The sequence below is a fragment of the Solanum dulcamara genome, chromosome 2 (genome assembly GCF_947179165.1).
Source record: "Solanum dulcamara chromosome 2, daSolDulc1.2, whole genome shotgun sequence".
Lineage (NCBI taxonomy): Eukaryota > Viridiplantae > Streptophyta > Magnoliopsida > Solanales > Solanaceae > Solanum > Solanum dulcamara.
Window position 1 is genome coordinate 7,970,369 of NC_077238.1, and position 144,179 is coordinate 8,114,547.

Sequence of the window (144,179 nt, forward strand, 5' to 3'; positions counted from 1 at the left end):
AAATCTGCAGCTAAAAATTAATTTATTACCTCAAACTACGTGCCAAAAACAGATTTTGAAACTTCCACGATGTTCTCCTTAAAATTCCACGCAAGATAGCCTATGGAATCAACCAAATCAGATTTATATAGGTCAAGAAATAACTTGTCAAAATTCTTCAAAAATTCATTTCGAAAATGGACACTGTTGCGAATAAAATCATGATTTTTACCTGAATCGAATACTCCAAATCAGTTTTCAATTCTCCAGTGCATTTTCCACGAAAAATCTCACAAGTTTTCCTTTTGAATCACCCAATTTGGAGCTATATAACTCAAGTTATGGGATTTTAAAGTTGGAGAAAACCCCCAAAATATTTGCACCAGCTGCTGCAATTTTTTTTCATTTTTGGAAAATCCAAAATCTCCGATGTGTGCTCGGAATTCGATAAAAATAAACCAGATATGCTACCCCACTAAATTTGACATTCCGGACTCAATGACGTATTCAGAATTCTCATACGAGATCATTTTAATAAAAAGTGGGTCCCACACCCAAGAGTTATTTTAAGCCACAATCCACAACAGGCCTCGATATTAGTCCGAAAGCCTCAAAAAGCGAACGAAGGGACATTTTAGACCAAAATCGATATTCTGGAACTAACCACTCTATCAGAATTTTTATTCGAGCGCGTTTTCCAAGAATATTGACCAAAGTTAACCATAGGCTATTTTTCAAAGTCAAAAGCGTCAAATGGCCCCAAACTCGTATCGGTTGCCTCGATAGTCATTCCAACAGAGCTACTAGCCTAATTTGGTCATTCTGGAGCTGATGGAACCATCAGAATTTGAATTCGAGATCTCGTTGACCAAAAACTTAAAAAGTCGCAACTAAACCAACTTAGGCCTTCAAAATATCAGAACGGACTCGGTACCTCTAAAAATTCAACCAATACTTCTTCTAAACCAAAAACCATCTCCCAAATTCAACGGAGTCGTCAGAATTCCATTCCGAGCATCGAAACTCCAAAAGTTGATCAAAGTCAAACCTTGGCTTAAAGTTCCTCAAATTCACAACTCAAGGCTTCAAAACTTCGTTACAACTCCAAAACTGATTCCGTAAAGTCTCCTAAGCCAATTTCGACATATTGGGCTGTTGAAATTGACGAAATTCCGTTCTGAGACCTGTAACTCTGATTGACCCCAAATACCACTTTTTAATACTTAAAACTTATGAAAATTCAAAATTTCCAAAGACTTAACTTTTCATAGGATTTTCTAAAAATCAACACCCGGTAACAATCAGAAACAACTCGGGGCATCTAAAGGGAGGGGTAAAATGGTCATTTTATAAAAATTCCAAAAATGACCTTTAGGGTCATTACAATTTTATTGTTAAAGAGGTGATGAAACAAGAAGAAGAAATTAATCCCATTATATTATCGTAGTGTAAAACAATATAAAGCAATGAAAAAATATATAATTTACATCACACGAGTTGAAAGAATCAATCAACATAAAACTCAAGAACTGAATTTACTTAATTTATATATCCAATAAGAGAAATTTAAACCATAAGAAAGGAAAAATATCTAATAACTCGTAACTTGTTATCCAAGATCGTTGGAATACCTTGTAGTTTACTAGTTACAACTCGAGAGTTGAGATGTTAGAACTAATTTAATTTTAATCGGATGAGGATAAAAAGTTTTATCGTTCGGACTTTGAGTGTTAATTATGTTGTCGCTTGTAATCATTTCCATTATCTTGTGTCTAAAGCAAAATTTTTAGTATTTTATTATTTTAAAATATATTTTACATATATATTATTCGGTACGATTTGATATTTTTTCGGTTAATTTTTACAAAATAAAAAACCTACCTAATTATTCGGTACGGTTATAAATTTATATAAAAACCATCGATTTTATTAAAAGAAATCTACGATTCGATTCGATCGGTTAAGTCGATTTTTTGAAAACCATTGACACCCTTATGTGCCCTAGCCTAAAAGACAAATTTATGCCATGAACTTGGCTTTGGGACATTATGCATCCTACGGAAAATGTTGAATCCAATCGAACCCGTGTGAAAATATGTTGCATATATAGGCTTCCAAGGTGGCTTTGTTATGTTGATTTACGATATTCATAATAGGTATTATGGGTAACTAACAAATTTTCTTAGACCAATTAATAGGAAAGGGGACAAGTAAATTTTAAAGAATTTAATTAAATTGTATTTCGTTTATTTTAATTTATTTATTTAATTTAACTTGATACATAATTTAAAAAATTAGCCTTATATTTTAAATTTTGAATCTTAATGAACCCTATATATGGTTCCAGTAATTGCGAGTACTATTATATTGATCAGAAAATTATTGAATTAATATTGTGTTCAAAATTATTGTTGAAAAATATATCCTGACGAGATGTAGACATATATCTAACTCTCTTTAAAAAGATTTAAATTTATTGTGCTCATTGATTCAATAGTATAACTTTTGGTTTTTTTTCTAGATGATATAACAAATTGACAAAGCCGCTTGTGTCACTAACAACTTCCAACTAGTTGAGTCCAAAATTCCACCACATTTTTTTCTAAAAAAACATCTTTCTTGACTAATTAAATAATAATAATATTCTCTTCTTTTTTTCTTTTTTTTTTAGAAAAATAATTTGGAGACTTAGAATATTTTTCTGTATGTCAACATCTCTTTCACTGCATCAACCTCAAATTATAAATAGAAAACCATTTCAACCCACCCCGCCCTGCATGATCTCACACCATCTCCGTCAGTTAGAAGTGGGAGAAGGAGTTGGACAAAGAAGAAGCAATTGAAATAGACTCTGGTTGGATATATTCTCAACACACAACTTATCCATCCATTCACATTACATTAATGAAAATGGAAACCTTTTGAAATTGAAATTGAGAGATAGAGAGGAAGTTGTTTGCTTTGATGGACATGTCATGTGCACTTAGTTTGCTCTGTTAAAAAATTCACGGTGGTTAGGTTTGAGACTCAAAGTGCACCACATTTTTAAAGGAGGTAGATTGTTAAAGCTCCGCTTAAAATAAATAGGACTATTTTGATTCTAAGTCCAAAGATAGTGGACTATTTTAGTCCTTTTCTCAAGAAATAATGGAGAGAACATATCAAGAATAGTTACATGAATTACGAAGAATAATAACGATTATTTTTTTTCATTTTAGGTCCATAAATATATCTTTCACACACTTTAATTAATATTTTAATAATATTAAAATGCTTCTAACTCCAAGATGGAGATTTAACCTTATTAATTATATATAATAAAAAGAGATCAATGCATGCCCATAATTAAAAAGAACCTAGGTACAAAGTAGACTACTAATAAAGTATGTATGTATTGCTTAGTACATGCTTCTTGCTAGCAACGCATAAATATGACAGACTTGAGCAGCATATAATTCGTAAACGCACATGTATGGAATATTGCAATTTCTTCCTTTTCTTCGTCCTCGTCCTCGTCCTCGTCCTCGTCCTCACCGTCTTCTTCTTTGTTTTTCATTCTGCATTCGATAGTCATTAGTTTTCGAGCCTTGCTAATTTGATAATCATTGTTTTGGATTGTATGTTATTAAATTGAACTTTTCACCTTTAGTATGTAATAGTAGAGTGATGGATTGTTTTTTATTTTATTCGTGTATGTATGGCATTGATAATGTACTAACATTTATTTATTTGTTTTTTAAGTGTTTATATATCACATATTTTAATTAGTCGGCATCTAAATTTTTTGACTCAGCACCAACTTGAGGGAATCAGTTCATCAAAAGCTAGTTGGACAACTCTTAGACAAAATACTAATTTGATTTGTGTAAATTAATCAAATTAACAACTTGATCAACTGACATTCCGTATTATTCACAACTATAAACGAATCTTAATGTTCAAACAGATCTTCTTTGGTCCAACTTTATTTAATTAGCTGCTAATTATGTACATCTAATAAGGGGTGTGTTTAGTACAAAGGAAAATATTTTCTACGAAATATGTATTTTTGAAATACAAGTGATGTTCTTATTTCTTTAATTTCTTCTCAAAAGTATTTGTATTTATTAATAGCTTAGATTTAAAAAAATGGTATTAAAGATAATGAAATTTTGACGTGATTTTCTGAGTAATTTGAATTGCTAGCTAAGATTAATTCGAGTTTGAGAGGATAACTCTGAAAAAGTACCAAAATAGTTGTTTTCTATATACATAACATAATATAACAGCATAACTATGATGAATATATAAGACAATAATGTATTAGAAATATAAAGATTTAGTCGAATATCACTAATTTAGCCAAAAATTATGGAAGTCGAGGTAAGGGTATTATGCATGGCAAAGTCAAAAATTTAATTAAGGATGTTCAAGATATACATACAAATAAAAAATAATTTTTTTATATATACATTTCATATAATTTTTTATATACATGATATAATTTTTTGACGAAAGATATTTTTGACAGAACATCCGTCACTTCATGTGGCTACGCCACTGGGGTAGGGATATGGTCGGGGTGGCGTGGGGGTGACGCCACCAATTTGGAAACGACCATTACATGCATGAAAAATTAGGAAAACTTATTTTATTAATACGCCTTTGTTCCTCTTAAATCTTAATATAATGTCGGCGATGCTATAATTACAAGTTTACAACACATAACCCCTTTTTATAAACTACATTTATAGAAAAGGGAGATTTGTACATATATATATAACTCAACATAACTCATTGCATTCATCATATGAACTTGTTTAATTTACTTCCGCATAGTTAATATTTTCTGGCAATAATATTTATGTATATTCATTATCTTATAATTTAAAAGTGTATAATAATGTATTAACATGTTCAACCTTGTATAAAGTATATAACATATATAAGCATGTTGTATAAAGTATAAACATTACCAGCCACACTGATGAAAAAATTTATGCAATTTTTAAGTTGTAGTTTTTATTCAAAATCAATCTAAATCTCCATCAGGCACCAAGTAACTTTAAATTTTGTAAATTATCCCTTTAAATTATTTCCAATAATTCTAAACAATACCCACTCCAAATCTATTTAAATTATATTTGAAAATTTAAACATACTTATTCAAGTTTAAATATTCAGTAAATTTTACCATTCAAATTTTATAAAATCAATTTCTAATAACTTAAATAATTAAATAAGACGATCATATAATTCCACATGTCCGAGCCATATGCAATTAGAGAAAGAAGTAAAGGAAGTAAAATAACTTATTTAATTTGGGCTATTTAATTAGAATATTACATTAATTAAGGACAAGTGGTTTTGGAAGAAGATCACATTAGTGTCGACGGAGAAAAGACAAATCCAAAAATAATTAATTAAGGACAAGTAGTTTTGGAAGAAGATCACATAAAGTGAAACAATCCTAACTCATTTTCTCCCCTCATAAACTACATAATTAGACAAACAGCCCAACTTAGTGGAAAATTGAAATTTTAGATTTTCTAGCATTTTATTATTGAAAATGTATATTCACTACCCAATGTACTTTGGATTATAGAGACAAATAGACAATGCATATCGAAATATTAACGTCTAGGTACGTCATAACAGTGTGAGGGAAAAAGAACTTAAGTAATTAAGTGTTATAATTTTAAAAGAAGATTACTAAAGAAAACTAATTAGAGGATGTTGTAGGAAAATGGTAAATTTTTATTATTTTTTTTATAAAAAGTCCTTTTATAGGAATGAAATTATGTGCTCTGTTTTGCTTTCACGAAAAAAAATCGAGAGATGAATTAAAATATTTATTGAATCTATATTTACAATTTCTAATTTGACAGCGATACTTTGATCAATTGAACTATAATTTTAGAAAAATAATATATACAACCTAAATTCAATTTAAATTTGAAGTTGAGCAATATTTAGTTATTGCGAGATTGCACGTCTATCTATATGATCATACTCCCTTGCTCTTATAAAAACCGGCAAAAGGATATATATATATATATATATATATACTTTTTTTTAACATCTCTTCAATTTTAATTTTTCACCATGTTTAAGATCACTCAATTAAAAATGATATTTTGATATATTTTATAGCGTATTTTAAATCAAAATCAGATAAATAAATTAAATTCAAAAAAAAATACACAAAAAAAGTATTGGGAGTGACTAGTCATAACTCTCATATTATCTATCGAGATTAAATTATATACATTATCAGTATAAATTTTTTTATTCTTTCATAATATATACCAGGAATCTCGCCGGGAAAAGGTACAGCATATCCCCATCACGTGCGACATGAAATTTTTACACAAATTTCCTAGTAATATAGTACGTTATTTCATTTCTTCCAATGTAATATCACCGCATCTACATTATAATATATTAGAGGTAAATACTATATATAATTAGCTTTCCTGCTACCAAACAAAAAATAAAATCTTTTGTAAATTCACTTCTATGAACGACTAGATCCTTTTGCTATGACTATTAATCCAACTATTATTCATATCTCACTTCTCTCGTAATCATGCAATAGTTTATGTGTTATTTTATTACTATATGTTGGATCTAGGTCAATTTTTTTTTAATAACAATGATGTTTGGATCAATTTTTTTTTCATATTTTAACTAATTCATTAATTATACACATATTTTTCATTAACATGAATATATATCAAATAATTCTGTTTCATCAAAATTTTAGTAAATAATTATACAAGAAATGTTGATCTTTTATGATTTTCACTCACTTTGCTCAAAAGGGCTTTTTTTTTTATCATTTATACTTTTTGGTCAACATTACCATGCTAAGTCAAGTCAAGCTAGTAGCCTTTAGTATCTAAGCTAGTATAGAGTAAAAATAAGTGAGATGAAGATCTAAGATGTTCAGGAAAATCGTGAAGTTGATTTCAATTTTCAACATAGACACTATTTGAGTAGTTTGTCATGTTAGTAAAATTGACTTGGGGTACTTGTGAGGTAGGTGGGGTACTTAAAGGGCAGAAGTGTAAACAAAATATTGGTTATAGGTTGGATTGGATTAAAAATTTTAATTTAAATCATGTATCCATATCTTACAATTTCATTAAATATGTTCGCATCATAAAACATTAAAATCAATAAATTAAAAAAATTATAAAACTTTAAATACTGACTCCACCTCCTTGAACGAGGATTGTGTTAATTATGAGTTATAGAGAGACTAGAGAAATGTTTCCATTGTAGTTATATTAAAATGACAAGGAGATAATAAGATAACATGGGCTTGCGTGCTACTACTGACACAAACGAGGCCCGCAAAGTTGGCTGATAAACAAGGGCAAAATTATCCCCCTCACTCAACCCAACCCCCTCACAACCCCCTACCCTATGTGTGATTCATGATCACTCCCACTTGACTTTCTAATTTTAAATTTTAAACATCTAATTTGGGAAACACAAGGAGAAGGATGGGTGCAACATATAATACTATCTAAATATTTGAATTGTTAATCGTCGTAACTTATAGTATTTTTTATATGGTTCAAATTTACATTGAATATTAATTATTGAGACTCTTCTACTTTAAATTAAGTCAAATAAATTTAAATAGATTTTTTTAAAAAAATTTAGACTATATGTATGTTTGAATAAGTTGCTTAAATGTCTATTAAAAGTGATAAAGAACAGATCGTGTGCCTGGTTCAACCTCCAAAACTAGCTCAAGAAGTGATCACTGTTCAAACTATATTAAAGAAACTATTCATATCTTAAAAAGGGTTGATGTGAGACTCTTCACGCACCTCCTCATTCCTAAAACTAAACATTTGGTGCGTGACCAATTCTAATATGGGGAGTGGGGGTGGGGAAAAAATGAGAATTGAAATGAATCATGCTCTGATACTATGATAAAATAAATTTTCGGCCAACTGACCCCAAAAACAAGTTCAAAAGGTAAAAATTCTTTCACAAGCCATATTAAAGAGACCACTCATTCCTTAAAGGGCCAATGCGGGACTCTTTACAAAAAGTAAGTTAATATAGAACACAAGTTTTTGTTTTTCCCTCCTTGTACTAAATAAGTGATAAGTTGAAAACCCGCCTACTCCGCATAAAATCAAATTTACCTCGCACTTCATTTATCTAGCCCTGTCATCGTCCTTATTATGAATGTCTTAATACTTGCATTACAAATTAAATTCTTTAAATTTAATTGTACTCACATGGATAGAAATTATGCCTTGAAATGAAAGACAATTATAAATTTGCTTTATCTAGGAACAAGGAAGCTATAAGTAATGCAATTATGAATTTCATGGAGAGTTCGATCCTAGATCAGGATGGACGCTAGCAACATGCTTAACACATGCAAATCAGATGGGAAACAATGTTTCTAGTGGCGGATGGGTGAGTAACGCACAAGAACCTACTCATGGGAATAAAAAAAACGACTGGAAACGACTACTAATACCTTGTAAGCTGAGGGGCAAAAAAAGGAATCCACCCGAGGAGGGGCACATGTCTGATTAACCAGTTAATTGGTAAGGCAAATAACTTACCAAAGCGATGTTCAGTAGTTGGTCCGAGAGGATGATCAGTCACATTGAAATTGATACTCATATTACTCGTGGACTACCATCTGAAACGTGGGCGGATGTAGCTTACGTTTACTAAATTCTATATCGTTTATACGAATCATAAATATATATATGAAAAATATTTTTAATAACTTTAAATATTAATTCTTCACCCTATTTAGTTCAAATCTTGAATCTGTCTAACATCCCGAAATGATATATAGATTTCTCTCCCTCTGTATTTAAAAACAACAATAGCCCACTGCTTTCTCCCATGCACTTGTCTTGTTCACCTCCAACACTCCTTCCTTAGTGTTTTTTTTAATTTTCTCTTCATGGCCTCCTTATCTCTCTGTCCATAATTAACTTGTCTCTTTCTCTCTTCTTCTCTTCTTTTTAAACTCCCTTTCCCACAGAATACTCTCAATTCATTTTCAAGATTCTATCTGACAACTCACTTAATAACTCTTTCTCTCATTTTCTTCTCTGGCCCTTTTGTTCTTTCTTGAGTTTTGATTAATTTCCAATTTTTTTCTCAGTTTCATATATCATCACTACTGACAATATATATATAATGTCAAGCAGAAGATCACGTTCCGGAATAAGCGATGATCAGATCGCTGATCTTGTTTCCAAGTTACAACAACTTATTCCTGAAATACGTAATAGGCGTTCTGGCAAGGTATATATCTTCATCGTTGAACAATTATCTTCTTCTATCTTTGTTTTTTACTTTGCTATATGTTGCAACTTGCAAGTATGTGAATGCATTAATTTCCAAGAAACTTCCCAAAATTTATTTTGTGTGGACTTTAACTTCTTTTCCTTTTAGAGATAAAGTTTGAAGGTGACATTTTCATGGCCACTAGTATAGCCCACAAGCCCTCATTAATTTGATCAATTCAAAATGTCTCTGTCTTGTTCGTTGCCTCGACGCATTCTCTTTTCTCCCTCAATACCCCGTTTTACATAAACCAAGGAGATGAGTCTGAACTGTATTTGATAATATAATCAATAGCTTTCCCAAACAGGAAGGCAAGAAGCTAATAGCCGACATGCTTGTCAGCAGACTTACTTGACCTATTGAATTACCACTATAGGGTTTTTGGCTGCTAATTAACAAGATGATGTGGAGCCCCTTCTCAAAATTTCTAATACCATGTTGCTCCCTCATAATTTTTAACTTTTTTTATTTACAAAAAATATTCCTGATGTGTGATCTTTAGTTTCATTTTTTTTTTCTAAAGATATTAAAATGGAATTAATTATTTTCTTATGTAAGTTAGCATCCCACACCTCATATACAATATACAATAGTATCTTTCTTGAAAGTGACCTATATATATACATGCACCTTTTCCAACATTTAAGATGGTACAAATTATGTTGTTGAGATTTTTTTAAATTGTTGACGTGTTTATGTCGGATTTTTCGAAATGTAGTATTTTTGATCATTTGTTGATATTTTTAACGATTCTGAGTAACATAAGTTGCTGCAACATTAATAACAAACTCAATATATGTACTCATTACGAGAAATATAAGTTTTTTCCTTCGTAAATCAATGAAAAATTTGTGTTATAAAATGTGATTTTTCCATCCATTTTCTATCGAATCAGGCAACCAGCTCACTGAAAAAATACATGGTGAAAAATAGATTCCCATTAAAACAGTGAAAAGTTTTCTAATTTTTTGAAAACACTATTATTTTTTCTTTTCTCATCGATTCAATCAAAATCTTTATGAGAATAAACACTTCAAATTTTTTAGTGGAAAATTTCAACCAAAAAATGATGATTTTTTAGTAGTGAGTTTTACAAGTTGGGTCTGGAGAAAGAAGATGCACGCAGACCTTAGTCTACCTTTGTGTTGATGGTGAGACTACTGGATCATCAAATATTATCTAGTTTCTAACATTCTTTATGTTTTTTTTCCCAATTTAACTAAACAGGTTTCAGCTTCAAAAGTGTTGCAAGAGACTTGCAACTATATAAGGAATTTACACAGAGAAGTGGATGGGTTAAGTGAGAGATTATCACAACTTTTGGAATCAACTGATAGTGATAGTGCTCAAGCTGCCATTATTAGAAGCTTACTTATGTAGCTATAATTAAATAGCTCAACTTCTACTTCATTAAAATTTCTATTATTAATATGCAGCAGTTATTATTAATTAGGGTTTTTTGGCCACTATAGGTCAAAAATAATTTCTATTTTTTGTTTTTCCAATTTTGAATAGTTTTTACTTTATGTTGTATTGTTGTATCCATCTGTTTTAAGAGCTGATGCTTCTTTGATCTCAGCCTTTTTTAAGTATATAAGTATTCGAAATATTTTTATCGTTCGATATAGTGTTGTTTTACTCTGAGTGTTATATATGTTACGCTTTTTTTTTAATTATTTGCTATGACTTAGCTACTGTGTCTTATTAACCGTGGTGTTCTCTTTTTTCAAACGCGTTTTGTTATGATGCATAACTTGAGTCAAGAATATCTTTCGAAAACAATTTGTCTATCTCTACATGGTAAGGATAAGGTCCGCATATATTTGATCATTTCCAAACCCACTAGTGAAAATACATAGGTATGTCATTATTGTTATTGTACAATATCTTTTTTTCTCTCTGATCATTTATTAAGCTATTGCGAGTTGTTGAATAATTGTGTGGTTATTCAATCTAAAAGCTTAACTGTAGAAAAATTATATTTTTATTTGCTTAATATGTATTGTCAAAAATAATATAATTACATGAGAAATGAATGGACTTAATTACACTTAAATATGTATTGTTACAGAAACTACTCTTTTTTTTTATTTGATTTATATAGCATTTTCTAATTACACTAATTAATTAACAACGGAATTAAGGAATTAATTTTATTTACATGTTTAATAATAAGTTATATTCATGATTAACGTTATTTCTGTTAGTTTATTATTGGGGACACATACAACTTTGCTTCAATTTTGATTGTTTAACACATTTGTCATAAATAATATTTCAGTACTTGCAAATAGTACTCGCCAAATATTGAAAATTCGTCTGATGAGTATTTTACATGAAATAATGATTTCACTCTTAAATCTTAAATAAGTTCTTGAAATTTAGAAATATAATACTAGTTTGCTTTAAGTGGTCACACAGAAATATAATTGTAGACATTGAAATTTAGTACGACTTACAATATGAGTCCTATTTTAGTTAGAATTTTACTTTATCCTAAACCCTAATTCATGCTTATATAAAAGTATTATATTTCCTTAAAAAGACATCTTGAATATCCAATAAATTCTTGGGTATTACCATGAAGACGTCATAAATTGTTTTCCTCAAAGAAGTAATCTCGAAAATTCCACAAATTCATGAAATATTCATAAAGAGATCAAAATATGTCAAACTCTTCTTGATAATCAAATACTAAAACAAGATCATTCTAACTAGTTCGAGAAATACGCAACAAATGGCTCTTGAATCACGATGGAGATCAAATCCAAATCATCCTAGTTCGAGAAATACGCCACTAACGGCTCTCAAATGAAGAAGAAAATCCAGAAAGAAAAGAATCAAGGAAACAAACAGATTTGTACCTACATATTTTATCAATAAAATTATGTTTTTTCATATTTTATTTGTAATTGCAATTTATTTTTTATCACTTTAAAATCTATCGCAAACAATAATACTAGATATACATACACTTTTTATTATTAAAAAAACAGGTTTATCTCTTATGAAAGGGATAGGATAGGATGATAATCGTATTTGGTGAGCCTAGTCACTAGTTGTTAATGATTTATAAATCAAGATGAAATTTGAAAATTTTAACCAAAAATATATAAATTGTCCTATCAAATATTAATTGAACCTTGTAGGTCAACCTTTGATGTCACTGATTCTCTTCTTGTAAAATAAATGTCATATTCGTACTAAAATCAAGATATTTCAATTAATCCAAAATCCTTTTCTTTGTTTTATTTTTTTAGCAATCACCTAAGGATCATTATATATATTCCCTTTGGCTTAAAAATAAATAATTACATATTTAGATACAATAGATTTTTGGCTTATTTCTCATCTAGTATTGGGTGGTTAGTCATTACTAGCTTGACATACACTAAGGTCATCTAGTATTAATTGGGTGGCTATATTTTGAATATCCTTAGTTGGCTTCTTTACTAATTGTAATAGAGTTTAACTTATATTCATTGATATAGTAAACAATTTTTTATATTATCATGTTCTTTAAAAAAAAAATATCTATAAGTAATCCTTCATAAAAGTAAAATTTGTAATTTTGAAAATAAGATAATTATTTGCTATAACAGATAAAGTTAATCTAATAGTATAAAAATTATTTATACTGCTAGTGGATGATATTAGTTAAACTCAACATAATATGATGTTGAATATAATGTATGCAACCATATTAGTCAAGTTCAGTTTTTGTTTGTGTTTTCCATTCAATATTTGTTATTCATATCGGAGTTTGATTAATTTGAATTCGTACTGTATCTAACCAATTTGGGAAAAACGCTCCTTATTACAAAAATAATTGATACCCATAATTTAAAACTGGGACTTCTAATTAAGAAATGACCAGTTTCATCGATTACAATTAACACATCTTTTGATGATACCATATTTAGGCAAGTTGCCGACGATAAATATAGAAATTTTCAAAACATGATCTAAAACTGTTTACAAACTTGAAATTTGCGTAAAGGCAGCAACAATACAAAAATTGTGACACACTTTTCTATTTAATCTGATAAAAAAAAATAAGACATTTTTATATTTTGTATTAATTTAACTATAAAATACTTATTTTACCGTTAGTTGCATGATTTGTAGGCACTTGTATATTTATGATCGATTTTAGACCATAATTTTTTTAAAAAAAAATTAATTTTTTTTGTGCCAAATCAAACAATATCACATATTTTAAAACAAGCAAGTATTAATTAGTTACTCGTTTTTGGCTGTTCGTAATTCATAATCTGATAGTGAAACTTTTAGAATTAGCATAAATAAGTTAAAACATTGATATGTCCCTTCTGTTTGTTTGTCCTAATTGTCCACTACTGATATTTCTCCACTTAATTAAAACATCCAAATTTTGGTATTTCCAATTAGTACAATTTAACAAAATGGTTGTAACTTCAAAATGTGGATAATCTGGATCTGGATATATATAGTTGGAACTTGGAAATGTGATTATCCTCTAGAAAGAATGAAAAATGGGGGGGGGGGGGGGGAGAGGTCCATATAAAATAAGAAAATCACTCGATGATGTGGCCCAATAATTAATGAAGTGGCTAGAAAATCATGAAATGATCAAGGGCGGAGCTAGTATATGTATGTTATGGGGTCGGCCAAATTTCAAAATCAGTAATTTAGTTCAAACTATATATTTACCTTAAGAAATTAATTCGTTGAATGTATACAAATTATCAAGTTAGAACTTAGAATTCAACAATAACATTAAAGTACTAAAATCCTCAAACACAATAGATTCAAATTCTAGCTTTGCTTCTACAAGGATCCTAAGTTCAAGTTTCAGCAGAAACAAAAATACTATAGGCAATTTCTCTAAATCTGCCAAAGCGGTAGACATAGTTATTTGATATCTATGCTAGCAAATTTGGACAGAATTATCCTATATTTGTATTGCTATTGTACTAGTGGAAGGTAATGACAACAGAAATCTCACAAAATTAATCAAAATACACGCAACATAACCCAAACCTATGATTATATTTTATGAAATGTACTCAGCTAAACTTTTTCGTGCATTCTTTTTATCTTGAGATTTTCTTCTTGATGTATATAATATAGGGATAATTACAGTAGATGGTCATTCGATCATTTTAATTATCAAAAAACTGGTCATTCGATGTATGAGGTATATTCGGTGTATATTCATATATACTTAATGTATATTTCATGTATAGAATGTATCATAAGGTATATTTAGAAAATAGCTCATATATAAGTATCTATATTGTATAGTCAGTGTAAACTTTCTATGACTTTTGCAAGCTATATTGTATAGTCACTGTATATTTTCTATGATTTTTGGCTATTTTTTTTATGTAAATAAAACATGGCTGCATTTGTTGTAAACTAATTAGTTTATAGTAAATATTTGAAATTGTCCCTATAATATATACGCCAAATATACGTATACATACTTTCCCTTTGTCTTTTGCTGTGCAAATATTCATCTTTAATTTTTGCTCAAAGACTCTACTAGAAATACTGCTTTTAATTTGGCTTGGTCAACATAGACAGTCATCTTATTTACATTGTCAGTTAATTTATTACAATTTTCTTAGATAAAGTACTAATAGATGCTCTAGTACATATTTATCTATATGTACTTGTGTTGGATTGTCAAAACATTGCTAAGAGAAATTGCAACATGTTAGGTGGTCGATGTCCCTACAACTTCAAATAGTACATATTCTCCTGCCTCGAACTCCAACTATATGTGCTTGAACTCCAATCTTCCTCAGCTTCTTATAAGCAAGGGTGGATCTGGGCCGTGGGCGTGGTAGGAACGGGCTTCCCAATTCCCAAGAAGCCAATCCAGGCTGGTGTCAATAAAGAAAACAATCCTAATTTTGTGTTGGCTTTAACAAATTATTGAGTTATGAGTGAAAAAAAAAGAAAGACAAATATAAAAACTTAGATTGAGAATGTAATTAAGAATGAAAATATTTTTATCTACCTTTTTACCAACCATTTTTGGTTGGCTGGTATATGATATGATCTACATCTAAATCAACATATATATATATAGGTGCGCCTAGAGATAAGAGATTCAATGTTGAATCTAGCATACATGCTTAATTCCCAAAGTTTGAGGACACTGAAAGACCAAACAATCATGTTCAGTTTCTTTAAGGAAGGTCTACAAGACAAGTTGACATTGTTTTCAATAAATTTTATAGTGATGTAAAATAAGTTGTAATTACGAATAAAATATGAAGAAACATAATTTTTTTGATAAAATATGTGGGTACAAATCTGTTTGTTCCCTTGATTCTTCTTTCTGGATTTTTTCCTTGATTTGAGAGTCGTTAGTGGCGTATTTGTCTAACTAGGATAATTTGGATTTGATCTCCATCGTGATTCGAGGGCCGTTAGTGGCGTATTTCTCGAACTAGCTAGGATGATTTGAACTTGATCTTCATGAAATGATTTGTGTATCTTCTTGAAGTATTTGATTATCAAGAAGAGTTTAGCATATTTTGATTTCTTAATAAATATTTCATGAATTTGTGGAATTTTCAAAATGTCTTTTTCAAGGGAACACAATGTCTTTTATATAGACATGAATTAGGGTTTAGGTTAAAATAACCTCTAAAAAATCCATACTGAAATAGGACTTATCTTGTAAAATCCTACAAAATTTCAATATCTACAGACATGTACACTTAATTAGTGTATACCTTTTTAAGCATACTCTAGGACATCAAATGGAGGATACAAGAATTGAGAAAACCTTGCGTACGTTGCAACTAGAGAGAATGATCACTAAATATAAATTTTATTTAGTGAGAGCTTGGTTGTGGATGGTATTAGAAGATATAGTGGTAGGTCAAAGAAGTATTGAAAAAAGGTGATTAGACGGAATATGACGACATAACTTCAACTTATCGAAGATATGACCTTAGATAGAAGATTATATAGAGGACACAGATTAAAGTAGAAGCTTAGTAGTTAGTTGTGTGTTGTCTCGCTTATTCTTCCATTCTAGTAGTCGTAGTATTTGTAGTTTATTGTTTCTTCGATTTCTATTACTATTTATTTTTCTTGTACCTCAATTATTGTATATATTATATTGTTATAGTTATTGTTTATTTTTTAGAATACGTTGTCATGCCTTGTTAGTATTTTACCTTAGTTTTCTTCACCTATATTACTATCAAAAATAATCTTTTTATCTCTCATATTACTATAAAAAATAATCTCTCTATCTTCTAAATTAGGGGTAAAAACTGTTACAGTGCTATGGATTGTTATTTCATCTTCACAAGAATTTGGACAATGACATGATTGCTAATAAAACGTTCATTTTTGTGTAATTCTTATGAAAATCATGGAGTTCTAAGATTATTCCTAACATTGAAATAACAAAATATTTTGTGGAGCGTAAGTTAATATTTTTGCGATAAGCATGTCATAAAAGGCATAACAAGTATTGCACAACTTTATTTCTAAGATTGTCAACTGAAGTAAGAATTGAGTTTCAAAACCCACAAGAGGTATGTCATGCTACATAATTTAATTCCTATCGAATTAGTGTTGAGAGAGATAAAAGTTTATTTTCAGAAATACAACTTATTTTTTACAAAATTTATATTGAGCGAGTCAAAAGTTTTCTAAACTTTGAGCGAATTAAGTCATAGAAATATTTCACGTACAATTTATACCACATAAATTAATTCCTACCAAATTTATGTCGAATGAAATAATAAAAATTCTCTAAGCTAAGGCCGAGCGAATTATTTCATATATAAAAGTACTTTAATAATACAAAAATTTTCATTAAATAAATAACATAACTAAAAATTAAAAATAATTATATTTAATTATAAAAATTAAAAACCACCCAAAATAGGGCAATCTGTGCGAAAACTTGTTACTCATGTGTCCTTTTTACTTATTTGAGAAAATACATAAAAGTTATGGGGTCTATTAACCCATGAAACTATTTTCAACCATTATAAATATATTATTTTAACCCGTTTTTTCAGCAACTGTGTTATCATGTTTAACAAGTACATGAATGAGTAGAATTCACAATCTATTAGATTCTAGGAATTCAAAACTTTGTTCTTCTCATTTTTCCACTTTCACCTTTAAATTTTCAGTAAGATACAGCAGACTCTTCAACCTTAAAACACTCAAATATACTTGTAGCCGGTATGTACGCACATGCATACACCCACTTGCCTTATTTGGTTGAAAGTTGAATTTTTTTCATCTGGGTATTCATATAGATGTGCAGATTCACATATCCACTTGTCTTATTTGGTTAAAAATTGATTTTTTTCATCTGGGCATTCGTATAGATTTGCATATTCACACACCCACTAACCCTTTTTGGTTTGATTTGACTAAAAGTTGGATCTTTTTATGAAAATTTTGTATTATTGGTTGTTTGATTAATAGTTCATATTAATCTTTTTATCTGTGTATACATATGAATGTGCATATTCACACTCTTTCACGAACTTTCCAACCATCGCCTCTACCCCGTCGCAATAATTTGTTTGGTACTTTTTATAATTAAAAGAAATGGTCGAAAATGGAGTCATTCAGATGAGAAAGAAGAGAGAAAATACAGACAAAAATGATATCATTCTAGTAGGAAGAAGAGAGAAGATAGAGGCAAAAATAATTGAAAAAAGTGAAATAAATAAATAAAGTACACGTGTAAACTTTTACAGATCTGACAGGCGCATGCACATCACGCTAGATTGTGTGACTAATTTTATAGTACTTTCGAAGATGATATTAATTACACTTTAAATAAGAATAGATTTATAATAGGTTATTACAATAATTTAAGCATGTAAATAATTTTTTAAGATAACTTCAAATATGAATTTATGTTTTTTCCCTTTTAGCAGCTCTTTATGTTTTAGGATAAGAAATGTAGTTTGTTTGAATTCTGCCAGCGTAATGATAGATGGTGGCCGGTGGGGTAATCAAATTTGTGTTTTTTTGAAGTGTGTGTTTCATATTTACAAAAAAGAAAAAAAAGAACAGAATGTGTTTGAACTAAAAAATTAAAAAATAATTATTGCAGAGTAAATCAATTACTCTATCCTTTGCAACTTATATTTAATAGATATTAGAAAATACGCATAATTTGTTTTTAAAAAAATTTTGAGCCGCATGATTCTAATAAAAACACCTTTATTTTTTGTTTAATTACTCAACTGAAACAACTCATAATATAAGTGTTTAAATAAAATTTACTAACAAATTTTACAACAAAAAAAATAATAAGTAATTTTTTTAAAAAAATATTGAAGGAAAGAAAAATAATAAGTAAAGATTAAAAAATATGTATATGTAAAGAAGAAAATAACATTTTTTTTTCACAATTTAATTTGAGATTATTAAATAGTTATTCTCTTAGTTATAATGCATTCTTATTTGTTTTCAATCCTGGTATATTTTCAAATATATATGTATCAAATTTTTGTATAATATATTATTTGTCATTAATCAAAATGTTATATGATGATTGCATGTATATATTTATGTATTTTTCTTTTAATTTTGTAAAGTTTATATTATTAACTACTTTACATTAAAAAATAATGACATTATATTTTTATTAAATCAATGTAATATGTTCAAACAAACAATCTCACAATTTAATTTTTAAAATTATAAAAGGGAGTTTGATCCTGCTTTGATATTTAAGGGCATTTGATCGTTAAGAATCTAGGACCAGACACTTATTTATCGACATATCTGCTTTTAAATGAAGATATTAATGAAATTTTGGTGTTTTTTTCATTTTAATGTATTTATCTCATTTTTTTTAGATTTTATATATTTAAAAAATATGTAAAAAATACTATAAATTATGATAATTAAAAACTGAAAAAATTAATAGACATAAAAATTCAATTGACTTTTGAAATTCTACCGATATCATAAAAATTGGAACAAAGAAAATGACATGTGAAGTAAAAGTATTATAAGAGCCCGTTTGGATGGACTTAAAAAAAGTAACTTTTATGTATAAAGTGCTTTTAGAACTTTAAAGTGCTGAAAGTTATTTTTATAAATAAGCAGTTGAGTGTTTGGATAAAAGTGCTTATGATGTGAATTTTAGGGTTAAAAGAATAAAAAAAGGTAGTTTGAGAATTTAGTTAAAATATAAAGTATATAAAAGTAATTTCCATGGTCAAAGAAAATGATTTTAAGCACTTTGGAAAAAAAAGGTTAGGAATCCTAACTTTTCATTTCTGACTGACTTTAAGAACTTTATGGCTTAAAGTCAGCATTAGGCAAACATGTCCAAAAGCTAAAAAGGGGCTTTAAGTTGATTTTGACCAACTTAAAGCCAATCCAAACGGGCTCTAAATTTCAATAATTAACTATTTAAAAATTATATAAAAATTTAGATGACTTTTCAAATTCTATCTGCATAGAGAGTAATAGGAATTGAGCTCGTTCTGATATGGGCTTATGTATCTAATAATTCTTTAGAAAAATATCCATGCATATAAAACTGATCTCAATTTAATTGAATTTCAATACAAAACACGAGTTAAACTTAAAAAGAAAAAAATATAAATTGAAGAAGTTGATTAACCTGTAAGCGTGGCACGCACCAACAAAAGATACTTCATATATACGCTACCGAACACAAAGGAACTTCCCTTTCAGTTTTATACCGACTCTTTTCTCTCACACTTTCATCTCAACCCACACAAGGTATGTCTGAATTATTCATCAACTTTGATTTCTACCTTTTTTTTTGTTCTTCAGTAAATTGTGTGATTTTCTTCGCTGAGGAAAAAAAAAAGAAGTAAAATTGGAGTGTTTATTAGTTTGATTGTTTTTTTTTTTTTGCTGAATTATTGTTCGATTTGCAGAAATCGCATCATTACATTCATAATTATGCTGTTTAGATCAGTTATGGTTGGGTAATTGGAAATTACGGTTCTGAATTGTTGGTAGTTTAAGCATTATAGTTGTTCGCTATTAAGAAAAAACATAAGATCTTTCTGGGTTTTAATAGTTAGGGTTTGAAGCTGTTCCTGTTAACTATAGTGTAAATTCTGAAAGGAATTGAAACTGAACTAATGTGGTGAAACAAAATCAAAATTTGTTATGTTAACTTCTCAAATAAAAGAAGAAGAAGTTAAGATTGGGGGTATGTTTGGTAAAAAGAAAAATGTTTTCTTAGAAAGAAAGTGAGTTTCTTACGTGTTTGATAAGTAAGCAGGAGATCATAGGTTCAAGTCGTGGAAATAGACTCTTGCATAAATGCAGGTTAAGGCTGCGCGTAGTAAACCCTTGTGGTACAGTCCTTCCTGGGTGCTGAATTAGTGAACCGGGCTGCCTTTGATAAGTAAGAAAGAAAATACTATACTAAAAGCATTTATATGTAATTTGGGTGTTACTGTGTGGAGGAAGAAATGGTGAGTTTGTTTTTTGAACATGCTGGTAGTCTATTTATTGGTTTCTAGATTTAGACTCTTTTATCAATCAGTCTTAACATATTGTTGACTTGTTAAAAATCTGTTGTATTTTCTCTATTTGGGATTTTTTTGACTGCTCGATCCTTGGTACTTTTGTTTTCTTCAGCCAGTTGGATATGTTTAAAAGCATCGAAGTTGGAATTTGGTGTTAACCTTTTCCTATTTCTCAGACCCAGATTCTGTTACATAGTGTAGTGTGATTTCTTCTTTTGTGTATTATTAGATTTGCAAGCTTCTTGTAAGATGACTAGATGCGTGAATGAAATTAATTTCTTCCTTTTTTTGGTGTTTATGGTTATACTCTTATCATGCATATATCACAAATTTATGCAGGCCTGAAAGTTTGGGTTCCAATGTAGTTGGTGGCCTAAATTGTACAACCTTCGCTTTATCTGATGTCTAATTGCTTTGCTTTTGGTAATTTATCCATAAAACAGAGTTAAATAAGCAGATATGAATCCAGGAGGTTATACAGCAGAAGTTATAGGTCTTTCCCCTGCTGCTACTGAGAAGGATGTTCAGGAGTTTTTTGGTTTCTGTGGGGCAATTGAACATGTTGAGATTGTCAGGTGGGTTTAATATCTGGGATTACATTACAATTTTATTAATCATACCCTCTATATTTCTGTGTTGATGATTTGGAGTGAAAAGAAAGGAAAATTGGGTAGAGCAATATATTTTGAACTCCGAAAAAAATATATCTATCTTTAATTCTTTGTTGTTCTTTTGTTTCAATTCCTTCCAATTCCTCAAGTTCAGACCCATCCCTCAATGTTATTGTACATATACTATAAATGATTATCTTTCGTATTATTCTTATATTGAAATGTGAATGATAAACAAGTTTTGCTGCCACTAACTTTTGGTTTGTTATTATCCTGTTCCCTGTTTTTGATCTCTTCTGAAATGTTTGTATGTTATTGTAGAGAAAGTATGCCATATTTGGGTTGGAACGACAAGGGGTTTGGTTGTCGGTCATATGCATCTATGTCTCTTTATAATTTGGTCTTGTCTGTGACATGAATTATTTGATTTCTGGGAAAACTGGAGCTCTAATTCACATAGTTTATTCTGAGAATTCGTGATTGTTGCAATATCCTCTAGCAAATAAAGAGCTGCAAAAATTTCACTTATGATACTCATTTTTTACTTTTTTTGCCCTTCCAAAGTACAATAATAGCTGTTTACAGAGTCTTTTCTTTATCGACCCCTATTTCAATTGAAATTGGAAGAAATCATTGTGGAGCTCGGAGCTCCACTAGTCTCTTATGTGCACGAGAAAAAGCTCCATCCAACTGTTTACAAATGACTCTGGCCATCAACATTACTATTTCAGTTGTTATTCTACTGATGATCAATCATGTAATTGAGGAACTTTCTCAGTCTCACAACATACAGAATGTATTTCATTCCTTCTTTTTGCATCAGTTACTGGCTATAAAATATTTGTAGCTGATTGACTGATGCTTGTGGTTGAGAATGCAGAGCTGGAGAACATGCAAGTACAGCCTATGTGACGTTTAGAAATCCTCATGCATTGGAAACGGCTTGCTTACTGAGTGTAAGTTCCTTCAGATTGCTTATTGATCTAGTGTACTACATAGTAAATAAGGTTTAGGACTCAGAATTAGCAGCCTACAATTGTATTCCCCCTTCAATTCGACAGTCGCTAATTCTGGTTATATGTGGTGTATAACTGAGTGCATTCTATGTCACTTTCTTTGTGTTTTTTTCATAGTGTTTGAATGCAATATAGTTTTATTCCCCAGATGTTGTGCTGATACTACATTATTTTAAAAAATGACACCACTTCGGGACACTGTTGTTCGCATTTTATCTAATGTGAGCAAAGGGGTAATGAGGTGTTTTACAAATGCCAACTTAACTGTTATTTATGCTCATCACTTATATGTTTCTAGTTCAGAGGATAAACAATTAGCTTCTTCTGAGGAGATCTTACGTGATACAAGAGAGAAATAATGATTGGGAATACTCTAAATTAACCTCACAAATTATACTCTTATAATTAACTGTGCAGGTGATAATATTGACAATAAACAATTAGCTTCTTCTAAGGAGTTATTGCGTGGCACAACAGAATGAAATAATGACTGACTAGGAATAGTCTGAATTAACCTGACAAAATAACTATCTAAGTGATAACAGTGATACTGTAAATCAAACCATCACTATCGTCATTACTAAGTGATACTGTAAATCAAACCATCACTATCGTCATTACTAAGTATGTGCTTTGAGAGTGACGGCAAGTCCTCAATTTTGATGTGAGAGTTCGATATAGATATTGTTGGACAAATAATTAGGCACCCTTCCATCTGTCACAACAATGCAAAACTTTTCTCTTCTCAAGCTGTTTTCATAGAGCTTGAAGAAGTGTTGGTGTTGCTCTAGGAGATATTATTTTATTTCTCTCTCTGGCTACACTTGGTCAAAATGCTATTCTTATTTTGCAATAATTGGATGTCCTTTTCTCCTTCTCATGATTTTGCTTGGTCTAATATCAAAGTAATGAACTATATGCAATCTCTTAGTATGATTTTGATTCTGTTGTTTTCTACATGCACTTAGATTCAGTTGCATTAAAATATAATTTATTGCTGAGATGTAAGTTCTATTTTTTGCACCAAACTAATTTTTTCTGAAGATGTATGCTTTTATTGAATAATTCGCAGTTACGACTAACTTCTTTCAGGGAGCTACCATTTTGGATCAACGTGTATGCATAACCAGCTGGGGTCACTATCAAGATGAATTTGATTATTGGAATCATTCATCATGGAAACCTCAAGAAGAAAGTCATTCAAGTGTATGTTCTTCTCCCTCCTGCTTTGTTATCTACTCATTTCTGTATGAATGGTGAGGTGTGTATTTCTAATGAGTGGATTTATATTTCCAGCAGGACTCCCAAGGACACTATTTTGTTTCTTCGGCTGGGGAGGCTGCAACATTGACTCAAGATGTGGTTAAAATCATGCTATCTCAAGGGTATGTTCTTGGAAAAGGTGCATTGGGAAAAGCCAAAGCTTTTGACGAATCTCATGGGCTGTCAGCAACTGCAGTCTCCAAGGTTGCTGATTTAAGTGAGAGATTTGGCCTCACCGATAAGTTCTGTGCTGGTGTTGAAGTGGCCAGGTCCGTGGATCAGAGGTATCACATAACGGATACCACCAGATCAGCTGTGTCAGCTACAGGTAGGACTGCCATCTCTGCTGCAACTGCTGTTGTCAACAGTGACTACTTTTCCAAGGGAGCTCTTTGGATGTCTGGTGCACTAAGTAAAGCGGCTCAAGCTGCAGCTGATTTGGGTAGCCGAGGCATTAACAAATAAGTAGGTTCGAGCAATTGCCATGCAGCCTGGCGTCCTTTATATATGAGAATGGTACTAGTTGATGTAGTTTCCTAGTGTATATACGTTTACAACTTTTTATTGGCATGGTACTAGTCCTATGGGTTGTGTTGTCTAAAGTCGTTAATTAAATGGATTGGCGAAATGGTGTTTGATTCATCTGGAATCGGACTAGTGTTTCCTTTACACTGTTTGGATATCAGGTCGATGTTGTAAACAACAGATAGTACGAGATTACGCGTTGAGTAGAAATTTCCTTTTCAGTCAACTTCTCTTTTCTTTTGCTGGACTTGCAATATGCAATTGTGCTAAAATGGTCAAAAGAGGCTTTGTAAAGATTGACTTGTTTGAAGCTTCCCTCAAAATACAAATTTAAAGATGGGAAAAGTGCCAAAAATATCTTACTACTATCCGAAAAAGTTTAAATATATCTATCATTTATTTATTGTCAGTTAATCTTTTTGATCCGTTTTTACTCTTAAAAGTAGTTTTTTATTTTTTAATTATTACATAACATTTTTTTATTGTCAGTTAATCTTTTTGATCCATTTTTACTCTTAAAATTAACAGTTTTTTATTTTTTAATTATTACATAACATTTTTTTATTGGAGAAATTTAAATTTCAACCCATCTCTTTTTTCTTACCCTCCCCGACCCATATCCATAGCCCCCACTAATTAAAAGACCCATTACAAATAAAAGATAATTGATCCATCTACAACCTGAGTTTTCGGACCATCATCTGCAACCTTCTCAACCTTCTAATTTTAACAACTTCAGAAGTTTTTACTGATGTCTCTTCTTTCTGTTCTGTCGAGCCCTTCCCCTCTTCATTCTGTCACATTCATAAATGTTGAACTAATTAAAATTCTACTCTCCTTACCTTATATATATAAATAAATGATATGATCTATTTTAAATGATATCAAAATTTGAGTCACAAGTATTTAATAATAGCATTTTATCGTGTGATCAAATATTCAATCAAATATGTCATCATGTATTCACCCAATTTTTAACTTTATGTGAACATGTTGATTTTGGTATGTCAACTAAGTACCATTGCCAGAATAGCAAAATGACATAACAAGGAAAGTGATATTCCTAGTAGACTGAACATCGGCGTCGGTGGCCTTACGTCTCCTTCTTTTTCCCTTTGTGAAAAAGTCAAGCACCCACCTTTGAATCCAACGCAAAACCAATCGACAATCCGACGTCGTTTTCCATAAAATTAAAAATATTCAAGCATTTTTACTTCACCGAAAACCAACACAAAAGAAATCACAGGCCATAGAGAGAAAAAAAGAAAGCTTCAATTTTCAATCTCTTAGCGGACGCATTTCCAGATCGAATGTGTTATCTGTAACTGAAGCAGATCCCGATTCATTTGCCATAAAAATGGATGCGGTATCGATCAGAGTACCGTATAAGAATCTGAAGCAGGAAGTGGAATTAGTTGACATTGATGAATCTCGGTTTACTCATTTGGAGATCCGTAGTGATTCATCGTCTCCTAGGGTTTCTAATGGAGAAATGAATGATTCTCCTCCTCCTCCGCCTGTACGTAACAGTTTGCTCACATTGATTCTTAGTTGCACCGTCGCTGCCGGTGTACAGTTTGGATGGGCTTTGCAACTCTCTCTCCTTACTCCTTACATTCAGGTGCACTGATTATCAACCTACAACCATTTATCATCCATTTTTTATATCTTTGACTCTCCAGAAGCAAACATGACGAGTAAAAGTAAACAAATGGAGTATAATACTGTTTCACTGAAGTTTAAGATGTTAATTTTACTAGTTACTGCTCTGTTTTTGATTTGTTTGACCGGACATGGAGTTAGAGATTGATGTATCTATTTATACTAGTGGTAACTACAACAACAACAACAACAAACCTAGTGTAGTCCATAGGTGGGGTTCTGGGGAGGATAGAGTGTAGAGGCTATTTTCAAAATACCCTCTGTTCCAATAACGCACATCAAAGCAGTTAAAAGGAAAATAGAGAAGTAAAGAGGACATAACAAATAATAGGGAAAGCATAACACAGCATCCAGAAAACAGAAGCAATTACAATAACCAAATAATGTGATAGGCGAAGGGAACTAAATAACGAGGAGCAACAAAAATCGTAGCTGGAAGCAAGGTAGTGCTGCACGACGCAATGAGTGGAGTCTTATCAAGGCAGTGCCAAATTTCTGCCTAAATCTTGCCTCCAGCCGAGGGCCGTGTAAGTGGATAAAATTTACAGCTGCAGCAATGGGAATCTAGTTTGAAAATTTCCAACATAAATTTTCAGGAAAATTTACTTGATGTCTTTGATGTTTGTATACAACAACGACAAGATACCCAGTGGAATCCTACAAGTGGGGTATGAGAAGGGTAGAGTGTACGCAGAACTCACCACTACTTCGTGGAGGTAGGGAGGCTGTATCCGAATGACCCTCTGCTCGTCTTTGATGTTTGTATAGAAGTACAAAAAAATGTCGTGTAAATTGAACATTTAAAGCCATGTGGTTCACACAAACTCTCTACTATATTTTCACTTGCAATTTTGTTTAGGTTGTTAGGAATGCAGAAACTATCTCTGTGATCACTTATATTTCATAGAGAAAAGAGACTGGAAATGAACTAAAGGTTCTTGTATACATAAAAAGATTATTGAGACGTATTAAAGCAGGAATAAGAAATTAGCATAAAAGAGTTAATATTGTGACCTGTAGACGAGCACTGTTGGTTTCCTGGTGAACATGATACTTAAGGATCTTTAGAGTCGAAGACCTCTAGAAATAAATTTATTTTGTAGAAGCTTCGAGCTCCTAAAGTTGAAAAGCTATTTGGAAACTGTTTGCACATCTTAGTATTCTTTTGAACCAGGAAATGAACTTACAAAAAAGACTGTTGATAGCGGTTGCTCTATACCAATTGGATGCTATTTAAAATAGTTGAGTGGGTCCCAGCTGTTACTTGATAACAGAGATAGCCCCTAGGCTAGTGGCACATTGTTTGAAACAGATGGATAATGGGTGCTCCTCTACTCTTCTCCACTTAAATACCAGTCTTTTGTATGCGGTAGGATTAGAACCCTGTGATGCGCACCTAATCAACACATCATCTGCTGTGTTCTTACCTAACAAAGCCCTGGGGATTGAGTGGGTTCCAGCTTCTAATAGTTTCCTGTAATGAGTACTACTCATGGGTGACGGTTAAGTGCTTATGATGAAAAAGACAATCTTGGTGAGAAAGCAATAAAGAGGGATCACGACAAGCTGGTAGCTGCTTTTTGATCCACACTATCTGGTATATATGTTTTAATAATTAGATCATACGGTATATTTATGTTGTTTCTGTACACATTTTCTTTATGTAGTAAATAGTTTTATTAATGTGGCAAAACTCCTGTATATAAGCCATATTGGTTGGTATATGCCTATATGGTATATTTGTGTTGTTTCTGTACACACATGAATGTATGACAACCTTATTCGTGTTGTACATCCAAAGTTTCCATGAACAGAGTGGCTTATCATATAGACCTCCATTCTCCTTTTGGTAAAAATTAAACAGTAGTACATCCGAGAACAGTTTCTTTCTGTACCAAATTTTGATTGTTATAAGGGAATAACTTTAATCATGAGTTTCACATAAAAAGTTTCAGCAAATAACATTCTTTAATAGCTTAATGGCTTTTATATACAGCTTGCAGTTGATATCTTCCCCTTTGAAAGTTAATACTTAATTTTTAAGAAAATAAGAAACAGAAAGCAAGCAAACTTATGTTCATATAGTTACAGCTTGGTCATGACAAAAATTCTTTGAAGGTTTGAAATTTCTACAGTAATCTCTTAAATGCAATTACGGTTCCAGTGCAGAAATGGTCTTTAAAATCGATAGCTGTTTTCTACTAGCCACAAGCCATAAGTTCTTATAATTTTCTTTCTGGATTCAGTCTTTTTTTTTTTTGCCTATTTCTAGTTGAGTTTCTTCTTTGCCTAAAATTTTCCGTTTCTATGTTTTGCAGACACTTGGAATAGAGCATGCCTTCTCTTCTTTTATATGGCTATGTGGTCCTATTACTGGCCTTGTGGTAAGGTGTTTGAATATCGTGGAATTTTATTGCAGAATCACTTGGTAAATGTCCATCTAAAGTGATGAATGTCAGTAATTAGAATTTAGAGGTGTTAAAACAGCTCTATTGAGATAAATTGCTGAAAATATAAGATGTGGTAACCTTTGCACCTGCAGAACCAATTGCAAAAGCTACACTTTTTGAAATTCTGTGGACTCACTAAACAAAATCTTTTTTTAACTTTTGGATCTCTGCAAAATTTGTCAGCTGTTCCTTGAATTAAAACTTTCTATCCTTTGATCAGTAAAATGAAGTCGCCAGATATATGGTACATACAAGAAGACTCATATATTGGAGAAGTTTCTCCAGAAGCTCCATTGATCATTCAACTTAGAAACTTATCTTCTTGGAAATTCTTTCAGGTACAACCTTGTGTAGGTATATGGAGTGATAAATGTCATTCAAAATATGGCAGAAGAAGGCCTTTCATTTTTATTGGAGCTCTCATGATCTCTATTGCTGTAAGCATTTAGCAGTTATGTTTATCCTATATTGAATTATTTGGTCCCAGTTAAATCGGTTGAACTAAATCTTGTCGTTTAGGTGATAATTATCGGGTTTTCTGCAGACATAGGATACTTATTGGGGGACACAAAAGAGCATTGCAGGTTTTTTCTTCCTCTTGTCCTGTAGTTTTGTGGATTATCTGAATAGGCTGTGAAGTCTTTGTTTAATGTGTGAAAATGCAGCACTTTCAAAGGCACTCGCTCAAGAGCAGCCATTGTATTCGTCGTTGGGTTTTGGATGCTCGATCTTGCTAATAATACTGTGCAGGTTAGCTTCTGAATGTTTACCACTATTTCTAGCGGTGTAGATGATTTTAATAGATGTTACACTATAATTGTTTTATGTTGGCAGGGTCCGGCTCGAGCTCTTTTGGCAGATTTGTCAGGTAAAAGTTCCGTTAGATGGAAGATTTTTTTTTTCAATTAGTTGATACAGTTCTCCTTTTGTTGCGATTTATTGTGATGTCTTGGTGACTTTGTTGTAGGTCCTGATCAAAGAAATACTGCAAACGCTGTGTTCTGCTCCTGGATGGCTGTTGGAAACATTCTTGGATTTTCTGCTGGAGCCAGTGGAGGTTGGCACAGGTTGGTTGTTTATTGCATATCTGAAGTGACATGGTGATGTTATATGTGTGTGTGCTTATGTAAAAAGATAGCCCACATCCAGTTTGAACAATATCACTTGTTCAGCATTCTTCTTAAGGGACATGCCTTTCAAAGTTCTTGAGCTTTTGGTCGCAAAAATGTCTTCTCAATTAAGATTTGGTTAAAATATTACATGCTTAAGGTAGTCTTTGACTAAACTTTGTGTCTGGACAGATGGTTTCCGTTTTTGACAAATAGAGCTTGTTGTGAGCCTTGTGGAAATCTCAAAGCAGCATTCTTAGTTGCAGTGGTGAGTTAATTGTCCTCGATAGAGTTCTTGTGTAGATATAGTAATTTCTATTTTTGAATCCTGATTTTTTGAGATCATCTATGTTAGTTAGACACTTTTTTCAACCTTGTTTATAGATGTACATTGACAAAACTTGTTGCTAACAAACCATAAAAGGAAGTTTCTGATCTACTCGTCATATCCTGTATCCTTGATAAAGATTTTCCTCGAGCATCTTTTGTAAGCAACAACAACAACAACCCAGTGAAACCCCACAACGTGGGGTCTGGGGAGGATAAAGTGTACGCAGACCTTACTCCTACCAAGGTAGGACGGCTATTTCCGAAAGACCTTCGGCTCAGTAAAAGCATAAAAAGAGGTCAGAATCTTTTGTAAGCAATGTCTTAAAAAATTAATCACGTCCTCTTATGCATCTTGTCACTTGCTACTTGCTGATATACCTTTTTTAAAACCGACTGATATACTAATGTTGAAAATTGGCTTTTGAAATTAGATAGAGTACAAAGACAACATATACATCTCAATCCAAGCTAATTGGGGTTGGCTAGTGACGACAAGAAAATCCCACAAGATTCAAGCACATTGATGGAAAACCAACAACCCTCAAGTACAACCTATGAAAATGACTTAACATAAACATAAAGGGGTCACACAAAAACAAGCTGTAGATAGCTTGAATCCTTGCTGGCACTGTCAATTAACCCAAACCAAGCTTAGATTTAGAATAAGAAAGAAATGACAGATTCAAATAGAAGCAATTAGTCAACACAAGTATTATCTTTTTTTTATTGTTAATAGGTCAATATTGATAATCTAGCAATTGCAGGCAGCAGGATACCTATAGAGGAGCTTTACCAAGGACAATGTAAAAAAAAGTAGTAGTAATATACCAGTGTAATCTCACAAGTGGGGTATGGGGAGGATAAGATGTACACAACCTTACTCCTTCCTTTGTGGGATAGAGAGGTTGTTTCTGCACTCGGCTCAAAAAAGAAGTTATCCGAAACAAGGTTGCAAGAAAAAAAAATCAAGATACAAAGCAAAATGAAGCAATAGATAGTAAAAACACATTGAAGAATAAGAAACTACGTGATTACTAAACACTACTCCCTCTGTCCCAATTTATATGAACGTGATTACTAAATCCTACTCCTTCTGTCCCAATTTATATGACTTACTTTTCTTTTTTATTAGTCCCAAAATGAATGACACATTTCTATATTTAGTAACAATTTAATTTTAAAATATTCATTTTACCCAGTGTTATCAAAGGCGCGCTTAAGCCCTAAAGCGAGGCTCAGAATGCGTTGAGTGCTTCGCCTTGCTTAATGTGCGCTTCAGTGTCATCGTCAAGGCTCTAAGACATATTTTTCCTTGTGAATGAGCATTTCTTGCAGAGGCGATGCTAAACCATTGATATTTTTTATTCAGGCCTATAATTATTAGTCTTGGACTAAACATGTATATATCTGTATGTTTTCTCCATTTGCGCCTTTTCTCAATAAAGCCCACGCTTTATTTGCACTTTGCACTTTGCACTTAAAGCCCCAAGGAACTTTAGAGCTTTTTTGCACTTTTCGCTTTTGATAACACTGATTTTATCCTAAATAAAATGATTTAAAGCCACACAAATATCTATGACTTATTTTAGACCACAAGTTTCATAAGTCTTTCTTTCTTAAACTCTGTGTCAAGTCAAACTTACTCATAAAAATTGGGATAGAGGGAGTACTACTAGTAAGGAGAAGAGGATATAAGGCTAGCCCTTTGCCTCTCCCTCCCAAAGGGCGACGACACTCTGCTACCTACTAACCTTCTACCTTAATTCTCGACCTTACATACCTTTCTATCTAGGGTCATGTTAAGTTGTACGGTCTCTTTATTTTTGCTTCTGCACCTGTGTCGACAAGAGACGGGTGAGGGATGTGTGGGATTCGGTCAACCCACATCGGATACTTTGACTAAAGTTCATGGACAAATTTGGGGGAAAATTGAGATTTTGATAAAAGTTAAAATAGACTTAAAACATGAGGAATGGCATACTTTCAAGCGGTTGTATTCTGACTTTTAGCGAACAATAGCAATGATCTGTAGGAAGAGTTGGGAAGGTCTTGAATGACTTTCTTTTTCTTTCTATTTATCGAGAGAAAGAACCAGAGAGCTTGAAAGAAGAAGTTGGGGGTCTTGGGAATGATGACGTAGAAGATCTTTCAAAATTTAGAATATATTTATAGCTCTATTTTATAATTATTGATTTTTTAGCCGAATTCCAGTATTCGTATCCATACCTATATTCGTGCCCCCGAATCTTAAAATTTAGATTTTGCCTAATCCGACGCTCGGATTCGCCTCCACGTCGGATACCCGCATCTTAGTCCGAGCAACTTAGGGGTCATGTCCTCAGTAAGTTGAAGTTGTGTCATGTCCTGTCTAAGCACCTCCAATAGTTCTTTTTCGACCTACCTCTACCTCTCCTAACTATAGCGACAACCAATCTCTCACACCTCCTAAATTGCACATCTGTGCACCTTCTCTTCACATGCTTGAACCATCTCAGTTTTGCTTCCCTCGTTTTGTCCACAAAGAGGCCACTTCCACCTTGTCCCAAATAGCTTTTCTCCTAATCATAGTTTTCCTTGTATGTTCACGCATCCATCTGGGCAGCCTCATCTCTGGTACATTTATCTTCCGAACGTGGACGTTTTTGACTAGTTAGCACTTCGCCCCACACAACAAAATGTGAAGAACTCAAAAGTCTACCTCATTTGTGATGACCATGTTACACCAAAAAGAATAGTTTAGAGATACATTTGTATTCAATGCTCATGACTGACTCAGTGTTGCTTTAAATTCTAGCTTTCCTTTCCTTCCAAATGGTTTAGAAGTAAACATATAACTAGAACCAACTAATTAACAATTCAACTATAAGGTTTCATCCGTGGAATAAGAGAATTGAACTTATACAAGGCCACTTTCTAAGAAGCATCAAGATAAGGTTCAAGAAGAGGTAAAGATCAATTCCACGACGAGGTTCCCTTACAAAAATTCTTCTAGTAACAGCATGAACTGAACCCTAAACTAACAGACTTCCTATTTATATGCTAAGATAATGATGGCCTAGGCCCAAATGAAAAATTCTCATCTTGAATACATGCAACAGTTGCCAGATACAAAGATCAGGATACATGAAATTTCACTTTTAGATGAAATATCAATGACATAGAAGTGGGAAGAGTCGATGACTTGTTCTGGCGCCGCTTCACAACATCAGTTAGAGTGAACGTTTTTTTGTTTGGAAGCAGCATAGCAGGGGTATTTTCATTGTGAAGTCTTGTTGCCAGAATTTTACCCAGCAGCACTATTAGCAAAGCTCAAGTTCTTGGCCCTGGTATCAAATCTGGAAAACAAAAACTCCCTATAAAGTGGCATGCTTCTCCTGGTTGGTGGCCAATAATGCTTGTCGGACTCATGAAAACTTACAAAGAAGGGGTAGCTATCTATGTAGCAGGTGTCAATTATGTGGGGAAGAAGATGAGACTATAAACCATCTGTTTGTTCACTGCAGGGGTGACAACAATACTATTGACACATTTTATAACTTAGTACGCCTAAAAGGTAATGCCAAGAAATACCACTCAATTGCTACATTGTTGAAGAAGAGGCAGAAAGAAGTATAAGAGAACATAGCAGTGGAATACTATCCCTATATGCATAACGTGGGTGTGAAAATGGTTCAGTGTAGCTTTCACACTGTTGATATACATATATATGATATGTTACCATCTCAAAATAAAAATAAAACTAGATGCTTTGAAGACGAGTCAAACACAATCCAGCAGATTAATTGTATACTTATGTCTTCCTTTGGCGTAAGGTGTTTGTTAATGAAGTTGAATCTATACTTACCCTCCTAGAATCCTTGTAAGATTGGAAAAAGTTTTTTTTTTCCCATGTAAGTATCTCAGCACTGGAAAAAGGTAGGTAGATCGGCCCAAGTGGATTGGACATATGGCCCACAAGTGGATTGGATGGTCGATCCTCAGTCAAATTTGGTCAACTCTTCGTAGAGCCCTCCTCTGGTTTTCTTAAACGGTACAAGTCCACATCCATGCTGTAGTCAGCTGGGCTATATGAATTCTCACTATCCATTTCACTTCATGTGGATCTCTGGTTAATCTGTAATTGGATCAGTGTTGAGTTTCTCTGTGACAGTATCTATCTCATGATACAGTAACATTTCTTGTGAATTGCAGCACTGGAATTAAGTGTACATCAAATATGTTGAACATGTTTTCTCTGGTATTTGTCTTTAGTCTCAAAGTGTTTGTCAAAGTGCTCAAGTGATACTATATAATTGGCAATAGTCATTTTGTTGACAAGCACTCTAAAAACAATTAACTAATTATGGAAAAAAATTTCTGTGTGAACACTAATTATTACTTCTTCCATTCACTTTGTTTTGCATGGTTCAACGAGGCTCAAAGTGCTTAATTTTCGGTGTGAATTTAGATATAGATTCTTCGAGTCTTTTTGAATAATATGCATATTTGGAAATTACATAGAAAATATTATAAGTCAAGATAGTTAATAATTCAAAATACTGAAAAAACATTTAAGAAAAATGTGGTCAAAGAAGTACCTCATTGACTCTCCAAACAGCGGTAAATGTGTCAAACAAAGTGGAACAGGGGGATGTTTTTTGACTGTGAAGAACTAGTTCCATGCTTAAGCTTGAACATAGTAAAAATGAATTCTTCTCTGGTGGTGTTACTGTGTGTTTTAGTACCCGTCATCATTCTGTCATTCAAAGTGCTTTCTGGATTGTGAACAGGTCTTTCTGACTCTATGCACATTAGTAACTCTCTACTTCGCCAACGAAGTCCCACTGTCACCCAAGCAATATAAACGCTTGTCAGATTCTGCTCCTCTCTTGGATGGTCCTCAGAATACTGGCATTGACCTTTCTCAATCGAAAAGGGAGTTGCAGTCTGTAAATAGTGTAGCAAATAATGAATCTGGGATGGGTCGTGTAGCAGATAATAGTCCAAAGAATGAAGAACAGAGCCCTGACCAGGATCAAGGTGATAGCTTCACTGATAGCCCTGGAGCAGTTTTGGTCAATCTGTTAACCAGCTTACGTCATTTGCCTCCCGCAATGCATTCGGTTCTCATTGTCATGGCTCTGACTTGGGTAAGTAACTTCATGATTTTTCTGATTTAAGCTTTTAACTACCTGTACATATTTCCAATTTTCTGTATTTTGTGAATTTTATTCTTTAGGTTTCTTGTGATCTTTCCACTGCAGCTAATTATGTCTTTCTGTTCTTTCAACCAGTTGTCCTGGTTTCCCTTTTTCCTTTTTGACACGGATTGGATGGGGAGAGAAGTCTATCATGGAGACCCGAAAGGAGAAGCAGCTGAAGTAAAAGCATATAACCAAGGTGTCAGAGAAGGTGCATTTGGTTTGCTATTGAATTCTGTAAGAACTCAGAATTGAGAATAACTAGTTATTCTTTATTTAGATCTAATAATAGGTGATTTGCAGCTTAACTAGAACTATTATCCATTGCGAGCTTATTTATGTCTCTCTCATGGCTGCCCCACTGAATTCTAAGTTGTTGTGATGAATCTCCCTGTGAGCAGGTTGTTCTTGGCATTAGCTCCTTTCTTATTGAGCCAATGTGCAAGTGGATTGGTTCTAGACTTGTTTGGGCTGTGAGCAACCTCATTGTATTTGTCTGCATGGCCTGCACCGCTATCATTAGCGTGGTTTCTATCAGTGCACATACGCAAGGAGTCCAACATGTGATTGGTGCTACTCGATCAACTCAAATTGCTGCTTTGGTTGTTTTCTCGCTTCTTGGCATTCCTCTTGCTGTAAGTTTTTTATTACTCCGTATATTTTTGTACCTGTTAGCTGCTTATCCAGTAGATGTGATTTTTTATTTCTGGGGATATTGATACTTCTGGATGATAGTTCATCTTTTCATGCATTTTGCTTTACATGCCTGCAGGTAACTTACAGTGTCCCTTTCTCTATCACAGCAGAGTTGACAGCTGATGCTGGTGGTGGTCAAGGTATTTCCTTTGATCCATTAAAATTTTATCATGTCTTACTCGATGAGGCAATTATTGAAACTGGTATGCTTTTGCAGGGTTGGCAATAGGAGTCTTGAATCTTGCAATTGTTGTACCTCAGGTAATATTGATTTATATCTATTTCTTGCTATTTGTCTTCATTGTGTGTGCGCGATAGAGGTGTCAATAACTTCTCAAAACTGAAAGAATGATAAAGCATGCTAAACACTCTTTTTCTGGAGGATCCTTACAGAGTTTAGGCCTAGCAAAATATTTGACATGTAACATATTATGCCTAACAAAATATTTGACATGTAACTCACTTATGGATGTGCTTCATACATTCTTGGGATTTGCTACCATGTGCTATGCCACATGGCGCAATACTGTAAACAGTTCTGTCCCGAAAAGAATATACGGGAGATAAGCTTCTATAGGCTGAATTTGGGCTGCTGAGTGAATAATTTTGGCGGGTCATTAACTCACCCAATGGTTTCTCGAGTTGAGATGAGCTTGAGTCAAGATGGGCTAAACAATGAATCATTGCCCAAGCCGCTATTTTTACCAAGTCTTAGTTGCTTTCCTTGTTTTCTCATGATTTGTTTGATTACCAAACAAAATTAATAGAACTTGTATTTACTTTGTTAGGGCTATAGCCTATATATATATAGCATTTCAAAAAACAATTGTAATATTTTGACAAGGTTTTTCATGGGTCAGTTTGGGCTAACATAATTCCACTCAAGTTTTAAATAGGCTGAGTGAACAAATAGACAGGTCATTAACTTGCCTAAACTTGGGCGAAACATATTTTCATGAGCTAATTTTGTCACCCCTACTTTATCAATAATAATGTCTTGCTATATTTTTGTTCAAATGCCATGACGCTATTTAGTTTCCTCGTCTTTTTTTTTTGTGGTCATTTGCATTTAGTTTGACATAATTTTCTATTTACTTAGATGGTTGTTTCGCTTGGTGCTGGTCCATGGGATGCTTTATTTGGTGGAGGAAACATACCAGCATTTGTCTTAGCATCTTTAGCTGCACTTGCTGCTGGAATTTTTGCAATGCTCAGACTACCAAATTTATCAAGTAATTACAAATCAACTGGCTTCCATTTTGGTTGAGTAAATTCATTCGTTATACACATTATATCTAGTTCATGTTACTGAAGTAACAAAAGGATAGTATAGTTTAGCTGTGATAGGTATATCTGATATTTTCACTCATTCAATTCATTTTTCCCCAATTTTTGACGTTCTTGTATAATGTAAAATGTCATCTATAACGAGGAAGAATGTTGATTCGTCTATGTGAATAACTAGACATCTTAATAATTTGTCGGAAATCCGTTTTTGTACTATTTTATGGAGATATTTCAAAGACTTATTGAAGTCGATACTCTTAGATGTACGAAGTCACCCATTTCAATTGGGATAGCAAATGGTGTGGTTGTAGGGCAAACCCACGAAGACTCCAACCTGCCACCCATGAAAAAAGAGCAGAAATGACTTTCCATGTACACTAGCAGCTATTGTTAATTTAGAAGGAAAGAATTGAATACTAAGATCACAACCTAATTCCACTACATCTATAAATCTAGCCACAAGGAATCCGTCCCGCAACCACACTAAATTCTTTTAGAGAAGTTTCAGTTTTCCCTGCCACCACACACCCATTTAAGTCAGACATGTCTCGTCCCGTTGCCATCACTATATAGTATGATAATTTTCCAAACTACACATGTTTTCTGGTTTAACAAAACACCTCAAATGTAAATTTTATATCTTTACTCTAGAATAGTGGGTTATAACATTACTACTAGAAGTTTCAACCGTAAAATTTAAAACTGTATGATAGTGAACATTTTCAAAAACATGATTGAAAAGTTGCATTTATAACTGTTGATTGGTTTATTTCTGCCTAAATCTATTCCATTTACCTAATTTTGCTGTACATAACTGTTGATTGGTCTGTCTGCCCTGTTACTCAAATTGATATTCGATCTCTGAATACTGGATCTCAATAAATTAATTGGATAAAACGACTTTTGCTTAAATACTGGCAAAAGTATATATATATATATATATATATAAAAAAGGGCAGTCCGGTGCACTTAACCTCCCGCTATACGCAGGGTCCGGGGAAGATATATATATATATATATATATATATATATATATATAATCTACCTCATATTATTTGTTCATGACAGGAGGTCAGGATCTAATAATATAGTAATGTCATATGAAAGATAGATTTGACACAAAACAAGATAGGGTAAAAAGGAATAATCTATCAATATTAAAGAACTTCTGCACAGGTGATTGTATTAAGGACATGAAAGAAGAGTAATAAAATAATATTACTCCCTCGGTGTTTCATTTATTTATCCTATTTTGATGTGACCAGGAGGTCACGGGTTCAAGCCTTGGAAACAGCCTCTGGCAGAAATGCAAGGTAAGGCTGCGTACAACAGACCCTTGTGGTCGGGCCCTTCCCCGGACCCTGCGCATAGCGGGAGCTTAAGTGCACCGGGCTGCCCTTTTATCCTATTTTGATTTGATATAGATTTAATAAAGTAAAAAATATTTTTACCTCTCATAGTCTTAAATTAAAGATATGCAGATCTTGTAGGCTGTAACTTTAAACATGTCATGTGAAAAATCGAAATTAAAAAGTTATAAAAAAAAAAGAAATACTTATTTTGAATTGGACAATTAAAAAAATAAGACAAACAAAGTGAAATCGATAGAAGTATAACTTAGAATGAAAGTGGCAGAGGGTAGAAAAAATCAAATCAAGATATATATATAGCTGTTCAGTATTTTTATTTTTTTGGGCATAGTTGTTACTTGTTTCTTATTAATATGAACACTAGATTCGTTTACCTAATGATAACAAGAAAGCATGTGACAAATCCGCATGGAAAACCCTAGTAGATTGTCTTCTTTTATTTATTTTGAATTCTGTGCACAGAAAGTGTAAATTATTTACATAATAGGTTAGTTATATGAAAATAACAGGAAAAGTATTTCAAGTCAACATAGCTAACTAGATAACTATTTTTTAAAAAATGAAAAAAATTATAATTAAAGAAAAAATTATTTGACTATAGTGACGCTTCACATAATTAGTAATTTGATAAAATACTAGTAACTATATATCCTGCTATGACATATTAAAATTAAGCGATAGTATAAAAGTATTTTTATATTGTTGTTAGTGTATGCATCTTAAATAATATATATATATACTTTAATTAGAAAAAGTTAGATGAAGATCATGTTAGTAATTCGTGAATTCTTTTTATGGGATCATGTGAAGAAAGGATAGATTATCTCTGGCATCATGGTTGGATAATTTGGCATTTTATTACAATTCTAAATCTTTTAATATTTATTTCTTAATCTTATAATTTAAAAAATGTAAGTGGAAATATTTAAGAATATTTGGTTTAATTAAGAAGCCTATGAAGTTGCTACATGGTGGATTCTGAAACTGAAAACGCATTATTTTATTTCAATAAGTAGTACTCTCTCCGAACAGTTGTTACATTGCACTTCTCGAGAATTAATTTTCATTAATCTTTAAAGTTAAATTGGATTAAAATAATCTAATCTTATATAACTAAAATATCCAAAGATTACGCAAAAAATATTATAAATTGTAATTTTTTTTTAAATATTAATCAAACTTTTAATAGTTTAACTTTCGAAAAATAAAATATAATAAATATTTTGGGGACAAAAAAAGTACATGTTGGATTATATTAATATTGGAATAATATCAGAATCTTTAGCCTTGTTGTGGATATGGAGGATTAAAATTATAAGGTAACATGTGCTGGCCATTAACATGAAATTATTGTACTTAATTAAACCCCTAATCTTTTAAATGTTTGCCTTGTGTCAACCGCTTGTTTATTAGTACTCTCTTTGTTCTTTGTTTATTTATCATATTTCAGTTCTCGAGAATTTATTTAATTAATTTTTATAGTTAAATTATAATAAAGTAATATAATATTTTTAAATTGAAATTTCTATCTTTAAAAGATATATAAAAAATGTTATAAATTATAACTTTTTCATGGAAATTTGATAAAAAATGATTTTTTTGAATATTAATTAAAATTAAGTAATTTGACTTTCGAGTGAAACATTAGCATTAATTTTGGATGGAGAAGGTACTATCTCCGTCCCACATTAGATGGGTATTTTTAACTTTACTTGGTGATTAAGAAATTATTAATATATTGGAAGACTTTACCATTTTACCCTTTGTTTATATCAATGCAATATACATAGAGTATAAAAATAGCTAGTATTGAGAATTGTTTACATTCAAAATATCATATTAATTGTAGGGGTAAAATAATAAAAAATTAATTAATTTTATCTTGATTTAATAAATGATCAAGTAATATAAAAAAAATATTTTTAATAAGATATCCATTTAATATGGAATGAATGGAGTAATAAATTACAAATGAAAAAAAAAGGAGTTAATTAATTATAAGTGTAAACAAAAGGTGATGGAACTAGATATTTGGATCTAAGTTCGAGGTTGCTTCTAGAAACAGAGTTACCCTACTAATCACAGACTTTTTCTAATAAAGATCCCCAAATTTTAGGAATTAAAGTTATACTCACATACAGTATAAATTTATTTATAATAATATTAATTATATAATTTAACCTATTATAATAGATCAGCTTAATTACAATATTATAAAATTGTCTTAAGAGGTTAACTATTTTGCTACAAAATAAATTGAAATTAACTTCATTGCTAACAATTTTTTAGATAATTTGTGCTATTCTATTTTATTATTTAGCTATAGAATTTGACTGTTGGCTAATTCCTGTTCTTTTTAGTAGTGTTTTTTTATGTATGTTTGCATGAGTGGTAGATATTTGTCTTTTTCACAAAAAATGAATTTAGAAATTCATTGTTAATGTATCGCTAGTTAGAAAATTATTTTAATAATTCATCGTTAAATAAAATTAAAAAAGAAGTTTTTATTGTTTACAACAATTATTATTAACCCCTACCTTATGTTTAGAGTTTTATTTTGTTCATTTTCTTTTTCTAGCTAAATGATCAATGGACTAGAGATTGGATCTCCAATAAGTTAAAAAATAAACTTCTTCAAAGACCTATATGTTATAAAATATAACTAACACAACAATATTTATAATTAGAAAACAAGGAAGAAGGGAAGACAGGAGAGAAATATGTAGTATCTCCGTATATCAATTCTCAAAGCCAAAGATTGGCATTTATAGACAGGAGAACAAGCTAGAAAGAAGAAAAGACTCCACTAAAGGGACATCCATTTACATAATACTCCCCCTTGAATGTCCACGTGTAAAAAAAAATTACAAGAAATAATAGACATAGTTATTTTCAATATCCATAGATGTTGTGCCTCGTTAAAACCTTACTAGAAAAAATTCAGTGGGAAAAAGCCTAATGAAGGAAAAAGAGTACACACATCTGGTAATACGCCTTGATTGCTGCCTCATTAAAAACCTTACTAGAAAAACCCAGTGGGACAAAACCATAGTTAAGGGAAAAAGAGTGCAACGCGTATTTACTCCCCCTGATGAAAGCTTCATTTGATATTTTGGAGACGGCGCATTCCAACCTTATGCCTTAGCTTCTCAAAAGTTGATGTTGGTAATGCTTTTGTGAATAAATCTGCAAGATTATCACTTGAACGAACTTGTTGTACATCAATTTCACTATTCTTCTGAAGATCATGTTTGAAGAATAATTTTGGTGAAATGTGTTTCGTTCTGTCTCCTTTTATGAAGCCACCTTTCAATTGAGCTATGCACGCGGCATTGTCTTCGAATATAATTGTGGGTATTTTAACATTATTTTCTAGACCACATCTTTCTTTGATGAACTGTACCATCGATCTCAACCACACACATTCTCTACTTGCTTCATGAATTGCTATTATTTCAGCATGATTTGAAGAAGTAGCAACAATGGACTGTTTTGTAGATCGCCATGATATAGCAGTCCCTCCGTGCGTAAACAGATAACTTGTCTGAGATCGAGCTTTATGTGGGTCTGATAAATAACTTGCATCTGCATTACCAATAAGGTCTGCGCAACCTTCGTTAGTATAAAATAAACTTATATCAATAGTACCCTTCAGGTATCGCAAAATATGTTTGATACCGTTCCAATGCCTTCGCGTTGGGGATGAACTATACCTTGCTAGCAAATTAACAGAAAATGTTATGTCAAGTCTAGTTGCGTTAGCAAGATACATAAGTGCACCAATAGCACTGAGATATGGTACTTCAGGACCAAGAATTTCTTCATCCTCTTCTGGAGGTCGAAATTGATCTTTTTCCACTTCAAGTGATCGAACAACCATTGGAGTACTTAATGGATGTGCTTTGTCCATGTAAAATCTTTTTAAGATTTTCTTAGTGTAGGCAGATTGATGGACAAAAACTCCGTCTTCTAAATGTTCAATTTGCAGACCTAGATAAAGTTTTGTCTTTCCAAGGTCTTTCATTTCAAATTCTTTCTTTAGATATTCAATTGCCTTTTGGACCTCTTCAGGGGCTCCAATGAGATTTATGTCATCAACATAAACGGCGAGTATAACAAACTCTGATTCCGTTTTCTTAATAAAAACACATGGACAAATAACATCATTAATATAACCTTTATTTATTAAGTACTCACTTAGGCGATTATACCACATACGCTCTGATTGTTTCAGACTATATAATGATCTTTGGAGTTTTATTGAGTATACTTCTCGAGACTTTTTACATGCTTCAGGCAATTTTAATCCTTCTGTGATTTTCATGTAAATTTCATTATCAAGTGAACCATAAATGTAAGTTGTAACCACATCCATTAGGTGTATTTCAAGATTTTTATGTACAGCTAAACTGATGAGATATCGAAATGTTATTCCATCCATAACCGGTGAATATGTTTCTTCATAGTTGACTCCGGGTCTTTGAGAGAATCCTTTGCAACAAGGCGTGCCTTATATCTTACAATTTCATTTCTTTTATTTCGTTTTCTAATAAAAACCCATTTATATCCAACTGATTTTACACCTTCAGAGGTTTGGACTACAGGTCCAAAAATCTCACGTTTAGCAAGTGAGTCTAATTCTGATTGAATTGCCTTTTGCCATTCTGGCCAATCACATCTACGTCGACAATCTTCGACGGATTTAGGTTCAAGACTTTCACTATCTTGCATTAGGTTAATTGCAACATTATATGCAAAAACATTATCCACCGTAATTTTTGATCGATCTAAATTTATCTCATCACCGGTAAAACTTATTGAAAGTTCTTCATTCACTTGAGTCTCGGGTTTACTAATTTCTTCAGAAATATCAGGATTACTCAAACCTTGACCTTCTTCAGGAAGTTCGTGTGTAGTATCATCTTTATTATTTCTTACGCTTCTTTTTCTAGGATTTTTATCCTTTGAACCCAACGGTCTACCACGCTTCTGGCGTGTTTGTGTTATAACCCGTATTTTGCACATTAGGGCATTTCAGGATAACGGTAATAAGTCAAGGGCAAGGCTATGGTTGATCTTGTTGGATACAAAATTCTTATGACTAAATTAGAATTTCAACTTGGAAATATTATAAAGGTAAGGGGCAAAAATTGGAATTTCTCATGGAGGATGTTATATCCCGTATTTTATACGGTTGGATTTTTAAGGTAGCCGTGGTAAAGTTAAGGGAATGAACATCTTCCAAAATTTATTTAATATATAAGTTGGATATGAATATTATTTATGATCATTAATAGTGTGGAAATAATGGAAAAGGCAAAGGGCAAAAAGGAAAATTCGCAAAGTGGCCTATGGTAATATTGTGGAAGGCTAGGGGTAAAATGGGAATTTCACAAAGTCTTCAAGAAGACTCATGTGGGCCCCACATGCCACATCGCAGCCCATGATTGGAGAAAAGGGGTGTGTTGGACCAATGAAACCTTGACATGTGTCACCACTTAGATCTTGACATTTGTCACCACTTAGGGCTTGACACGTATCACCACTTGGGGGATGACATGTGTCACCACTAAAGTAGTATATATATATATATATATATATATATATGAGTCTTATGACTCATTAATTTCCACACCTATCTAGAAAATTCAAGACTAACAAAACGAAATTACAAGAGAAAGAAAAAAGAGAAGAGAAAAGAAATTAAGGTAGAAAGAAGGAATGAGCTACGATTTTGGAAGGAGAAAAAGGTAAGTTCTCCGATTCCGTTACAAGAATTAATTATATGAGCTATACCATGATATTATGAAGATGTTAGTAATGAAATTTTATGGATTGAGGCAGCCCAAAACGTTACCAAACAGTCCCTAAGTTTCAGCTGCGCTAAAGGAAATTCCGAGGCAAGTTTTGGCGAGTTTTGGTGAATTTCGGGAAAGGTAAAGTTTTCTGTTTTGAACTGGACTTTATGATGATGTTATGAAGTATATTACATGTCTTAAAATATGCTGGAAGTGGAAAAAATGTATAAGGATGTTTGACGTTGGAAACAAACTAAATAGAAGTTGTAGTAGTTAAATCGAAGTCGCGTAGTGTGTTGTTGTTGTGGTGCTGCAGTTTGGTGGTGGCTTAATTGCGTGTTGCAGGGCTGTAAAGTACTCAAAAATGGATGTGGGTGCTGGTTGTTGCATCCACATAACCCTCCGTTTGGTATGACTACATATTTTATGAAATAAAGGCTAAAAACTCTATTTTGATCCCGTAGTTTGGAATGAGTTGTATAGAGCTTGTATTGTGTAAAGTTGAAGTGATTTACTTGTATACCTGCTGCTGTCTGTTGTTGTTGGTATGGTTGTTGACATGGTGGCCAAGTTGAAAACTCGGGGATGTTCAAGTTACAGGGGAGATGCTGCCCGATTTTCGGTAGATTCGGAGCTAGTAATAAACTTGTCGAAAGACATAGATAAGGAAATGATTCCTATGGTTACTTGGGTGTAGAGTTGGAAATTGGAAAGTGAAAGTTTATTAACCTTAGTATTAATTTCATGTTAAATAGGTTCAAGAGACGACGAGGCGAGCATAGTTAAGAGTAATCCGTAAGAGGTACGTAAAGCAAACCTTTCTTTCTTTTGGCATGTCTTTGTCATAAGTACGTAAAGCTTATACTTTCTCTTCTTTTGGCATGTATTTGTTATAAGTATGTAAAATCTTTCTTTCTTTTGGCATGTGTTTTGACATAAGTATGTAAAGCATATTCTTTCGATTTTCATGTTTTGACATAAGTATGTAAAGCTAATCTTTGTTTTGGTATGGTATTTATGAAACAAAAATATGACTTTTATATAATTTCAAAGAGGTTCCTATTCCTAGAGCCATTAGGATGGCCAATTCCTTGATTTTCAAAAGGTATTTTATTATGCTTCGATACGTCTATATGATTCCAGAAAATTTATTCTGATATATTCCCTATTCTGGTGTTATGCTGTGCTGTGGCGCCAATGATAGGGGGTGACCACATTTGTTCACCGAGTCCCATAATGGGGCCGGATATGGCATATGTTTTTCTGCATACATTATCTGAGGTTTTGATCAGCATTTGATATCTTCGGACATTTTGCTCAGTTTTATACATTCTATCGCAGTAATGACTTTACTTATTACAACCCATTATATGTGGTTTGATAAGCATTTGATATTTTTGGATATTTTGCTCATTTTTGCACATTCTGCTCTGGTAATGACTTTACTGATTTCAGTCTATGCTTTATATACTCAGTACATTTTCCATACTGACCCCCTTTCTTCGGGAGCTGCGTTACATGCCCGCAGGTACAGATGATTGGTTTGCTGATCCACTCGCTTAGGACATCCACCATGTTGGTCGACAGTGCTCCTTTGTTCGGAGCCCTATTTTGGTACTGACACTTTCTGTTGTATATATATATAGAGAGAGGTTTGTAGACATGATATATGGGTTTTGTATATATGTTTTGGGTTTTGTGTGTTTCGTTATGGCCTATCGGCCCTCGTGCGTTATATCTATTTTTGTGATCTGTTTAGAGATCCCTTCTGATCATTACCTATGTTTAGTCGATTAAGGTACTAAGTGGGGCTAAAAGTATGTATGGGTGCCCAACTAGGGCACCATTCACGGCCTACGGAGTTGGGTCGTGACAGAAGTGGTATTCAGAAGCTATGATACTTGTAGATGGTCCTTTTGGGACATCAATTTGGATAGGTACATTCACTGCAGGGATATGTGGCTTAGTTATCTGTTTCAAATCAGTAAATGCATCTGACATTTGATTTGCACTTTTCTCTAAGTGGATGATCTTCTGGACCTCCTGCTCACATGTGCGGGTGCGTGGATCAAAATGTGAGAGTGATGAAACTTTCCACGCAATTTCTTTTTCTTTTTCGGGTTTCTTTTTCTCTCTCCCTAATGGCGGAAAAATTGTTTCATCAAACCGACAATCTGCAAATCGAGCAGTGAATAAATCTCCAGTCAACGGTTCAAGGTATCGAATTATGGAGGGTGAGTCAAACCCAATATTTATGCCCAACCTTCGTTGATGGACCATTTTTGTACGTTGTGGTGGTGCTACAGGCACGTATACCGCACAACCAAAAATTCTTAAATGGGCTATATTTGGTTCATGACCAAATACTAATTGTGACGGAGAATATTTATTATGATGTGTCGGTCTGAGACGTACAAGTGCTGCTGCATGTAAGATAGCATGACCCCAGACAGTAATTGACAATTTTATTTTCATTAGTAAAGGTCTTGCTATCAATTGTAGGCGCTTTATAAGCAATAATCATTAAAAGCCTGAGATGTAAATTCTCCAGCATTATCAAGGCGAATGGCCTTAATTGGATAATCTGGGAATTGCGCCCTTAATCTTATTATTTGTGCTAACAACTTTGCAAACGCCAGATTTCGAGATGATAATAAGCACAAATGAGACTATCTAGATGATGCATCTATTAGGACCATAAAATATCTAAACAATCCACTAGGTGGATGAATAGGTCCACATATATCTCCATGTATACGCTCTAAAAAGGCAGGAGATTCGATGCCAACCTTCAAGGACGATGTTCTGACAATTAATTTGCCTTGATAACAAGCAGCACATGAAAATTCATCATTTGTAAGAATCTTCTGGTTCTTTAACGGATGTTCAATTGAATTTTCAAGAATTCGTCTCATCATTATTGATCCAGGATGACCTATTCGATCATGCCATAGCACAAATGTATTTGGATCAGTAAACTTTTGATTTACGATCATATGTGCTTCAATTGCACTAATTTTTGCATAATATAGGCCGGATGACAAAGTTGGTAATTTTTCCAAAATATATTTCTGGCCTGAGACACTCTTGGTTATACCAAGATATTCAATATTTATTTCATTTAGTGTCTCAACATGATATCCATTTCTACGGATATCTTTAAAACTTAACAAGTTTCTTGGGGATTTAGAAGAAAATAGTGCATCTTCTATAACAATTTTTGTTCCCTTAGACAGAATTATAGTAGCTCTTTCGGAGCCTTCTATCATTTTTGAATTATCAGAAATTGTAGTAACATTAGCTTTTCTTCTAAGTAAATTGGAAAAATATTTCTCGTCTTTAAATATACCATGGGTTGTTTCACTATCAATTACACAAATATCCTCGTGATTTATCATTGATCCAAACAAGATTTGAGGCATTTCCATATTTTCTTCACAAAGAAAGAAAGTAAATATTATAATTAATACATAATTTATTATACAAAATTTTATTTTATTACATGGATCTAGAAAAATACAAACATAATATTTAATACATACAACAACAAAGAGAACTGTTTAAATATTATCGGGCTTATCAACATTCATATTTACTTCTGGGAAATTAAAGAAATCAGCTACATCGAGATGCATGGGCTCAATATTGTCCTCAAAGATAAAATTTGTCTCTGGATTATTTTCTGCGCTCTTTAACGATACCTGATATAGCTGAACTAGACATTTGACGATCGGCAAATCCGCGACCAGTACCCCACACCTCCATATCTATGACATATTGTTTCTGAATTATTCTTTGATAAAGCTCCTGGTTTTTTACCCTGCCTTTTATATTGCTGGTTATTTCTCGGTGTCAGCCGAGCATCATGATTAAAATTTCTTCTTTGATTACGACCACGACCATGACAGGGGCCATGACCTCTTTCTCGTTGGTTAGAATTTGCCTGATTCACTTCAGGGAATGGCAAAGAACCAACGGGCCGACTATCATGATTTTTCATTAATAATTCATTATGGTATTCAGCAATAAGTAAGTGAGATAATAATTCAGAATATTTTTTAAAGCCTTTTTCGCGATATTGCTGTTGCAGGAGCATATTCGCGGGTGGAAATGTGGAGTATGTTTTTTCAAGTTTATCTTGTTCCGTGATTTCATCTCCGCATAAAATTAACTGAGCTATAATTCGAAATAAAGCAGAATTATATTCAGTTATATTTTTAAAGTCCATTAGTTTCAGATTTAACCAGTCATGACGTGCTTGTGGAAGCATGACCAACTTCAGGTGGTCATACCTTTCTTTTAAATTTTTCCACAATTTCAAGGGATCTTTTAATGTAAGATATTGTAATTTAAGACCCTCGTCAAGATGGTGGCGGAGGAAAATTATAGTTTTTGCACGGTCTTGATTAGATGCCTGGTTATTATCTTTGATGGTGTCTGCCAGACCCATCGATTCAAGATGAATTTCGACATCTAGTGCCCATGAGGAGTAGTCTTTTCCAGAAATATCAAGAGCTATAAATTCAATTTTGGAAATATCTGTCATTTTATAAAAATAAAATTAAATAAAATTCTTACCACTTTTGTTACCTTGAAAAATTAGCCGAAGCCTCATGTTGATAACGTGTTATAAAATATAACTAACACAACAATATTTATAATTAGAAAACAAGGAAGAAGGGAAGACAGGAGAGAAATATGTAGTATCTCCGTATATCAATTCTCAAAGCCAAAGATTGACATTTATAGACAGGAGAACAAGCTAGAAAGAAGAAAATATAACTCTTGGGCAACTTGCCCACTTAAGGTGGGGCCCACGTAGAAAAAACTCCACTAAAAGAACATTCATTTACATAATACTATATATAATTTTAATTTATCCCCCTTTTCCCCATTTAATGTGTTACCAAACACATGATATAAACATAATTATAGTCAACACACTCAAATTTATCGAGAAAGTGAAAGTGATATTGAAAGAAAGAAGATGATGGAAAAAAAGAAGAAGAGAAAATACATAGAAACCCCATTAAACTATAGTTCTTTTTTTTAAAAAAGACATTCAAATTATGCGGGGTCCTATTACATCACTAAATTAGTTTAAAGTGAAATTATTCAACTATTTTTGGGCATCTAACACAAAGAGGGTATATCACTCTCCTGAAGAGCATAAAAATTAAAAAAAAAAAGATAAAATTTTATTTTGCAATATTTTTTATTATATATATTTATAACCTTTTATTATACTGTTTAAATCTTTATTTTTCTTTCTTTTCTTCTTCTCCTTCTTAAGCTTCATCACTGAATGAGGATGGCAATGGCTTCAAGGACATTCTTTTCTTTCTTTTTTTCTTTCTCTTCTTTTCGTTTTTCATTTAGATTGGATTTCAACGACGAAGAGATTCAGTTGTAACTGATTTTCTTTGCAATAGCGACGATTTTGATGTTTCATCTTTAATTTCTTCTTTTTCTTTTTGGCCGACAGAAGTGAAAAGATTAGAAAATTATGTAAATTTGACACGTGGCAAGCAATAATTGGTGTGTGATTGAACCTTCTTTCTTATAGGTGGGATTGATAGAAAAAATGAAATATTTATATCACTTTAAATTAATTTAGTGGTATAATAAGACTTTCACAAAGTTTAAATGTCTTTTTTTAAAAAAAGGCCATAATTTAGGGGGTCTTTATGTATTTTCCTAAGAAAAAAAGATGTATACATGTGATCAAAATTTGTAGGGTCAAGTAAGGAATAAATACAGGTGACTCATATATAGTACTTGGTACAATAAAAGTTTTGAAAACTTTTAAAAGTTTGAAAAGGAAAAAAGAAAAGAAAAAAGAGGTTTGTGTTTGATGCTAGGGAGTGGGTGACAGTAGGTCACATGTTTCCTTACTTTCTTGACATATATCTATCTATCAAACACAAAAGGACTATAAAGATAGTGAAATAAACCCTATCATGGAAAGGAAAAGGAAAGTCTCCAAAAAAACTAATGGTGGGTACACACTAAATTCAAGAATCTTTTAGGAGTCATTTAGTTAATAGGATTAAAAAAATAAATAATAACAACCACATATAAATATGCGATTCCACAAAAAAAAATTAAAAATAATAGAATATATGTGTATCTTATCCTTATCTTTTGCGAGGTTAAACTGTTGTGTTTCTAATAGATACTCGGCTCAAAGTGCATTTCATTTTCGATGTAAGCAATATTGATAACGTTTTATAAGCATATTTCAGTATTATTTTATATAGAATTCAACAAGGGGTAACTTACATGAATATGACCTTTAATTACATGGATATATACTTTAAAGAAATAATTAAAATTTCCATAACAACTTTGATTTCATATTTTGAATTTTTGTTTATATTAAAAATGATGGTAACATTGGAAGTTTTTACGTTATAAAAACTTAAATACTTGTCTCAATGTGATGAACCATAAAATATTTGACAAGAGAGGTTGTTCGGATGATAAATATATATTTTCCACCTTTAATTTTAAGATTGTGCGTTTGAGTTATCAAAAGAGTAAAAACAGTAAGAGTTCCTAGGGAAGGGCAAAACAAAAAAAAACATATACTAGTTTTCAAGAAAATAAAATTTTGCATCTTCCCCAAACCCAAGACCAAGACCGAGCCCGAAATCCCAACCCCAAGATCCAAGATCCAACCCCGTGGACCAACCTCTTGCGTCGAGTGTTAGCTAGATCTTAGGTTAGGGTTGGGCTGGGGTTGGGTACGTTACGCGGTGATAGGTTGGGGGACTAGAGCTTGGCTGGTCAGGAGCGCTTTTGTGGATTAGGTGGGTGGGTGGGGTGAGGCTGAAAGAGAATTTAGAAAAGTGTTTTCCTATTTTTAGTAGGGAATTCATCTTCCCTAAATTGGAGAAAAATAAATCCATTTAAAAATTTCATATCGAACACCCTCAGAGTGATTGATATTTTTTTCACTATATATATTTTATTTATTTATATTATTTGTGATTGATATTTGTTACCATACCCTCCTTTCATTGTCACTTGTCAGCACAAGTTTGCTAAAGTCCCCTTCACGAGAATGACCATTTCCAACTCTCCTTGTTTTCTTCTACTCTTCCATCTGTTTGTCTTCTTCCTCCTCCTTGGAATGTGTGCTTTGATTCTCCTCTTTTCTATTTTCACTGCCCCCTTTTTTCCTCCATTGGTTAATTTTAGGCACAAAATATGAGAGACAACCATATAAAGTTAAAAATTACTTTGGACATTTATGTGCAATAGTACAAGAATATTACATCACTCAAAATCAAGAAAAAAAATAGGTAAAAAGCCAATTGCAATTGATAAAACTACTAACGTATCATCACATTCTTAATTGATAAGATTATTAAAAGTCATGGTGAGGTGATAAGTATCATCAAATTCTTAAGCATACGTTTCTGATTTGAGTTATGAAAATGAAATCGCCTCTATAAGAAACACTTCTTCATTCAAGAAGTAAAATATATTAATCAGATCTGAAATGAGTTTTGAAGTGAATACCTATACCAAGCAAAAAAAATAACAAGAATGTTCAATTTTTCTATTGATATAATCATAGACAATAGACAAAGTGTAATTAATAATGTAAATAAGAGGAAAAAAGACATGTCTTTATTAATATTTCTCTCCATAAAGATCCTTAAGTACTTGAAATGTACTTGGTTACTTTATACAAATGCCTAATACAATACAAAACAAATAGGAGTAAGTAATAACTTTTTCTTCTTTTTTTTCTCTCTCTCTCTCATGAACTCAAAAGAAATATGATTGATCATATAATATAATTTAAAATGCTCCTTCAACTCAACAACTTTTTTAAAAGTAAAACCTTTTTGGTCTCCAAAAAAGTTCAATTAAAATGTTGTTGCTCTAGCCATGGCCAAAAACTTGTTTGGTCATCAATGCCACAAAACATGTTGGATAGGCTTTCTTCTTTGACATTACTGTTGGTACTTTGGTCCATCAATTTGAGATCTTGTCTTGATGAAGATGAATTGATATGGAAGAGTTGATGAGGAACCACTACCCCATTATTATTTATATTATTAGGCCTTATCATTGAAGGTGGGAAAAAAGGTCTGCTAGAAATATTTGGATGATGATGATTGGATAATGGGCTGTCAATGGCTGGTGTTCTTGAAATGTCTAGCTTTATTTCTGAGCTGTTTTCACTTCTATTGCTGCATGATCCTTCTGTTTCCTTGTTCAAATTGATTGATTCTGTTGGCTGCTCCCCCTCCCTATTCTTTAGTGACATTATCTGCCCATATTTGAAGCAAAAAAAAAGAGTTTAAGTTCATAGCACGGACAATATAGACAATTCACATATTTAGATCACGTATAAAGTAATTACATACAATAAAAATGGAAATTTGTAACAAAAAATTCATCACTAATCTATATTCTAAACAATCTATAGGTAACATGATTTTTTAATAACCGTAGTTAAGTAGGATCAGTAACATAAGTTGTTCGTCACTAGTTCCTATTTTTTTAAAAGTGTATCACAAGTATTTAGTTAGTAATGAGATTTAAAGTGTTAAAACTATGTGGTAATTATATAACTTAAATCTTAACAGAAATCTTTTTTGAACTATTACATTGACCAAATTATTATAATAGTACTAGTATAGTAGATTTTTAATATAAATAAAAAGGAAAAAGGTTGATAATGATGATATTTATGATTGGAGGTACTACTATAGTCCTTCTAGCTAGTAAAGATCAACATTTGTCTCCTCTTTTTCTGAGCTTTCTTTGGTACACTTCCAATTCATCATGATGAGAAGAAGTCAAAATCAATCTAAAGAAAAACATGGGAAGAAAGATTCTTTTCTGAAAATCATGCACCATAGAGTGTGTATCATGAAAAGGTCCAATATTTCACCAAAATAGCATGTTCTTTTTGAATTTTGACAACCAAAAAATAAAAAATAACATATTATTATGTGTTCAAGTTTCAAAGTTTTCAATATTCATACTACACCTCCAAGAAAAAACTTTGACCAGAATCAACTGCAATAGTTACAGATTCACATGAATTTAATAATTATTGTGCAAATTATGTATTTATATTAAGAAACTTATTAAGTGTTAAAAAAATATTTAGCTCGAAACTTAATTTGTTGATCTGATATGTTATATATTAACTTAAGATCGCTATACGAACTCGTAAACTTGAAATTCTAAATCTGTCTCTAAATTTAACATACATAAAGTGCAACAATACTTTTTATTTCCTACATAACAATAAAAAAACTTCAAATAGTAACTTTTTTTTTTGCATACCTCTGCATGAAGCTTTTGGTTTTGAGTTTGTAGAGCATCATTTTCAGTTTTGATAGCATCAAATTGTCTCTTAAGAATTTCATAATCTTTCTCCAATTGCTTAGTCTTCCATCTTGCTCTTCTATTTTGAAACCAAATTGCAATTTGTCTTGGTTGCAACCCTAGTGCTCTTGCTAATTGCATTTTCCTTTCAGGTTCAAGTTTGTTTCCTAATTCAAAATTCTTCTCAAGAGTTTTTACTTGTTCCATATTGAGTCTTCTTTTCTTTTCCCCTGCTTGTGATCCATCATCAGACAAATCATCCTCTCCATGATTTTCCTCACAAGCATTATTTCCCTCCATCCCAGAAAATGACATGGATCTTTTTCCCAAAAATGAAGCAATACCTACCACACACACACATAAAAAAAAAATGTAAGACAATATCTTGTTGAAGTTGGAAAAAAATTGAATATCTGAAGTTGAAATTATGTTTGAACATTAATTTCACTCGAAAAAACAACTAGTGAAAGTCATTGTTTTACTTGAAGGTAGGGGTAAATTCTGTGTATACTCTACCCTCCCTTAGATCCCAATTGTGAGACTATACTGAATATGTTATGATTATTATTAATCAAAATAGTTTTTTTTTACTTCAAATTCTCTATTTAAAGCTGAAGTACTTCAAGATAATAAATAAAATTGTAAAACAAGCATTGATTTGTGAATAATATTACAGTATTTGCAAATAATAAGTATCAAACATCTAGCTAGAAGAAAATTTTTATTAATGCAATTAATTAATTAAAGGACTAATAAAAAAAAGAGAAGAAATTAAACCATGAAAGTCTTGAGGTGAGCATGAGGGAAGAATGGGATTGAGAGAAGTTGAAGGTTGATGTTCATCTTCATGATGAGTTTGTAGCATGAAATTTGTTGGGAAGAAAGCCATTTCATAATTAGTGCAAGTCATAACCTATAAGATTTTTTCCCACAACTCCAAATATCTATGAATATGATTCATATTTGAGATAGAGGAGCAAAATAATTGAGATCAAATTATCTTCAAGAAATGAGGAAAAATGTTTATATAAGTATGAAAATACTACTAAGAGTATATATATCTCTTTTAGTATAAAAGAAAGGGAGAGAGAGAGAATTGAAAAAATAAATAAGGTAGTGTTAGTTTAGAAGGAGATGCATTCTATTCTTGTGATGAAGGGATGGCTTATATACCTTATCAACTTCAAGAGAACCTTTTCTTTCCTATTTTATCTTATTTTTTGGTTTATTGTTATGTATGCATGGTACGTAGAGAGAAAGGGTGTTTGGATGTTTTTTTTTTCACTCTTGATATTCGAATCCGATTAAATTCAGATTCGTGCTAAGAAATTTCATATGATTGGATAAAGACGATTTCATATCATAGTTTTAATTTGAGATCTTAACACCCTATCATAATCCTTATTGATCTTTATTTTTTTTGACTTTTTCACCAATATTTACTCAATTAACTTTGAAGCACTATCAAGTTATTTTCTCTCATTAATCCCTTTTAATTATTTTTAAATATTTTGACTTATTAAGTGACAAAAGTGGGCAGTTTGTATCTTTCTGTAATGAAAGTTGTCCTTGATGAATTTAAATCAGGAGGGCAACTGATTCTTTTGGTATAGGAGAGAAAATGGGGTTCATATTTTATTGATTTTAGGGGCATAGTGGGTGGTTTAGAGAAAAATAATAATACTAAATACTAATTCTCCATTATAACCTTTAATTAAGGGCTTCAAGAGAATACCCTTGCATGCATTATATGTATGTTCCTTAAGGTAAAAGAAAAAAATGAGTTTGGATACATATATTTTAGTCACAAGTTTAATGAGTTGTGTGCTCCACTGCTCCTTGCATAGACAATACATATATTTTTTACATCCTCAGATTAAATTGATTTATTATAATTAAGAGTCGATCCACCAAACTGTATTCAGAGCGAGTTTGGCAGAACGTATAAAAACCTCAATTCAAATTTTATATTTATGTGAAAAGTTCATTCGATATACAAAACATTAACTATCGAGAATCCAATAACAAAAAAAAAATAGTCATCTAAAACTTTAGACTCCACTTCTACTAACAATAGATAAATAACTCTTCAGATAAGTATGATACGATAAGTCGATAAATTTTAAAAATAAAAGTATTATAATAACTTAGTATAACTGATTAAATTGAAATATGTACATTATTAATTATGTATTTGACTTAAATTCTTTGGAATTCTTATTTTATTTTTTTGGGTGGGGTAGGGGGTGGGGGTGGTTAAAGAGAGAGAAGGGGGAGGAATCTAGGATGGGTCCTAGAGAGGGGGCAGGGTTTGCCACCTAACCTACCAACACCTATCGTGCATTAGGACTATGGCCTTTCCCATCCATTATCCTTTTCTCTAACTCACCATCAAACTTATATAACCTATATAAGAATTAGGCCTCTATATGATTTTTTTTTTGAATTTGAGAGATATATGAAGAAAATATAAAGTTAGGAGAAGGAAGAATATAGTACTACCTCCTCTTCCTATCTGTTTAAACATGTTTGTTTAACTTTTCTTTTTAGTTCGTTTTAAAAAAAAATGTGCATCTATTCCTTTATAGCAATTTTTTACATAACTTTTTAAATGACATGTTTACGACTATAAGATTAGAGGATATTTTAATATACTGTATAAATCTTTAACTTAAAATCACAAGATTCAGATATTTTATTTATTTACTTTTTTATATTTTGAATCGAGTTAAAATAAGATAAATAAATAGAAATGGTAGAAGTAGATTTTACTATTACTATAGAAGAAAATTCTTGGAAAGGTGCACAAAACAAGCAATTTTATTTCAAATATATATATACCCTACCATGCATAGTTTGTTCTTTCTTTTTTTTAATTTTTTTTATTTATGCCCCTCCAGGTGCACAAAACAAGCAATTTTATTTCAAATATATATATATATATATATACCCTACCATGCATAGTTTTTTCTTTCTTTTTTTTAATTTTTTTTTATTTATGCCCCTCCAATCCAAGTGTCCATCTCTATCCTCATGACAAATCCCCTCCAAAAATTTTGAAATGACTTTATCTTGAAACATGTCGTTTCCTGCTTTCCTCTCTCCTTCCTCCCTCCAAAGTCCAAAGTGATATATATGCAACAAATTTAATTTTCAAAGGAGGGCAAAGTTAAATCTAAGTCATAATTTATAACTAATTAAAATTTGCATTAAATATAGTGTCTAAAGGAAAAGTGTTCCTTATAAATAATTTTTCGATTTTTAAGTCTCGAATATTAGACATCTATATGAAAAAATTTCATCCATTACAATGCATATTTGATGATTTCCTTCCCTTTCTATTTTGTCCACCAATAGTCCAATAAAATATTATAAAAATACATAAATAAACGATCCTGGTCTTTGGTTAAAAATTGAGTTAAACACCTTCTGCGAAATTTCTTTTCAACCAAATGCCAAGAAAGAATTAACTTCTTCAATATAGTTTTCCCCTTTTTGGATTTTTTTTTGTCTGCAAAAAGTTTTTTTTTTTTTTTTTTTTTTTTGCAAAAACTAGGGCAAAGGACAGCCCAATACACTAAAGCTATGCGCGGATTCGGGGAAGGGTCTGACCACAAGGGTCTATTGTACACAGTCTTACCTTGCATTTCTGTCAGAAACTGTTTCCAAGGCTTGAACCATGAACTTAACAAAAAAAATAAAAAAAGCTTTGTTGAATTTTTGAACAATACTCCACGAATTCTAAATGCAATTCTTGGTAGGACTTTGCACATTTTCATAGATATATATATACACACAAAAGTATAATAATGACATGTGAACTAAACTCATCTATTATTTGAACCAATACCTAAACTCAAGAACCCTAAAGATTCACATAAAATAACATTAGTTGGTACAATATAGACTCCATATCCAATACTCAGTGTTGGAATTTTGAACATGTACATTGTTGATTGAACATATATAGAATATTCATGATAGTTAAGAAATTTTGATTACATAGGTCATGTGGTATGAGACTACATGGATAAATTGTCATAACCAAATATAGAAAGATTAGGACAAAAGATTCTTCTTGTAAGATTCAAGAACAAGCTAGGGTTACAAAATAGTGTAAGCACAAGTAAATTATTGATGACCTTACAATACTTAAAGTGGTTAATTGATGTGTACATTTGCCATTGATGAAAAATTAGAGAGGAGGTTGTAGGTCTCTATCACCACCACCACAATATTTTAAATTAAATTTTTTTTTGTCTAATATTGCTTTCACACGTCAACCTATATTTCTTCTTTGAATATAAAATCCATTTGCATTGTTTGAAAAAAAAAATCTTCACCTTTCACATTTCTATTCTTTCTCTACCTTAAATTACCATTTTCTTAAAATTGTCATTGTTTAATTTGGAATATGTTTTTGTTGGGGCATAATTAAGTAAATAAAAATATGTTCTTTCTAACAACTTTTAGATGAGATAGTCGTGGCACGCTTCAAGATGATATTAGAGCTGATAATGAATCTCACTGCCAATCATTATAAAAAGAATTTCAACGTACTTGGCTAATAAAATATTGCATGTCATGAGGAGGCATGTTTGAGACATAAATAAGTAAATAAAATTGTGTTATCTCTTTAATCATTCAAGCTTTTAGACGAAATGGTCATACACTTCTTATGAAAAGGTAGAGGGGTCATGAATAGGGGTGAAACCAAGTGGGTGTGGGAGGGTTCATCCGAATCCCCTTCAGTAAAAAATTACATTGTATATTAAAGATTAAAATTATTTTTTATGTATATATATATATATATATATATTTAATGTTGAATTCCCTTGACTTTTTTATATGGTTAATTAGTTCTTTATATATTGAATTTCTTAACAAAAATTCAGGCTATGTCACTGCTCATGAATAGGGGAATGAAAGGGAGAAGGTCGAATTTGAAACATATATATGTTGTAGCGTGAAGTTGTAATTAAATAACGCATCACCAACATCACAAAGGGTTTGATGCGGTAAAAAAAGACTTATTCAACGAGATATATGCATGCCTTTATAATTTGAGTTACTAACATTCAACTCAATCTCCATTTGAAAAAAATATTATTACTTTTTAATTAATTATAAGTGTCACAATTCGAATTTGGGTGTGATGGCACTCATCTCAATCCACTGAGATAAGTCAGCCTAATATCCAACGAAAAGTAGATGCGAAAGAAAAAAAATGAATCAAAATTTAACTTAATCGAAAACACATAAAACAAACTCAAATTCCCCCAAGATTGATTGTCATGTGTACAAGCCACTAATACATTACCAAAGTACGAAAGAAAATACAGTCACAATGTCTTTGTCTCTAAAATAGGACTAAAACATATTAAAGGAGTAAGAGGTGTCCACTAGATGGATGTAACAGCTATCTCAATACTCGAGATGATAGTCTCGGATGTGATATAAAATACGAGGAGATCAAGTAGGTCCGAGCTCACAACCTACACAAGTGTAGAAGCAAGAGGTGAGTACCAAACAACACGGTACTCAGCAAGTGAATAACTAAAACTAAGGAAAGCTCGATAGATACAACTACTCCTGTCATCCCAACCGAACCTCCTCAACTACAACCTGCATAAAACCAGCCCAACTCTACACTCTACACAATAATAACAATACAGTCCACGAATATTCATCGATAGTCTTATCAAGTGAATCATATCAAGTCAAATTCAATATATACAGAGCAATAAGTGGTAAAATGAATCCAAATATCAACAAAATGCGATGCAATGCAATAAAATGATGCATGTCTGTCTTATCGATACACATCCACTGAATTACAGTCCGTAACCCATGGGGGAAATTTCTGTCCATGTTATCTACCAGGAGCGTGTGGCCCAACCCCTCAATATACATACCCTGCCTTGGAGCGTGTGGTCCAACCCCTTTGTTTCATAATACCTGCCACGGAGCGTGTGGCCCAACCCCTTTGTTTCATATCATTTTCAGTCTCAGCACAGTATGTCAGAACCAATGCAATCAATTCATATTCATATGATTCACGATAATAACATAACAACAATAATTTTTCATATCTCACATCAACATAGTCATTTCACATGTTCAAAATAAACTCATAATCACAACATATCATTCCACCAATACATGTCATTAGAACACCATTTTATACCCCTCATCTCCATTTTTAAGGCCAATCATAAAGTCAATAACCTAGTCAAATTCTCATTACTCCAAAATACACATAACATGGAAATACAAGCATCTACAAGCTTAAACTGAGGTTTAAAAATTCACTTGCCTCAAATAATTAAGCAATTACTCCGAGATCTGAGGCTTCCTCTTTCACTGGGTTTCCAAGTCAATATAATCTAATCAAATGAATAATCACCATAAGATTTCGAAATTAACAACATTCATATCACGATATGTCTAGCCTAGACCCAAAAACTTACCCAAATCTATAATTAAATCCTAAATATCAAGTCTAGGGTTAGGTCTCAATTCCTCCAAGTAACATAAATCTAATGACGTTAATATAATTGTAACGACCCGTTAGGTAATTTAAAAAATGAGCCCTTTCTTTTCCATAAAAGACCCTTTTCGTATATTTGAATAGAGAATTTTGGACTATTCGGTAACTTCGGTTAATTAGTTGAGGGATAATTTTAGAGAATTAATTTAATTGATGGGCTAAAGTGTTAACTTATTTAATACCCTATACCACTTTTCTTATATTTATTAAAATAGGTTAGTAGGGTTTGTAAATTTTAATACATAATTAGTTTGGAAAAGGAAAACTAAAATAAAATAAAATAAATAATAAAAGAAAAGAAAAGAAAAAAAAAGAATTATATATATATATATAAAATCTGATGGCCTAATGCCATCAGATGTAACAAGAAGAAAAACAAGAACGCCGACGAAAAGAAAAAAAACTGGAAAAAAAATACGAATGAACATATTTTTAGGGTATATTGGTGGAGGAATAATGCTAAGATAAGAAAATATGACCCTAGGGTTCTTCACATAAAATCTTGATTTGGGGGTCGAATAACGATCTGTTTTAGCTGAAATTTGACATGTGAGTTTATTTTATCATGAGCGAACATAATCAGAAAGAAAATTTCAAATTTGATTTCAATGACATAGAATGAGCTAGTTTCCGAATTTTGATATATTGAGATAGATAATTAAATATTAGGTATATTATATTTTATGAATTCTATTAAATTTACGATATTAGGAACATTAGAACCTAACCCTAGGCTTAAAATTTGGAAATATGAGAGTTGACATGTTATTTGACATCAACATTAGGAACTTGATTATAGATTTGGGTAGGTTTTGGGTCTAGGCTAGACATATAATAATATGGGTGTTGTTAGTTTCGAAATCTTATTGTGGTTATTTATTTGATTAGATTATACTTATTTGGAGGTCCAATGAAAAGGAAAGGCTCAAGTACCGGAGTAATTGCTTGATTAATTAAGGCAAGTGAATTTCTAAACCTCAGTTTAAGCTTGTAGATGCTTGTATTTTCGTGTTATGTGTACTAAGGAGTAATGAGAATTAGACTCGGTTATTGACTATATGATTGGCCTTAAAAATGGAGGTGAGGGGTATAAAATGGTGATCTAATGACATGTATTGGTGGAATTGATATGTTGTGATTGTGGATTTATTTTGGACATATGAAATGACTATGTTGATGTGAGATAGGAAAAAAATATATTGTTATTGTCATGTTATTATCGTGAATTATATGAACATGAATTGATTGCATTGGTTCTGACATATTGTGTTGAGACTGAAAATGATATGAAACAAAGGGGTCGTGCCACACGCTCCGTGACAGGTATTATGAAACAAAGGGGTCGGGGCACACACTCCGTGGCAAGATATGTATATTGAGGGGATGGGCCACACGTTCTGTGGCGGGTTACATGGACAGAAATATCCCCCATGGATTTCGGACTGTGATTCAGCGGATGTGTACCGATGGGACAGGCATGCATCATTTCATTGCATTGCATTACACCTTTCTGATATTTGTGAATTTGTATTTACCCCTATATTGCTCTGTGTGTGCTGGACTTGATTTGGTATGATTCATTGACGAGACTATTGATGAGTATTTGTGGACTGTATTACTGTTGTTAATGTACAAGTGTAGAGTTGGGCTGATTTTATGCAGGCAGTAGTTAAGGAGGTTCGGTTGGGAGGACAGGAGTACTTGTATCTATTAAGCTTTGTTTAGTTTTAGTTATCCACTTACTGAGTATCGTGTTGTTTGATACTCACCCCTTGCTTCCACACTTGTGTAGGTTGTGAGCCCGGACCTGCTTGATCTCCTACTATTTTCTACTACATCCGAGACTATCATTCTGAGTATTGAGATAGCTGTTACATCCATCTAGTGGACACCTCTTACTCTTTTATTATGTTTTAGTCCTATTCTAGAGACAAAGACATTGTGACTGTATTCTCTTTCGTACTTCGGTAATTTATTAGTGGCTTGTATACGTGACAACCAGTCTTGGGGGATTTTGAGATTATTTATTTGTTTTTGACTAAGTTAAACCTTGTTTTATCTCAATTACTTCTGCATTTACTTTCCGTTGAGTTTTAGGCTGACTCGTCTCAGTGGGTTGAGATGAGTGCCATTACACCCGAATTCGAATCGTGACAATAATACAACATACCTAATATTTAATTATCTATCTTAATATATAAAAACTTAATTTATTTTTTTGATATCAAAATAAAAATAACTAAAATTAAAGCCACTGATCAAAATCAGTGGCGGCAACCAATTGTCTTGACGGCGGCACTATTCACTATTCAATATTATAATAATAGAATATTAATATGAACCTAACTGTAATCATACCTGATTGTTCTCTCTTTCTTTGCCATGTTTCTCTTCCGTCGTTCGAGCCGCGCAGGTAAGATTCTCGCTTAATCTCTTTAACTTTTCTCTTCTAATTAATTATTATTAAAAGTGAAAAGTCCTACTACTTATTTTAATAAATACGGGACAAGTGGTATAATATATTAACTACATTATTATTTTAGCCCACCAATTAAATTAGTTATCTAAAGTTACCCCTCAACTAGATAACCGTAGTTATTGAATAGTCCAAATAAATTATTAAAAAATTACAAAAAGTGTCTTTGAATTCATTCTCAAAATTACCTAACGGTCATTACAATAAGGTATTTAATTAGATACTCTAATAACCTTGAAGATATATAGACATTAGGACCCATACGAAATTGAATAATATTCGAATACAGCAAAGAGTGTCCCTTCCTTCTGTGCCAAAATTGGCCACAAACACATGCTGCCAGAAATTAGTTGTTGATTTAACAATTCTTCCATTTCTATCAGTCTATCAAATTGATTTAATTCAACTTATATGTCTATTTGAATTCAGGTGTAATTTCCATATTTCAAATTAATAGGACTATAGGGGCGGAGCTAGCCTTCAAGATACAGATTCGATAGAATTCAATAATTTGATTGAAATTCTGTATTTAAAAAGGAGAAATATCCTGAATTCTATAAGCTTCAAAAACTTAACTCACCTCTAATTAAGGGTATTATCAATACATAGTAGTATATAAATATATTTTTTGTTTTTGTGGTACTTTACTTTTCTCTCTTTTAATACATCTGATTAACTTGACATACTTTATACTAATACTTTTTTTAATCATTTACAAGATAGCTCTATTTTATTTTATCAAAAAACTAGAAATTAATGTCCCATAGATGTGACTCATTCTTTTATGTTTTTGTACCCTTCTTTTTGATAAATATGGAAGTGTCGTGGGGAACTACATGCATGGGATTCCTTTTGCCTGGTATTTAATTTTTCTCTATACAGTTTATATATATATATATATATATATATATATATATATATATATGATCAAAATCATTCCCCCCGAAGTTTGGTTAAAAAATCAAACTCCCCCCAACTTTCAACAATAATCATCCCCCCTCCCCCATTCCATGAAATATCTATTTTGTCCTTGATTTTCTATCTTCCATCAACTATTTATACAAATAAAAATAATAGGTAATATAATAGCTTTAAAATATATTTCAAAAATAATACAAAATATTAATAAAATAAAGGTATATCCAATAAAAAAAATTAAAATATTATCTAATTGTATTGTAAGTAATTTTTATTTTTTAATTTAAAAAATACTTTATTATTGACAAACAAAAATCATTTATCTATTCAGACATTTAAGAATAAGAGAGAATTGAAACATGTATTTATATACATATACATATTAAATGCATGTAATATTAAAATAATAATCATAAATACTAACATAAATTTTAATTACAAACTGATAAAAAAATTGTTCTACTTATACTTTTAATGTGCTTAAATAAAAATCTATAAATACTTAGATTAAGAAAGATAAATAGTATACATTAGAGTTTTGATTATTATTAAAATATTCACTTTTTACTCTACTCATTTATTTCATTATAGAACGTCAATAATTTATATATTCAATTAGAATTTTTTTACTTTAGTTTTTTCGAATAGAAAAAAATATTTTTTGTTTTTAATAGAAAATTTGTTATCTAGAATAAAAAGAACTCATGATTTTAAAGAAGTAAAAAAAAAAGACAAAAATTGATAATACAAAGGATAAAATAAATATTTTAAAAAATTAATTAGAATAAGAGGGGGAAATGATTATTGTTGAAAGACAGAGGAAGTTTGATTCGAGGGAAAATGATTTTGTATATATATATATGTATGTATGTATACAAATTATTTATATTAATGCATGTCAAACGTATCTTATGATGAGGATATCATTGACTGCCTAGTTTATTCATAAATATTGGGGGACTGGGAATCTGGGAGTATCTAGAGAATTATTAGTCTTTTTATTTCAAATTTAATGTGTCTAGATAATTTCAAGTATGTGATATCATGTTTAGGGACTTGCACCGATCGATTCGATTTTAAGTATTATCATTTTGGTTTATCGGTTTTTAATTTTTAAATACATTAAATCAATAATTAAATCAATAAGATATTTGTTATCGGTTTTTGGTCTTTATCGATTCGATTTTCGATTTAACTAATAAGAAAATGCTTTCAAAGCAAATATACAACTTCTCCAACAATTTTTGGAAATCTTGAGCATTACTGAAAAAAGAAAAAAAGATTTTTAGGAAAATATTCAAATGCTCATCAGATTTAACCCCAATTATGATAAAATAATTTTCTAATTGTTTACCAGCGAAGTCGAATTTTTTGATAAAGTGCGTATGGAGAAGATGAGAAATCAAAAAAGGGAGAAGAAGAGAAGTAAAAAAAATGAGAAATCAAACTAACAATTCACAACCTAACAGTCACCTAACCCTTGCCGCCGTCGTTGCAACTTGCAAATCTTAGCTGCCGCTATTCTTAGTTCTTTAGGTTTTGAGTTTTTATGTTGTGAAACTAAAGCGGCAAAATCTAAAGGGTAAATATAGTGTGAATTGTGAAGTAGTGTGAAGTGTGAATTGTGTAAGGCACTGATAGTATGATATAGTGATTATATATTTATATTAATATTTTTTGTTTGATATTTGTGTATGAGTAAATATTAAAATAGTAAATTATTATTGTCTTAATGAGTTATCGGTTTATCCAATAACCTAATATTAAAAAACCACTACCAAATCGATAACCCAATATTTTTTTTTATAAAATCACTAAATAACCGTTAACCCAATAACCCAATAGCAATAAACCAATAACATTTTTTTCGATTTGATTTATCAATCGGTTTGATTTTTGCACACTCCTAATCCTGTTTGTCTTTTACAATTCTCAAGAAAATATTAATTAAAAATTTAATTTAATTAAATTATTCTTATTTATTTTGTGATCTCAATTAATACTACTTTTATCACGACATTAATCTCTCTCTAAATTTATTAAATTAAAGATGAAAGTGAAAAGCTATCATTAATTTTATATTTTAATATTCTATAATAACAAATATTTTGGACCAATAATTTTGGACAACTAAAATGGACCAAATAATCTACTAGATTTATTTCTATAACAACAACAATAACATATTCAGTTTAATTTTATAAATAAATTCTAAGAAGATTAAAATATACGTTAATTTTATTCCTATTTTGTGGAGATTCAGTCGCTGATCTTATTTCTACCTCGCGGAGAGTGAGTCTTACTTTTATCCCTCCCCCCTCCCCATATATATATATATATATATATATGATGGAGATTGAGAAATATTGAAGGTGTTGGGGCCCATTTTCATGTACAAATTTTATTAATTATTATTTATTTTTTTAATCAAATAAAAGAAAGAATATATATATAAGGCAAAGACAAGAGAAGGCAGCATCACATGACTTTATTAGTTGGAAGTTTCAAGAATCCCATTGGAAATAGGGTGGATCCATGTTCTTAGTTTCTGCTATGCTCATACTTGGAATTATTATTTTTAATTTATTAAAAAACATTTTTTAAAAATTTCCATAATATAATTAAATATTTACTAAATAAAATAAAAATTATTTTTTTTTTAGCTGAATCTTTTCCTCCACATGGCCCTCATATAAGGGTTCTGATGTGTTCAGCCTAAAAACTTATCCCATGTGCCTTCCCTTCTATACTTCACCTCACTCTTCCTTTGAAAGCGATTTGTCAACCACTTACTTTTCCTACCCTTTCTTTTTCTCTTCATTTTTTGTTTGATATTTATTTTAAAATAAAAAATAATTTAATCAAAATTACTGAATAAGAGGGGATTGCTCAAGCTACATAGATCGAAAGGTGTCAACATAAAAAATTATACTGTGCGTGTTGAAAAATAATGATGTACATGTAAGTCAAAGCTACTTTTTTAGAAATATATATTAAATTGTTGAATACAAATTGCGAAATTTCTACTTTTGCGATGTTCTCCATCTTTAACTTTAAGATTGTAAATTCAAATTATTAATATAACAAAAATGTAAAGTTTATAAAAAGGATAAGAAGAATTAAAGTTATTGAGTTCTGACAAATTCGTAATTAAATCTCTAGTTTTACCTTTGTTAACATACGGACTAATTTAGCTACTAAAAAGTCCCACTATAAAGATAAACCGCTTCATGCAAAAAGTGATTTTATTCTAAAAATTCTAAATCTGGAAGTGTACTTATTACCTATCATAAACTTTTAGTGGTACAATGTTTTCTTTTTTTAATGTGCAATGGTGGATTCCAATCATTTTTGTAATATATTGTGACGTTTTGATCGAGTTGGGCCACTTGAATTTGTCTACTGGAATTACATTTGTGATGCATCATCTAACTTCCTTAATTTTTATTTTTATATTTCATTTTGGTAGATGCAGTTTTAACTATCTTAATTAATTTAATTTTAGTAAATGCATATATTTTTCAGTGTCTTTTGGGGACCCACTTTTTTTTCTCAAATAGTCAGCCCGTGCTGTGAATTGTTTTTGAATAAATGAGGCCATATACTTAAAGATCGAGCAGTAAAAGTGAATAGTTCTAAATAAGAAAATGGGCCAATTTTAAATATATACAATAAATTAATTAATTTATATTAAATATAAATATATTTTATTTATATAAAAAATAGTCAAAATTATAGGAAATATATAGTGACTATACATTAACTATACAATGTAGATTACTTATACATGAGCTATACACTGAATATACATTATGATACACTAAAAAACTGAATATAACTTGACTATACATGAAATCTACACTGACTATACATGACTATACATCGATTGACTATTTTTTTTATAATTATTTTGGCCGAATGGCCACCCGGTGTAATTTGCCCAACTATAGAGAAAAGGATCTTAATTTTCATATGTTTGTGAGTTTAGAATCATTACAATTCCTTCTATTACCAATTTATATAGAACATTTCCCTTTTTAATTTATCTAAAAAAATATCATTTTTTAGATTTAAAAATAGTTTACTTTCAATACATTCTTAATGAGATAGTTGATATCCACACAAATATTTAAGATTAGTTCAAGATCCACTGATTTCAAATATCTTTGAGATAATTGATATCCACACAAATATTTAAGATTAGTTCAAGATACACTAATTTCAAAAAAAAAAGATATTTTCTTTCTCAAACTCTGTGTAGTACCATATAAATTAAGATTTAAAAAAACATATGAAATAGTCAGAAGAATATGTTTTCTAATTCAGCAATATATTATTAGTGACATAATGTGTATAACAAAATTAAGGATAAAGTTTCTGAATTTCTAAATAATTAACTACGTGTCTAGATAAAAAAATATTGAAACTGATAACAAGTGGTATTGATGCACTTTAAGTTTTCTATTGAAAAAAAAAAAAAACAAGAAGAAATATATGAAGGTGGCATGGAGTAGCTCTCATTGAAAAGAAATATCTTGTTAGTTGTATATAGCTCATAACTAGTAAGGTCATGAAAACTATAGTCTATATATAGGGACTACACATTAGATTCATAATAATTATGTAGGTTAATGCAAAGATAGTTTCCCCGTGAGAAATTGCACGGCAAAATTCAACGACACTATCATCATGAAGTTGTCAATATATCCAACCACTCACACAATTTTCAATCTTTTCGAGCTATTTTGCAACAGTCTGGTTTAATTGTTAAGGTATTATAAGTTTTGAGTCTAAGTCTGTAGGGATTTATTCTTTTGTCACGATTTCGATCCGCTGGAATTGGCACCCACACTAACTCTTTGGTGGGAAAATCATTATGACAGCTCAACAATTAACATACACAGTAGATAAAACAATAAAAGAATGCAGAAGCAGTTTTAACTAGAGAAATAAGCTTAAGTCCCCATAAACTCAGCAAAATTCAGTCAATAACTTAAAATATGTGGAAAAACATCTTAGGAACTCAAAGTCAATAGTACCAAAACTCTAGCAAATTATCAAGTCTAGAAAAGGGACTGCAATCCCAACAAGTCATAAAATAAACAGAGTTTAACAACAAGTACTGCAAGAAGGACTAGAGTAGGAAAAGTCAACGACAGCATGAAAGAATGACTCACCCTTAGACTTTGGCAGCTAACAGTCTTCTAAGCGAGGTCTCTCCGCAACCGGCTGAATATGTTTTGTACTCAATAAAAATAGAGCAAGTGTAGTAATAGTACACCAAATCAATAGTATACTGGTAAGATCATGCGGCTAGCCAGTAGGCGAGTCATGGACAAGTAAACCCAACACAGTAAGCATATATATATACAGAATAAACTTAACCATTTTTCATCTCAATCAGTACTCAATAAGATCATAGTTCACTAGTCTCAATATCATGCAATTTCACATAAGGGTCCTCTCGTGGGATGGACAAATACTTATTTATGTGTTGGAAAGTGACACCCGATCCAAAATTCGTGTCGGAATGTGACACCCTATTCAACTATACGCCAGAACATGACACTCGATCCAAACATACAAAGCAGTCACAATTACAATCAATAGTCAATATCATATCACCAAGAACAGGTTCATCACAAATCAGGCCAGTAAGTGATCATTTCACATAATTCATAGCATGTTTCCCTACTCATATACACATATGCATACAATGAAGTAATTTAGAAAGTACATGAAATAAATACGGAAAATAAAACCATCACCTACCTCAAATTTGAGCTTCAACAACTCTAAAGTGCAGGAGCTTTCCCTTTCCCGGTTCGTTCAGCTTGTTCTTGATCCAAAGACAGTAAATACATACAAAGGATCAATATAATAGTCTACTTTACTCAAATTATAGTATAATTCCCCTCTTGGACCAATCCATGATCCTAAACCTCATCTAGGGCTAACCTCCACCATTAGTTTTAGGCCAAAATCCTTCCCTAATAATCACCCACCATAGTTTATGGGTTTTAGAAATCAAATTATGAGTTTAGGGAGTAGTAATATTACCTTTGGCGTGAGAATTCACAGAAAAATGATCAAAAGTGCCCTGGTTCGCCTCCTAACATCTTAAGAAAAGTTTCTATGCAGAAAATCGTTTTTGGGGTTTTTACCCCTTATTAACTCGCGACTGTCCATCCACAACGGGATTATATCACTATGCGGAGACAATGAGCTTGTAAAGAGTCTTCAAGTCTTCAATATCACAACATGCCCTCACTCCAAGACACCTAAAAATATACCTTGCACGCCAAGTCCAATTCTAGGAGTTGTACTTACCCAAATGCAATTTTGTAAAGCCATAAAGGATCTATCATCTTGGATATCAACTAACTTAATTAGATTTCCAATTATATCCCCCGCCTATCACAGGGTCACTCTACAACTCACCGGACTCAGAATTCATCCAAATCTGGCTTAGATAAAAGTTTTCCAAAGTTACTACCCGAAGTTTTCTGGCCCAAATTTCTTCCCCATTGACCTATTCATAATGACGGGTACATGTCATTACTATAGATACCAATTTACCCATCGTTCATCCACGAGTGACCAACTAGGAAAAATGGGCTAAAGTAGAGATATAGTAGTACTTGATTCAATGAACAGCTGGGGATACTTGTCTTGCATGTCCTTTTCAATCTCCCAAGTAGCTTCCTCTACCGGATGATACTTCCATTGAACTTTCACAGAATTAATTTCCTTGGTCTTCAGCTACCGGACATCACGATCTAATATTGCAACTGGCTCCTTTTCATACTAAAGATCCTTGTCTAACAAATCTTAGTCCCATTTAATGATGTAATCCCCATCTCTATGGTACTTCTTTAGCATTGACACATGAAACACCGGATGTACCCAGACAAGCTAGGTAGTAAGGCCAATTTGTATGCCATTGCCCCTACAGAGTTAAGAATCTCAAAAGGGCCAATATAGAAAAGACTGAGCTTTTTCTTTTTACCAAATCTCATTACCCCCTTAATGGGTGACACTTTTAGAAGCACTTACTCACTTTCCTAGAATGTCATATCCCTCACTTTACGGTCAGTATACTCTTTTTGACGACTTTGAGCTGCTAGAAGCTTAGTTTGGATGTTCCTTACCTTATCCTGAGCATCCCTCACTAAGTCTACCCCTTATGGCTCCACTTCTCCAGCTTCAAACCATCCTATGGGAGACCTGCATCCCTTCCCATAAAGAGCTTCAAAATATGTCATCTCAATGCTGGAGTAGTAACTATTGTTGTAGGAGAACTCACACAAGGTCAAGAACTTGTCCTAATGCCCATCAAAGTCGATTACATATGCTTTCAACATATCCTCCAACTCTTAGATAGTCCTCTATGATTATCCATCTATTTGTGGATGGAAGGACGTGCTGAAAGTGAGTTGAGTGCCCAACTCTTCTTGCAACTCTTCCCAAAATTTAGAGGTGAACTGCGTAACACATTATGAAATAATGGAAAGGGGAACCCCGTGCAGCTTTACTATCTCATTCACATAAATCTTTGATATTTGTTGTGCATTGTAGTCCATTCTAATCGAAATGAAGTGTGTTGACTTTATTAACCTGCTAACTACCACCCAAATGGAATCATACTTCCCCAAAGTCTTAGGAAGTCCCACCACATAATCTATGGCTATTATTTCCCACTTCCATTCAAGAATGAGCATTTTTTGAAGTAAATCTGCAGGGCTTTGGTGCTCATATTTTACCTGTTGGCAAGTCTGGCACTAAGCTACATATTCAACTATATCTTTCTTTATACTCGGCCACTAATATAGACCCTTCAAGTCTTGATACATCTTGTTACTCTAAGGTGCACAGAGCACCTAGAACTATGAGATTCAGATAAAACTTTCTAAATTAGGCCATCTACCCGGAGAACACTAATCCTCCCCCTAAAGTTGAGCACCCCACCTTCATCAAGGACTAAATCTTAGGGCTTGCCCATCAAAACTTTTTCTCTAATCTCATTCAAGTTTATATCTTCAAACTATTTAGCCTTAATCTATTCTGTAAAAGTGGGTCTTAGATCAATACTGCCCATCACCCCACCCTTCTCAAAGATGCCTAGTCTTATGAACTTGGCCTCCAAAGCCTGAATCTCTCTAGCTAGAGACCATTGCAAGCTCCTCAATAGGCTAGACTGTCCATGCTAACCGATTTTTCACTTAATGCATTTGCTACCACATTAGATTTACCTGGATGATACTGGATGGTGACGTCATAGTCTTTGAGCAACTGCATCCACCTTCGCTGTCTCAAATTCAAATATTTCTGTGCGAACACATATTGCAAACTACAGTGATCAGTAAACACCTCACACTTGACACCATACAGCTAATGTCTCTAGATCTTCAGAGCACACACTACCACTGCCAACTCCAAGTTATGAGTCGGGTAGTTTTTCTCATGTACCTTCAACTGCCGTGAAGTATAGGTTACAACATTCTTACCCTGCATCAACACAATACCCAAACCTGAATGTGAAGCATCATAATGAACAATAAAGTCTTGAACTTCAATCGGTAGGGTCAAGATAAGTGCTATGTTCAGAAGAATCTTAAGCTTTTGGAAGCTCTCTTCAAATTTATCAGTCCTTTCGAATGATACCTCCTTTTGAGTCAGTCTAGTTAAATGAGTAGCTATAAAAGCAAAGTTCCTCATGAACAGTCGATAATAACTGGCCAATCCCATAAAACTCCTAACTTCGATCATGGAACTAGACCAAGCCCAGTTTTTAACTGCTTTAATCTTTTATGGATCTACCATTACCTCTTTTTAAAAAAAACATGGCTCAAAAAGGCAACTAAAGGCAACCAGAATTCACACTTAAAGAGTTTTGCATATAGCTTCTACTTTTTCAGATCACATAAAACAATACGGAGAGTCTACATGTTCTTATTCACTCTTCGAACACACTAAGATATCATCTATAAACTGTGACACCCTGGAAGTTTTTTCGCTAAAATTCGAACATTTCTTCACGTGAGTGTAGACTCGAACCGGAGGACTTGAAATTTTTCACATGAGTTAGGATGAGTTCCTAAGTAATTAAAGAGCGTTATAGGTGATGTGGGGTCATGAAGGACCCCTAGGACCAAATCCAGCCAAAAGGGTTGTCGTGGCTAAGTTTGAGGAGGAGTTTGCATGAGGGGTTGACTTCTAACGACCCTATCTTTTGATATATGACGATCTAGGTAGCCCACGACCTATTAAATTAATGGTCGTTGAGTTTTCTTTCCAACGCCACCAAGAATGTAACTTTTGGAATTCAGAGTCAAAAGATATGACGATCCTAAGAAGAACTAGCACAGTAGAGATTTTCAGGCCTGGGTTGCAATTGCTGGAAAACTGGGCTTGGCGTCGTAGTGGCGCGACGCGCCACTATCGCGCCAGCAACATGCCTCAGTAGTTTGTCCCCTGGCGCGCCGTGCCGCTAAAAGTTGTGTAGGGTTTTTCAGGCCAATTTTCCAGAACCCAGAAATTTTGGCCTTGGCGCTGTAAGGGCGCGACGCGCCACTATCGCGCCAAGAATGTGCCTCAGTAGTTTGGTCCTTGGCGTGGCGCGCCACTACGAGGTGTGCAGGTTTTTTTGGCCTAATCAGTCTGGCGCTGCAAGGGCGCGACGCGCCACTATCACGCCAAGAATGTGCCTCAGTAGTTTAGTCCTTGGTGCGGTGTGCCACTACGAGGTGTGCAGGTTTTTTTGGCGTAATCAGCCTGGCGCTGCAAGGGCGCGACGCGCCACTATCGCGCCAGGTGCATTTTGCCTATTTTTCAGAACTTTTAAGAAGGGGCAATTTGGGAATTGTCCCAAATTATATATGTATCACCCTAGTCCATTTTGAGCTCATTTTTTCAGCTCTCTCTCTCTCTAAAAGCCCTAGGAGCTTCTCTCTCTCTCTCTCTCTCTTCTTCATCTTCTCCATTTCCAACAAGAATGGTCCAAGAGCTTCAAGATTTTAGTTCTCCCTTGGAGACCAAACACAAGGTTTTCTTCAAAGTTTTCAAACAAGGTACGTAAGGCTAACCTAAAATATGGATTGAGTTCTTCCATATGCCCATAGATGTGTTGGTTAGGAGTTGTGAAAGAGTTGCACCTTCTAGAAAGGTTTTCTCGGAAGTTTTCCCTAAACTATGGAATGTTTTTAGATACAAATGGTTGATTGATGATTTTAATGGCTTGAGTTATTAAATAGTTATTTTTCATATTATTAACTACAAATGTATCTTTGTATATAGATTTATAGGCATTGACGATATTCTTGAGTTGAGTTTTGTTTAGGGTATGAGTTCACGTTTCATTCACATGAATCCAAGATGAGATTTCTTGTCATAAATGTCTTGAGGTTGAGATGGATAGTTGTGTGTATGTATGTATTGATTGGAATGAAAAGAATGAATTGGATAGTTAAGAATGTCCTTTTTTTCCCTATAAAATGAACATAGGACTAAAATAAGGATTTCGGAGTGGATGTTTGACGATTGATTTAATGATGATCTGATGATAATGTTTGATGATGATGTGAATAATGATATATGATGATGATGTTTGATGATGATGTGAATGATGATATTTGACGATGACGTAAATGAGGAGGTTATGTTGATGAGGATGTTGTGTGATGAAGTGGATTGAAGTCTAATGTGATTTTGTGGTATATGATGTGCATAATTTGAGTTAATTGGAGTCTTAGGAATATTTCAAAAATAAATGATCTTTTGAGGAGGAGCTTTAAATAAATTATCTGTGAACCTTTTTGCATAAACTATTTATACACTATTTTGAGTCTAAAGGATTATTAGTTTTATCTTTGATTTAGAAAAGAGTTTAAGTATGAGTTGAGTATGAGGAACCTTTAAATGAGTTGAGTATATTTACATTAAAGTATCTATTTTGAGTTTGAGTTGAGGAGTTGAAATTATATTTTAATGTACATAATATTTTCTGCATTCATTGAGTTGAGATTGTATAAATTTTTAAAGAGAAGAGTTTGATGATTTGAGATGAGTCGATTTGAAAGAAGGTCCAATGAGACTTGTCATTATGAGTTAATTGAGTTGAAATGAGAACAGAGTTGATGAGGTGGCAGTGTTCCACATGAAACTAGCCGTGAGGGCTTGTTTGAGATGATTGGAGGAGTTTTATGAGCATGGAGTCATGGGAGGAGTATCGAGCACCAAATTGGGCAAGAGTATAGTCTATACTCGAACCCAATACCTGTGTTGCCAAACGTAGGAGGGATTAAACCGTTAAAGTCGGATGCTTCCCCGAGAGTTTTGTCCTGACATTATAGGACTTGGTTGGATTGGATCCCCGATTGGTTGATTCGTTCATACCCTGGCAAGGTATGAACGGATGCGGCAACAAAGTCGGTTTGTTGTACTTTCACTGGCTCATAAGTGATGGTTGTCGGTTAAGAGAAACTCCCATTTAGGTCTTGATAGTACTCTGAGTCAGTTAAGTTGAGTGAGTTGCTATATGCTTATGAGTTAGTCCTGTCTAAACTATTTCTTGTTAGACTTATGACACTCGAGTGAGTTGTTACATATTTATTGAGTTGAGTCCTTCGAGTTGAATCGTAAAATGTTGCATAATGTGATTTGCATATTTACTGAGTTGAGTCCTTTGAGCTGATTGTTGAGTTGAATATTGAGTATATTATATATGGTCGGATTGGAATAGATGAATTGTGATTGGATTGAATAGAATGGTATGTGACTAGATTGGATTTGATTATTGAGTTGATTGTTGAGTTGAGTATACATGATTGAAGAAGATCGAGTTGTAAATAATTTGGTTGAACTGTATTATACATAATTGGATTGGATTATATGGTGTATGATTGGTCTCTGTCTAAACTGTATCCTTACTTTAGATTTATGACGCCTTATTTGAGTCCCTCTTATCTTTCTGAGTTGAGATATTTGAACCAACGTTACTCTTCCTTGAGGTATATTTCATTCTGCCATTTTACATACTAGTACATTCCACGTACTGACACTATTTGGCCTGCATCGTTTCATGATGCAGAGACAGGTTTATGAGATCGTCAATAGGAGCATTATTGGGGATCTAGTTGCACTCAGCGTATTGGTGAGTCATCCCCTACATTTGGAGGACACCGTTTATGTATTCTTATATTGAGTTAGCCCTTTTATTTTTATTTGAGGTAGCCATAAATATGTCATCGGCACCAATTAGATAGTAGTGATAGAGGCTTCATAGACTAGATAGTGATGAGTCGATTGAGTATTTCTATCCTTGAGTTGTTCTTATCAAACTATTTTTAAATAAAAAATATTTTAGTTGATCTGTCGGCCATGGCCTTTATTCTTTGAGTTGGATGGGTGATTTGAGTTGCCCGCTAAATTATTCTTTATTTTAAACTTTTCGCTGAATGAATGAATGAACGGATGTGTGATCAGGCTATGTGGTTCGCTTGGAAGCCAGAAATGGTTTCTGAGTGCCGGTTACGTGTACCCTTCCGGGGCGTGACAAATATGGTATCAGAGCACAGAGTTCAAGTGTCCTAGGGAGTCTATGAAGCCGTGTCTAGTAGAGTCTTGCTTATGGGTGTGTTGTGCACCACACTTATAATCAGGAGGCTATAGGACATTAAGAATTTATTTCCCTTCTTTCATATTCTGAGTTCGTGCGATAGAGTTTAACTCTATGAATGTTCCCTTCTAATTCGTGCGTTGCTCAAATCCATTTGACTACCCCTCATACTCAAGGTAGTTGAAACGGTAGATATGAGATTCTTGTTGATGAGTTAAGATAAAGTCTTGAGGAAGGGAAGAGACGGCACAAGGTTTGAGAGGAGCCAATTACTGTGCTTAACTCTATTGATTTGAAAGGATGTACTCTCATTCGTATGGATCGTGCGTTGAGTCAGAGCGAGATGTATCCTAGAATCTTATCCCTACATCTTGATTCGAATGTCACCTTCGAGGGGGAAGTTGTGTATCTAAGTGATAAGTGTCACCATTCGATGGAGTGTAATCCGAGGCATGGAGAGCTATGGTTGATAGGATGATTGTAGAGTTAGAAAGAGGGAGTTAGAGGAGTAGAACTGAAATAGTAAGAATGGTGGTTGATTGAGGCCTACAACTAGAGTGGAGTATCTATAGGGTGAGTAATGAGGTATAATAAATGATTGTGATAGTTCTAGTTTTAAGATTTTATTTAGTAGGCTTGACATGACGTATGCGAGAGATTAAGATATTAACTTGCGAGGAGTGTGTGTTATGAATGGAAGGGTTATGTGACCCTCAGATGTAAATAGCAAATTGAGTCTAAGTCATATGGTAAGAAGAGGCTTAAGAGGTGTATGTGAAACAGTATAGAGTTATATGAGGTTCTAAATTGTGAGTTGCTCTAAGTGACTAGTTAGTATTCTTTAGTTGATGCCTTTAAGCTAAGGGGGAGATGATGGGGTAATGAGCCAAAGTAAGTCTTGAGTTTCCGATAGTGATGAGTTGGCCAAGATGATAGTGGACGGAATTGAGCGAGAGTAGATGAGGGAGAGTGAGTGCTTCTCAATTGTGATAGTTGTGTTGTACTTGTCTAGTTGAGGATAAATGTGTGGAGGAGGAGTGAGATGAGACCTTGTAATGAGTGAGGTAGTTAGAGTAATAAGGTTGAGCGTATGGTTGTCACTGTGAGAGTGATGGTAGTAGGCTAATGATAGCATTTGGGGGAAAGATTGGAGGTACGTGAAGGGTGTTATGAGGTTTGGAAAGAAGAGGAAGTTTGGACACCGATATATTGACCTAATGAAATTGTGAAGAGGATTAGGAATGTCGCTCATGAGTTGGAGTTCGACAATTGACGATCTAGAGGTTGGAATGATTTGGTTGATAGAGTTTCGATGTTCTATTCGTGCCTAATAATGAGAATATTGAGGGTAATGTTCCTATTCTTGACTTGAAGTGGTTTGCCTATTCTTGAGTCGAAATAGTTGATTATCTAGATTTCTTAATATGATCGATTGGTTGATTTGATTGAGTCTCGATTTTTATCCGTGCCTCAATTCCACCATTGGTTTACTCATCATTCGAGGACGAATGATCCCAAGGGGGAGATAATGTGACACCCTGGAAGTTTTTTCGCTAAAATTCGAACATTTCTTCACGTGAGTGTAGACTCGAACCGGAGGACTTGAAATTTTTCACATGAGTTAGGATGAGTTCCTAAGTAATTAAAGAGCGTTATAGGTGATGTGGGGTCATGAAGGACCCCTAGGACCAAATCCAGCCAAAAGGGTTGTCGTGACTAAGTTTGAGGAGGAGTTTGCATGAGGGGTTGACTTCTAACGACCCTATCTTTTGATATATGACGATCTAGGTAGCCCACGACCTATTAAATTAATGGTCGTTGAGTTTTCTTTCCAACGCCACCAAGAATGTAACTTTTGGAATTCAGAGTCAAAAGATATGACGATCCTAAGAAGAACTAGCACAGTAGAGATTTTCAGGCCTGGGTTGCAATTGCTGGAAAACTGGGCTTGGCGTCGTAGTGGCGCGACGCGCCACTATCGCGCCAGCAACATGCCTCAGTAGTTTGTCCCCTGGCGCGCCGTGCCGCTAAAAGTTGTGTAGGGTTTTTCAGGCCAATTTTCCAGAACCCAGAAATTTTGGCCTTGGCACTGTAAGGGCGCGACGCGCCACTATCGCGCCAAGAATGTGCCTCAGTAGTTTGGTCCTTGGCGTGGCGCGCCACTACGAGGTGTGCAGGTTTTTTTGGCGTAATCAGTCTGGCGCTGCAAGGGCGCGACGCGCCACTATCACGCCAAGAATGTGCCTCAGTAGTTTAGTCCTTGGTGCGATGTGCCACTACGAGGTGTGCAGGTTTTTTTGGCGTAATCAGCCTGGCGCTGCAAGGGCGCGACGCGCCACTATCGCGCCAGGTGCATTTTGCCTATTTTTCAGAACTTTTAAGAAGGGGCAATTTGGGAATTGTCCCAAATTATATATGTATCACCCTAGTCCATTTTGAGCTCATTTTTTCAGCTCTCTCTCTCTCTAAAAGCCCTAGGAGCTTCTCTCTCTCTCTCTCTTCTTCATCTTCTCCATTTCCAACAAGAATGGTCCAAGAGCTTCAAGATTTTAGTTCTCCCTTGGAGACCAAACACAAGGTTTTCTTCAAAGTCTTCAAACAAGGTACGTAAGGCTAACCTAAAATATGGATTGAGTTCTTCCATATGCCCATAGATGTGTTGGTTAGGAGTTGTGAAAGAGTTGCACCTTCTAGAAAGGTTTTCTCGGAAGTTTTCCCTAAACTATGGAATGTTTTTAGATACAAATGGTTGATTGATGATTTTAATGGCTTGAGTTATTAAATAGTTATTTTTCATATTATTAACTACAAATGTATCTTTGTATATAGATTTATAGGCATTGACGATATTCTTGAGTTGAGTTTTGTTTAGGGTATGAGTTCACGTTTCATTCACATTAATCCAAGATGAGATTTCTTGTCATAAATGTCTTGAGATTGAGATGGATAGTTGTGTGTATGTATGTATTGATTGGAATGAAAAGAATGAATTGGATAGTTAAGAATGTCCTTTTTTTCCCTATAAAATGAACATAGGACTAAAATAAGGATTTCGGAGTGGATGTTTGACGATTGATTTAATGATGATCTGATGATAATGTTTGATGATGATGTGAATAATGATATATGATGATGATGTTTGATGATGATGTGAATGATGATATTTGACGATGACGTAAATGAGGAGGTTATGTTGATGAGGATGTTGTGTGATGAAGTGGATTGAAGTCTAATGTGATTTTGTGGTATATGATGTGCATAATTTGAGTTAATTGGAGTCTTAGGAATATTTCAAAAATAAATGATCTTTTGAGGAGGAGCTTTAAATAAATTATCTGTGAACCTTTTTGCATAAACTATTTATACACTATTTTGAGTCTAAAGGATTATTAGTTTTATCTTTGATTTAGAAAAGAGTTTAAGTATGAGTTGAGTATGAGGAACCTTTAAATGAGTTGAGTATATTTACATTAAAGTATCTATTTTGAGTTTGAGTTGAGGAGTTGAAATTATATTTTAATGTACATAATATTTTCTGCATTCATTAAGTTGAGATTGTATAAATTTTTAAAGAGAAGAGTTTGATGATTTGAGATGAGTCGATTTGAAAGAAGGTCCAATGAGACTTGTCATTATGAGTTAATTGAGTTGAAATGAGAACAGAGTTGATGAGGTGGCAGTGTTCCACATGAAACTAGCCGTGAGGGCTTGTTTGAGATGATTGGAGGAGTTTTATGAGCATGGAGTCATGGGAGGAGTATCGAGCACCAAATTGGGCAAGAGTATAGTCTATACTCGAACCCAATACCTGTGTTGCCAAACGTAGGAGGGATTGAACCGTTAAAGTCGGATGCTTCCCCGAGAGTTTTGTCCTGACATTATAGGACCTGGTTGGATTGGATCCCCGATTGGTTGATTCGTTCATACCCTGGCAAGGTATGAACGGATGCGGCAACAAAGTCGGTTTGTTGTACTTTCACTGGCTCATAAGTGATGGTTGTCGGTTAAGAGAAACTCCCATTTAGGTCTTGATAGTACTCTGAGTCAGTTAAGTTGAGTGAGTTGCTATATGCTTATGAGTTAGTCCTGTCTAAACTATTTCTTGTTAGACTTATGACACTCGAGTGAGTTGTTACATATTTATTGAGTTGAGTCCTTCGAGTTGAATCGTAAAATGTTGCATAATGTGATTTGCATATTTACTGAGTTGAGTCCTTTGAGCTGATTGTTGAGTTGAATATTGAGTATATTGTATATGGTCGGATTGGAATAGATGAATTGTGATTGGATTGAATAGAATGGTATGTGACTAGATTGGATTTGATTACTGAGTTGATTGTTGAGTTGAGTATACATGATTGAAGAAGATCGAGTTGTAAATAATTTGGTTGAACTGTATTATACATAATTGGATTGGATTATATAGTGTATGATTGGTCTCTGTCTAAACTGTATCCTTACTTTAGATTTATGACGCCTTATTTGAGTCCCTCTTATCTTTCTGAGTTGAGATATTTGAACCAACGTTACTCTTCCTTGAGGTATATTTCATTCTGCCATTTTACATACCAGTACATTCCACGTACTGACGCTATTTGGCCTGCATCGTTTCATGATGCAGAGACAGGTTTTTATGAGATCGTCAATAGGAGCATCATTGGGGATCTAGTTGCACTCAGCGTATTGGTGAGTCTTCCCCTACATTCGGAGGACACCGTTTATGTATTCTTACATTGAGTTAGCCCTTTTATTTTTATTTGAGGTAGCCATGAACATGTCATCGACACCAATTAGATAGTAGTGATAGAGGCTTCATAGACTAGATAGTGATGAGTCGATTGAGTATTTCTATCCTTGAGTTGTTCTTATCAAACGATTTTTAAATGACAAATATTTTAGTTGATCTTTTGGTCCATGACCTTTATTCTTTGAGTTGGATGGGTGATTTGAGTTGCCCGCTAAATTATTCTTTATTTTAAAACTTTCCGCTGAATAAATAAATGAACGGATGTATGATCAGGCTATGTGGTTCGCTTGGAAGCCAGAAATGGTTTCTGAGTGCCGGTTACGTCTAGGGTACCCTCTCGAGGCGTGACATAAATACAATAACAAACAAATCTAGAAATGTTTTGAAAACTCTATTCATCAAATTCATGAAGGTTGTAGGTGCATTGGTTAGCCATAAAGACATCACTAAAAATTCATAGTAACCGTATCTGGTTCTAAAAATTGTTTTGGGTATATTCTCAGGCGTAATCTTCAATTGATGATTCCAGACCCGAGATTAATCTTTAAAAACACTGATGTACCTTGCAGCTGATCAGAAAAGTCATTAATACGTAGCAAGGGATACATATTTCAGATGGTGAGCTTATTTAATTGCCTATAACCAATGCACATTCTCATTCTACCATTCTTTTTTCTTAATAAATAGTACCGGAGCACCCCACTGAGAAGCATTAGGATGGATAAACCCCTTATCAAGGAGTTCTTGGATTTAAACTTTGAGCTCTCTCAACTCTACTAGAGTCATGCGGTAAGGAGGAATAAAAATTGCGCGAGTTCCTAGATCCAAGTCAATGCATAAATTTATGTCTCTATCAGGAGGCATACCAGACAAGTTTGCAGAACATACTTCTGAAAACTTGCACACTATTGAAATAGACTCGATAAAGGGAGACTCTACATCAACATTCTAAACATGGGACAGATAGACCAAATAATCTGCCCCACCATTTTTCTAGCCTGGAGAAAGTATACGACCTTAGTTGGCTTAGGCTTGTACATCCCTTTCCACTCTAACCTTTTCCTCCCCAAAATCTCTAGAGCTATAGTTTTAGCATTACAATTAAGTACAGCAAAATAGGGGGACAATCAAGTTGTGTTTAAGATTATGTCAAAATCGATCATGTGTAAAATCACCAAGTCAACTCAAGTATGGAATCTCATAAACATCATAGAACAAGCACGATAAACATAAATAACTATGATCGACTCTCCAACAGAGGCAGAAATATGGATGGAGGCATCAAGTATATTACAAAGTGCATCAAAACCTAAGGCATATTTCACTAACACATATGAATAAGTAGACTCGGATCAAATAAAATAGTAGTTATCCGATCATGAACAAGAATAGTACCTATGATTACTGCATCAGACGCCTCAACCTCGGTCTTGTCTGAAAGACATAAAATTGAGCCCTGTCATCTTGACGGGCCATCTCCCTGCCTTGTTGCGTTGCTTCTCAACCTGCACTACTATTATATCGGCCTCTAAGGCCTCTCTGGTTTCTTCCTCGCCTACCTTCTAGACGTATTTTGTGAAATTTATATTGGAAAATGGAAATTGAATGAACTTGGTTGAAGTTGAAAAAGTGAAATGGATTGTAGAGAATTATATTTTTTTAGTATGATTTCATAATATTATGGAAATAAAATGGTTAAAGTGTGGAGTGGTTTTATTGATTATGAACTTGAAAGAAGAAAGTGCATTATAATAGCTTTATTAAATATATGGAGATTTTGGGTGAAATATGAAATTGGTAAGTATTGTATAGATTAAATTGGAATGTTCTTGGCCTATATTGAATGATCTTAGAATGATATGTATAAACATAAAGTTTGGATATTGACTTGAAAGTGCAAAGTTAGATTGGAAGTTGTTGCACTATTTGAAAAGAAAATCAATTTATATTATGATGCGTTGTAAATGGATTGTTGATGTTATTAGTGTTGCTGTTGGCATGGTTGTTGATATTGTGGCCGAGTTGAAATCTCGAGAATGTTGAATTTATAGGGAGGTGCTGTCAAAAATTTTTGTAGGCAAGTGAAGGTTTAAAAATTGAACTCTTAAAGGTTCATAACTTACATTTGGTAATTGTGACGATTTGTAGGTTTTGGAAAAAATGGGATTTGAGTTTGAGTGAGCGAAAGAAGCGGATAAGATATGTAAAGCTTTACCTTTCCTTTCCTTGGTATATCTTGGGTGTAATAGGTTTGGATACGAGTTTCGGAGATGACTCTACTCTTCGGAATCTACGCCTAAAGTTGTCCCTTTTTTATTCAATAGAATTGAATTAAATATTTATGAATAGTTGAAAAAAGTGCTTAAACCTCTAGAACTTATACAAATAGAATCCGACTATCTTAACACTCTCAAAAGTAATGTCATAAAACTTAACGCACATAATTTGTGTACACCACCTCATTCGATCGAGGTGGGCCCACTATTCCCAAACTTTTTTTTGTTATTCCATTTGACTTATGTTGAGTAAAATTCAAAATATTAAACGACTATTATTTTAATTAGTCCATTAAGCTCCATAATATATTTTAAAATATGGAGACGATTTCAGAAAGATTATTTTGACATAGATCAACGTGACATCAGAAAGACATGTGCTATAATTATTGTTCAATTTCGTTTATATGATTTGTCATCAAAATTATGCTATTGAGTCTTTGTAAATGTGTTGTATTTCATATTGCATTTAGTTTCTCACTACTTCGCTCGTGCATTCTATTATAATATCGTTCGCTGAAACTCAGGCCGGCTTTGTAATCATGCGCCCTATAATACACTCGGCAGTATGATGTGTTATGGGTCCCGAGACCTCGTCATAGGGTCGGGTACCTTCTATGGTGTCATGATGTGATATGACATATGATATGTTCTGATGATATGATATGTTGTGAAGATATGATATGTTCGGAATTTATACGGGGATTTGGAACCTTTTGGAGTATGATGTGTTGTGGTACCAGCGTCGGGGTGGTGATCACGTTCCTGAGCCTAATGCATGATTTTTATTTGCATTATGTACATATGTTTTCAGTATAGATTTTGATGTCCTGGTTTGGTATGGGATCCTTGCACCTTTCCTTTTAGCTACTGTTTATATTCTTTATACTGATGCTTTGTATATTCAGTACACATTTCGTACTGACTCCCTTTCTTTGGGGGTTGTGTTTCATGCCCGCAGGTACAGATGTTCGTGACCCGTTAGCGTAGGCTACCCACTTTCTGCTACTACATAGTGCTTCTTTGACTCGGAGCCGCACTTCGGTATATGGCTTACCTATGTACATACTCTTGTATATCTGACCATTTGGGTATGGCGGGGCCCTATCCCATCATATATTTCCATTATATTCTGTAGAGACCTGTAGACATAGGTGTGGGTCATGGGTCGTGTATGTTCGTTCGTTTATGACTTGTATCTTAATGTGGTCTTTTTTGTTATAACGGCCAAAATGGCCCATATATTGGTATATATGCACGTATTTAGCGACGCGCCTTCCGTCACCTCTTTTTGGTTTGATATGTTATTTTTTGCACGCGTGACTCGTTAACGTAATGATCGCCTACTGTTTTTATTGGAATAAATATTAAATTGAATTATTCTGTAGTATGACGATTTGGTATGTGAGTTTGTTTGGGTGTCCAAATAGAATGCCAGTCACGGCCCACAGGACTGGATCGTGACATCTTCTACCATTTTCTCCCTCGCCCGCGGGTACTATTGCTCTAGCCTACTAAGGTGCTGAATTTGTCCTGCAGAGGTGAGGATACTCCCTCCTAATATGCTCCGATTCTTCATAATTAAAACAGTCGTGCTCACAAAATGACCTGCTACCTGGAAAGGATGATCCTTAACCCTCATGGGTTGGATGCTGCTGTGGAGTACATGAAAAACTGCCAATAGAAGCAGGCAGAGATGACTGAATTGGCCAGGCTGCAATTACCAGTCTGCCTGACCCTCTAGCATAGGATCCCTAAAATTTACTAGTGCTTTTGGCCTTTTTAGCCAAAGTCTTATCCTGCCCATCTCGCCTTACACCCTCTACCTTCTTTATAAAATCAGTGACTTCATTGAAACTCTTGCTTGATGAAGTCATGTGAATCGACAACACCTACAATTTGGGGTTCAACCCCTTCACAAACAACTAAATTATTTATTCCTCTATAGTTACCAGCTGAGTAGCATACCTGAATAAAGAATGAAATTTGGCATCATAAGCAGTCATCGACATACTACCCTACTCTAATTCTATAAACTCATCCTTCTTGCGGTCCCATAATTTACGTGGCATATATTTTTCTAGAAACAAGGCATGAAATTAGACCCAAGTGAGTGGGGGTAGCACTGACAAGAGACACTTCACAAAAGTCCCTCACCACTGCTTGGCCTCACTCTACAGTTGGAAGGTCACAAATTCTACCACATACTTGTGTATAATGCCTAGCTTATGCAATCTTTCATAACAGTCAAGGATGAACTCATAGGCATTCTTATTCTCAAAATCATGGAAGACTAGAGGCTTAAGTTTTAGGAACTTGGTGAGCATGTCATGGTCATTATTAGTCATAACTGGACCCCTGAGGGGTCTGAAGAACGCATCACTGCCTACCATCTCATCTACCAAGGGAGCTGCAGTAGCAAACGGATGAGCAATAGGGGCTGGTGCCGCAGGCATGGTAGGAATGGCTCCAGTTCCATCCAACCCACTTAGAAAGGTCATGATCTGTTGCGCTAATATGGGGTCCAGAGGGGGAAGACCGGTAGTTCTAGATTCGTTTTCTTCCACTTACTCAATATTCTGCTTCTCCCTAACCTCTCTGCTATCTTCTAACTCATTCTGGGGTACGAGAGGGACCTTCTCTAGGGTACTTCCTCAATTGGAGCCTCAACCCTGGCGGTTCCTACTCTCCCTCAACCTTTGTCGGATCTTCCTCTCCTGCATCTGCCTTGGCCACGTCCTCATATGATTGGCTTCTCCTCTGTCTCAACTGGAGCTACAGGCTAAACACCATTGTAGTGGGTGTTAACCATTTGCGGATAAGAGAGTGAAAGAGGTTACATACCAATTTGGATTACCACATACCAATTGGAATCAAGTTATAGAATGAAGAAAAAAAGATAGAGAGAATTTTTTCTAAAGTCCTGTAGTCTCTCGAAGAAAAGTGCAGACGTCTCTGTATTTTTCCGCAAGACTCTACTAGACTCGTTTTGGTATGACGAGATCAATAAACCTAGGATTTCGATACTAATTTTGTCATGATCCCGACTCATCATGACTGATACCCACACTAACCCTCCGGTGGGAGAACCATTATGACATCTCAACAATTAACATATACAGTAGCTAAAACAAGATAAAGATGCAGAAGCAATCTTAACTAGAGAAATAAGCTTGAGTCCCCATAAACTCAGCAAAATTCACTCAACAACTTAAAACATCATAGGAAGTGAAAGTCAATTGTATCAAAACTCTAGCAAATTATCAGGTCTAGGAAAGGAAATGCAATACCAATAAGTCATAAAATAAACAAAGTTTAGCATCAAGTACTCAAAGAAGGACTAGAGTAGGAAGATCCCACAACAGCCTGCAGGAATGTCTTACCCTTAGACTCTGGCAGCTAACGATCTTCTAAGCAAGGTCTCTCTACAATCTGTTGAATATCCATGTACTCAACAAAAATGGAGCAAGTATAGTATCAGTACACAAAATCAACAGTTTACTGGTAGGATCACGCATCTAGCCAATAAGCGAGTCATAGATAAGTAAACCCAACATGGTAAGCACATATATAAGAAATAAATATAACCATTTTTCATCTCAATCAGTACTCAACAAGATCACAGTTCACTAGTCTCAACATCATGCAATTTTACATGTGGGTCCTCTCATGGGACTTGCAAACACTTATTTATGTGTCGGAATGTGACACCCGATCTAAGGTTTGTGTCGAAACGTGATACCTGATTTAATTATTTGTCAAAATATGACACCCGATCCAAACATACAAAGAAGCCACAATTACAATCAATAATCAACATCATATCACCAAGAACAGGTTCATCACAAGTTAGGACAGTAAGTAATCATTTCACATAATTCATAACATGCTTTCCTACTCATATACACATATGTATATAATGAAGTAATTTAACAAATACATGAAACACATACGAAAAATAAAACCATCACCTACCTCAAATTCGAGCTTCAACAACTCTAAAGTGCAGGAGCTTTCCCTTTCTCGGTTCGTTCAGCTTGTTCTTGGTCTAAAGACAGTAAATACATACTAAAGATCAATATAATGCTCTACTTTACTCGAATTATAGTATAATTCCCCTCTTAGACCAAGCCATGATCCCAAACCCTATCTGGAGATAATTTCCACCATTAGTTTCAAGTCAAAACCCTTCCCCAATGATCACCCACCATAGTTTATGGGTTCTAGAGATAACATTATGAGTTTAGGGAATAGTAATCTTACCTTTGGCGTCAAAATTCATGGAAAAATGATCAAAAGTGCATTCGATCGTCTCCTAACGTCTTAAGAACAATTTCTATGCAGAAAATCATTTCTGAAGTTTTTACCCTATATTAACTTGTAACTGTCCCGCTACAATGGGACCATCCTGCTCTGGCAGTATTATTCCCGCTCTGGAGGATATGCAGAGACAGTGAGCTCGTAAAGAGTCTTCAAGTCTCCCATATCACAACATACCCTCACCCCAAGACACCTTAAAATATACCTTCCACTCCAAGTCCAATTTTGGCAATTTATTCACACAAATGCGATTCCGTAACGCTGTAAAGGCTTCGTATCATCTTAACTATCAGCTAACTTAATGAGATTACCGATTCGATCCTCCACCTATCACAAGGTCACTCTAGACCTCATCTTTAGAATTCATCCAAATCTGACCTAGGCAAAAAAAAATAGAAGTTACCACCCGAAGTTTTCTAGCCCAAATTTCTTCCCCATTGACCTATTCATAACGACGGAAACAGATCATTACATCCTCGAGGTTTAATCCAAAAGGCATCCCAAAAATTGATTCTAAACTCATTCTATATATAAGGTCGATCTCTAACTTTTTTTCCCTCTCGTTCTAATGTGGTATTTCGTCTTAGATGTAACATGCACTCTTTCTTCAGACAACTTGCCCTCTATAGTCAGCGTCACATAATTTTCTTGTGCAAAATCTTATAGTCTTAACTCTCATATTGATTTATTGATTATTGGATTGTTGGTGCATTATGTTCTCTATCTAATCAGTAACATGCATGCAGTTCAAAAACAATAATTTTTCTTTAAAGTAGTTGTATTATATCCATCTTTATACAATTGTAAATGTTATAGTTTACATGCTTAAATAGCCTCTTGGTATGAAGATGATTTAATTTTTTTCCGTTCTCATCAACCAGAGTATATATATTCACTTTCTTTTTTTATCCGCAACATTTTAAATAATTTAAAGTACTAGACCGTGTGAAGAGATGAGGTGTATTGAGTGGAATTTGAAGGAAGAAAAGAGGTGCATATATTTGTATTGTATATTTGCATAACATCATGTTCTCTAATTTTGAATGCGTACAGTGTAGACACGTATTATACGTGACATAATACACATGTGACTCCATATAGGATGCCACATAGGATATGCATCTAAACTGTTCAACTTTATATAATTTTCAAGTGCCTACTTATGTATACCCAAAGTTAGAGGACATAGATGTCAACTAAGACCAACTTAAAAGGCATATGTTCATGTATTATACCTTGAATATAAGATTAACGTCAAAGCGGTATGTTTGAAGTTATATCACAACTAGAAACAAAAAAATTCCAATGGCGATTCAATGAAAAATTGTGTTATAAAATATGATTTTTCCACCAAATCAATTCTCTGAGAAAAATGCATGATGAAAAACATATTATTGAAATATTGGAAAATTTTCTAATTTTTCCATTTGAAAACAGTCAAACACTATTATTTTTTCTTTTCTCACTGATTCTATCAAAATATTTATAAGAACAACCTGCAAACATTTTTTTGTTTGGAAAATTTCAATGGAAATATAGTGGTTCTTTTTTAGTAATGTATGTTGCGGACTTAAACAAGTGTAATTAAACCATTATTCTTTCTACTGCATTTATTTTGGGAAAAAATAATCTCTCGAACTCTTGATGGAGATTGAGAACAATTTCACCTACTTGTCATTTAATTCAATTTAAAAAAAAACTTATTAAAAATCAAATAGAAACATAAAAGGACATAAACTGAATATTGAACTTTAAATATTTTTCATTAAGAACAACTTCACTTGCTTATAATTCGCTTCAAGATACTAATAAATAATAATAGCGTTTATTATTTTGTTAATGAATATAATTAAAAATGCTAAAGTATAAGACAAATAACTTCAGATTTCAAACTTCTCATTTTCAAAAAGTGAACTTCACGCACAAAGTTGAAAATTTAAAGGGGAAATTTGGTAAAGTGGCAATTCAACCATTTATTTTACGAGAAAATTAGCCTAATTTTAAAAGTTATTGAAATCGAGTGAATCCCCTTCTTCTTCTTCTTGCTTTCACGTTCGCCATTAATGGCTTCTTCTTCCTCCTCCTTCTTCTTCCTTTTCTCTTTGCTACTTTCAGTCTTCCTTCCTTCTTCTTTCATATGATCAATCAGCTATGAAAGTTTCAAAGCTTGCTTGATTTAAAAATTTTGACCTACAACAAATGTGAATCGTTTTGAGTGAATTATATATCAAAAAACTCGAAACATATAGCAAGAGGATTTCATATCTAAAATTTTGGTACTATTTAGAGGAGATTTTGAGTTGATCGAGATTGAATAGTCAGTGTATACTTCATGTATAGTTAAGTTATATTCAGCTTTTTGAGTGTATCATAATATATAGTAAGTGTAAAGCTCATGTATATGTAAGTTGTATTGTATAGTTCAGTGTATACTTTCTATAACTTTAGGCAAGTTATATTGTATAGTCAATGCATACTTTTTATCACTTTTGGCAAAAATATTTTATGTAAATAAAAACATGAATATATTTATTATAAACTAATAACTTTATTGTATAAGTTTGAAATTATTCCAAGTCTAAATTACTTTTTAAGACATTGTATATTTGCATATTTTTATAAATTTAAAAAGGTTTGAATTTTTTTAAAAGTTAATTAATGTACCGAATAGTTGGGCCAAAAGCCCACTAGAGAAGGCAGGAAAAGAGGATGGGCTACCCAAAATACAATAGTATTAATTTCAAATGGGGAAAAAACGTACTTTCTCTGTCCCAATTTAGTTGCCATATTGCGCTTTTCGAAAGTTAAGTTGACTTATTTTTAAAGTTAAATTATATTACTTTAACTCAATATTATAAAGTAAAAAAATTCAAAATTCAAAAATTATACGAAAAGTACTATACGTTACAATTTTTTTCAAATCAATATGATAAAAAAATATATGTTAAAATGTTAGTGAAAGTTCATATAGTTTGACTCTCAAAAGACAACTATGACAACTAAAATGGGATGGAGGAAGTATCTATGATTTATAAGAAAACAGTATTAAGAATGAATTTATAGGTGTCTGGTCACGAATTTTTAATTAACCTCACGAGCTCGATGAGCAAATTTTTTAAGTATAACAAGTTTTGATTTTTGCCTTTAAAAGTTTATCCATGAGCAAGCGAGGGCCAAAACCTCAATATCTCTTATTTCCAAGATCATTAGGTATAACGTATACACAACTTATACACTTTGTGCATATTTTGTAAACTAATTGATAGAAGTGTTAAAGTATGTAATTATCCCTTATATGAAGGGCCTTGGTAATGGATGATCTTGAACTTTTGACCCTGCTTACTCTATGAGAAAAACTTCATAAATTTACGATCACTCATTTTAAAGATCATCAAATTGAGCTTCTCTATATTGTTTGTTTTTGTACAATGCCATTTAAGGCAATATGACCTTTTAAAAGAAATTGCATCCATACCCAGTCGAGGGTTTCAGCATTGAAGAAAAACACCATTGTTGCAAAATTGAAAAAGTGAGTCTTGAATTACATATATAAAAATTAAATTTACATCAAATGAGTGGTGTTAGCAAAACTTGGAAACATGGTCAGGGATAAAAGATTGGTAGTTCAAATTTCGAAAAAACTATTTTAAATTTTGAATATATATGTCTGAAAATTAAGACATACTAAACTTTAGGCACGATTGTCCGAAGTTTGATGCGAACTTCAATTGCTTTAAAGTTAGTTGCAAATGACTACACTTGCAAAAATTTATACATTGAGGCTATGACTTAAATAGTAGTCCAAAAATTAGGTATTTGTGCAGTAATTGCCCCCTTTAGAAATATGTTATTAACTACCGTACCATAGTTTTTATTCAATTCCAGATATGTGATGTATATGTCATTCCGAAGTGCTCTATTAATTTATTAGTAAGTGTTTCATGACAGTTTCGTCTTTCACTTTATGTGATGTATCCAATATTTTAGCACATATGTAACTAGGCTTCCACTCTGGGCTTCTCTATATTGTTTGGTTTGGAGTAATTTCAACCCATAGCCTGTATTGTTTGCACAATGCTATTTAAGGAGCAATCACCTTTTGAAAATCTTTGCATCCATAGCCAGTTTAGGGGTTACAACATTAAAATCGCACGCAAAGGTGTTTTGAATTTCGAATATGAAAATTAGGTTAACATTATGGGTGTTATGGGAAAATTTTGAAAATTTTGGCAACTGGTGAAGTTTGGTAGTTCAAACTTCGAAAAAATTACTTTCAATTCTGCCAAAATCCATCGGTAGCCCTCTAAAGTTGGCATTAACTTTCATTTAAACACCTCAACTATGCGTTGTTCATTTTAGACACCTCGAGTAAGGCTTCGATGTGTCATTTTGACACTTTTTTGACAATCACCAAAATATATTAAGCGTATGTAATGCACTCGCCTGACGTATCAAAAGCAGCGAATTAAATAAAGACACGTGACATATATATATATATATATATATATATATATATATATATATATATATATATCAAAATAATTATCAAATAATGACTTTTGAATAAAAAAATGACCAATCTCTTGATGACACATGGCATTTTAAAATCCAAATAATAATTTTTTTTAAAATAAAAATTAACAACTATCCAAAGTATTCAATCTTCTCCTGCTCTATTTCTCTCTCAATTTTCTCTCTTCCAAACCATAATGAAACACAACAAGCATAACAAACACTGCTGAGGAGCTGCGAAGAGCAGAATAAATCATCTCCCTGCAAAAAACTGGAATGATTCGAATGAAATCAGCCATAGGAAATGAATCTCCATTTCAAGAGCTACATATGGTCCAAAAATCAGACCAAAATATTATGCATAGACAGAGTTCTCAACAGGCGATCTTCGACAGAATCACCTGTGAATCGCCGCAGCGCTGCCTTCAAAATCGAGGCACCTACGATGACATTCGAGACCCAACAGCTACTGGGGTTTGTTCGCGATCTCATGAAGTACCTCTCAGCCAATTTTCAGGCAATTCTAAAAGTGAAATCTCCGACGGCGAGTTTCATGGTAGCAGCGCCGGAGCTCCGGCGACCCAAATCAAACAAAATGAATGCCAAAATGTTCGTAATGATGAAGAGCATCTTCCAAACCATGAGCACCATTTCGAATCATCACTAAAGTTGTCGAATTTCTCCAGGACCTCTGACAACAATGGAGGCTCCGGAGCTCCGGCGAACTATATGGCACAAAACCAATGCCAAAATGACCACAATAGTGGTGCGCATCTTCCCAGCTATGTAGTGTATCTCGAATCAGCTCCAATTTGTTCAAATATGAAAAGTCGTCAAGAGGACTGCCAAGGTGAAGAACACAGTGAGAATGATGTTCATCTCTCAAAACAATGCTAAAAAATGAAGAAGAAGAACAACAACAAAAAAATATATATTATTTTTTAAGAAAAAACGCTCTTTACGCGCTTAAAATGAGTGTAGCACACGCAATGTGTCAAGTCAGCACAAAGTGTCAAAATGACACATCGAAGCCTTACTTGAGGTGTCTAAAATGAACAACGCCTAGTTAAGGTGTCTAAGTGAAAGTTAGTGCCAACTTTAGGGGGGCCACCGATGGATTTCGCCAATACATATTTGAAGTTTGACCTGTCAGACATTGACAGGTCAAACTTCATGTAAAAATGACGGAAGCTTGCTTTTTAGAGGCAAAAATGTCTAGTCAAACTTCATGTAAAAATGACGGAAGCTTGCTCTTTAGTGGCAAGTTTTTGCAACTTTAGTCGAAAATGCCTGAAGTTGATTGTAAAAAATTGTCAAAAAAAAAAGAAGAAAAGAAATATTATTTTTTAAACGGACTAAAAAGAAGAAAAATATTAAAACGAAGAAAGTAGTTTTTTTCATTATCACTATACATATACATATAGCTTTTAAATACTTTTGCATAAATGCTGTGATGGGTTAAAGAGTTGTCTATCAACAAAGATTGTGGCAAAGCAACTGTGACTGACACATTAGAGTCCCACATATTTAGAACCAAGCAAGCAGCTCATAAATTAACAAGTCCTTCCCCCACATACTCTCTGGCATATGAATCAAAGAATAGAAACCCCAAAATATAGAAAATTAATGATACTTTTGAGCTGGGGTTGCTCTAAAGAGATGAACTCTTTTGACCACTATCCTTATTTAAAAATTAAATAAAAAATCTATTTTTTTAAAAAAAATCTTTATATAAATAGTCAGTCATTATTTACTTTTTCTAGTCTATATTTATAGAATAAACACCAATTAGATATGGTTATGTATATATTTTATACATTTGTTGACTATTTTTAATTTAAGTGATTGAATGAATGACTATTTAGGTTAATTATTATACTACCCTACACCCGACTAGTTAAGTTAATATCATGAAAAGAACTGGTTTTAGCATGGTTGTTTTTTGAGGGAAAGAACCCAACAATAACAACAACCCAGTGAAATTCCACAACGTGGGGTCTGGGGAGGGTGTAGAACTCATTTCTAGTTATTGGTATATATGGCATCATAGTATATATATATATGGGCTCGTTTGATTGGGGAACGAGTTATTTCAGGATTGTTATCACATTATTAATGTGGAATAAAAATAATATTACAATTTCAGGATAATTAATTTTGGAATAAGTTTTTAGTGATTTTATCCCAATCAAATATAGGATGAACTCATTCTAAAATTATTACGAGATTAGTTATTCCTTATCACTCGTATCAAATGAGTGTATGTGTATTCTATTCTCCTTGCCTCTGCAGCTTTTATTTTGCCCCTCCCTTTTTTTTTTCTCCCCGTTTTGTACATTACATAAATCATGTACATTTGTAATATTTTGAGGAGATCAAATTCTTGATTGTGATACATTCTGAAATAACGGGAGATTTTGTAGTTCTTTACAATTTTGTTTTTAGTTTTATTCTCTTATAAGAGATTTTTATTTTTATTCGTAAGAAATCTGAAAAGGTTATATTCTTCTATTTAATTTGTAAGTGTCCCATTGCATGTTACATATAAAAAGATCATTAAAACTTTATGCTAAACTTCATCACCAACCATATTATATGAATAGGTGAATTCAAAATTTGGATTTTGTAGATTCAAATATTGAGAGTTTGAGACTCTTTACATTAATGAACTCATTATATTTTTAAATTATCAATTCAGACCTATACTATATATATTGCATTTTTAGTGAATTTTATATATAATTATATGTTACATCAAAAATATTAAGTTCGAATGAACCTGATAAATATATAAGGGAGACATAGGATTCTCCAAAACCCCTTTTTCTTTAACGAGAGGGTGTCTTTGCGGAAAAAATTGTGAAGTCCCAAGTGAAGTGTACGTATATAACATAAAATTAAGGAGAAAAACTATATAAAAAAAATAGTAACTAAGCTGGAAAATGGACAGGAAAATCAATATCAACTTATGAATTATGATCATCTTAAAAAGTTGGTTTTAATGACAAAAGGAGAAAAGGGGAGACCACATAGATGATAGATGTAGGAATCCCAAGCATACAAACCCTACATTTCACCCTATAAAGTTAAAGGGCAAATAAACAAGAAAATGAATAGAAAAGACTACTTGCAAAGGTTACATTTTCTTTCCGCATGCACGTAGGGCCTTTCCTCACTTTTCTACATTATTTGGTATATGGTAGGCGGAATACATCGAAAATCCTTTAAATTTAAAAGTAAATTTCATTTAGATATTTGAATTATGATTTATTTTAATTAAGCATCTGAATAAATGATAAAGTACCTTATTAGACACGTCTAACTCAAATTTTAGAAAAATGTTTGTGTATTTTCAAGTTTTCATTATATATCTAGAAGTTAACCACTTAAAATATGTCACCCTCTTTTGATTATAAGTCATTAAACTCATCTTTATTCCAATTGATGTTGATAACAATAATTAATTAAAAAATGTGACATGTAATTTATGTGATTAACTTATGTGCGTAATGTTGTTTGAGAACATGCATGGAAGCTTTTCCAAAATTCAAGTTGAAAGCGTATAATATAAATACTTATTAGCTTTATTATGTATTCATATGCTCAATTGAAATAGACCATAGTTCGTGTGTCTAAACGATATTAACTAACAAATTTAAAGGATTGTCGATGTGTGTTTAGGTTGAAGTTAGTGTATTGGTTGCAGGTTCGACTGAACCTAGTAACTTTAATTCAAATGTTAAATTTGTAGTAAAAAATTCATTGAATATATACAAATTATTAATTTAGAAACTATTAACTTAAAATAATTAGAATTCTAAACTCATAAACTTTAAATTTCAAAATCCGCCTCTCGTGTGTGTTTAATTAGCTTATAATTTACATGTGATACTAGTCTTGTCACATTTTACGGTGCGTAATAAAGAAAGTTAAGAAAATTGTACGCTACGTTAGCGTGTTTTGTGGTTCATTAGAAAGTCCCTTTCTTTCAAATTTAAATTTAAACATGATTGGCCTAATTTAATTTGACGTTGATTGATGTTAATTTCACAATATTATCAATAAGCTAAAGTTTTCATTGCTTCATGATTGTGACTAGTTAGTTTGGAAAAATTACATAAATACATAACTTAAGATATTATAATCTTTAAATTTTTTTATCGTTAAAAAATTATAAAAATCTCCTCTCAAATACATTCTTATTTCCTCTCGGATACATCACTATCCTTCTCGGATATATCCTTATCCCCTCTCGAATACATCTCTATTCCATTTTGAATACATCCCTCCAATTAAGTAATGTATCATTTGCAATGTATCAGGCAACCAAAGAATATATCTGAGAGTGATGAAAAATCAGGATTTTTGTAATTCACAAACTTCCAAAATAGGATGTAATTTATACTTTAGTTTAAGGTCAAAACTATGAGTTTTTAGCCTTAATAGTCCCTATAATCCCAACTTTTTTAAAAAAAATTAAACCAACAAAGCTCGGTTGATTTTCTTGAGCCAAAAATAAAAAATTGACTGAGCATAGTTGATTAAATGTTTCGCAAAATATTTTAATTATTTAACTGACTGCAAAAAAATAATAATTGAGAAATCGAGTTCGATCAATTCTTTATTTTCTCAGTCTGTAAAAGATTACAAAATCAAAATTCGTAACTAATTTTAGTTTTTTTAAGTGTATTTTATTTCTATAGCAAATAAAGTAAATGTATATAGTGTTATTGACATCACGTTCAATATATATATATATATCATAAAAACACTATAAAGAATGTGATCACATATTTTTTTAAAAGAAAAAAAAGAACAGAAAGGGATTGTACTATTTTGTTTGGTTCTGTTAGTTGTATATAGTCCTTGTTCAAACTTTAGTTTTTGTAGGGTAAAAAATGCAACTGACTTTTCCTTTTTGTTCATCATTATATTTGTCTATGTGAATCCCAACTTTAATGTTTTAATGTTATAAGGGGAGCGTTTAGTGTTGGATTTTTGAGGGACCCCATTTCATAATTGAAAAGCAAAAGATTATTGCTCATTTTTCCTATAAATATAAAATTGGCACATGATAAGGGTAGAGCACAAACAACTAGATAAATCAAAATTTTGTACTTAATCTTTTTCTTTTTTCACAAAGCTTTGTACTTAATCCTTTTCTTTTCACAAAGTTTTGTACTTAATCCGGTTTTACTTTTTGTTCTTTTCTCCTACTCCTCCCCCTTCAATTTATCTGTTTTACTTTTGTTTTAAGTTCATTTTAAATAAATGTTTTTTTCCTTTGCTTCAATATATATGTGATTAGTGCTAAAATCAAAATAATCAGGTGTCATATGTAAGCTAGCAAAACAAATCTCGATATACCATGAGTAAGAAGATAAACGAGAAATATGTCAAAATAGGCACAAACATTTAACGTAGTTCGATCAATCGACCTACATCCACAAGAGCAGATGAGAAATTCACTATAAATATGAGGGTACAAAATATTGAAAGAGAAAACTGTAACACCCCGGATTTTTTTTCGCAAAGACTCGAACATTTCTTCACGTGTGTGTAGACTCGAACCGAAGGGCTTGTAATTTTATATATGAGTTAAGACCAATTTCTAAGTATTTGAAGTGTGTTAGATGTGTTTAGGGGTCATAAGGAATCTCTAACACCAAACCGAGTCCAAAGAATTCCAATCGATTAAGTTTTCGGATGAGTTAGTATAAGGGTCAACTTCAAATGACCATATCTCCTAGAATATAATGAACTGGGTGGACCACGACCTACCAAATTAAAGGTCTTTGAGTGTTCTTTCCAACGCCACCAAAATTGCATTTTTGGAGTTTGGAGTCAAAAGTTATGACTATTTTACTACAGACTAGTACTGCAGGAATTTCAGGCCTGGGCGACCACTGCAGGAAATTTAGGCTTGGCACTCCAGTGGCGCCCGGCACCACTATAGCGCCAGAAAACAACCTCAGTAGTTTGGTCCTTGGCGCGATGCGCCACTATTAGATGTGCAGGGTTTTAAGCCTATTTTGGCTTGGCGCTGCAGTGGCGCGACGCGCCAGCAAGATATTTTCCCAGTTTTCCATATTTTTGAAGAGGGGCAACTTGGACTTTTTTCCCTAATTATATATACCCTCACTTGGAATGTTTTGGGATCATTTTTCAGTCCCCTCACCTCCCAAAAACCCTAATCTTCATCCCCTCTTCTCTTCCAAACATCTCCAACAAGAAATCCTCCCAAAAGCTCAAGGATTCAAGATCTTCAAGTCATGTCTTTTGTTTTCGGTGGGATGTCCTTCATTTCCAGGTATGTAAGGCTAACCTAAAATATGGATTGAGTTCTTCCATATGCCCCATAGATGTGTTGGATGAAAATGGTGAAAAGCTTGAACCTCCCATGGAGGTTTTCTTGAATTTTTCCCAAAATTATAGAAAGATTTTCTTTTTACTATTAATTGATTGATGATTTTCATGACTTGAATTACTAAATAGTTATCTTTCATATTATTGACTACAAATGAATTTTTGTATATAAATTCATATGTATTAATGATGTTCTTGAGTTGACTTTGTTGAGAGTATGGATTCATGTATTCATTCACATGAACCCAAGATGAGATTTCTTTTTGGTCATAATTTATCTTGAGGATGAGATTGATGATTTTTATGTATAATAAAAATAATATTAGTTTTATAGTGAAATGAGGTATTCTTTTACTTGAATTTGATGAAATTGATTTTTAGTTATATGAGAATTGGGGTAGTTATGAATGTGAATGGCATAAAAAGAAATGAAACATTGATAGAGCTAGAATGTCATTTTTGTTTCTATAAATGGAATATAGAATTAAATAAGAATTTTGGAGCAAAATGTTTGATGATGGTGTGAATGATGATGTTGATAATGATGTGAATGATGATGTTTGATAATGATGTGAATGGTGATGTTTTGATGATGGTGTGAGTGATGATGTGAATGTTGGTTATTTAACATATGTAGAATGATTGATGAAGAGGTTATGTTGATGAGGATGTTGTGTGATGAAGTGGATTGGAGTATAATGTGATCATGTGATATGTGATTTGCGTAATTTGATTTGATTGGAGTCTTATGAACATTTTGAAAATAAATAATCTTTTGAGAAGGAGTTTTAAATAAATGATTTGTGAACATTTTTGCATAAATTATTTATACACTATTTTTGAGTTTAAAGAATGATTATTTTCATCTATGATTTAAAAAGAGTTTAAGCATGAGTTGAGATTGTATAAATTTTAAAGAGAAGAGTTTGATGATTTGAGATGAGTTGATTGTGAAAGAAGGTCCAATGAGGCCAGATTTGACTTGAGTTTTGAAAAGAGTCCAATGAGACTAAATGAGTATTTTACTCACTTGATAGATATGAGCATATTGAGTCTTGGGAGGAGTATTGAGCACCGAATTGGGTAAGAGTATAGTCCATACTCGAACCAATAAACTATGTCGCCAAACGTAGGAGAGGATTGAACCATTAGAGTCGGATGCTTCCTAAATTATTGTCCTGAAATGATAGGACTTGATTGGTTATGGATCCATGATTGTTGATTCGTTCTTACCCTGGCAAGGTATGAACAGGCGTGGCAACAACGTCGGCTTGTTGTACTATCACTCGCTCATATGGTGATAGTTGTCGGTTAGAGAAACTCCCAATTAAATGGATTGTGCTTGATATGATTGGTTTGATTGTGATTGTAGATGATTGAGTTGAATTGTAAAACATTGCATAACTTAATTTGCATATCTATTGAATTGAGTCCTTTGAATTTATGGTGGAGTTGATTACATATGCTTGGATTGGATTGAATCGGAATATACATGGTTGGATTGGATTGGATGATATGTGATTGGATTGTGTATGATTGGATCGGATTAGGTGATATGTGATGGATTGGATTAAATGATATGTGATCGGATAGTGTACGATTGGATTGGATTGGATCGGATTGTATATGATTTGATTGAACTGTATTGTACATGATTGGATTGGATTGTATGGTATATGATTGATCTTTGTCTAAAAATTGTATTCTTACTTTAGACTTATGACACCTTGATTGAGTCTCTCTTATCTTTCTGACTTGAGATATTTGAACCAACGTTGTTCTTCCTTGAGGTATGTTTCATTCTGCCATATTACATACTCGTACATTTTATGTACTGACGTCCATTTGGGCCTGTATCATTTCATGATGCAGAGACAGGTTTAAGAGATTGTCAATAGAAGCACCATTGAGGATCTTTACACACTCAGCGTATTGATGAGTCCTTCCCTACATCAAGAGGACACCGCTTATGTCATTCTTGTGTCGAGTTAGCCCTTTTCATTTTTATTTGAGGTAGCCATGAACATGTCATTGGCACCAATTAGATAGTAGTGATAGAGGCTTCATAGACTAGATAGTGATAGGTCGATTGAGTATTTTCTTTTTTTGAATTATTCTTGTCAAACTATTTTTAACGACATAGATTGGAGTTCGATTTGTTGGCCCATGGCCTTTATTATTTGAGTTAGATTGATGATTTGAGTTGCCCACTAAATTATTTTCTTTATTTTAAACTTCCGCTGGTTGATTGATATTGAATAGATGTGTGATTAGACCAAATGATTCGCTTGGGGACCAACAATGGTCTTCGAGTGCCGGTCACGTCTAGGATACCCCCTCAGGGCGTGACAATAACCTCACACAGTTCACTCGGAATATATTGAGGTTCACACAAATATTAACATAATACTTGTGTCTCACAAATTTCCCCCACATAAAACTCTCAAAGCCCCTAGGACTACATTGTGAATGCTATCAAGTTAGAAGGAATATACCTCTATTTATAGAGTCAAACTTTTTTCTACAAGAAAAAGGAGTAGCCAAATATGAAGACTTTGTGTTTTCCTTTTAGGAAAAGAAAAACCCAATTATGCCAGGAAAGTCAGGGCAAACACCCAACAATTAGTACATGCAAATTTTGTTCTTTTTTCCTACTCCTCACCCTTTTCAATTTATCTGTTTTACTTTTCTTTTAAGTCCGTTTTAAAATAAATATTCCCCCCTCCCCCAACCCCTCTGTCTTCAATATATATGTGATTAGTACATGCAAATTTTCAAAGTGATAGGACTAGACTAGAGGTACATGAAAGTACTCAAATTCACCATGATTTCCATCTTCCATATATATTGTATGGTTGTCACAAGTAGTTTAGTAATAACATATATAGTGGTCAATTAGCTAGACTTCAAATTCAAAATCTCAACAATGGTATGATTAAAAAACCATTCAAGCTCATTATAATTTGGACATTTGGCTCTAGGTTGAATATAATTAGACTCTCTTTCAAAGAAAACATAGTTAAATGCTACTAATTATTAGATGCCATTTGATTTTCTTGAAGCTAAAAGCTCAATATCAATAGCAAGCAAATCTATATATAGAGAGAGAGAAAATAGTGATAGGACAATTGAGGAATTAAAAAGTGCATTGAGACAAAAATGTGAAAGACCATTGACTAGTGTTTTAATTTTCTTATAAGTGAATTCAAGAACAGCCAAAAAAAAACTTAGTAAAGGGATATATCAGTACTATCAACTATGTGTAGAATAATGATATTCCAACTTTGAAAAGTAGCTAGGAAAGGAAGGTTGTGGAGGAGAATGTAGCAATGTATAATTTGTTTTTTTTTCTCATTTGGCTTCTTCTTCCTCCCTTTTACCTGTAATATTTAGATTCCCACTTTAAAATGCAACTCAATTAACCATCAAAGATTGAGATTAAATTTGTTTTTTTTTTCCTCATTTGGCTTCTTCTTCCTCCCTTTTACCTGTAATATTTAGATTCCCACTTTAAAATGCAACTCAATTAACCATCAAAGATTGAGATGGGTGGTAAGTATTCCCTTCCTCTCAATCAGAAATTTCGAGTTCAATTCTTAGATATGAAATCGCTTTTGATAGAAAACAGTTTATTCTAAAATAAATTTTTCGTTGTAAAAAAAGGAAAAAAAAATATTGAATCAGTTTATTTGATCAAATTCATTTTGGCCAACCAAACTTTGATAAGATTGTTTGATGATCCGCTTTGATCAACCCAAATTTAACCTAACCGTCCTATGTGTGTCGTACTCCCTCCTTTTTAATTTAATTCTACAAGTTTGATAGCACATAAGATCATTTAAGAAAATAGGGAACATTTTTAAAATTTACAATCTTAAATAAAAAAAATAGGATAATTATTGTTATATCCAAAAAAGGGAAACTATTTATCATTGGATACCTCATTACTTTCATATACGAAAAAGGAGTTCGCGCATTTTTCTGATATCATCAGAGTATATATATACTCTGATAATATCATGAAGGGAAAAACATTGCTCAATTATTTTTTGATACTATCATAGTATATATATATACTCTGATAGTATCATGAAGGTATCAAGATCTGAATAACACTGCAGTGAAAATGCTTAACACTCCTTGATACCTTCAAAGTATATATATATATATATATATATATATATATATATATATATATATATTGTGTTGTTATCAAGTAGCAAAAAGCAACTAATCACTGAATAAGTTGTTCAATTACTTCCTAATACCATTAGAGTATATATGTGTATATGTAACACCCCCTAAAAAACGTTGTACATGGTGTTCCAATTCTTGACGAAAATGATACTACTTCTGTATTTTGGACATAACTTTTCATAGAATGGTCTAACTTAGGTGATTCAAATTTTTGAATAACTCCAACATCATTACCTACAACTTTTGTGGACCATATATTAAGATTCGGAGGCTAAATAGGTCAAATTAAATTAATTAATCTTTGCAAGACCGGTGTTGTGACGAAATGGAGTATTTGTAGAAGAAAAATCATATCTCACCGTAGGATGTTCCAAATCAGCTGATTCTTGAACGACATGAAAGAATACTTCTAGAGTTACAATTCATATATGCATCAAATCCTAATTAGAAAAGTTATCGTGTTCAAATATAGCTCCATAAAAGGGTATTCCGTACAAAGAAGATTCATCTCACCAACCATAGAAGATCTAGATTCATTTGACATCACCCATGACATCAATAGTCCTTCATTTGACATCACCTATGAAATCACAATCCTCCATTAAATTTTTAAATTTTTTTTTATAATTATTTTAATTATTGTTAGTTCCCTCCTTCACACCTATAAATATCCACCTTATTTCATCATTTTGTCCATCAAGCTTTCTCAAGCAACTCTTCTCTCTATACTCTTCTTTACTCATTCTCAAAATATAGTTTTAGTTCTTAGTAGTGTAGAAATACTATTCCGGTGATTCATATACTACGGGTAGTACACAAAATACTCCGGCGAGGAGAAAAGGCTAGGATTCAAGAGTGTTCATTAAGTCCTTCGATTCTGAGTAAAACTTCATATTCCAGGTATGTAAGGCTTCAATGAGAGTACTCCTTCCACTCTCATGCCTAAAGTATTTTGATTATATGATAAATTATATTTATTTACCAACTTCTCTTCAAACTTTACTCTAAGATATGTGGATGTTTATCCATGGGTTCTTCCTCCCATGTAGTCTAAAACTCTTTCAGCTAAATCTCTTGATTTCAAGTAAGATTTTCTTATGGGTAATTCTTATTAATGATTATTGATCAATTTTGATGCAAAATGATTTCATGTGTATGAATTGATGGTTTTCAAGTATTTTCTCTATTTATCACTTTAAAGGTTCTTGAAATTCATGGTTGAGTTGTTTAAAACATGATTTTTAATTACCGTATTTCAAAGTATTTATGCATAATTTCATTTACATACATATTTGAAAGTTGAAGTGATTTAAACTCACCTAGTTTTACTATATTTTCAATGAAGTTTGACTCGAAAGCTTTAACCCCAAATGAATATTTATGAAAGCAATGTCTATGATCAAAAGGAAGTCCTATGAAATAAGATAATGATGAAATGATATGAATTATGGATTTTTTATGCAATAAGGACAATTCTTGCATATTTGAATCACCAAAGATTTTAATGAGTTATTCTACCGAATATGATGTTTTGAATTCTCAAGCTATATGTTATAACTATTTTGAAGTATTAAACTATTTCGTGGGATTGACTTAGCACCGAATAGGTCATTGAGGTGGGATTCGGTAAGGGAATCCTAGTAGCAACCCCTTGTCTCATTAACTATGTGCCAACATAGGAGCCTTTGTAGGCTTAGTCTAATGGATCCATGAAAGCCCTTAAAGTTAAAGTTAAAGAGTGAATGTAAAGTTGACGGAGTTCTACCCTAGGCAAGTAGACTCTCCGGCCAACGTAGGAAGTTATGTTGGATTCCATGTAATAGCTCACATGGTATTAATGTCGGTTATAGTCAATTTTCCACACATGAACGTTTTAAATGTTATTTACATGATTATTCATGCATATATATATATATATATATATATATATATATATATCCACATATGTATGATTTAAATGATATCTACTTGATTACTCATGCATGCACTCATTTATGTACTTTACCTTATAAATGTCCTAAATGTTTTACTTTGTAACGCATGCCTACATACTTAGTACATTCAAGGTACTAACACATACTCTTTTGCCTACAAGATATCACCATGTAGGGACAGTTGCTCCTCCTCGTTCTCCTCCATGTGGCTAGTTGAGATTTCGTTTGAAGGCTACTTTTGGTGAATTCCCATGTTCCGGAAATAATACTCCTTTATCTTTCTAGCTTATGATATGTTGAGATATTTAGACACTTACTATGACATTTCTTTCTATTATGATTGAGGGTGAGCTAGGGACTTGTCTTAGCCCCGTTAAATCTAAAAGTTAGAGGTATTGTTGGACATATGTAAGTTGAAGATTTACTATTATAATTTCCGCTTGTTTATTTATTGTCATTACCTATGAAAGGCTAAAAGAATGTTAAGAAAATTGTTTGAGGTACTTTCGGGTTTCTCATTTGTCATGTCACGTTAGGCCCTAGGCTTGGGTCGTGACAGTATATATACTCTAATAGTATCTTGAAGAGAAAAAACTGCAGTAAAAACACTGCTCAATTATTTCTTGATACCATTAGAGTATAGATATACTCTGACAGTATCATGAACGTCACGCAAAAACTGATATGGGCCTGGTTCACGCGAAGAAGGGGCGGAGCAGTGCTGTAATTACTTTGGGCCTTTGTTCCAATCAGAATAAATAAGTTGGGGTAGATCCAGTTTAAATAAATAGTTTACTCCCTTGGAATATTTTGTGTAGTTTTCTCTAAAAAAAAATATGTATAATATAGAAAAATATTCTTTGAATCACTTGGTGTTAAAAATATCATGAAAATTATTGGAATTAAAGAGTAGTCATATATATATATATATATGAGAAAAAATATTATTTTATTAAATGAACTAAAAAAATAAAATAAGAAACTTGATATAAAACTGAAGAAGCATATACTTAGATTTAATAAAAATTTATATATTGAAACAACATGAATGAATGAGCATGAATGTGACTTAGGAGTGAGCATAAATCACGAAAAGTGAATTTTTAGAGATATGGAATATCGAACATTAACCCTGGGTGTATACTATTGTATGTTGTAAGTTGAATGACTGAACTCCTTTTGGTGGGAGATCTACTTCGATCATTATCAATCAGAAAAAGAGACAAACAAATTGGCCACTTTATATATATAGCTAGGCTTCAGCAGTAGCTCCATTGTATGCTTTCATCAGTATTTTTAACTTTTTACGTGATATATTTAAGATTATAATATTTTAAAAAATTAGTATATTCTATATATTTTTAATTTATAAAATCACATATTCAAAAAAAAATTACTTTCTTAAATTTTGTGTCAAGTTAAAATCAGATTGACAAATTAAAATTAAAAAAAATATCAATTATTAGTCTTAAATATCCATATACATTGAGAGAGAGGAGTGACATCAACTTACAATATACACTGTTTAAGTTAATTTAATTATTTAAATTTTAGTCATTAAATGTATTTTTTTAATATTATAGTAATTTAATGGATCTGAATAACTAAGATTTATAACAAAGTTTTGATATTATTATGGTGCATATTTTTTAATTTCTACAAAGATAGAAATTCACCCATTCTTTCCATTCACCTTTACAACCATCACTCATCATTATGAATTATTTGCGTCACCGCCTATCACTATCAACTATCACCACCAATGTCGATTACTATAATTAGCCGTCATCGGTCATTACTAGACACCATTTATAATCATCACCAATCATTATTTCTACGATAACCACCAATTATTACTACAATCACCACTATATATCATTAACAATTGTCATCACTTACTATCATTATTAGCTATCACTAATCATTATCATTATCATCTATCACAACGATCATGTACCCCACTAACCACAATGTCCAGCTAACGTCACTGGCCACTAGCTACTATCCATAACACAAGTATTTGTCAATATTATCCACAACCGACACCTATAACCCCATGTACCGTTAGTCATCATCAACAACAACCGCCCTATAATTTTTTTAAAAATATATTATCGATAGGCTAATTATTTTATTAAATTTTATATTCATTAATTTTTAAATGAAAACACATTTTATATTTCTAAATGTTGAGAAAACAAATAGTCCTAATTATTTAATATTTAAATTTAAATACAATATCTTAATATATATCGAGATATGTATTAAAATTTCAATACACATTATAAAATTCCATGTGCATTAGTCATTAAGATTCATACATCTTAATTTTAATTTTTAAAAAATAAGCCTTAATTATAGTCAAGTAATATGCATTTTTAGTTTAATTTTATGATTATTCAAATTGAAATTATTTAATTTGATATAAACATCACATGTGAATAAGTCTATATACTTTGTTTCAATTTTTTCAGATAACCCAAGAATTTTCACACCCCTGGTATAAGCCAATAATGCAGTATGACATACATTTTAGGAACTGTGTTTAATAGCAAAATATCGAGTTGTCATATATACCAAACATTTTGGTAGATTATTTCCCCAAAAAAAGTGATAAAATCTAATCCCAATTGATAGAATTTTTTTTGTTTGGATCAATTCAGCTGTCAAAATATAGTTGCACCTTCCTTCTATTTGGTTGTGTGACCAAATGACAGCTGGGGTCCAAAATGTATCTATAATTATTAGAAAAACATAAACTTCTGTTTTTTATACACAAGAAAGAAACATAAAAAGTTGCAATCAAAACTATAAGTTACTACTTCAATGATAATAATAATAATAATAAAAATTAAAATATGTACTCCATCACAAATCAAGATTAGTTTGTTTGATTCAAACCGACCAAAGTGCTAAAGGCACTGTAAAAGTAAGTGATTATTATAACATAAAAATAAAATAAGTCAAAATAGAACTATTATAATATATATGTAACATTTTGCTCCTCTGGCTTTCATTAGTTGAGAGTGCCTGCATATATAAGGAGATAATCATCAAAAGTCAAATCGAATGATAGATATTTCTTCATATTTAATTAAAGATTTTGAATTCAAGTTATGAGTATAAATCTATTTTTGATAGCGAGTGTTTGTACTAAAAGTAAAATTTTTAATTCGAATTTAAATTAATTGGATCGATAACAATGTAAATATCGAACGTTAGATAAAAAACGAAATATTATATATAGCTATTGTATAAAAAAAAATGGTTTGCTGTCACAATTCTGTGAATGGACCGGGGCATAGCTATTGTAATTTGATTCATATGGACGAGAAAATTAAGCCCAGTGTTTCCCAAAGTGTCTGATTTCGAATTTTTATTCTCTTGACAAAATTTTAAAAAATATACACTGGGAAGAATTTTTGGCGTCCGTTAGACATAAGTCTTAATATTTGTTTATAACGCAGAACTTGTGGTCAATTAAATATGTTCACTGTCTTGAATTATCCTGAATGTCTGCCTAATGAACAAAATTTGATATTTAATGTCTAATGAACAACATACCTAAGTTCTAACTTTTGTTTTTAAGATAGAAAATGTTGCCAGTTAAATAGGTTTTTGTCGGGCAAAACTTAAAATTTTCTGTAGTACATGTTATTTTTTGTAAAAAAAAATAAGCTGGGGCGAATAATCAAGACTACCTCTTGTGGAAGAAAAATTTGTTAGACTTTTCTTATGGACGACAAAATATAAAGACTAACCCATCTTGAGGTCATTTCTGAACTTTACTTCCTATGGACCAATGCGTTTACTAGACCCAAATGCTACGATAACTTTGAACTCCCTCTTTCTCAATTTAAGTATCTTTTTTTTTTTGATCCGTCCTAAAAGGTTGTCTTCTTTATTTAGTATAAGTTTTTCAATTTCAACATTCTATATAACAAGTTTAAGACCATAAAATTTAAAAAATTACACATTTTTAATATAAGACCACAAAATTTTAAAATGTCTTTAATTTTTAAACTTCATTCTCAATCAAACGAAGACAGATCAAAGTATCAACTACTTCATTAATTTCAGTTTATTCATGTTCTGATACACATAATAGGATACATGGTACATGGTCGTCATAACGATATATAATAAGGGGCGTATATGTCAAAAAAAAAAAACTCATTAATGCCAGTTTATTCATGTCGATATATATAATAATTCACTATTTGATATACACCCTGGGATACAAGGTTATTTGTAATGATATACAATAACGCATATGTTGAAAAAAAAAATTGTTGTTGGTTTCATCATGTTGATGTACAAAGATATTCACGCTTTGATATACACATTGGGATACAAGATTTATTAGTGATTATATACAATAAAGTATATGTAAAATAAAAAATCATTAATGCTAGTTTTAACATATTGATAATTGATTTATACAATGATATATAATGTTTTTCATAATAATATATAACAACACATATTATTTAGTTTAAAGGAATGTACATAAAAAGCTAGAAATTTAATTAGTGAGATTGGCCTCATGGTGATATATAAAAAGGGATAAGCTATTAGGAATTTAGGATCCTTACTTTATACCAAAACATCCAATATGAGAATTGATTTACCCTCTTTGTATGTATATATATATATATACACACACTCAATCCCTGGAATCTAACAAATTTATTGACTTGCCTAAACAAATCAAAGGGTTCATAACAATTGATAGGTGGAATTTTATTTAACAAGAAGAAGATTGAGAGCACATTTGATTCACATTGTAGGTTGAAGAACTGCTTTGTTATAAATATTATTTTTTGTATAGGATAGTACCTCATACACTAAGGCACAATTGCATAAGTGCTCCTACCAACACTATTAGAAAACATGGAATTAGTTATGAAATTTGTCTATAATCCCAACTAGTCAATAGCTAAATGAGATTAACATGGAATTGGCATAAGACTTCTGCTGTTTAGCTACAGAATTTTATCCATCACTAATTTCTTATTTTATTTTATAGTAGTGCAATTGCGCTTAGTTCATCTCTCTTTGTATCAATTTTGGATTAGTCTATCTGTAAAATAGATTAGGGAAGTTAATAACCTCTGTACAAGTTTCTCAAACTAGATGTAACTTCACTTTGGAAGATGAATAAAATGTGAAGTTGGTATTAAGAAAATAATAATAACAATGTAATAGTAACCATTGAGCTGAATAATCTAGATTCGTATTGTGTTAGGCCCATTAAAAGGGGGAAAACTCTTTAACAAGAGTTTTTACATCCTTCCCACAATTCGAACAGAGAACATCTGTTTAAAAGTGGAGGGATATATATGATCCATCCCATCTCCAATCATACTCTTTGATAGTGATATATATTTAATGTAAATATGTAATTGTAATAAAATTTCAAATGAAATGATTGTATATGTACTATTTTTAAACTATCAATAGATAAAATTAAAATATTGTTTTACTATTATTTATATTATATGATGAATGAATCTCTGTAAAGTAAGGTTTCCACCAAAATCTGTTTGAAGGATTGAAGAGTTGCCATCAACAAGATTGTGCCAAAGCAATTGTGACTGACACATAAGAGTCCCACCTATTTATAACCAAACAAGCAATTCATAAATTAACAAGTCCTTCCCCACATATATTCTGGCATATGAATCAAAAGAATAGAACTCTTTTGACCATAGCCCTTAAATAAAAATTCATTCTTTTTTTTTGTCCTTTTAAGTAAATTGAAAAAAAAACATGAAAAAAAGATTTATATGACTTGTTATAGCATGAATAACTTTGTAGAAAATGAAAGAGATAGGGCCAAATTGAGGTAAGTGGAAGGTGATGTCTAGTCATGAAAAAGAAACAACTGATTTTGTGATTTTAATTCCTCTGAAACTTAACTAATAGTATAACATCTTTATTGAAATTTGTAAAAGATGAGAGAGACACACACATTTCTGGTATGACAGTATGTATTCCAATACTCCCTCCTTCCTGTAGTTTAGGCCTTGTCAGGCTTTGCCCATCCTTAATTTTGTTTTTTTGCATGCTACAAAAAAATCATGAATTTTGTATGATGTAGGTATATAATTGTTTTTCTCATCTGTCTAAATTTTTTATGAGGAAAGTTATCTAGTATGTTTTTCTGGTGGGAGGAAACAAGCAGGGGTAGAGATAGGGGGTACAAGAGTTTATCTTAATTTCGTTCAACAAAAATTATACTATACATATAAGTTCATTATTTTATTTTATGCATATATAGTGAATATTGAATTCTATTAATTTGTTGTGAGCTTATTTCTTTATTTTTTAAATTTCTTTGGTGAAAATATTGATTCCGTTGTTGGTAGCATATATTGAGTGAAATAATTGAAGTAGTAGACACAGTCTAACCTAAGCACGATGAAAACTTACATCCACTCAGACTTTACATATATATGACTATATATTTAAGCCTTACCTTGCACTTATTGTTGGAGTCCCACATCGTATGTGGAATGGAAATTTGGTCTCTTTATATGATTTTGGGTAATTTTTTCTGCATGAATTAGTTTTTAAGATTGATATAGGCCTAAAGTCCATTTTATTATTATGGTATCAGAGTCATACTTATCCAAATTCATGTTGAGCTACCCGTCTCCTTAGTCTTGCGCAATCCTTTGCATTTATTAATTTGATATAAATACGGTGCAAGCAAGTTTTTACCGTCACCATCGTTTTAACAAAAATTATGAACATTATGACATCAATGTAACAGCCAATTAACCTTGATTAGGATGGATCTTGGAATAAGTATAGTAATTGTTTGACTGATTAAACCTCAGTGTTGTCTTGTTAAGCGTTGATCTAACCTATTATAAACATAAGTTTGATCCAGAAGATTGAATAATAATTTCTCTCTTTTGTTATTTTGTTAATTATTTATGAGTTTTTAATTCATTATTTTGGTTATTATAAATCCATTCAGTTTTTTATTAGCCAACAGGGTCTCCAAGTTTTGAGGATAATATCTTTAATTTGCAGGCCCCTCTCACAAGATAATGTTCAAATTTTCTCAGCATATGGGCACATATATTGCTTAATATAATAATTAAATTTGACAACGATGCATTTAAAAAAAAAAGAGAAACATGATCTCATATATTATTTTAACACAACTCTAATTATAAAATAAAATAAATCCATCCACGCCCAAATTAAACAATTTTTTAGTAGATATAATTAATTTTCTGTTACGGCGCCCTGTTAAAATCACTCCATGAATCTGAATTAACAAACTAAACTACATTGAGCTAGAGAGAGTTTGATTAGAGGATGAAGAAGAAGAAGTTTTCATTAATGAATGAACCCACCAGTGAGGGCTATTTATACACTTCAATGTTGCAGCTAACTACTTACTTCTAACTGATCACTAATAACAAACTCAATCTAAACAATGTGAGTTGTGTGTGAGTCGAGTTAGTTATAATTACTAACTAACTGCCAGCTATAATGTCCAGCTGTATATGCACTCATATGCTCTCTTTAACTAGATTTAATACTTCCCCTCAAGTTAGAATGAAAAATGTCAAGAACTCCTAGCTTACAAAAGTAGGAATTGATGTTGTGCTAGTCCCAATCCTTTTGTAAGTAAATCTGCCAACTGAGATTTAGTCCCAACATATTCTGTCTTGATCAGGCCATTTTTGAGCTTTTTCTATACAAAATGACAATCAATTTCTATATGTTTGGTTCTCTCGTGAAAAATTGGATTGGAGGCAATTTGAATGGCTGACTTGCTGTCACAACACAACCTAACTGGTGTAGTGAATTTCAACCTGAGTTCTTTTAGTAGTCCAACCAACCAAATAATCTCTGTTACTGCTCTTGCCCCTGCCATGCTTCTATATTCAGCCTCTGCTGAATTCCTACTTATTATGTGTTGCTTCTAAGATTTTCATGAGATCAGTGATTCACCAAGCTGCATTACATACCCTGTTGCTGATCTTCTGGTATTGGAGAAAGATGCCCAATTTGAGTCACAAAATGTTGTCAAAGTATTGATTGAACCTCTCTTCAGTAGTACTCCTTGCCCTAGTGATTTCTTCAAGTACCTTAGTACTCTCAAAGATGTATCCCAATGTAATCTTTTTGGCCTTTGCATGAATTGGCTAAGAACCTGAACTACAAAGCATATATCAGGTCTAGTGATTATCAAATATATCAACTTCCCAATCAGCTGTTGATAGCAATGAATGTCATCTAGAATAGGATCATCAATTTTACTCACTGTTGAATCATACTCTACTGTAGTAAGCTTCTACTCCTATGTAAACATGAAGCTGGTCCAGCACCACTCAGTCCCACTATGGAGAATAATTACAATGTATACTTCTTTTGTGCTTCATCTATCATCGGTTGACTGCATCCTGTAATCAATAGGTCATCAACATAAACTAAGACTATTACAATATCATTATTTGCATGTCTGGTGAACAATGAGTGATCATGTCAGCTCTGAGTGTACCCTGCTTCTATCAAGATTGTAGACAACTTTATATTTCATTGTCTAGAGGCTTATTTCAGATCATACAGAGATTTCATAAGCTTACACAACCTTGTCTCTCCCTATTTGTAAAATTCCTGAGGCAAAGACGTATAGACATCTTCATAAAGAACACCCTGTAAGAAGGCATTATTGATATTTATTTGCCTTAAAGGCCAGTCATTTGAGGAAACTATGCTGATAATTATTTTCACTGTTACCATCTTGGCAACGGGTGAAAATGTCTCATGATAATTCAATCCTTCTCTCTGATTATAGCCCTTAGCTACTAATCTTGCTTTATATTTATCTATAATTTTATCTGCCTTGTATTTTATCTTAAAAATTCATTTTAAACTAATATCTTGCTTCCAAGAGGCAAATCAACTACCTCCAGGTGTGACTACTTTCTAGAGCATTAATCTTATCAGTTAGTGCTTCAATCCATCTGTCATCCTGAGAGGCCTCTTTAAGACTTAGGTTTAGTGGTAGAGGAGAAGGTACTCAAGTGAGCTTGGTAAGGAGATGACAAGTGAGAATATTCTATGTAATCTGAGATAGGATAAGAGCAACTAGCAGATGGTTTAAAAGATTATGTTGTAGTATCATAATTATTAAGCCAAGTAAGTTGCTTAGTATTCTTGGTGGGCCTGATTTTTGTGGGAACTTCTGCCTGAACCTCCAATGTTATAGATTCCTCAACTTCTGGTGATGGCTCTTCTAGACTCCTTTCATTTAAAGCATCTTCAACAGTATTATCTGTTGGTTCTGGTGTTGCACCACTTTCAATATGACACTCAGTGGATTGGATAGGAGTATTTGGTTGATCTAACATAATAGAATGAATATACCTAGATGTAGAATCTGAATCTATTGAAGGAGTTAATTCAAACATATCAAGATCAACTGCTGAACTCCCTACATGATAAGGAAATATATGTTCTTTATCTCTGCTCACAAAGAAAATTTTCTCAATTAGATCATATAATCTGTACCTTTTTTGAGTTTCTCAATATCTTTAAAATATTATTTTTCTAGCTTTAGGTGCAAACTTGTCCCCTTTTAGAAGTCTAGTGGCATAGCACAGACAATCAAACACTCTCAAATGATCAAGACTAGGTGATTTCTTGTGTAATAACTCATAAGGTGTCTTTTCTCCAAGCACATCAATAGATAATTTATTGATCGGATAAACTATTGTTCTAACACATTCTCCCCCCAAATGAATAGGCAATAAATTTTGAAACCTCAGTGCTTTAGCTACTTCAAGAATGTGTCTATGTTTTCTCTCCACTGTCCCATTTTGTTGAGTATAAACACAACTATTTTGATGCACAATTCCATGAGATACAAATAAATCAGTGACTGAAGAATTGAAAAATTATGAGCCATTATCAGATCTTAGTATTTTCACAGATAAGGCAGATTGAGTTTTTATTAAAGCAATGAAACATTTCAGGCACTACAATGACTTCACTTTTAGAACTGATCAAACATATCCATGTTTACCTGTTATGATCATCTACTATAATCATAAAGTAGTTCTTTCTATCGTGAGTAGGCTTCCTATATAGACACCATACATCAACATGAATTGATTCAAAAAGTTGAGATGTTTTACTACTACTAATAGAAAATTTCAGTCTACATTGTTTTGCCAAAGGACATATCTCACAGTTGTGATGAACACTCTTGTTTGAAAGGTCGTTTGAGTGATTGAATATGTTGTATTACTCTGGTTGATGCATATTCTAGCGTCAAGTGTCATAGTTTTGCATGTATTTTCATTTTCAACTACCACTACATTTATTGTAGACTTTATTGACTTCTTAAGTATTTACAGACCTTCCTTCTCCCTATCAATTTTCAGTACCTTGTCATTGAAGAGTCCCTAAAATACACAAAAATCAGAAAAAAATAATTAAACAATATAATTTCTTGGTTAGTTTGGAGACTGACAGTAGATTAAACTTGAAGTCTGGTACATATAGTACATTCTTAAGTTCATTGCCTTCTAAGATGCTTGTTGTACCCTTGACATCACATCTATTACCTATTGAAACTTGTACACCACTAAAATCACTATATTTTATTCTTTTAATAGTAGTTAGCAAATCTTTATTAGGTGTTATATGATGTGTGGCTCCACTATCAACTATCCATTCATAAACCTTACTGGCTTTAGATAGCAAAGAGGTGATACCTGACATGTTAGCAGCACACTCAAAAATTCTTATTCTATTCATTTTGTCAACTAAATCCTGATACTGAGTTGGAGACATGTGTGAGGATAATGCATGATTCCTCATGTACCTTCCACTATTGGCAAAGTTATCAACATTCTTTGTGAGATGTGCATTTGCAGGCTTGAAATTGTGCTTAAAATCATCTGCTCCTTTCCTCTTACTCTTGTAATCTGGTAGATAACCAATAAGTCTATAGCAATCACCCTTGAAATGACCTTTGAACCCACAGTGATCACAAATTATACCGGGTGGTACAAACTTCTATGGTTTGAATTTGTATTCTTGAGACTTGTATTCCTGAGATCTTCCTGCTAGTAGTATTAATGTATATCTTATTTTTTCTATAACTCTTAGTGCCCTTTGGCTTTCTTCTTGAGTTGTTACTGGCTTACTGCATATTCTTCATTCACAATTATTACAAGTTTTCTAACTAAGATACTACTTCTAATATTTTCAAAACTCTCATTCAATCTCATCAGGAATTGAAGCAACCTTTGTGACTTCAAATGGTCCATATAAGGAGTTGAACTTTCACAATTGCATCCAGGTGATGGAATCATCACATCTAAATTAGAACACAAATCATCTAACTTTGAGTAAAATGAAGTAACAAAATCAGCACCTTATTTCAAAGTAGCAATATCTGATCACAAATGATAAGTTTTTGTTAGATCTGATCTGTCAAACCTCTCTTCAAAATTTGCCCAGACTTTTTTTGCATTTGAAGCATACATGATTTCTGACAACAATTCACTGGTGACAGTACTTGCATCCAAGACAACACTATTGCATTGCATTTTTTTCATTGTTCTTCTAATGCTTCTTTGTAATTTGCCTTTGTACATGATCCAGTAATGAATTCAAGCTTTCTTTTTCCCCGTAAAGCCAGCTTTATGGAGCGACTCCATAGGGCATAATTTTCTAATCCCGTCAATTTAATTGGGATGAGAACAACTCCGGGTGTATCTGATGTTTGGAGATAGAGTGCAATTTAGTGTTGTTACTTCATTTACTGCAACTACTGCCATTGATGCTGGTTTGAGAAACTCTTCTCTTCAATCTTCAATAATTTTTTGTCTTCTTCTTGCAGATCAATCCCTCACGATTGTTGTCTTCTTTTCACAAATCAATCCCTCTAGATCGATGCTCTGATATCATGTTAAAATCACTCCATGAATCTGAATTAACAAACTAAACTACATTGAGCTAGAGAGAGTTTGATTAGAGGAAGAAGAAGAAGAAGTTTTCATTAATGAATGAACCCACCAGTGAAAGCTATTTATACACTTCAATGTTACAGCTAACTACTTGCTTCTAACTAATTACTAATAACAAACTCAATCTAAACAATGTGAGTTTTGTGTGAGTCGAGTTAGTTATAACTAACTAACTAACTGCCAGTTGTAATGTCCAGATGTATATGCACTCATATGCTCTCTTTAACAAGATTTAATATGCCCTTTACAAGACCATAAGCATGGGGATATTAAGAAGTATGTAGACTTATTTATTTTGAGAAGATTAAATATGTAACAGTATAGACGAATTTCACATCGACAAAATATGAGAGATGTTGATATACTTATGAAGTACGGACTCAGATTTAAAGCGAATTAATAATATCACTAGTAAGATGTATTGTTACAGTATTATTATATTTCTTATACATATTTAGAGACAAAATGTATTGTTTCTGAATAGTACCCATTGTGCTACTACCACAATAACGTAATAACATACCTAGTATGATTTCACAAGTGAGGTTTAAAGAGAATAAAATGTATACAAATTGTTTTCCTATCTTAGCGTGAGGTTGACAATTGTTTTCGATAGACCTCAACTCAAGAAAAACATTTTTCATAACATGTTTGAAAAATATAAAAATAAAAAAGTAAAAAAGCTACTAATATTATATAACCATTGTACCACATGCATGAAATGTTGTACTTTAACAAAATATATACAATAATCTCATCTAATACTTTAGAAGAATTATTCTAAATAGCAATTCATGACTCAACCGGTTAAATTCAAAATAATTGACAAAAATATATAATTTATGTATATCGATTAAAAAAAGTTAACCAATTCCAGCCAGCTATTTTTGTAAAATCTCAGTTTAATGGTTGATATTGAAAAAGAAGAAATTATATAATGTTTGTTAACTGAGGTGTAACCTAATGTCATGTACTTTTAAGATTTGAAATATCAAGCTTTTTATTTATTTATTTATTTATTTATACACTTTACATGTCGTTTTCGTTTATTTAAATATCACATCACATCACATTTTCCATCTTACCTAACGTTGATTGAAGATATATCGAATGCAATCCATATGCCAATTCAGAAATAATTTTGGGGATATTAATGGTTACACTCCATTGTACTCCCCTCTGTCTTAAATTATTTATTGTAATTTTTAAAAATAATTATTTATCAATTTAGAAATTTAAATAAAATTAAATATTTTTTATTATATCATAAGATATAATAGTAGGCTTAGTCTTTCCGACAATTGCATTGTCATCCTTATTTCTTCATGTTTAAATAAATAAAAATAAAATATTTAAAAAATCTCTTTTAATTAATATTTTATTAAAAACATGTAAAAAGAAACACGAAAAAAAATTAAATATTAAGAGAAAAAATAATAATTAAGGAACTATTACCAAGCAAAAGGGTGTTTTCTTTCTACAGGGAAGCTTCTAATCATCATGTAAATCCAAAACGTGACATGAATAAACAAAACATAGTGGAGTACTAAATATGCACGAGAGTTATGATCACTTGGGATCCTTAGTCATCATCCAACCATTATATAAAACAAAAAAATTAACTTTTATGTTGATATTGTAAGTAATATTTTGCTAACAAAAAATAAAATTTAGTTATGAAAATCATAGCTAATATATCGTTAACTAACTTGCAAAAAACATTTTTTTTTTATAATTTATCGTTAATTCATCAATAAAAGGATTAATAACATATGTTGATGTTCAACTACTAAATTTATTTGTTACTAATTAATATTATTTTAGTAATGATTTGTATTATCAGTGCATTTATCTGATTATAATAAGATATTTATTGTATTAGATAATCACCCTATCATACATCGGGCTGTTATAGGATGAGTGATCTCTTTGTACGGCTTGTATAATCCTTACCTCTTGAGAACATAGATACCTTTTTAAATTGAATTAGGTTCAAGATTTATTTTTTTTACATGATATTTGAGTAAGACTCATCTCAATTCTTGTTACCCGATGTTGGGCCTCCATATTAAAAAGTGTCCACGTCCAAACATCCAACTTTGGATGTGACAGTGTAGAAGAGTCACACATTGACCTCTTATATTATGGATGCTCTTTTTATATGATTTGTGCAATTCTCACCTTTTGAATTACTCTTTGAGGTTATATTAGATTCAATATCAATTTCATTACATGATATTTGAGTAACACTAATTCCAATTATTATTACCTAATGTTGGATCCCCTACATTAAAAATTAGTATCCACTTTCAGATGTTCAATCCCCTATTCGTGAAGAAATATTGAAGAGTTTTAAATCAGACTCTTACAAAATGAATAATCTCTTTATATGACTTTGAACTAATTAAGCTAAGGGAGATGTGAATGGAGAGGCATAGGATTCCCAAAACCCTTTATCATTTACAAGAGCGTGCCTTTGCAGAAAAAGTGAAGTGTAATGTGACGATAAAAACAAAATTAAAATTAGAAAAATAAATAAAGATAATAAAAAGAAGTGTAAAATCAACAATCAACTTATGACCTTAAAAAGGTGGCTAGAAATGTCACAAAGAGAAAGTGGGTGCCCAGACGAATGTTAAAAGAAAAAAAAATTGGAAAAGATTAATAGTCTGTTTGAATTGACTTATTTTTAAGTAGTTTATAAGTTAAAAAAAAAGTAGGTGCAGACCAACTTTTTTTTTTTTGACTTATAAGTTGTTTTCAACTTATAAACTGCTTAAAATAAGTTCATCCAAATAAACTCAACTATTTATTGGGGCTTATTTTAAGCACAAAATGACTTTAAGTTGGTCAGGTAAATACTCAAAAAAAGCTAAAAAAAGCTTATAAGCCAATCCAAACGGCCTCTAATATATTAGCATAAGTTTCATTTTCATTCCACACGTGGGGCCTTTTTAAATTACTTTTCCTGTATTTTTCTTGCTTTTTTAACCCATTATAAATAGTGATAATTACTGTTATAACAAAAAAAATATTTATCATTGAATATCCATTACTTTCACATCCTTTGTTTTTAACTATCTCACGCATTTGATATAATGAGAATACATAATATACTCTGGTGGTATCAAACAGTTTCGCTGAAAATACTCTGATTATCAAGAAGAAACTACTTGATAAATTATTTGTTACCATCAAAGTATAATATACTCTGATGGTATCAAAGAGGAACATGGGAAGGGGCACCGACGTAAATACATGTTTGATAACATGAGAGTATATATATACTCTGATGGTATCAAGAAGGAAGAGACAGTGCTTCAGCGAAACTGCTTGATACCATATCAAAAAGAAACTATTTGATTTTATACTCTGATGGTATCAAAGAGGTGCAGTGATACTAACGTCATGCGCGAAATTAAAATGGAGAAAGTGGGGTAAGAGGGTAAATAGTTTAGGTAATGAGTCTATTAAAGGTAAATAGTCTGAGTTGAGTTCAATTTGGGTAAATAGTTTTACAAATATTCTATTTTGTGTAGTTTTTTCTTATAAGTATGATGAAATGGTGAAAAATCTCTCATTTTAGAAAATAAAAAATTGTGAAATTATAGTGATCTTAAATATGTCATAATATTTTTGTAATTATAAAGCTTTTTATTAAACATAACATAAAATGTATAAATTTAATTATTTCTAAATATAGAAATATATTATTCTTTTTAAAATAAATTAAAAATAAAATTATGTTACATAAATTAAAATAAAAAAGTAGAAGTTCAGAATTCGAGTCCTATAAACTATGAATACAACAACAACAACAACAACAACAACAACAACAACAACAACAACAACAACAACAACCCAGTGAAATCCCACAACATGGGGTCTGGGGAGGGTAGAATGTACGCAGACCTTACTCCTACCAAGGTAGGACGGCTGTTTCCTGGAGACCCTCGACTCAGTAAAAGCATAAATGCATAAATGTATAAAAAAAAAAAAATAATAAAATAAATAAATATATATATATATATATATATATATATATATATATATATATATATATTAGATAAGAATAGGAACTTAAAAGCTTTATTAGAAAAACAACAAACAAATAACGAATAGATAACAAATAAATACAAATAAATAAATACAAATAACAGATAACGATTAAATAAATAATGAACTACAAGTGCATGCATTAGTTCAAAGTATTCCTATAAACTATGAATATGAAAAGAAAAAAAAAATATTGGATTTCAAGATTACAAGTGCATGCATTAGTTCAAAGTATGCACGTAACTTTTAAAATAACGTTTTTCTTGTTTCATTTTTATTTTAAGAAAAAGGAAGTTGACAAGATTAATTGTACCTAGCGTGTCTTGTGCCCAATGCTCTTTAGATACCACTTTCTTTTAAATTCAAAAAAGATTAGCCTAATATTCTATGTTGATTTGTTGACAATTTGGTAAAATTATAATAAGCAACATCCATTAAAGTTTTCGTTTTCACTATTTCATTACTCTTAACAAAATTGTGAACCTGACAAGTTATTTGAACAACCAATAAGGTTATGTTCGGGGTGAAAAATTATGTTATTTATATAAAGTTAAAACTATATATATTCTATGTATATATAATAGATATTGAATTTCTTTTGATTTTTTCGCGTGTTTTTATCTTTGTATTTTGAGCTCCTTTAGTTAATATCATAAATCCACCACTGATTATCGTGCAATGAATCGGATCCCTTCACTCTTAAGTCTCAAACGGTTATGGTGTAGTGGATAGGATTCCTTCACTCTTATGTCTTAAACTAGAGACCAATAAGATTGTGGTGGAGTGATAATTACTCTTTCATCTTTAACCAGATGTCTCGAGTTCAATTCTCCTTACGTACAGAGTCGCCTTTGTTAGAAAGCGTTTTACCCCCAATGTTGAACTTTTCGGCGCAAATCTGAATTTAATCGGATTCCAATGTGAGTACCAAACACCGAGTGAAAAATCAAAAAAAAAAATCTTAAACTAGAGAGATCTCAAATTCAAATCTTGACTATAAAAAAATCTATTAGGGAGTATTTCCTTTTTAAATAAAACTTACATGGTGTAAATCCAAATTAATCCAAATCAAAACCTAGTTATTTGTATAAAAAAGAGGAAGGGGGTGTGGGGGATGGGGATAACAGAAAGTGATTTGTACTAAAAAATAATAATAATTCCACGTCAAACTTTAATTTTATAGGGTAAAATGCAAGTCTCTTTTTTCTTTGTGTTCATCATTATATTTGTGTACCTTTCTGTGAATTCGAACTTGATTAGCTGAAAAGTAAAAAAATTATAAGGGGAGCGTTAGAGTCTGAGATTTTTTGAGGGACCATATACTATCCAATTATCAAAGTTAAAGATCATTATTTCTTTTTTCCTGTAAATTGGCACATGATAAGGGCAGTGCACAAACAACAAGATAAATCTAATTTTGTACTTAACTAGTAATTACTTTCTCTTCTTTTTCCTAATAAAGTTATCTCATACTCCCTCCGTTCCATATTAGTCTTCAATGTTAATAAAAAAGATATGTCATAAAATGGTGCTCCTTTCGCCCATTTTTATTTATTCGATATTGACTATTGGCATATTTGTACAATAAATAGAATTACAATTTTACTGTATTATCTTTTTGAATATAGTAAATTCAATATTTTGGAAAATATATTGTGAAATGACTATAGTTAATAATAAGAGTAAATAAGGAACTAAGTCATAAATTATTTCTTAATTTTCAAACTAAACAAATAAAAATAAATATCTATTTTCAGAATAATGAACAAGTAGATATGAATGAAGAGAGTAATTACCTTTTTTTTGTTTTGCTCTTAAAAGTAATTATTTTAAAATCTAAATAATATTGAACAGAATTGAGGATAAATTGGTAAAAACTATTTCTTCTTTATGGTTTTTTAAATAGCTGACAACTAATATGGAATGAAGGAAATACAATTTATTTTTCCTTCTTGGGTAAACTGTGAGCAAATATATTCCTCACGGGAGCATTCTTCATATCAGGGTTGTTCAAAATCGAATCTGAATCGATAAGTCAATCGCAAAATTGACTTATTGGTATTGAGTTATCGAATTAATGATCGATGAACGGATTACAATTTTATAGTTAACGATCTATTGGTGTGGGATGAATTACTCAATTTTCTTATTGGGTAAACTGTTAACCCCTTAAGAATTATTGTAGCTACATTTTTACCGTAAGTATATTTGTTAAATAACTATTTATGTGCAGGCACTCTCAAAATTTAGACTTTCATATATTTCTAACTATGATTTACAATTATAAAATTACCAGCTTAAGTAGAGCTAAAAATATATTTTGTTTGATTGGAGATCAATATATTGATGAGTGAAAGTGAAAGAAGAGAACAAGAAATGATTGATCCAATACACCTTGCGATAACCGACCATTAAATATTAGTTCGTTACCGAACCAACTGATAGTTTATTGATTGGCTAGCGAATTAGTATATTTAAAAATCAAGATTCGATAAGCCAAACTGTTAAGTATAATTACCCGTCTGATCCGTCCAATAAGCAGCCCTACTTCATATATATATACACACACATTACATTTGTTTTAAAAGGTATTCTTTGAGCCAAAGCATGCACTTAGATTTTATTTTTTTTCTATTTCTCACCAACATTGAAAAAATGGAAATCGGAGATGTATAGATTCAGTAAAAATGGTCTGGGCATGTGTAGAGGAGGTGCACTGACGTTCTAGTAAAGAGGTGTGCGAGACTGGTTGTACGAGTACACAGAGGAATAGAGGTAAGCCAAAAAGGTATTGGGAATAAAAGGTGATTAGACAAGACATGGTGCAGCTTCATATTATTGAGGATGTGACCTTAGAAAGAAAGGAGTGAAAATTGCGTATTAGGGTAGAAGGCTAGTAGGGATGGAGTGTTGTCTTGTCGTGCGTAGGTTTATGTCATGATCCAACCTTCGGATCGTGCGGGCACCCATTCTAATACCTGAGTAGGAGGACCCTCAATTTTCAACTGATTAAGTTATGCGAAAAATTACGAAAATAAGAGTTAAAAAAAATCAAAATTTGAATTTATAAAATAACTTACACTCTCAAGGATCTAGTCTAAACAGGTACAAGACCTGCTAAAATACAACATGTACAAAATAAAGTATGACACAACTCCCACTGCAAGGAAGGAAGAGTAGAAGTTGTTGAAGACCATATTTGTCTTTATATGTGAAACATTACTGACCCTACAACTAAACTATGCCAGGTGGCATAGCAAGAGTAGTATCAATACAAACAACATATACTGGTAGGCATCATTTGTCAATCTGATATCTATCACATAATATATAAGAATCAACAGGAAGGAAACATGCTAAATAATGAAAATACACTTCCTACATTTTATGCACAATTCTCACCTCTCCCAATAACCTCCCCATATTTTTGTAACCTAACATTTGCCCATTTATGGTTGGTCCGCTGCCAACTCTAAAATAAATCCAGGCCTATCCCTTCTATCACATAGAGGAGTTCTCAAAACCCACAATACCACGAAGTTACTATGCTAGCCTTCCATGCTCTCAATCCTATATGTCAACAACTCGGCCCTTAGCCTGTTTTCTGCTAGTCAACAAGGCTTTACCAATCATTCTAGACCGATTAATCTTCACCAGATAGAACCTAGTCACTCCACAATCACACCCATTAAGTGACTCTCACCTTCACTGCCACTTACAACAATGAGCTACCACTTGGTCGAACTCTAAGTCACTGAACTCCAACTTAACAATCCAACCCTTACTCTTCTGCCTGACTCCAAAAATACCGCAGACAACTACAATATGGTCACACAATGTTACACAGTCGTACCCTATATATAGTACTATACTTATTCCAGTCCTCAACTCGAATTAATTACAAAAATAGAATAGACGGGATCAATTACAATAATGTCACTCCCTCAGTCCTTATACATATAATCATATTATTTCACAGAATGACAGATACCAACTGATCCTCTCATGGGACTATCAACACATACTTGGTCCTCTCATGGAATCCACATCCACATTATTTATGTTCTGAAATATGACATTCGATCCAATTATATATCAAAATGTGACACCCGATCCAATAATGTGTTGGAACATGACATCCAATCCAGTAATGTATCAAAATATGACACCCGATCTCAATAAAAGGCAATCAAATTACAATCACAATTACAATGAATAGTCACAACTACTATAAATACCAAGAACAGGTTTATCGCATGTCCATTTCACATATTTAGTCATTTAGCTTTGTTCATTTCATCTTTTCCTATTCTCATATATACATACAAATGAAGCAGGAAATAAGCATATATAACACGGACGAAAAGACAAACCATCACCTAACCCTAATTCACTAGATAATTCTTTCTTATCCAGTTCACATCAAGTTTAACCACTAGGGATACACATATTTCTGCCCATATTCCGTATCGAGGGCCTAAACATGAAATCTCCCATCAAATTTCCTTATACTACGCAATGGGCACAAGTTTAAAATTACTCAATTAAGAAAACCTAGTCTACCTGGGCACCAAACAGCTGTGGAGAGGTATTTTGGCTCCAATCCTAACTTCCACACAACGGAATGGTGAAAGTAGGCTTGAATTTCGTCTGTTGAAATCTTCCTTGCATTAGAATACCCTTCTCCTTCTTTCCCAAGCATAGAGCATCCTTTCGAGAATTTTCCGGGTGACCCTCGTCTCTTTTGGCACTTAGGAATATGAGGGGAAAATAAGATTTTGCTTCTTTAAGTTCTTCCCCGACTATTCTGCTCTAACGGCTAACATCCCGCTGGAGTGGCACCGCCGTAGCAGAACTATGCCTGCTCTGGCGGGATGGTGCGGTCCAGATGACCTAATTTTTTTATGGGTTTTCATCTCTCCTTAGTAACGACGGTTCGGGTCGGTACAGTTTAGACTTGTTAGTGCCTGTCGTAGTACTAATTGTACTCTTGTAGTTCTTGCCATATGTTGTTTATTGTGTTTCGATTATCACACTATATTGATGTTGTTGTTTATTTCTTGTAGAATTTACACTAATTTTCTTATTGATGCTTATGCTTTTTTCAGTGTTTTCTTCTTCCTTTACTGGAGATGCACTTGAGCCGAGGGTCATTCGAAAATAACTTATCTACCTCTACGAGTTAGCTTGGTAAGGTCGGCGTAGACTCCACCCTCCCCAAATCCCATTTAGTGGAATTTCACTGGATATGTTGTTGTTATCGTCACTAACTTTATTTATCAACGGATTAATGACATATTGTCAAAAAATTTAGTTAGTTACAAATTATTAATGGATAAATTAGCAACGAAGTTCATAGCTAATTTTTAAATTTTTTCATACTAAAAGCTGGGACATAAAAGTAAAATTTTCCAAGCATTTCTTGTCTCTGAAATTCAAACAATTCTAATAGTGGATCGCCCCTTAAGTTTTACTTTCATGAGTCTTACTCTTCTTTTTTATTATTAATATAGTATATTTCTTTAAGAAAATATTATTTTCTACATTTAATAACTTTATTAATTCCAATATCAAATATGACATGTCTAGGATCGTAGAATTTAAATAATTTTAATACTTATAAAAAAAATTTGTTTAAGACTAAAAAATTTAAAAATCCATTCTTATATTTTTAATGCTTTCTGAAATTAAGACTCATCAAATAAAACGAAAAGTATGTTTTTTCAGATGCTTTATGTATTTTATTCCAGCTACATTTTATTATTATATATAGCTAAGAACCCTTTGTTGGCAAATAAAGTCATGTTTTTCTAAGTAATCGTTTCTTGACAATTGCTTATTAGAGTACTATTTTTTTTCCCTTTGCTTTTAGAATTCTTTTTATATTTTTCCTTTTGACTTTTTTGCTTGAATTTTCCATTTGAAAATTAAGGACATAAAAAAGAGAAATGGACCCTTATTTAAAAGAGAGTGATCAGAGCACGTTTGGAGCTGCAGATATATATTCCAAAAGAAACAAGAATTTAAAAAAGTAAAAAGAAGCTAACATTGGCTAAAACTTTCTCAATTAATTAAGGAAAAATTAGGTGAAACAACAAACTAAGGTCTAATATTTGCTTGAAATATCGATAGTTTAAAAAAGAATGGTATAATTAATGTATTTGACTATTGTTATACTCACGGATACAGTTTATTCTGCTATAGAGATATACTCTTTAAATTCTATCTCCAATGTGGATTAATTAATAACATGTTTGGTCAAATTTTTAGAAAGTAAAAAGTATTTTCTTTAAAAGAAAATATTTATTTTATAGAGATAAGGTGTTTGATCAAATTCTTAAGAAAAATATATATATATTTTTTTTAAATAGTAACAATAGATGTTTTTTCAGAAGCTGGAAAAATAGCTTTTACTCAGAACTATTTTAAAAAACTGATCAAACATAAATTGTTGTTCTAAATATTGACAAAAGTGTTCTTCAAATCGATTAGCCAAGCATAAATGTTATTCTCCATATGTATATTTCGAAAAAGACTTTTCAAAATAAAACATATTTTGAAAATTTGACGAAAGAGTCAATAAATTTCATCTATAAACATAATTAGATGCCTTTTTAAAAAAAAATAAAAATTTAGTCCACTTAATTAACGGAGACACAACTTAAATAGCGGCCTCAGAAGGCCATTGGTGCAAATATCCCTTCGCGTTCTTTGTAGGTCCGTTTATATTTAAAAAAGGACCATAAAATAAGGAGAAAACAAAAAAGGTTATGCTAAATAAGTCCAACTTAGTATCAAATCAAAGAAAGATTATCATATGGTCATTGAATATTTAGAATTAAACGATCATTAGTTTTTTTCTTTTTGTTCATAATAGTTGCCACAAAATGGCCCACATGTATTTACATTTTATTTGATTATAATTGCAAGAAAAAGAAAGTGCATTCACTTAGGCTCCTCCTAATCAATAGGTGGCGCTCAAGTTGACATGATGAGGGCTATTTTTGCAAGAAATGAAAGCCCCACCTCTTAGTGCAAATCAATCTCTTTTGGAACTTGGGCCTCACTCCCATCTCCCACTAACCATCTTTTCTTCTTTATATAATCATGTTTTTACCCTTCTAATTTTGGGATTTCTACACTATAAAGCAACCCAATAAAGTCTAAAAGAATAACTTTAATTTTGTTTTTTTACAAATTTAGTAAGTATAATTGTTGTATAATTAGTGTATATCATGTATACATTATATAACAATTGCACACTGACACGTTTAGTGTGATGGATAAAGGGAGATAATCGTGAGACAAATTTTTAGTACCCTTTGATCCCTTGTTTGGTTTTAAAGGTTGGGATACTTATCCCAAGATTAATATTTAGTATTTGGATAAGTTATTCATTCTTCTAGGTGGAATAACAATCTAGGGATAACTTATTCCCCGGAATTAATGACAAAAATATCTCCTCAAACCCTTTGTATACATCACTTTTTACATCATTTATACTTATGAAGGATATTTTTGTAAACAAACAACTTATTCTTAAAAATTATGCAATGCATATTATTTTTAATATAACAAACCAAACATTCACTAATAAATAAATTTCAGAATAACTAATCTCAACATAGCTTATCTCATCCTAACTTGTCTAGAAATCAAATGACCTAACTTCTACCACTTAAGACCCATACTAATTTTAATATTTTGACATATATAATTTTTAATTTTATTTTACAGAAATGGTAAACAAAGAGAAAAATAATATTTACACCAATATCTATTTTCTTGCATTTTACTGATTATTTACTCTTTATACAAATATTTTTGGTGATAGTGAATTGGGTATTTTATACTTGATGCTGCATCATGTTTAATTTGACTCTTTTATTAATCCTAAATCATATGTTTTGTATTGTCAAGGATAAAATGATTTAGCAACTGAATTTATCGAAGCTAATATGATATAGCATATGATTAATCATCCCTAAACTTTTTAAGTGGTATCTAGGTTAATCATGATTACTCTTCATAATAATTTTGAATAAACAAAAATTGAAAGGAAAGAAAAAACTGCAAATTAAAGATTGGATTAATGGTTCTCTTTTATTAACCTTTTTTTTCCCATTCATTTCTTTTATTTATATTTTTTAGTGATATGCATTATGGTAAGGTAGGGAAAATTGCATTAGGACTAGGCCAGCCACATTATCTTTTTTTTTTCCAGAAGAAATGGGTCTTACCACAACATTAAAAAGATATATATGATTTATTAAGATACAGAGAAATCTACTTTGCAAAAATAAACTTTAATTTTTGGCCTACCATCTTTGCTACTAACGCTCCCAACAATATCATTCTTATTTCCTATGGTTTTTCATCATTTAATTTCCCCACAAATTAAATATTACATTTAAAATAAAAATTAAGAAAATTCTACAATCCCCTTTTTCTTTTTGTTTTTTTTCATATTTTTGCTCAACATCAGCAACATACCTAATATAGTTCTACGTGTGAGATTTAGGGAGGGTGAGGTATACACAAATCTTACCTACCTATTATAGAGAATAAAGTGACTATTTTTGATAGACCGTCAGCTCAACAAATATTTTTTCAGATTATGTTTGAAAGAAATGCAAGAGTCAAAAGCTTTAATGAAAATATTGAAGAAAGAAACGTAAAAATAGTAGGGGGAGTTATACAATTAGTCGCTCAGCAAAATAGTTATAATCTCTAGCCAAGATACGTATATTATGCATATAATATACATGTATTGGCTATTATTTTTTTTGGGTTGTCGAGTATTTATGTTAAATTTTTCATTAAAGAATCATCTAGTTGAACATCCCTCCATATTAATTGATTGTGTTGTCACAAGTACTAAAAGAGAGCGGTCAATTAGCTTAGACTTCAATGATCAATTCAAAATCTCAGGAATGGTATGATTAATAAACCATTCAAGCTCATTATTAGGGCATTTGGCTCTAGGTTGAATATATTCTACCAAACTAAGACTCATTCAAGAATCAGTTCAAACAAAATAGAGTTAAATGCTATCATCACATGATACACTATTATATAGTGACAGGACAGCAAGTAAATTTTAAAAAGTGACTCAAGACAAATGTGAAGACCATAGACTAATGTTTTCTTGTTTTTTCAAGATCAATCAAAATTTTGCAAAAAATGACAAAATTAAAGCATATTTAGAGGATACATTTTGCATGTGTAGGGTTATATTCCAACTTTGCAAAAGTAGCCTAAGCTAGGTAGGGGAATGTAGCAATGTATATAAATTGCTTTTGCATAGGGTTCCATCAATATTTTTACTCTTTTGGTGGCTGTTTTGTGGGACAAACTTCCACCGACCCCTTTGGCTTCTTCATCCATCTTCCCCTTTTACATGTTATAACATTAGATTCCCTCTCTGAAAAGCTTATTTTCTACATGCCTTTCATTGTTTCTTTCTTCTTTGCCTTTTACTTTATGGATAAATGTAGTAGTAAAATGCATCAATGGGAATACACATGTTAGGTTGATTGAATCTGGAATAATATGAACAAGTGAATCAGTCAGACATGAATTCAGAATTTAGAGTCGTGAGTTCGAAATAAAGAATGATTATATTATATACAAACATTCTAAATTATATTTTTGTAAATATACATGGTCAAGTTGAAAGTAATGAATTTAGCTGAACTCACATAGATCATTGTAAATCCACCTATGAACCAATAGCATATATGCGCACAACACAATTCTTTGTAGGTTTTTCTCCCAGAGTCCTTACTTTGGGGTCCGACTAATCAAGTCACTTCGAAAAATTCCACTTTTAGAAGTAAAACGCTTCCTTGCAAAAGCAACTTTATTTTTAATGTTCGAATTCAAGACCTCTTATTAAGTATGGATGGACACTATATCGTACCACAACATTTGATGGTATATGCAACTACGTTTATTGGCTCAAGACTTATAGTCCATATCAAAGACGACTTCATTTTCCAAACTCGAGACCTTACATATACTTATCCCACCACAACCTTTTACATATATGTGCTACTATGTTTATAGGTTCCACTAGACTTGTAGTGTTGTTATTAGGTTGAAGCAATAACTCCTTTTGGGCGGGATATTTCTCTATCAAGCACAAAGACAAACAAAGTCGAATAAGACGGCCATTTGGCAAAAATATATTATGGCCAATTGACACTTTAGGCTTTAGCAGCTAGCAGCGCCAGAGTAGGCCTCCACTATACTATTCCCCATTTGATTCAAAAAAAGATGATTAATTTTTATATATGTATGTATATTATATATCAAATCCCTTTCACTCATCAACTCGTGTCTCACATATTTCCTTGACAAATGGCACCAATTATCCTTTTGAATCTGTTGATATTAAGGACTAAGTTTATCTTAAAATTGAATCCAACTCATTTTCAAAAGTTAACTCTTGAGGGAGGGTTGCCCCAAATCATATAAAGAGGTTTTCATTCCTAAGTGAGTCGATGCGCGTGCGTGACTCAACATACAATATGCACGTCTAGGTTTGGCCATCTTAAGTGTGAACAATATAAGATAGAGCCCAACATCAGTAAGTAATGATTGGAATTGGGCCTAACTCTAGTACTATAATAAAGAAATGGACTTAGAGCCTAATTCAACTCAATCCCTAAGTAACTCTAATTCCAAATTAAAGTAAAATATTTTTGAAATACAATTTAGTAATCAATTTGGAGAGTTTCTTAGAGAAAATATAAGAAGTGGGGTCAATTTGACAAAAATATAGAAACTTGCTAGAGACCTAGAATACAACAAATAAAAAAAAACTAAAGCCAAAGAAAGTAATTAAGATATATACTCGTGGGGATTGATTGTCCTTTTGTCTTTAATCAAATTTATTTTATAGAAAATGAAAGCACATACTTGATAACCCTAGCTATAAAATATGAGGTGGTATATGTTTATAGATGTATAGTATATTGTTCAAACATTATATTAATTGAAAGAAGCCAACATTTTGTCTTTTAATCAGCTAACCTTTAATTTGTCAAAAGGTGTAGTATGTTTTGATGATCAAATGGGACAATTTGCAGAGTAAGTGGAGGGGCTTCTTAGTTGACATAGACCAACAATGGTAGAACCATCAAAGGTTGTGATTGGAATATAGTAAGTATCTCTTTTTTTTAATCAGATATCTTGTGTTTGAATTTTAAAAATATAGTCAATCATTTTTCGAACAAACACGATTAATCGAACCTAAAATTAAATATCGAATATCAAATAGAAAATTAAAAAAATAAGCCAACAATAGTATGAATAAGTAGAACCATTTTAATCATTTTGAAGTATACTAAACTACAATGCACTAATAAGATGGCCATAGTATTATACCCCACCGGGTTTGGTTTCAAAATGGACACCTATTTTTTTTTGGACAATTTCATGTGTTTTCAAAGAATTAAGTTTAATAATTAATTAGAAATGCAAAGAATTTAAGGGTCCATTTCTAAAGACATGTAGAATGTTCATTGAAAAATTCATTTAACCAAACAAAAAGTAGAAAAAACATTAAAAAAACATAAATGTCACATTGCATATTAATCAAGATTATGATAGAAGTTATGGTCCCAATTTTCCCTTTGGTCGAATACGCGTTAGACAGAAATATTGACTTTAACAAAAGATGAGTTAATTAATGACGTTTTTCATTTTAAAAAAATCTTAACTACAATTATTTTCAAATTAGGTGCCTATATTGAACTTAATTAAAGCTATAAAGATGCTTAGCTATGAGTCTATGACTATCCTTGAAGATTAGCATTTTTCTTCTTTGGCTGTATTAACATTTGTGAATTCTAATTTTATTAGATTTTCTTGTAGGTTTGGAAAATTAATTATTTTTATAGGTTTGGGAAATGCTTCGAAATTATATTTTAAAAAGAGTTGTAATTGAGAATTTTTGTCTTATTGTTCTCATTCATAATGTAAAATTCTCTTTGCTTTTATCTCGGGGACATATATAGATTTGATCGAACCTAATTATATCTTTGTGTTATTTCTTCTTTTCTATTTATTTTTTGTATGGTTAAGTGCTAGTTAGCTATACTTTTATACAAGCATTATTGATATTAAAGCTATGGTTATGATTTTACACATAAATTAAGGATAAGATGTCTTCATAATCATTTTCTACAAAATACAAATCCTAGAAATTTGATAGGAGTACTCCAATTTTAGTCTATGCATATGGAAGATTAAGATGATATTATATTTAATATTACAAGGGTTATGCCTATGCTTTTGTTTTTGTTTTGTATGTTTAGTCAAGTTCAGAATCAATGCAACTAAAGTCGAAAATCAAAATACGATTTGAAATTATAAAATTTGTCTGATGTTTGAAGTATTGTTTGTATAAGAAAATTTAAGATATTTTATCTAAACTTCAAGCATAGACAATCAAACTTTAGATATTTATGACTGAACTTAATTATGTATGAATCACGAGCTTGATGCTAAAAAAAATACTACTAGTCATTATTTACTTGTTAATTCACAAGTTTATTATTCTTTTTGTCCCGATTCATGTGCTACATTTTGAATTTCGAGAGTCAAACTTTTGAATCTTAATTGTAATTTCGGATATGTAATCTTTAAGTTTTTTATTGAGAACTATGTTAAATGAGGCATTGACAATTTAAATATTTAAAAGGCGTATAGAAAAATCATGATAAAAAAAATTCCGTTTAACTCTCAAATACAAAAAAATACCACGTAAATTGAAACAAAAAGAACATTATTAAACAAGTCTAAAACTGAAAAAACTAATTACAATTTACAATAGTATAACAAAAGCTACAACCTTTTGACCATGTACCTTATACAGTACTCAACCCACAAAGATTAGTTAAATTAGAACAAATCATGTGAGCTGATAGACTTCAAATGCTTCTTTTAGTTGCATAATAGCATCTACAAATTGAAAATAATATGAAGTTTATCTATATTAGTAACAAGTTAAATGTTTTAGAAAAATTATATACAATTTAAATAATATTATCAAAAGTGACTAACGGATAAAATTAATACATACACATCGTATATAAAAAATTAATTGCTCTTGAGGATTGTATTTTTCTACCATGTATTTTGCCATTAATTCTGCTTTGCGTTGTTTTACTGGAGGTAGTCGAAGGTTCGTCAGAAATAATTTATCTATTTTTATAATGTATGAATAAGATCTATGTACACTATATTCTTTATTGTATTTTGTCATTAATTAATTTGTTAAAGGGAAAGGAATCTGTCCTTCAACTTTTAAGAATACAGTATTTATAAGGTTTAACTAATATTATCCTGAACATACATACAACTCAGAGTGATTAAGGGTCAAAAAATTAAGTTTGACTACACACTACTCAAGAAAGGATTTTAGAAGTAGAACATTTGATTCTTTAATTTGGCACATCAACTTCCAAAAGGTAAATTGTACTTCAATACTTAAGATTTCATTTAATTACAATAACCTCCCAAATGTCTTATTTAATTAGCACATTGCTACTTTAGGATTATCACTTTTATTAAATACACCCTTATACCAAATTCATAAATCTAAAAATGGGGGTTTATTTTAAGTAGACGACTCATGGATGATCGGGGAGAAGTTATTTTTAGATTTTTTTTTTTGAATAAGTTTATTTTTCTGAAGGAGTCATTATGTTTAATCTGAAGGCGAGGAGGTCAGACTATCAATTCATTCAAGTTATTGGGAATTTCTGCATTGGTTGTGCCTAGTAAGGGAATCACTTTCAATTTAATGAGATGTAATTGATTCTATACATGATTATTGATGCAATATGAGACCGTTTACAACTTGTGTGCTAATTTATCATAACTGAAAGATGGGGGACCAAAGTGCTTTTTTATTTAAATATCAGTGTTAGGGATGGAATTAACTAATTTGATGACCTCCATGAAAGCTATTTGACAAGCTACAAGGCTAACTATAGAGGACAAAATGTCAATAATTTATTCAAACAAAAAAATCCAAACTCATGACTAATTTGAATTTTAAAGTCATACCAATTAAGTTGATGGACAAATATCATACGTCCACACAAAATAGCCACTACTGTTCCTCCCTTTGGCTTTTACTTTCTTATTAAATATTCTTTGCTTATATTATTTCTTGTTAACTATGTAAAATTAATAAACTTTGTTTGTATTACTATCATATTCAAAATCATGGTGATTTATGAAAATGGGAAAAGGGTTTGAATTTTAGTAAAATCCAACATATCAAGGCATCGCAAGACTTACACTCTAGTAATATCAATGACGGTCTTCGCATTTCCGTCCTTTTCTATTATTTTTTTTGGGTAATAACATTTTTGGTACCTTAATTACAACAATAATAAGAATAAATTAGTGCAATTCTATAAATAGGGTGTGAGGAGGGTAGAGTGTACGCATATTTTACCTTTGTCTTATGAAAATAGAGAGACTGTTTTCGAAAGACCCTCGACTCAAGCGCAGCAAATCAAAGTATTCATAACAACGAATACGATAGCGAAGAAAACATGCCAATCAATAAGGAAAACAATATAGCACCTTTAGAGAAAAGAAACAGTACAACAACGAAATAACGCGATCGATGAAAAAAAATATTTGTATAGGACTAATATTGCAACAAATACAGTGCTCCTAGGCTCCCACCAAGGCTAAACCTGCCGAAAAGCAAATCAAAGCTCAACTATCTACTAATTTTTTATCATAATCCACGACCTCCATGCCATACTATCTAAGGTTATGTCCTCAATAAGCTGAAACTGTATCATGTCCTATCTAATCACCTTTTCACAAAATTTAAATATTGATAAATTTTAATTACTTGAAATGTGCATTTTGATCCCTTTGCTTATGAATATAATACATTCATAATTTTTTTAGGATTGTTAATCGTTCTACCATTTAATTAACCATGTACTTATATTGAGTCATGTATCAAAGGATCAAACTAAAAATTTACCAATAATCAAGAGATTTTTTAATTACTGATCCACAATATAATAGACACTTTGGAAAGAAAAAAACACCTAAGGTTAAAAAATTTGAATTTTGACACCCAAGCAATTAAGATTACTTTTTTCTTTCTTTAAAACAAGAACTACATTCCATTTACTCACATAAAAGTGGTGAAATATTGATCAGATCACCAGGCTGGACTGACCACATGACCATATGCTTAATTATTCTTTTTCAAAATATTGAGAGACCCTATTTACCCAACTTTCTTTCTTCCAACTCACGTGGGTTGCAACCCTCCCTTTATTTATTTTTCATTGAAGTAGAAAAACACCCCCCACCCACCCACGCCATCACAAATCAAGTAAAAATTTGAACTAAAGAACATGTATATGCAATCTCATAATGCATAGTAGTTGGGTCACGTATGTTGTCAAGTACTATTCAAAAAATGGAGTGGAAAAGAATTTAGATGATGAGATTAGCGTGAAGGTAAAATTTTCATTAAAGATTTAAAATATAACAAAAGTCAACACAAAAAAAGAAGGAAATTCAATCATATATATAATATATACATAATGTAATTTATTGATGAAAGAGTTTGGATGAACCCCTTCCGCTAACATGACCCTGTCCATTGTGAGTTAAAAGGAAGAAAAAAAATAATGACAAATCTATAATTTTAGGTCAGTAATTACATAGTAGTATTACTTTTCTCATTATTACTTTGTAGAAATGAGTATTAAGTTTAAATACATACCTTTTAAAGAATTAATTTACTATATAGTATTTATTGCTTATCTAAATACGACCATACTTGTTATTATTCAAAAACAATAAAAACTTTTTCATATTTGGTATTTACTTGACAATATGTGTCTATAACCTCAATTTCAATCACTTAACCAGCATGATTAATTTATGATTATTTTAGTTCAATAAATCACTTAATTATAATTTAATATAGTAAAACCTCTCTCTTAAAAAAAAAACCTCTCTATAGGAGATAGAGTCATCCTCTATAATAACATTTTACTATAATAATTAAGTTTTGTTATTACAATTGATTTTTTATGTTATGTTATACTTAATATTCTATATAACAAGAATTTATTATATAACAGTCAATAAATATTTAAACAAACGACGTCGTTATAAAGAAGCTTGTCTATAGTGAGATTTGGTGTAAGCACTAATTAAACATGAGTAGGATTTATCCGTTCAAATACTATCTTCTCACGCGTTGCACCATAACTTTAGTTTCCCACTTAATGTGCAATAACTATTTTGAAACCCGATAAATTTGAATTTACATTGAAACATTTCACATGAGGAGTAAAATAAGCTCTAATAAATGTGACTCCATAGAAAATGCGATACTTTTCAGATTTCGTCCACAAACACGCTCTAATAAACGTGGCCCCATTGAAAATACATCACTTTTGATCAGATATTGTCCACAAACATGCTCTAATAATTAAACATGACTCCATAGAAAATACGTCATTTTTCACATACTATCCACAGACCACAAGCACGCTCTAATAAATGTGACTCCATAGAAAATACGTCACTTTTCAGATATTGTCCACAAACACACTCTAGAAAACATAACTCCATAGAAAATACATCACTCTTCAAATATTGTCCACAAACACACTCTAATAAACGTGACTTCATAGAAAATACATCACTTTTCAAATATTATTCATAATCAAACGTGTTCTAATAAACATGACTCCATAGTTAATACATTGCTCTTCAAATACTGTCCACCTAGTAGATAGATCTAGAAACATCATAATTCATATACCATACACACATATATGCACTAGAAGAAGAAGAGAAAGTGGGAAATGATGGTAGTTTTCTACAATGCCTATTAATTATAGTCTCATGGAATTCAGTGTTATTTTTCAAACTTGCCCTGCAATACCCCGCGCCCAAAAGCAAAGAATCCGTTGATTATTTTAACCATCTCTCAATTCCCATTTCCATTACAATCACACACAAACAATTCAAGAAAAGTCCCAACTTTTAGTTTTAGAGCAAAAAACTATACTCTTTTGAACGCTACACCCCCATTCCCTTAAACCCCCTCCACCCCATCATACAAAATCACCATAAAAATACAATCTTTAAGGTTCTATATACCTTTAGATCTACGTTTAGTATACCCCCAAGATTTTCATTTTTTCCCAAATCTCGAGGCAGTTTTTTTTTTTGGGTCCAATAGTAATAAAGAATCCTAATTCGGATTCCGTGGATGTTGTTTGAACTTTCTTGGGGCAAAAAAGGTGGAGTCTTTGGGGGTTAAAAGTACGAATCCTAGGCAAAAATAAATTGTAATTTGCTTCTAAGTTGTTTGTTCAATTCTTGAATAAGGAAAGGATTACTGTGTAGTGTTGAACAGTTTTCCCTTTTTGTAAAAAAATACCCTTTTGGTTCTTTTTATATAACATTCACCCAAAAGGGTCTCTTTTTTTTACTATAGCATGCTAGTGTTGAAGGAGAAGAGAAGAAGAAAAAAATGCAGAGTGCTATGAAGAAAAAAGCAACTACTAATTCTAGTAGTAATGGAAATAGCGCTGAAGCTGCAAAACCTAAAGAAAGACATATTGTTTCTTGGTCTCAAGAGGTGTGTGTCATTATTGGGTTTTCATTCTTGTTTTTGTTTGTTTACTGTATTGGGATTTTTGCAAGAAATGATTTTTTTTGTTATTTTTGAGATGTTGGATTGTTGTATTGATTGGATTTTTGAGATGTAGTGGATTTGTTTGGAGCTGTTGGATTGATTGGAATTTTGAAATTTGATGGATTTGTTTTGTTTTGTGTTGCAGGAGGATGATATACTAAGAGAGCAAATTCGAATCCATGGAACAGACAAGTATAGTTTTTTTTTTTACCTATTTGATTTTTCTGTCAATATTTTTTCATGGATACTTTATTGTTAAAGTATGATTGGAATCAATGAATTATATAATATGGTAAATGACATTCAAAATTTGTTTTCTGTAGTTGGACGATAATCGCATCAAAGTTCAAGGATAAAACAACAAGGCAATGTAGAAGAAGGTTAGTAAAAATGAGTTCTTGATAGGGATTATCACTTTGTATTTCATAATTTTTATTTTTCTATTTTTTGTTGGTGTTTGAGATGATGTTATTAGCAAATATCTGCAGATGGTTCACTTATTTGAACTCTGATTTCAAGAAAGGAGGGTGGTCACCTGAAGAAGATATGCTTTTATGTGAGGTGAAATGATGTTTTCTTGATTGCTTCTTTTTTATCTCTTTCACTCCCATCATTGTCACTTATTTTAAGCATTTTGGGCTTAAGTTTGGTTGATTGCTGCTATCTGTTTCAGCTCGTTTATGTTCTGGTGAGAAATCCTCTTGTGATTGAAATCTGATACAAAAAATATAATGTTTGCAGGCTCAAAAGATTTTTGGTAACAGATGGACTGAAATTGCTAAGGTGGTCTCAGGCAGGTAATTAGCTTTTTATTTTACTTTTCAGTATTTAGTTATAACAGATTTAAGTGCTCAGATGATATTCTGTTGTTAAACTGCAGGACGGATAATGCTGTGAAGAATCGGTTCACTACGCTGTGCAAAAAAAGAGCAAAGCATGAAGCTTTGGCTAAAGAAAACAGCAATTCATTCATTAACCTGAATAACAAGAGGGTTATATTTCCAGATGGCCTTAACATTGACAACATAACAGAAGCTGCTGCTCCTATTAAAAAGCTGAGGTAAAAACGAATGCAGCAAGATTTAACTATGGTTTAAAGAAAGAGAGTCTCTAATGTAACACTATATATTGTTTTGATGTAGGCGGAGCGACATTTCAGATGTCCTTCAAATTGGTAACAGCAGAGAAAAATCTGTTGGTGATTGTGGAACTACAACACATCCATTACAAAGACATCCATTTGCAGTACTAGCTCAAAACTTGCATAACGCTGGGGAAAGTTTGGCATCTCATCAGCTGACAACTGAAAATGGTAAATAACCTTGAAAAATAAGAACCGTATATCATTGACTAGTAAAAGGAACTGTCTGATCACTATTTTTGGATTTTTGAGCAGCTAGTGACAACAAAACTCAAGGAACATTCCTTAAAAAGGATGATCCAAAGATACATGCTTTGATGCAACAAGCAGAGCTGCTAAGCTCACTGGCAATGAAAGTCAATACAGAAAATACAGATCAAAGCCTTGAAACTGCTTGGAAGGTGAGGTCCATGTTCTTTGTGTCGTTAGTACACTTATGCTTTTTGAACGAATTGATGTACCACGTGATACTCTTATGGTGGAACCATCATTAATGTTCATCTCTACGTAAGCAGTTGTTAGAATTAGTGTCTCAAGACTTGAACCTTGTTCCTACACGACCAGATTAACTCAATCAGGGAAGCTAATGAACCGTCTACTCTAGTTTAATGATTCATTCCTTTGGCAAAAAATGGAAGATCCATTCTTTAACTTGTTGACCACATAAGAAAGATAAAGACTGCTTGAGCTGCTAATGATAAGTTTCTTCAAATGTCCAGCTTCGTTTCTTGTGTTTCATAGTTCTAGAAACTAGTCTGCACTTAACGAACGCGCAGAAACTCTAATGGAAAAGTGTGAATATTGTGCAGATACTCCAAGATTTTCTTCAACAAACAAAGGATGGTGATGAGCTCAAGTTCCAGCTCCCTGAGATGAACTTTGAACCTGATGATTATAAGAACCTGATAGCAGATTCCAGAAGTAGTAATGAAGGCAGTCGACCATCTTGGAGGTATTGACCGTGCAAACTCACTTTTAATGACACCCAGATTATCCCATGCCTTTGTATCTGAAATGTTGATTTGCAGGCAACCTGCTTTATCTGAAGATTCTGCTGGCAGCTCTGAATATAGTACGGGATCAACTCTGCTATCCCATGCACTGGCTGATAAAACAGAAGAAAGCCAAGCTGAGGTCTGTGCGCATCATCAGGATGTTGAATCTGAATTACGAACTTCTCAGTTGAGTGATCAAGCTGAACTTCATGAATTAGAAAATGGAACCTCTTGCTATGTATCAACCACTCGAGGTACACTCATAATTTGGGGGAAGGACTTCAGCAATGTTTCTTTTAGTTCTACATCCATGAGAGTTGCTTTAGACTAATACTAGTGGTGATTGTATTATTCAGATACTTTGCCAGCTTGTGATGAAGAAAAAGCGAATAATGGACCAGCTACAGCTGAATGTGAATTTCTGAATACAGATTTCAGTTCTCCTCTTCAAGTAACTCCATTGTTCAGATCTTTAGCTGCAGAAATTCCCACTCCAAAGTTTTCAGAAAGTGTAAGCATTCTATGCCTTGATAATATTAAACTGAATTAATGTAATTTTTTTTAATCAAAAGTAGTTTCACTTAAAAATGCATCTAATGGATCGAATTGGACAATTTATGCATGCGAAATCCATCAAAAGAGCTGATACCTTTGCTTAATTGAGATATTAGGAGAGATTTCATGGGGGATTAGAGCAGCAACAGATATTGCTACAGATTTTATAAGTTCTGCAATGTTTCTTATTGAAACTGTGCCACCTGCCTGTTGCACTAAGAAAGTAGCATGATTCGGCTTTTGAGGTCCACAAGTGTGAATATGTTCCAACCAAGTATTTTCCGTAGTGAACTATAGACAAATTGATTCAACTGAAAAACAGAGTTTTACCTCAGTCAATAGTTCAAAGAGCTCAAGAGGAAGTGTGTCGTTTTCTTTTGTTTTTGTTCTTTCCTTTTAATGTCTCCTTTACACAAATTTGTTATCTAGAGTGCTTTATACCAGGTTTCCTTCGCTATAAAAAAAAAACTTATAAATATGTTAATGTATATTAATGCTGTCAGCAAAGAACTATGCATCTGTTGTCAGCTCGAATATATTGAGCACTAAAGAGGAAAAGGATTTAATATGTATATATGACATGCAACCCGCAAAATCTTTGAGCAAAGTTAAGATGTACCTATATTTCTACATAATACAGTTATCTGATTTACAGACCTCCCAGATCTTTGCCAGAAGGCAACTTCTTAGATATATGCCAATTTCTGCTTGTTTCATGTACTAAAAAGCCGAAAGAAAGAAAATCAGGTTTTGGAGGTTGCTGATTGTCTTTTATGTACTGATCTACCAGTGTTACGTATACTAGTTGTCCACAGTTGCTATAGCAATCTATGATACTCGGACTTTTCAAAAATGCTGTCAGGCGTGTGTTGGATCCTCCAAAAGTAGTGCATTTTGGAGGTTCTGACACGGGTGCGACAAAAGTTTTGGAGAGTCAGAGCAACACAGAAAGCAATCAAAGATAGTAAAGTTATTGTGATTCTTTAGGAAGTTTTGAGCATTACATCATGTTAAGAGTAACATATGGAACTATGGGTGTGAGAAAACCTATGTAAGTTTACTGGTCCTTCACTTTGTTAACCTAATCTCTAGAAGAGCTGGTGAACGATCTTAAGCAGCATAATTGATTTTGGGATATAAGCTTCTTCTTCATTATTATCTCTTACACTTACCTTTCTTTCACAATCTTGATCACCCTTTCTAGTCTGCCTAAACCATAACGATTAGCATCCAAATTCTATTCTAGCTCATTTGCCTAATTTTACACGTGCTTATCTTTGATGCAGACTGATTTACAGAATTCCTCAGTGGACAATAACGAATGAATTAATCCAAAGAAAGTCACACTTTTCTGGATTCTTATATTCAATGGGGGAGCATACAATTGCCAACTGTAAAAAATCACATGAATTGTTCACCCTAAGCGTGGCCTTTGAGACTTGTCCTCTCGTCACGCTTTCTGACAACCCATTTTTAATCCTTTTAAGATTTTAACCCCTATAAAGATTTAAGATAACAACTGCAACCAAACAGTAAGTTGTTTCAGTTAATTTTATTTCTTCGTCATATGCATAGAACGCAAGTCCGAAGATTACTTGCATCCATTGGATTAAGGTCACGTTCTTTCCTTATTTTTTGGAAATCCAGAAACTATTTGAAGTTTGGTTTAGTGATCATGTTTTTTTTACATCGACTTGTCTATTTCATGTCCGCATAATTTCATGTGGCTTTCTCTTTGACCTTACCTATTTCATGTATAGTGTGAGGGCACGACTGAGATTAACTTTTTTTAATTGTTTTTTTCAGGAGAGGCAGTTCCTATTGAAAACACTTGGAGTGGAGTCTACATCCCTGCATCCAAGCACAAATCTTTCACAACCTCCATCATGCAAACGAGCCCTCCTCCACAGTCTATAACCAACTTTACGGATCAAACCTTACAATGATTCTGCAGGGAGCAGTATCACCATAACTTTGATCAACAGTTCTTCTTATATGTAGTCTCCTACTCAATTTTTGGAGTTCTTTTTGTTTGGATTGCAGTCTCTATGACCTATGTTTTTTTCAAGAGGCCTTGGAAGATCTGGTCTGCACCCTAGAATGCAACGGAGGCATTCTAGCTTTTTCTCTGGAGATCTGACAGATGATCTGCATCCTTTTTGGATTTACCAACCTAATACTCACCAGTATCTAGTGTGTGTTTTAATTGTTTCTCATTCTTTGGTGTGTTGTTATGGAACTCGAATGGGGGTATTTGATGTTCCATAAGTTTTCGGCTTTTAATTAGCCAGTTGTACAGAAAAAAAAACCATTGTACTTACAAATTGGCACCTCGCCAAGGTTTATAGAGAATATTGATAAGACAGAAAAAAAAGGAGAGAAGAAATCATAGAGAGAGGTAGGTGGATCAACAAGTCGAATTGGCTTCCTACTTCAGTTTCTTTTCATATATTTTCTGTGTAGATGTTATATAATAAGTCTCTAGGATGATCAGAGCTTTTTCCTTTGCCTGATCTTACATGTAATGTAAAGCATACTTTATTTGATTGGAGAATGCAATATGGTTCGTGTGTGCGTACATTTATCTTCATCTGCTCTACTTGTCTGATACTGTTACAGGTAATGCTAACTGCAAATGAACAGCTATATCTTTACACATAAACTTGTTATAAGCACAGAACATGAAAGAGGTACGAGTTCTTACGCGTAAAGATAAAGGTTGTTGCTTTCTCTGGCTTTATAAGTAAAAGAATTCTTCCATTCCTTCTGCTGCTGTCTCTGTGTCTTAGATTTGTAAATGGGGGTGGAATCTTGTGGGGGAGGAGGGGGTCTGAGAAATCTGTTGCTTATTTAAATTGGTCAGCAGTTGGTAGTAGTGGTGGGCTACTGTGATCATTACTTAAAGCAAAAAGGCAGTGGTAAAAGGGGAGGGAGGCCTGTACAAATTAAAGTGTGAATTCTACTGGCAGTGAAGAAAAGACTAGAATGACCTTAAAATAACCAGTATCAATTCTTTTGTGCAAATTGTGGAGGGTCATAATAGTAATTGGATGTGGTCATGATGCACCAACCATGGCCCAAGGGATGTAAGGATCTTTATAATTTTGAATTACTTTTTGAGTTGGAATAAGGTGTGTTATTGGATCTACAATGTCGCATTTTGGACATAGCCAAGAATTATACAGAACAAACATTGTACTTATAGATTGGTACCTTAACGTTTAAAAGAGAGAAGTCATTAAGACGTTTTATAAAACATTAGAAATGCTATAGCTTCTGAGCTGTTTATGGTCTGAAACATTTAATATGAAACTACAAAAATGAGCTAACAG

General features: G+C 32.3%; 6 protein-coding genes and 1 long non-coding RNA gene across 9 annotated transcripts in view; 5 read left to right on the forward strand and 2 right to left on the reverse strand.

Moving 5' to 3' along the window:
- The first annotated feature begins 9,133 nt into the window (after positions 1 to 9,133).
- LOC129875046 (transcription factor PRE6-like) lies at positions 9,134 to 10,923 on the forward strand. Its single transcript, XM_055950481.1, has 2 exons — positions 9,134 to 9,258; positions 10,528 to 10,923. Exons 1-2 carry the CDS (start codon positions 9,151 to 9,153, stop codon positions 10,678 to 10,680), a joined length of 261 nt encoding a protein of 86 aa, XP_055806456.1. The 5' UTR covers positions 9,134 to 9,150; the 3' UTR covers positions 10,681 to 10,923.
- An 8,997-nt stretch (positions 10,924 to 19,920) lies between these two features.
- On the forward strand, positions 19,921 to 24,451 carry LOC129880199 (binding partner of ACD11 1). Of its 2 annotated transcripts, none has more exons than XM_055954135.1 (5): positions 19,921 to 20,046; positions 21,254 to 21,385; positions 22,302 to 22,377; positions 23,530 to 23,643; positions 23,734 to 24,451. In XM_055954135.1, exons 2-5 carry the CDS (start codon positions 21,270 to 21,272, stop codon positions 24,163 to 24,165), a joined length of 738 nt encoding a protein of 245 aa, XP_055810110.1. In that variant the 5' UTR covers positions 19,921 to 20,046; positions 21,254 to 21,269; the 3' UTR covers positions 24,166 to 24,451. The 2 variants fall into 2 exon arrangements, with proteins under 2 accessions (XP_055810110.1, XP_055810111.1); XM_055954136.1 differs by having other exon boundaries at positions 23,737 to 24,451.
- An 810-nt stretch (positions 24,452 to 25,261) lies between these two features.
- Positions 25,262 to 37,110, forward strand: LOC129880201 (sucrose transport protein SUC3). Of its 2 annotated transcripts, XM_055954137.1 has the most exons (14): positions 25,262 to 25,846; positions 28,206 to 28,271; positions 28,676 to 28,774; positions 28,857 to 28,921; positions 29,003 to 29,087; positions 29,172 to 29,205; positions 29,305 to 29,404; positions 29,639 to 29,714; positions 34,546 to 34,905; positions 35,050 to 35,193; positions 35,358 to 35,591; positions 35,729 to 35,792; positions 35,870 to 35,913; positions 36,752 to 37,110. In XM_055954137.1, exons 1-14 carry the CDS (start codon positions 25,583 to 25,585, stop codon positions 36,917 to 36,919), a joined length of 1,803 nt encoding a protein of 600 aa, XP_055810112.1. In that variant the 5' UTR covers positions 25,262 to 25,582; the 3' UTR covers positions 36,920 to 37,110. The 2 variants fall into 2 exon arrangements, with proteins under 2 accessions (XP_055810112.1, XP_055810113.1); XM_055954138.1 differs by lacking the exon at positions 25,262 to 25,846 and having other exon boundaries at positions 28,203 to 28,271; positions 28,882 to 28,921.
- A 6,831-nt stretch (positions 37,111 to 43,941) lies between these two features.
- On the forward strand, positions 43,942 to 47,056 carry LOC129875059 (uncharacterized). Its single transcript, XR_008763066.1, has 4 exons — positions 43,942 to 44,059; positions 44,154 to 44,245; positions 44,863 to 44,909; positions 45,636 to 47,056. It is a non-coding gene; the product is annotated as an uncharacterized LOC129875059 (long non-coding RNA).
- A 4,667-nt stretch (positions 47,057 to 51,723) lies between these two features.
- LOC129880202 (homeobox-leucine zipper protein ATHB-13-like) lies at positions 51,724 to 54,600 on the reverse strand. Its single transcript, XM_055954140.1, has 3 exons — positions 54,242 to 54,600; positions 53,423 to 53,808; positions 51,724 to 52,394 (listed from the first exon to the last, which is right to left on the reverse strand). Exons 1-3 carry the CDS (start codon positions 54,372 to 54,374, stop codon positions 51,984 to 51,986), a joined length of 930 nt encoding a protein of 309 aa, XP_055810115.1. The 5' UTR covers positions 54,375 to 54,600; the 3' UTR covers positions 51,724 to 51,983.
- An 82,596-nt stretch (positions 54,601 to 137,196) lies between these two features.
- Positions 137,197 to 143,425, forward strand: LOC129880203 (transcription factor MYB124-like). The gene is made up of 12 exons (XM_055954141.1): positions 137,197 to 138,099; positions 138,302 to 138,348; positions 138,480 to 138,536; positions 138,645 to 138,717; positions 138,898 to 138,953; positions 139,037 to 139,216; positions 139,299 to 139,468; positions 139,553 to 139,698; positions 140,107 to 140,249; positions 140,326 to 140,546; positions 140,649 to 140,803; positions 142,654 to 143,425. The coding sequence occupies exons 1-12, from the start codon at positions 137,992 to 137,994 to the stop codon at positions 142,762 to 142,764; spliced, it is 1,467 nt and encodes a 488-aa protein (XP_055810116.1). The 5' UTR covers positions 137,197 to 137,991; the 3' UTR covers positions 142,765 to 143,425.
- A 642-nt stretch (positions 143,426 to 144,067) lies between these two features.
- LOC129880204 (UDP-galactose/UDP-glucose transporter 3-like) overlaps positions 144,068 to 144,179 on the reverse strand; it is a 5,618-nt gene continuing 5,506 nt past the window's right edge. Inside the window, exon 7 of the mRNA XM_055954142.1 lies at positions 144,068 to 144,179. This exon is cut by the window's right edge and continues 533 nt beyond it. The gene's annotated coding sequence lies outside the window, so the exon portion shown is untranslated.

Coding starts and splice junctions, on each gene's coding strand:
- LOC129880199 (XM_055954135.1), top strand. CDS start 21,270: ATGAATCCAGGAGGTTATACAGCAGAAGTTATAGGTCTTTCCCCTGCT. Junction 21,386..22,301: donor GAACATGTTGAGATTGTCAG/GTGGGTTTAATA, acceptor TTGAGAATGCAG/AGCTGGAGAACATGCAAGTA. Junction 22,378..23,529: donor AAACGGCTTGCTTACTGAGT/GTAAGTTCCTTC, acceptor AACTTCTTTCAG/GGAGCTACCATTTTGGATCA.
- LOC129875046 (XM_055950481.1), top strand. CDS start 9,151: ATGTCAAGCAGAAGATCACGTTCCGGAATAAGCGATGATCAGATCGCT. Junction 9,259..10,527: donor GTAATAGGCGTTCTGGCAAG/GTATATATCTTC, acceptor TTAACTAAACAG/GTTTCAGCTTCAAAAGTGTT.
- LOC129880202 (XM_055954140.1), bottom strand. CDS start 54,374: ATGACTTGCACTAATTATGAAATGGCTTTCTTCCCAACAAATTTCATG. Junction 53,809..54,241: donor CTCACCTCAAGACTTTCATG/GTTTAATTTCTT, acceptor TGTGTGTGGTAG/GTATTGCTTCATTTTTGGGA. Junction 52,395..53,422: donor ACCAAAAGCTTCATGCAGAG/GTATGCAAAAAA, acceptor AAATATGGGCAG/ATAATGTCACTAAAGAATAG.
- LOC129880201 (XM_055954137.1), top strand. CDS start 25,583: ATGGATGCGGTATCGATCAGAGTACCGTATAAGAATCTGAAGCAGGAA. Junction 28,775..28,856: donor CTCTCATGATCTCTATTGCT/GTAAGCATTTAG, acceptor CTTGTCGTTTAG/GTGATAATTATCGGGTTTTC. Junction 28,922..29,002: donor GACACAAAAGAGCATTGCAG/GTTTTTTCTTCC, acceptor GTGAAAATGCAG/CACTTTCAAAGGCACTCGCT.
- LOC129880203 (XM_055954141.1), top strand. CDS start 137,992: ATGCAGAGTGCTATGAAGAAAAAAGCAACTACTAATTCTAGTAGTAAT. Junction 138,718..138,897: donor AAGATATGCTTTTATGTGAG/GTGAAATGATGT, acceptor TAATGTTTGCAG/GCTCAAAAGATTTTTGGTAA. Junction 139,217..139,298: donor GCTCCTATTAAAAAGCTGAG/GTAAAAACGAAT, acceptor GTTTTGATGTAG/GCGGAGCGACATTTCAGATG.